The sequence below is a fragment of the Ochotona curzoniae genome, unplaced genomic scaffold (genome assembly GCF_017591425.1).
Source record: "Ochotona curzoniae isolate NIBS_2020 unplaced genomic scaffold, NIBS_Ocur_1.0 scaffold_4701, whole genome shotgun sequence".
Taxonomy (NCBI): Eukaryota; Metazoa; Chordata; class Mammalia; order Lagomorpha; family Ochotonidae; genus Ochotona; species Ochotona curzoniae.
Window position 1 is genome coordinate 54865332 of NW_024467122.1, and position 129950 is coordinate 54995281.

The 129950-nt window shown below is 39.7% G+C and overlaps 2 protein-coding genes and 2 non-coding genes across 8 annotated transcripts; 2 read left to right on the forward strand and 2 right to left on the reverse strand.

The window, feature by feature from the left end:
- Positions 1-19393: 19393 nt before the first annotated feature.
- On the reverse strand, positions 19394-19500 carry LOC121149530. The gene has a single exon (XR_005882689.1). It is a non-coding gene; the product is annotated as a U6 spliceosomal RNA (small nuclear RNA).
- A 30313-nt stretch (positions 19501-49813) lies between these two features.
- LOC121149557 lies at positions 49814-49923 on the forward strand. The gene has a single exon (XR_005882712.1). It is a non-coding gene; the product is annotated as a U6 spliceosomal RNA (small nuclear RNA).
- A 14394-nt stretch (positions 49924-64317) lies between these two features.
- Positions 64318-86043, forward strand: SLC24A5 (solute carrier family 24 member 5). Of its 2 annotated transcripts, XM_040970057.1 has the most exons (9): positions 64318-64508; positions 65199-65378; positions 78595-78678; positions 78766-78869; positions 79197-79297; positions 80925-81208; positions 83101-83307; positions 85117-85218; positions 85695-86043. In XM_040970057.1, the coding sequence occupies exons 1-9, from the start codon at positions 64391-64393 to the stop codon at positions 86015-86017; spliced, it is 1503 nt and encodes a 500-aa protein (XP_040825991.1). In that variant the 5' UTR covers positions 64318-64390; the 3' UTR covers positions 86018-86043. The 2 variants fall into 2 exon arrangements, with proteins under 2 accessions (XP_040825991.1, XP_040825992.1); XM_040970058.1 differs by lacking the exon at positions 65199-65378 and having other exon boundaries at positions 64376-64508; positions 85695-86022.
- On the reverse strand, positions 85878-121682 carry MYEF2 (myelin expression factor 2). Of its 4 annotated transcripts, XM_040970053.1 has the most exons (17): positions 121521-121682; positions 113008-113216; positions 111735-111787; positions 110551-110558; positions 110359-110452; positions 105704-105895; positions 104900-105053; positions 104358-104407; positions 104176-104239; positions 96079-96180; positions 94181-94231; positions 93838-93906; positions 93446-93544; positions 93102-93173; positions 91321-91529; positions 91190-91241; positions 85878-86751 (listed from the first exon to the last, which is right to left on the reverse strand). In XM_040970053.1, the coding sequence occupies exons 1-17, from the start codon at positions 121679-121681 to the stop codon at positions 86588-86590; spliced, it is 1803 nt and encodes a 600-aa protein (XP_040825987.1). In that variant the 5' UTR covers position 121682; the 3' UTR covers positions 85878-86587. The 4 variants fall into 4 exon arrangements, with proteins under 4 accessions (XP_040825987.1, XP_040825988.1, XP_040825989.1 ...); XM_040970054.1 differs by lacking the exon at positions 94181-94231; XM_040970055.1 differs by lacking the exon at positions 93102-93173.
- Positions 121683-129950: the final 8268 nt, after the last annotated feature.

A 129950-nucleotide genomic window follows, 5' to 3' on the forward strand; every position in this document is an offset into this window, starting at 1 on the left:
GGAAGTGGGGCCACCAGGATTAGAACTGGCACCCATATGTGATGAGGACTTTAACTGCTAGGGCACTGCACCGGGCCCTGTTGTGATTTTAAATTCAATGATGTCTAGCTTTTAGTTGGTGTTCTGAGGCCATGTAAACATTAATCAAAGAAACCTGAGGGATGCAGGACAGGCTCGGAACACCTGCATCCCTACATCACAGGACCAATACATGTTTTGGGCACCTCTGCTTCCAATCCAGCATCCTGCTTATGCACCCTGGGAAGTAACAAATGATGGCTTGATGGCTTAAGGCCCTGCTGTCCACTTCAAAATCCAGTGGGATTCCAGCCTCCTTGTTCTGGTCCTGGCCCAGCCCTGATCATTGTGGACATTTTGGGAATGAACTAGCAGATGCAAGATATCTTTCCCTGGGTCCCTTTTAAGTAGACTAAAAATATGTGTATTTTTTAAAAATACGTGCTTATATGTAATAAATATATAATATAAATTTTATATATACTATAATGTAAATATATATTTATAACTTACAAATTATATAGTAATTTTAAATATAATGTGAAAATACATGTATACTATATATTAAAATAATATATATAACATACAAATTATATATTTTTAATAATAAAGCTGTGGTGTGAGAATCTTAAACTGTATTGGCTATTAATATTTTTAAAGTATATTTAATAAAAACACCTGCTATAGAAACATCAGATATTGATAATGGCCAATTCCTCAAGAAAACATACTCTAAACTAGGATTTCCGGATAAAATACAAGATCCCATGAGACATAATTATGCAAAAATGTTCTTAATTAAAGTCCAAATTTAACCGGTACTTGTTTTTTTGTTGTTTGTTTTTGTTTCTTGCTAAATCTAACAATTCTATCTTAAATGGATATTCACCTAACAATAGAATTTCAAAATATATAGAACAAATAGTTGTGAGAGAAAATGTGGGAAATTCACAATTATACTTGGAAATCTCATACTTTCCTACCACTAATCTAAAGTGACAAAAGCTGAATGTGACTGTAGAACTGAAAACACCCTATAACCAAAGTGTCAAAAGTGACATTTAAAGAACACTTTACACAGAAATAGCAGGATGTATTGTTTTTAAATATCCATGAAACATTTACCTAGTTAGATATTACCCTACATCATATTTTAAAATCAGCAGATTTATATTAATCAAGAATATACAGAACATGGACTCTGATGCTAAAGAAATCACAGTAGAAGTTAGTACCAGAAAATTAGAAAAATGCCAAATATGTTGATAGTAAACAACATAATTCTAAATAATGCATGGTCAAAGAGGTAATTTCAGGGAAAATTAGAAGATACTTTGTACTGAATAAATATGAAAATGAAACTTGTCAACACGTGTGGCAAATAACTAATGCAATGCTTGGAGAGACATTCATAGCCTGAAATGCTTGTATTCAAAAAGAAAAAGGATTTCAAAACAAAGCCAGTCTTGTAACTGAGCAGTTAAATTGATGGTTAAAACATCATGTCCTATGCTGAGGAGTATTTGAGTTTGAGTTCCTTAATGCAGAATCTGCAGAGGGACATGACAGTGGTGATGGGTAAAATAATTGTGCGGCTATCATGCATACGGGGTAAGCTTTGAGTTCATGGCTCCTGGCACTGGCCTAGCTCAGCCCTGGTTGTATGGGGGCATTTAGGGAGTGAACCAGCACATGAGCTATCTTCCCCTTTTCTCCTATTCAAATAAATAAAACAAATCCTTTTAAAAAATAGCAAATTGCATCTAACAATATATGAAAATAATAGTAATAATAATATGAGATATCCAAGTCAGGTTTGTTCTGAGAATGTGAGTCTGGGTCATGGTTTCAAATTCCCAGAACTAACAAACGAGCACATAAAGGTCTCAACATACAAAGCCATTATATATATAAATACAGAACAATGGAAACTGAGATCTTAACAAATATATTAGCAATCATTTGTTCCCAAAATACATAATACTTATTACTAGTATAATCAAACATGTACAGACTATGTAAATGGGAAAACCACAAAATCCTAATAAAAATAAGTAAAAGGAAAAATGGAGACATCTGTTGTGTGTAAACTGTAAGATTTGATTTGTTCTATAGATTTCATGCAATTATAATAATCTCACAGATAGATTTTCTTTATAGACAAGCTGATTCTAAACTTAATATGGGAAAAGAAAGGAACTAGAACAATTAAAACAATTTTCAGAAAGAGTAAATTTAGCTAGCTCATACTACCAGATTATTATAACTTGTAATAAATCCATAGTAATGAGGACCACGTGGAGATAAAGGACAGGCAGACATACAAATATAGTGAATGACATAGAGAATCCAGAAGTGTGGAAAACTGATTCTTGGGAAAAATGGAAGGGCAACTCAAGGATGAGATGTTGGTCTTTCAACAGCGTATATTGGAATAGCGGGACATTCGCATGCAAAACGTTGGCCTAAGCCTCATTCCTTACACAAAAACAATTCAGAATGGTCATAAGTATAAGTGCAAAATAATGAAACATTAAAAACAAAAAGAAAAGAAAATGTTTAGGAAAAATCCCTGACTTTGTATCCAAAAGCGTGATCCATTTCATAAATAAATAGATCCGGCTTCACCAAAAATTAAACATTTGTGCTCTGTGAAAGACACTGTTAAAAAAAATGAGAAGACAAGCTCCATACTGGGAAAAATATTTAGAACTATATAAGTAGCAAAGGACTTGTATTCAGAATATACAAAAACTTTTAAACTCAGAACTTTAATGGGCCAAAGAACTGAACAAACTGAACAAGCAGAATGCTTGGATGAACAAATAAGGACATGAAAACAAGTCCAATATTGTTAAGGAAATGTAAATTAAAACCATATGACATGTTATTTATTACACACCTATTAGAAAGATTCTAAAAATACTGACAATTTCAAGTGCTGGAAAAAATTCAAAGTAACTGGAATTCTGTGATGTTACTAGTGGGAATATAAAAATAATCTCTATTCTTTTTAAAGTTCAACACATTTACTGTAGAACTAGTAAATACTATTCCAATATATTTAGCCCAGAGAAGTGAAAACTTATCTGAATACAAAAACCTGTTTATATACATCTTTGTATCAGTTCCTTTTATGGAACTCTCAGTGAGTGAATGGATAAACAAACGATGATGCATCCATACCATTGGCTACTACTCAGTAGTCAACACAACACGAGCTGTTGACCCACACCACAATGTAGACAGATCTCAAAGCCATAACCCTGAGCAGAAGGAACCATTCCTGATTGCATAGCACACTGTTCCACTTCTACAATGCCCAGAAAAAGGCAAAATCGACAGCAGATTGGTGGTGTCCAGGGGAGACGGAAGGAGGGCTAACAAGGGAGATTTGGGGTGCAGAGTGGCTAATGACATTGTTCTGTATCTTGATTGTGGTGGAAGTCACATGAATCTATACACCTACTGTATTCACTTAGAAACAAAATTAATTTCTTTATGCAGTTTATTCAGAAGATACAAGTACTCTTCTTCTCTAGCACCCACCAATTTGGAACCTGGGCTTCAAAGTGCTGCAAGACAACAGACAGGAAAATAAATAATTTCACTCCAAGGCATTTGTTTGTATGACTAGATGCTGTGGAACTATGTCATGGTAAAACCTAACTCCACATTGCATGTGCATTGTGCTGAAAACACACCCTGAAAAAGGTGGTGAAAAAAACTGAGACTCTAGTTTGGAAAAGCAAGTGAGCAAAGCACAGTGAAGGGAATCCCAAACAAAGAAAAACAGTGAGGAAAACGAGGCCTGAAGGAACTGAACCCAGGTTTCTGTAAATCTGAAACTTCTCTGGACAGCTATGGGCTCATGAATTATACGATGGCATCATTTTCACCAAGAGACTTCTGAGTTTCCTTTTTGTCACTCATGTGTTGGTTACTCAGTGACACATTTTTTCTTTCTTTGTACTGTAATTTGCTGTTGGTTGTGTTGTTGTTGTGGTGGCTGTTCTAACTCATACCAGTTGTTGACCTTGTTTCATGGATTCTCACTTATGGTAATGTATAGTGATGGAGTACTGGGGTCTATCATATACAGACGTGGGAGTATAATGGAACATGCATCCCTGCATCCAGACGAAAGATGGATTCCCAATGAAATTGTTGGACATGTGTAGACAATGGGATGCTGGACTGTCTGACATTGTCTGTACCAACAATGTCGGGGTACACTTAAATAAGAGACTGATAGAATTATGATTCCTTATGAAGGACTACACTATTGTAACAAAATGGGAAAAATCTGACAGGGGATGGGAGTTTGGGGAGGAATACCAGCCTATTCAAAATTTTACCACATAATTCAAAATTCAAAATAAAAATATATTTTAAAAAAGAGAATTTCAAAGACATTCATTAAATACTTTTAAAAGCAAGAAAACATTTTTTAAAAGACAGAAGAAGAAATGACTGACTCAGCGGAAGCACAGGAGAATTGTTCTACAGCCTCAATATGCACTCGAGTAACAGCCGACATGTACCCAGCAGGATTTCAGAAGCATTTCTGAAATATATCTCTGCTGTACTTTTTGAACAGAAACTTCTTATGTCTGTTCCATCACCTCATGTTGAGTTTAAGGAGCAGGTGGAAAAGATGCGTAAGAATTACAATTAAGGAACTAGATTTAAGGAACCTCATTTTCTCCTGACTTAAATAACAAGATTCTGGATTTCAAATTGATGTTCTCATGATGTGACACTCTGGGAGGCTTTAGGCTGGAATGAACATGTGCTGCATTTGGGAGTGGTGCCAATCACTGGAGACCAGAGTGTAGACCACAATGGGTCTCCAAAATACCCCCAAGGAATGGCCATTCTCTTATTCATTGTATCAGTGCTGATATACATGTGACTTCTATCCCGGGCATTCTCTTGTGAGCAGCTTGCCAGCACAGTTAGAACTGGAGCCCCAAGCACATGCGATCCTGGAAGTGGTCTTGGCAATCCAGTCACATCTCAGACGACCTCATGCAGCACTGTAAGAGACCCTTAGTCATCATAACCCAGGTCACTCGCTTTTGGTATCCTGGTTCATTGAAACTGTGAGAGAATGAGTGTTGATATTTCAAGCTGTTAAGTTTTGGGTCATTGTTACACAGAAATGGGTAGCTAAAACACTCACCCTCTATTACAATCCAAGGGCAGACCTGAACAAGCAACTCTGGAAATTAAGATGAGAAACCAAGTGCAAGAAAAGAGGATAAAGCTGGGTCAATACCAAATTACTTGAGGACAGATAAGGAAACTAGAAAGGATAAACTTAAAGCAAGACTCCCAGGAGATTGTGGCTAAGAATCCATCTATTTGAAGAATCACAATTCACACCTTGTGTAAATCAGGAGCTGGAGATTTGAAACCATTTTCCCCAGCAAAGCAGTCAGATGAAAGGCAGACAATAGTTAACCATAAATAAATGGACACTGGTCCAGTTTGCAGGCACTGAGTTAATTTAAGGTTGCAATAAATTTCTTGAGAATAGCCTCTTCATCCCCTCCATAGTGAGAACTAAATTCACTTCAATCCAATAGACATTTGGTGGTCACCGTCGCTGCTGCCTACGACTGACTGATGTTCTCACATGGAGCTGGGTCACTGGTGGTATCACTGTAGAGCACTTAGTCACCTGTACCGGACTGTTTCTCCCTCTGATAACAAAAATTAGTTGCTGGCTATGGATGCTAGATCCTGCCAGTCAGGATTAAAAAGACAGAAGCAGGGCACAAAAGGGAGGGAGGGACAATGAGGGGAGCTAGAACTCAGAAGACCTTCATGTGAAAAGAGTCAGAAAGTGACAAAAGGATCCCCCCCCAAAAAGATACAGCGCCTGGAAAAAAAATGTCAGTATCCTTAAAACTGTGTTGAAGGTTGACGCTGGCATCTTGAAGAGATAAAATAGCTGACATTATCATCATCATCATCACTGCAAATATTTGCATAGATGCAAAGTAGCATCTATGTGCCATGCATTTTAAATGTCTTTCACGGATTGATTTGTTTAATCCTCACAATAGCCCTATGAGATAGCTGCTATTATTTTCCTCATTTAAAAATTACTGAAGCATAGAAGCTAAGTAAATTTCCCCCAAGTCACACAGCTGATAACAAACAGAGCTGGGATTCAGATGTGAGCATTCCAACCTACCACTTACACCACACGTGTGCAGCGTGGGGCTGACCTGTGTGCTTGACCATCTCCCATCAGAGCTTAAGTTTATGCTTTGACTGGAGAATGCCAAGAGGGAGAAAGTAAAATGGGAACCCCAAGTCCCAGCTCTGGTTTTTTGTACTCAGCGATCCTGGATCCAATGGAGATGAATCTCCGTTAAAGGAGACCTCTGCGGTCAGCCATCCTGGCTGCCTGCCATCATACACTCCCGTCCCACTGGCACTGGGTTCTCCCTCCCCATGCTGGAAGGCCACTAAAAAAGCAATGTCTTCCAGCACACCCTTTTCACAGGCCTGCCTGGGAGACCTGCCATTTGAAGCCAGCCCAGGGACTCAGCTAGCCAAGCTACCCCAGACCACAGCTCTCAGACTACTTAAAAATTAAAGAACCTTCACTTTTTAAACTCCAGCTCAAGCAGGATATCCTGAGCAAATAATATTTTAATAATACATGTAAGAATACTAGTAATAAAGCAAAATTTATACCTGTATGTAAAAATTGGTATTAAGAGAAAGCTGAAATATTGTACCTATGAGTAATAAAATAAGTGCAATAGGGAATGGTTAAGCTATATAATATAATGATAACATATTTCTTTTTCTTATTCCATTGGCTTCTGTTTCTGTGATGGCAAAAAAATAACAAAATCATGTAACACTGGTTATGCAATTGTTTTAGTGACCTTCAGAAAATTAAGAATGGTGCCTCTTGCATAATACCTTTGTCAGGACTACTCCTGAATACATTTTAACCACCAAATGTTCACATAAATCATGTCTTACCTTTTTAAAACATTATTTATTTTTATTGGAAAGCAGATTAACAGAAAGGAGAGACAGAAAGTTCTTCAATCCACTGATTCTCTCCTCAAATAGCCTCAGCAGCTAGAGCTGTGCCTATCCAAAGCCAGGATCCAGGAACCAGGAGCTTCTTCTGGTCCCAAGGCCTTTAGCAATCCTCTCTGCTTTCCAAGGCCATCAGCAGATAGCTGGATGGGAAGTGGAGCAGCCAGCACAAAAACTGGTTCCCATATGGCATCCTGGCACTTGTAGGTTGAGGATAGCCAATTGAGCCAATGCACCAAGCCCAATCGTATGCTTTACTCCTGTGTCTTTCCATATTGGTCCATTGGCTATAGTCCTAAGACAACCCCCCATCCCAGATTTCCTTAGGTAATTTCATTGTCAAGGATGCATGCATGAATAACAGGATATTTTAATTTCAGTGAGTCAAGACCTTGGGAGCACACACTGAAGGGAGAAAGAAGCTTCACCCCCCCTTATGTGAACTTCCCTGTGTGGGTTGATCAGATGCAGGGGTCTCAGGTGAAAGGCCTGATTGCAGGGAGTGGCCAGGGAGTCTCAGCTTGAGGAAAGAAATTGAAAGAACTGGTCAGCTAGCACTGTGCTTGCTACCTAGTGCTCCAATGACCCGCACTGAGTGTGCTAGAGACACATTCACAGTAAAGATGCCAGGCACCAGCTGCTAGGCACACGGTCCCCTCTTGGGGTACAACCAGCATTACACTGAGTAGATTCCAGCTCTGCTAGAAGTGGAAGCTACATTGCAGCTCAGAAAAGCTATTCTGAACATGGAGGCTCAAATTTAAAGCTCTAGCCTGGTGGGCAGAGCAACAGGCATCGGCCACAATCATCCATAGACTCAGAATAGATGCCTGGGAGCCCCCCAAGAGCACTCATGGTTAGAGTTGCAGTAACACTTATTTCCTAGCTATACACAGTCACAAATGTGCATGGTTGTGGGCTGAGAGAATGTCAACCATAACACATGCCTGGTATGGGGTAGCCTCTTCATACACCTGTGCTAACAAATGATGGAATTCTATCTGTGGGCAGGTATGTTTTTCAGCTTCATCTATAGTGTACTTGCCAGTATAATCATGTCTGGCATAACCAAAGCTCTTTATAAGTATTTGCCAAGCATATGAAGGTTGAGTTTTTGTTTCTTTCAGTTCATTTTATTGTCTTTTATAAATTGATTTATTAAACGGGAATATTTTTAAAGATGGAAATAAATTAATCGGGGAAAAGCATTTGTCCTGGTTCCTGATTTATGCTTCCAAACCTATAATCGCTCTTCTTAATGCCATTTTTATTCCTGGGATCCACTTTCCTTTGAACCTGCAGCTACCATTATCCTCTTCCACAGAAGCTTATAAATTAGACCATCCCTCTGTGGCTAACAGTGCTGACGATGTTTGAATATCCATTTAATAGCAACTAGTGCTGGCGTTTCCTTAATGTGGTTTCTCTTGTAATTGTGACAGCTTTATGAATGCTCCAGCAACTTTCAGCTAAATCATCACAGAGTTCCAATTTCCATGTTTAAGCCCTGCAGATAGATCCGTAACCATATTATGCTAATAAATAACTATATCTCAGGTGGATGGTGGGAAACGATCTAAATGAACATACAAGGTAATAATGCAGGTCCTTAAGCTTGAGCCAGCCCTCTTTCACTTATTTCCCCTCCAGTGATCAAAGGCACATTAGCCAATTAAAAATAAAATTGGTAAATGGTGCTGACATGATTTCATTCTTGCTGTTAGCTCTAGAAAGGAGAACATTTCCGGTGAGTCAATGCTCTCCCGGAAATTTTTCTGCCTTAGCAAACACTGGGCAGGGGAGCAGCAGGGACACATGGGCAGCCGTTTCTCAGGCGGCAGAAGAGGAAAGGGATGCGGCAGTTAATGCCGTGGCAGCTGACTTATGGTGCTGGCTGTACCACGCCTTAATATCCCCGCAAGAAAAAGAAAATGAAAAAGAATGTAGGCCCCATGGAGTGTCTTTAAATACTCTCTTACTGAAAAATCCTTGTAAGTGTATTATTTACCAGACTGCTTTCCATTCATTAGAGGGAGACTTACTTGAAAATGTCTTTTTGTCTTCCATAATGTTTCAGTATCTCAGACCTCTCGGTTTCAAATATCCAATGGGATTAGCCCAACTTTTCTAGTTTCAAGTGAATCAAAAAACAAACAAGAAATAACAAATTGAAAAAAAAAATGTATCTATGAGGTGAATGACTTTCTTGGAGGATTTTAAATTTCAAACCTTAAAACCCAATCAGGAAAGCTATTGAGAAGGTTTTCAGAATATGTTATGCTTGGTAACACAAATCCATAGTGCCTGTTTAGTAATTTATAGACTTGCTTTTGTCCCTAGCGCAGCTTATTTGGAGGAACTCACTACAGCCTCTGGTTTCCTTCCACTGAATCCAGGCACGCTGTGCTGGGTCTGCAGGTTGGCCACTCTACCGAGATCTGTTGAACATCCACATGCCTACTCTTGTGCCAGAGGAGACTGCAGATTCAATGCTATGAGTTACAAGTTCAATGCTGTGAGTTAAAATCCCTTCCTGCCCTACCACCTGGATCCTACGAATGTGCTCTTATTCACAAAAAGCATTTCTTCCAGATAGAGTTAAGCTAATAATTTTTGAGAACTTTCTGGCTTTAGAATGGGTTCTAATTCCTATGGCAGGTATCAATGTAAGGAAAGAGGCATACGGATATGTTAGACATAGAGAAACAGTTGTACAAATATGGGAAATTTTAATATAGAATATAAAAATAGGGCCCAGCACAATAGCCTATCACTGAATTCCTTGCCTTGCACATATCAGGATCCTATATGGTGCCTGTTCTAATCCCGGCCAGCTCCACTTCCCATTCAGCTCCCTGTTTGTGGCCTGGGAAAGCAGTCGAGGATGGCCCAAAGCCTTGGGACCCTGCACCCTTGTGGGAGCCCCAGAAGAAGCTCCTGATTCCTGGTTTCGGATAGACTCAGCTCCAGGTGTTGCAGCCACTTGAGAAATGAAACAGCAGATGGAAGATCTTCCTGTCTGTTTCTCCTCCTTTCTGTATATCTTAATTTCCAATAAATATATATATAAATCTTTTTTTAAAAAAATATAAAATAAACATGTAGGAACCAATAGCTTGTGCTTTGATTGCTGATTATAGTTGTTTATACTCCCATGGATTTGTAGTTTTTCTGCTTTTTACTTGTTGAATATTGTTTTTAGTGGTGCATTAAGCCTGTGATTAGAGAGTGGAATGACATTACATTTTTTTGCAAAAAAAAAATTAAATGGAAGGAGAAAGAGGAAAGTGAAATGGAAGGAGGATATCTGGTTACGCTGGAACTGTGCCTATGAAATGTATGAAATCTGCTCTCATTGTCTTAACTAAAAATTTTTAAATAAACAAAAATATCCTTAAAAATTATGAGATTCAGATAATGGAAATCATTTTTAAAAATGCAAGCAGAGCTTCCTTAAGCTGAGGGCATTCTGGGCACGCTAGAAGAAGCGAAGTCCCTCTAGAGACGTCACAGACAGCACGCTGCTACAAACTCCTACGTGTTTGACATTTGGATCCAAAACTGTGAGAACATGAATTCCTCTTGCTTTCCAACTGCCCTGTTTATAGTAATTTGTTGCATCAACTCTAGGAATCCAATGCAATCAGGCACCAATTTCACCACTCATGTTTGGAGACTGGATTTATTAGAATCCTTTCTGTTTGGACAAGCAACTTCCCAGCGCCAGTCACCATCATCCCACCATGCTCTTCCCAAAGAAAACATTCTCTTCCTGCATTGACTTCAGTCTTGCTGGCACATAACACTACCAAGAGAACGTAAGAAGAATTATGACCACTTACTGCTGATAATTAATTGGTTCATTGTTCCTTTTACTCTTCGGTGGCCCTTCTTTTCCTCTCATTGTGAATGAAAAAGTCACAGTTACCATCAGATCTCTAGTAACTTTTTGATGAATCAACACCTCTGAAAGAAAAGAGAAATCCTGAATGACGAGGTAACAGTGCACAGAACGCTAGTCTTGTTCTTGGGCATTTAAATTGCCATGAATGTACTTAATAACGTATGTCGATTTCCATATATATCCTGGCATCAGCATATCTGAATATCCCTAAACAGACACCGTATGGAATGCTGTGTGATTTTCATCTCTTGGACAGTGAGTTCTGTAGTTAAAGGATGTATTATGACCCAGAGTCAAACCCCAACAGATATATTTCTGTACCGGAACAAAGAAACTAGCTAATCAAAGGCCTCATGAGAATTAGCTTACAAGCCAGGATGATTTGTAGGCCTATGAAAAAAACATTGTAAAACCAAAAGTAACCACATCGCAACATCTAAGCCTCTTAATTAGATTTCCCTGTTATTCCTGACCTCATTAAGAAAACAAAATGTGAACCATAAGCAAGGCTTTGCCCAGCCTACCCTCCTTTTGAACAAGACAGCCCCCGGCATGCCTCACCTTCTCTGTCTCTACCACCTTTGCTCGCCCTGTTTGTTGTTCTCACTAGGAATTCTTTTCCTTCACTTCCCTCATGCCTGCTTTTTGAAAACCTACCCTGCCAAAATCTGGCTGAATTTTCTAGCCTTCCCACAAAGGAACCCATCAATTTCTTTAACTCCACCAATGGACATGACTTTCCTTGCCCTCGCCCTCACAGCCCACTTGCTTTCCTAACTCGATCCCATGTATGTGCATGAGTGTGTGCTTCTAATTTGCCTCAAAAGCTGGGACATCTTGAGGGGCTGGGCACAATGGGACAGACCAATGAGAAATTCTTACTTACATTGTGCCAGCTTGATACATACCGCATGTTGGGGTCAAAAGAAATTTCTTCCAAAATAAACAAAACCAGCATGATTGTTGCACTATCCGGGATGTGCAGGGCAACAGCAGATCTGAGTCTCCCTTCACCTCCCATTCAAGGAGGATGTTACAGAAACATCCGTAATTTTCTTTCCACAGAGTTTCCACGAGGCCAGCTGGGGCTCTTCTGGAAACCCTGTTTTTATTTCAAAGAGTATGTTTTGTTCACCTTTGCTGTTGCTGTACCACCTATTCCTTTATTTTTTTTTCAAATTTATTTATTTTTATTGGAAAGTCAGATATACAGAGAGGAGGAGAGACAGAAAGGAAGATCTTCCTCCAATGATTCACTCCCCAAGTGACTGCAACGGCCAGTGCTGCGTCAATCTGAAGCCAGGAGCCAGGAAACTCCTGCAGGTCTCCCATGCGGGTGCAGGGTCCCAGGGCTTTGGGCCGTCCTTGACTGCTCTCCCAGGCCACAGGCACGGAGCTAGATGGGAAGTGGAGCCACCAGGATTAGAAACGGCATCCACATAGGATCCTGGCACGTTCAAGGCAAGGACTTTAGCCACTAGGCCATCGTGCCAGATCCCTGTACCAATTTTTACACAAGATAGATAGTGAACGCTAACAAACATTTGTGAATAGAGAACCAAGAGGCTGCTACTCAACAGGAATCAGGACATAAAAGCATGAAATGACTTCCAAAGCCTCAGAGATCTTGCTCCACTGTTTCTCCCCGTGAAAGGGTCTCTACCAACTGCCAACTTCAGCAATCTCCTTGAGGACTACTCCAAATATCTCACCCTCTCCTTTTTGTTCATACACCCACCACATTTTACCTCCCCAGCTGTGTTGTTGATGTTCCTCCTAATCCAGAAGGCAAGATTCAGCTTCATAATGTACCAAGTGCTGTCACATTCATCTCTCCACTAAAGACTAGCTCCCCATGGTCCCACAGCTGAACAAATCAAATCAAAACTCCTAATCTTGTATTTGGCTTGTTCCACAGACTTGCTTTGGCCAAGCTTTCCAGGCTTTTCATTTTGTGTTCCCCTCCAGGAAGCTGGTGCTTGAACCGAATGAGACCTCACTCTGCAAACTTGCCAGAGCCTGCCCATCACACAGCTCCTGCCCAGGTTGACATTTCTCCCTCATCTATCCAATGTACCTGATTGGTTATTGGTGCACACCTGTCCTTCAAGGTCAACCCCAAACACTACCATCAAGAATGAGTTTTATAAGCTTTTCATATTTGTTTACAGCATACACAAACCCTTCACTTCCTTTGGTAAGAGTTACCCAGTTCTATTTAGGAGTCATTCTCAGGAACGTATACATCCCTAGGCACTGCCTAAGCCACGAGCTTGCCTCATCTACTCCACCCAACCTTGTTCCTGGCACTTCCACCCTGGAACTCAGACAGAATGTGTTTTCAGTGAATACCAACTGAGTGAAAGAAAAAAAAAGTAAAGCTCAACATCATGCCAACAAAACATTATATTTAATGTTGAAGAGGAAATAAGATTTGTGCAATACAGAGTTAATAAGCAGTCCTGTGGGACAGTGCCATCACTAGTGCCTTCTCACTGGACTCTCCTCTTGGAGAGAAACAGCATAGGGTAGCAGACAGCCATTCCAGCTAGGTCTCCAAACCTGTGCCAAACACCACACCGCAAAAGACACAATGCATCTCCCCTCTGACCACTTCCCTACCCTCACCCCTATTGTGGTAGAGCAAGGGAAGGACCGGGGTGATGGAAATCAAGATCTGTTAATGAAACAGGTCAAACATCAGACCTAAGGAGTCTGCAGTGAGCCTCAGGGGATGCCAAAGTGGCAAAAGGAAGTGGCAAAAGAAATACCAAGAAATACCACTTGGCCAGTTCCATGGTCTCCAGGGAGGGCTGCCATTTAGGGCTGAGCTGTGGCCCCATGTTTCTTCTCTGACTTTGTCACCACAGAGCATCACAATCCAAACCAAAATTGTTTCCCACAGCAGCAAGGGTTCTACACTGCCTCCAGTGGTGGCTTAGCAGTCCTGGGTGGGACAGTGAGACCAATGGCAGTGATTACATTGAGCAAAAGCAGTGGGACAGGGACCCACCTCCTGTGAGTGGGCAGCAATGTGAACAAAGGGGCAGCAGAGAAGTTCTGGGGGTAAGGGTATAAACAAGGTGTCTGGAGAGAAAGGTTTGCCATGTGCTATGGATCCACATGTCCCAGAGGTTTGAGACTGAGTGAAGTATGTGACTAGTGAAGGTACAAGGTCGCCTCCTCAACCGTATCCCAGCCAGCTCTGGATAAGGAGACACCAGCCACCCACAGAGAATGACTGGAATCGTATTTGCAGCTTAGAGAGGATTTAAAGTGTTCCAGGAGAGGACAATCATTGATAAATCCTTGAATGAGAAATTCTGCTGGATGGGGAGGGTTTAGGTATGGAAAAGAACAGAGGTTATCAAGGAAGAAAAACTGTGTCACATTGATATTTGTTGAAGTTGGTGAGGGTTTAGCAATGGGAAGAGAAGAAAGACCTTCTAGGACTGTGGGGATAGCAGGGCATGGTCAGGTCAGGCAAGTCCACATGTGGACAGCAGTTTCTTATACATAGCTGGAAGAGCAGAGGCCTTGGTAATTGACATGTGGCTCCAGGACAGGGCAGGTGAGGAGGGGAAGTGCTGGCTTAAGACAAGGAAGCCCCATGTTGCACTGATTCCAATGCCCAGCTGAACAATTGCTCAGTAGATAGGTTTCTAGATTTACCAAGGACATTCATTAACATTCAGATATCTGGGCTCCTACTGCATAGATTCTGATTCAGTAGATTCGGAGTTTAGCCTAGGAGCTCTCCACATCTGGGCACTATTTAAACAAAAAATGCTGGCTAAATAAAATTACATTACAAGGCCATCACAGTAAATAGTAATAATAGTGGGAATCCCAGTATCTACTTATTTTATTAAACACAGACTGCGTGCCAAGCATTCTTGCAAACACATTATTGTTATTCATTTCATCTATATATCAACACCACTATCCCCAGCTTATGGAAGAGGAAATTTAGGCAAAGAGACATTAGGGTTCTTGCCCTAGATAAACTGGCCACATCAGGTGGGACCCAAATAAATAGTAACTGAAAAACCTGGGCTTTGAGCCATGAGCTCTGTGCTATTTGATGCTGCTTTGCTCCACAAGGCTGGTGTCCTAAAGTAAGGCGTACGCCCTATGTTTGCTGAACCACCAGAATTCCCAGTGTCCCACCCATCACAGTGGAGAGAGATGAGGAAAGCCAGGCTTAAGGGAGTCCAGCAGTGTGTCCAGGCACACAGGTAGAAGGCGGTGGAGACACCCTGTACCCTTTCCTTTGCCCTTATTTGTCTTTACCTTATTTGTCTATTTACCAAGAGGTCACATATTATTACTCCCTTTCTGATGCGAATCTGAACCCTCATCTCATTAGGACATTAGATTTTGCAGGCCTGACTGACAGCAAACAATCTGAAGATTAAACCATGAGATTCTAGAGAGTAAACCAAACCCTACGTATCTGAATCATACAAATCTCCGCATTGCTCAGCTGCAGTTTTGTAGTGGTTGCCTCGCCTTCTGTCCCAGGGTTAGATTTCTCCCCTGCAAATGCATTCAGATGCATTCAGCAAGTATCCCGGGTTTACCCTTGGGTTTCCTTCCCCTTCTCTTTAACCTGAATGCTCTCTTCTGCTGGCCACACCCTCTGCATGACAATAAATTTTAAGTATGGGGTAATTTTCTTGAGGATTCATAATGATTATTCGTTTATCTTTAGAGCTGTTGTGGGGTAAGAGGAGAAACACTGAGCTTGGAAACTGAAGTCCAGTGTCAGGAGTCTGTGAGGTGGAAAAGCTACTTTTCAATATGTCAGGGGCAAAATAGGTGTGTCACCAGGAAGGCTGAATAAAAGGTTGAGTTGTTTACATTCTTTGCAAGAAGCATAGCACCATCCAGCCATCAGCTATATTTCCTGCAGTCAAATGATAGTCTACAAGGCCAAGCCAGTTTATCAAAATATAAAGCACCCTGGTTCTGTATAGGGTATTTGCCTGCTTAACGAATCATCTTGTACCTGCCCAGAAATGGTCTCTAAGTCTAACTATAAGGACCTCACCAAGACACATGCTGTGTGAGTCAAAGACCAAACCAAACAGTGGGGTTGACCAGGAGACTCCCAAGTACTGTTCTTCAGAGTTCACCTGTCCTTGAGTGTTTAGGGGAGCCTGAGGAGCGCCCCAGAATGGTGTACTGTGAGGTAATCATGTTACTAGGAAAAGCTCATCCCTGGCCCTTGATCATAAAGACACAGGACAGATTTCATTCCAGTGGCATGTGGGATGCAAGGCCAGAGCACAAACTGTGATGATGACTGGAGCTCTAGCTCACTAAACATCAGCACAGCAGCAATTGGAAAACACCTGTGCCCAGTGTGGATGACGCTTTGAATGTTTATTAGGCTAGTTTGGAGCTGTTGTTCACTTCCTAAGAGTTAAGTTTTCTCATGAAATTGTCTGCAATTGCATGTAAGATTTCAGAATATGAATATTAATGAAATGAAATGATACACCTTCCACTAAAACTTTATTTGTAAATTTTATTTTCTGCTTACAGGAACATTCATGTTTGTGCTTAGGTCTTTGCTGCATTTAAAGTGCCTTTTTAAAAATCTCATTTGGAGTCACTATTCCATTAATGTTTTGTAGTATTTGGCTTTGTTCCTTTGTGTCATGGTTGTTTGCCTCCCACCTCAAGGGAGGGGTGGGAAGAGGGAAAGAGGAAAGTGGAATTGGGGGTGTTGAGAAGGCAATCAATGTATCCTTAGCCAGGCAATAGAATAGGATGAAATACACAAAGTCTTACAAGATAAATTCTTAGTACATCAAAAGCAAATCTTGTGGAAAAAAATCCTTCCTCTCCGTATAGTTGCCCAACACCAATAATCCATTCTTTATTTTGATCATTTTCTATATGTATGTCTGCTTGAGTCTGAACATGATTGGATTCTACAATTCATGCTGACATTTAAACCCCAACATCTTATGTTAACAGTTTTATCAGAATGGGAACTTGATGACATTGTTTGGAGACTGGGCCTTTGAAAAGTGATTGAATTAGTGATGGTGCAGGCCCAAGATCAAATTACAGTGGTTTATATCAAAAGAAGCTACGTGACCAATTTGTGTCCAGGTTTTCCATTTCATCCTTCTGCGGTGTGTATTCCTCTGTGTTCCACCCCAATCAGACACTATTCCAAATGTAGCCAAGCAATCATGGGCTGTGGGCCTCCAAACCTGTGACCCAAAATAGACTTTCTTCCTTCCCGAAGAGCTTCTCCTAAGTATTGCTTATAGTGACTAAACACTGATACAAGAACCCAGCATTGTTCCAGAGCAGATTGTAGGTGGCTTGAAAGAGTTCTTTTACTTAGTTTGTTTTGGTAATGGATGAAACATCCGGAATTTCCAAATCTTTGGTCAAATGATGAACGTTCCTTAGGCGTTGGGTGGCTTACAGACTCATACACTCAACCAGTTCTAATGACCTATTCATGGGCTCCTTAGCAAAATACAACTGGCAACTGGGCTGGAGGTATTTGAGAGTTCAGGTGTGACATTCCATCAGCCAGAGGAAAACTCTATCACTTGTCGGGTCTTTTCACCAGTACTCTTCACAAGGTCATGCTGTGTCACATATTCCTGCAAGGTCAAGATGGAGCCAAATTTTAACAGAATCCTGTGTTCCCTTAGAGCTCTCTGCAGGAAGTCATGGCTGCACATTCTCAGCATGCTTCTGAAGCAGGGGAGAAAGGCTTGCTCCATCTATGACCCTCAGGAGAGCCCACTGGAACCCCAAGTACAGAGCTGAGAGCGAGTTCTTTAAAGGTAATCATACTACATGGGCCTACAGAGCAAAGAAAATCTCCCAGGCACACTTGGAAATCAAAACCAAAAACCACAGTTGCCAAGTCTTTAACTAAATAGTTTTGGAGACAGAGCTAATTTGTTTAGGTTGAATAACTTCTGCTTCTAAGCAAGGTGAAGGTACAAGACTACTGTAGTAAAAAAAAAAAAAGACTAATGCAGCAACGGGAGGAGGCAGACATAGAAAGGAGTAGCAGTTTCTCCTCTGCTATAGATGCATGGGTGGTGCAGTGGTAGAATTTTCTCCTCTTCCATGCGACATCTGCACTAGGCACAGTCCACTGGCTCATCAGAATGTGAAGGGTCCTAAAGTGATAGAAACAAAATTAATAAGTGTAAATTGGTGAGGGTAAGGTTCTCCATGTCACTTCTGTTACCCTTCTGAACTCTGCAGATACACTGCAGTGCTTTGTTTTATTTTCTTTTATTGCAAAACCTGCCCAGATGTGGGGTGGGGAGGGGAGGCCATTCACAGTGGAGGGCACTCTACTGGGGCCCTTCACCTGAGCCCCTCCCTGCTCTGAGTTTTGTGAGAACAGGGACTTGTCTGTGTCTTTCAGGGCTGGTTCTTCAATAACAGCACAACATCCTGCACCTGCTAAGTGGCCACTGGATCTGTTGTATAGCTGAGTGAATGAGCTTCACTCTCCAAAAGAAGCTTGGGAAAACTTTACTGTGTCTCCTCTGGAATCAGGCATGATTTCAATAGGAAAACTCTAAGGAACCAGTGATGAAAATCATGTGTGGCCTGAGTTTCTAGGAGCTCAGCTAAATAGCCTGATACAGCCCAGGCAGGCTAGCTGGTAAGATTGGCAGTGAGTCAGGAAAAGGACAAACCACAAGGTGTCACCAGGGGAACCTTCATGAGTTCACAAAACACTCCAAGCTGGACAGTAGATAGGACTGTCAATGTTATCTCCTGTACGTTCCCTCTCAATAAAAGGACCCCTTGTCTATAGGATTACTCACTAGAAAGAAAGAAAGAAAGAAAGAAAGAAAGAAAGAAAGAAAGAAAGAAAGAAAGAAAGAAAGAAAGAAAGAAAGAAAGAAAGAAAGAAAGAAAGAGAAAAAAAGAGGATGCAGCAGGTCCTCAGAATAGTTCTAAGTTGCAAATAAGTGAAAGATAAATGAAACTTGTCTATCACTCCATTTTATTCCCAAGTCTTTTCTTTAGTAATAAAATCAGAAGGTAGTCATTCAACATACTTTGAATTCAGGTACTTTGAAGATATTAAGGGTCTTCAAATCATTCATGGAAATACATGACATGAAAAACATTGTGTACTGATTTCAAAATGCATTGCACACCCCAAAAACATTTACCTTTTCATTCCATTTTCTACAAACCCTTTGAAGTATCCTAGTTTAAATATGACCAAAGCCTAAATACTGGCCTTCAGAACCAGCACATCATCTACCTTTACAAAATTCTTTATATTTTACTGAGCACATTTATTTTATGTTATTAAAGGGACATGCTACAAGTTACCAACAAAACCTGCTACGGGGTATGGCATAGTAAGCAAACTTCTTTAAAAAAAATATGGAACACTTCGTGAATTTGCATGTTATCCTTGTGCAGGGGCCATGCTATTCTTCTCTGTGTCGTTCCAATTTTAGTACAGGTGCTACCGAAGCGAGCACGTAAGCAAACTTCTTTAGGGTATAGATAAAGGATGGTCTGCTCTTGTCCTGGAAATCAGCCACCCATCCCGCCTTAAAGAGCAGTAAATATTAATCATGGTCTATCCCCAAGTTCCTGCTCTTTTTCTTAATCCTTCAGATCAATAATATAATCACTGCTCTAGTCTGAAGGTTTTGAATTTTCTATTATGCTTGGTGATTGCCAGTCCATTTTTACAGTTTATTTTTAACTTAATGATTTTTGTAGAGATTTTCTGCTTCATTAGAGGTTTTTGGTTTTATGATAGATTGAAAGAAGCAAATACAGATTTACTTGAGTTTCTTTGCTGGCTTATAAATCTTCACTGGATGATGTTTGCCCAAGGTAAGCTCTCAAGCGTGTGTGTGTGTCTGCCAGCGATCAGTGTTCCCACAAGGGACAGAATTTTATTTTGCAGAATAACAACTTGGGAGTTTGAGGAAATTAATGCAGTTCCAGGAATGAGTATAGAGATAGACTTAATCAGGGGGATTTAAGGTTTAGCAGCCAAACACGGTCTGGTTTGCCAGCTCTGTGACCTTGGCCAGGCCATTTGCCTCTGCTAAACTCTGAATTTCTCGGATGTTAAATCAGAGAATTATGCCTGCCTACTAGGGGTGTATTAGGAAACACAGGAGGAGACTATGCAAGCTCTGGGTGTTTCACCAGCCGGTCTCTCACCACAGGAAACAGTGTGGCGTGTGGGACAGAGGGGCAGAGGCACAGAGATGTGCATCAGGACCTAATGTCTGCACATGGCTTGTTCACCTGTGATGAACAAGGCTCTGAAATTCTGTGAAGACTGAGATAAGGGGATTAGAGGGTTATGTCTGTCCCAGAGAACTAGAAGGAAACTTAAAGACCAAGGAGCCCATTTGTTCAGCGCCTGAAGAAACACTAGAAGCCAAGATCTCATCGAATTCAGTGCTACTTATACTCCATGACAGCCCCCCTTATGCCTGTACCCTGTTCTTCCCCAGCCAGCAAGTAGATGAGGAAGTAGAATTGCCATCTCCCTCTGCATTTCTCACTGGTATTTTAAGCTTGCCGTGTGGCCTGTCAGCTCATAACTCTTTAACACACTTGAGAAAGACCAGGATGTAAGGTCCATCCCAACAGCCATAAGGTGTTTTACACAGCATGCTTGGCCCAGGTAGGTATGAAAGTCAGTTTGGGGTGGACCTTACCTTTGCCTACTGCTAGGTGGCTCACTTCTAATTCAACAAGACCTTTTAACAGGATGTGGGAAAATGGGGGGAGTGGGGGACAGATTTCACTGGGAAAATCTCTGGGAGTGCATTGATAGAGTGATTCACTGTGGAGAGGTTATTTTGACCTAGAAATGGACTGGGAAAAACTATGACCACCCTTGAGATATTCGGAAATGGTAGAAGGTTCTTGGGTGTTCAAAAGACTGGGGCAAAATGAAAAGCAGAAAAAAAAAACAAGATCTGGGTGGGTCCCAGTTCCCTCTCATGCTCCATACTAGGATGCCTTTACACCCAGCAGGAAGGCAGCCCACCACATACGGCAACACACAGTGTGTCTCCTTCACTACTGAGAGGAGGGTCAGCAAGGGACAGACCCAATTCAAGCAAAAGTGAGCAAACCCCAACCGCTCCTACCCTCAACATGCAGCACTGAGACTCTCTCCAGTCCCCTGTCCTGTTTGTTTTTACTTTCTCCCTGACTGTCCCCCATGCTTCCCCTGTCGCTCATCACCTCCTAAATCCATCCTTACCGAAACAAAGCATCTGTCCTGACTCTCTAGCTCAGTGGGGAAGTGCAGCTCTCCCTGTCTGCCCTCTCTGTATTTTACTGGTAGTTGGTACTGGGCTATATTCCGGGTCACCTTGATATTCGGAGAAGGGACACTGTACTTGTCTTCAGCAGTCTTCTCTCTGACTTCCTCACCTCCTGTCAAGACTTGTTCACTCTCCTAAATCATCCCTTGTAGCCCCTGCAGACTTCTCCTGTCTTTTGGTCACCCTTGATCATCTTGTTTGCACAGTCACATCACCTCCCTTTCATCTCCTACCCTCTCAAAAATGCTCCCTCTTTTTGTCCTCTGTGTCTCACCTTGGGAGGACCTTCTTTTAGCCCCATAATCAGAACCATAGCTGGCTCTTTAGGTACTGTGTGCCTACCTAAAAAGTCACCCTCTCTGTGCAGTGAAACAAAGAGAAACAAAGAGAAACAAAGACTGAATTTCAACTGAATTTCAACTCCTCCTTGTCCCCAGAAAGAGCAGCTAATCTACAGAATTGCACACAGCAGCACTGCCCCAGACATAAACTTGTTTCAAACAAGACAGGGACAGTAGAGAGTGTACCCCTTCAGAAGCTGAGATATTTTACCCGTGGTACTGCAGTGAGGAGTGAACACAAAACCGAAACCAGTGTCTGTTGACTTTCATTCAAGTCTGTGGCTCCTGGCGGTGTTCTGCGGTGATAATTATCCCCTGCATACACCATTAGCACACTAAAGTCATATTTAAATTTAACGCACTTAGCAGCATCAGTTCAGCGGTGGCATTTCCAATATTCCTACTTGCAGGCGACATTTTCCGTGTCCCTGAGATGTCTGTCTCTGCCCCATGGCATAGTCATGATGAGGTGGAGGCTTTGTGTTTGATGAAAAGAGAGGAAATGTTGAAAGAAAAGGGGAAGTGCAGAGCAATAGATGTTCATTTCTTTTTGGGACTAATTTGGATATAAAATAGCCTTCCATTTACTTTTACTTCATGAAGTATCTATTTGCTGTCAGCAAAACACAATTCTAAACCGATAGTTCCTTGTTTTCTTTCTAAGCCAAAACATCTGTCTTTTGTTTTGAAGTTTGGGAATATTTTTTTTTAATTTTTCTTTCTTACTATTTTTTATAGTCCTCAGGACAGCCACCCCAACACCACAGCATCATTAACCTGCTGCAGCTTCGATTCTGTTGGCTCTCCAATGGCTCCCACAGCTGCTGACAGTCCACTGTCTGACCTGCAGAGAGATCAGTAGGGTCAGAAATCACAGACTGTGGCATATGAGGAGATTCCAGGGAGCCATTGGGTGGGCCATCGAGACGAGAAGGAATCTGAAGACCAAGAGCTTTGTTTTGGCAAGGACTCAGGAGGGAGCAACGCTTCTTGTCATCCCTGTTGCTCAAGCAACCTCCCTGCCAATGACCCCAAAGCATAAAAGGAAACCACAGGTAGCTACACAATTTGAAAATTCTCTTAATAAAAAATTCTCTTAATAAAAATTACAAGAGCACCTGCTGGGTACCCAGTGTTATGCAGGCTGCTTATTACTATCTTCTGTCATTCTTTTCCTAATTGTTTTTGGATGAACCTGAAGATAAGGGAAGTAAAGCGATTCATCTCCCTTATGTTGCTTTGCCAGCAAGATTTGTTAACCAAAGGTTAACTGGAGAAAGTAAGACGGGACATTAAAAAATAAAAAAGAAAGGAGAGAAAAAAATTCCAGGATTAAATGCTGGGACATTGGTCCTGCAATCATTTACAATTGATATCCACCTTGGCCCCAGGTGCTTATTGGCAATGCAAACATCCTGTGACTTAGGTGAGGTATTACGGTCAGCTCTAGCTAAACTTCAGCTAATCTGGGCCTAAAATTGTATCTACCTTCTCCAATGTTGCACTAGTTTATATCAATTGCTTTCTTTTTTCACCTTCTTGGGGAAGAAAAAAATTTCATATTTGAGAGCTGTTGGCTTTTATCCAGAGGTTATGTCCCAAATGGATTAGAATCTGTTGGCCACCCAGGAAAGCAAGGTGAAATCCATATTTTTAGCTCACCCAGACCATCTGCTCACTTTGTAATAACATTGTCCTCTGAGTCTGCCATCAGGGAACACTTAAGAAAATGCTGCTTCAGTATCTAAGGCCTTTGGTAAGATTTTTAAGATGGATTCTTAAAATAATTAACCTGATGGCTCATAAAATTATGGTGGGTTTCCAATGGAGTTCCACTTCTCTCCACAAAATGTAAGTAAGGAGGAAGTACAAAAAGAAACAGTCTTTTATACCTCCTAGATTCCAACAAAGGCAATGAGTAAGCCAAATACCAGAACAGCATTCATGCCTAATTCATTGATTCCTCCATGGGCAGTATGGACTCTGTGCCAAGCATCAGGTTTTCTGGGGGGAAAAATGTTTCAGGAGATACAACCAAGATAAGCTTAAACCTTCAGGAAAAGTTTAAAAAACATATAAGCAGTCCTGATTAGCTGTCTCAGGGGATTCGATTTCCTGACTAGATTCTTCACTCTTGTTGGAGAAGGATTGTAGAGAACAGAAAGTGGGCAAAAACACTATTGGATTAATCAGTGATAAACCCTCCTATACACTGACAACCTCACAAAACTTTGAATAACCTTACTTTTATCAGGATGTTAAGGGTGTATGTCTTGTCCACAGACATTGAAGAAATGCTGCGTTGGGAGAGGCTGTAAAGGAAGGAGTAGTCATATATATGTATTTTCATAAAAATAAATAAATACAATTCCTGCCTTCGAAGAACATGTGATCTGGTCAGACTGGTAAGATGATGGAAAAATAACACTGATGTAGGAATACCTGGGTGAGGACCCAAGTTGGACAAAGTCAAAGAAATTGAGAATAGTGTGATAAATTCTGGCATGGCCACTTGACACTGCTAGCTTTATAACATAAGCACCATCTCAGCACTTTTTTATTGCTCCATCTGGCAAAGTAGAGGGGGGAGAGAGTGAATAATAAGATGTCTGTTTTGCGTCTAACGTGATAGAACTTGAAGGTGTATGGCTGTAAAAATAATAGGGCATAGCACTATGACCTTGGGATACTGGTTGAATTGACTATCATATCTCATGTAAACATTTACAAATATAAAAACTTAACCCAAGTTAAACAGGAAAAACCGAAAAGGAATATTTGCAGCATATGCTGTAGGTCTTCATTTGCTTGGTTTTTAATTTGTTTGTTTGCCTTGATTTTACACTTGGATACTTATCAATATATCTTCTCTGCATTTATACAATAGCAGTTTATTCAAATTGTAACAAAAAGATACACATCAAGAAACTGTTCTTAATCAGTGGCTATCATAAAGACGACTGGAGGCAAGGTGGGATCCTGGAAAAGGCAAAGGACATGCACCACAATAAGAAAATAACCAGGGATTGATACACAGCCACCTGCAAAGCCAGCATCCCCATATAAACCCCAGTCATGACCCTGGATGCTCCACTTCCCATCCAGCTCCCTGGAAGATGACTCAAGTGCTTTAGTTCCTCCCATATATGTGGAATGACAAGAAAAAGCCTATGTCTTTTGGCTTCAGCACAGCCCAGCCTTGGCTTTATGGCCATCTGCGTGCACTAGCACATGGAAGCTTCTCTCTCTGCCTGTCTCTTCCTTTCTTTATAAAACTGAATGTCAAATAAGTAAATATTTTTTTTAAAAAAGGAAAGAAAACAGCCCAAGGATATGTGCAGATAATTCAAAAGAAGTAAAAATGGAAATGGCCCATGAAATACAAGATATTCAAACTCACAATTTATCAAAGAATGGAAAAACTATAAAAAGAGATGACAGAACTTCAAGACATTTATAGAAAATGGATTCAAAATACATGCTTATTTCGGTGTGAAAAATTGAAACCCAAGTGTAGTTTCCTCTTAATATGCAGCTTTCATAACTTTTTCGAGATTATTTGTAGTACAAACTATAGAAATACTACATAGTATAGATAACATATTAGCTCTTGTACATATACACACCACAATTCTTGGATTGGTTCCTTCCCCCACCAGAAAAACACACATCAATGTTATCTACTTCTAATAGTGGCATAAATTGGTAAAAGTATAAAATCATCTTCTTCCCTGTATTTATCCCTTACCATTCTAGTGCAAACTATTATGACTCATAATTCAGGCTATTTTAAATTACTACCATGTATTAATAGGACTGCTACAATTGGTTTCCCATTTGTCTACCACTCTTCATTCTTGCTTCTGCCTACTTTATCCATTCAAAACCCAAATGATTCCAAAATCCTGCTAAACCTCTGCAAAGAGGGTTGAGATTATTAACTACTACGGTTGTTACGAAAGCAGTGAGGTCTGTATCAAGTCCTTCTACTCCATCCATGTTGTGCTTCAGTCTTCTCCTCCTGCACTATGCTCCCCCCATTTCCACTCCATCCCGGCAGTTTCTCCTTCAGCTTCCCTTCCAGCTGCCTTTCTGCCAGCTGTGTTTGGAGAGCTCTCACCTCCCCTTTCAGAGCAGTTCATGTCTCCTTAAGCTTTGGGACATACTTGAAATGTCACATTCTCCAAGAAGTTGTGGTTGAACTCCAGAGTAGGTCAAGTTCTCTCCATGTGTTCTCTCACAATAGTAGATATCTTTTGTTAGTAGCACTTACACCAGATGCCAGTAAGACAGAGATTATAGTCAGTGCAGCTCTCCGTTGTACCTAAGTACCTCATTCATGGTCATCACCAATACCATGCTTTCAATAATGATTGTTGGATGAATTGTGAATCTTTCAAGAAGATCAGTTTGACAGTATATGGTAAAATTTTAAATAGATCTATTTTTTGACCCAGATCTCTACTTCAGAAAATTTATTTTTCTGTTATATATGCACATGGATACATTATACTTACATGCACATATTGGGAAGTGCCTGGAAATTTCCCATTTAAAAAAAATACATGACTATTTTTTACATAATCAGAAGAAAGCAATAGAGATTCTCCTTCTTAGAAGAAAATGCTAGTTAATTGTCTCTTATGTAGGTTGTATGGGAACAGTTTGTATCGAAGAGGGAATATAAAATTATTAGTGTAAAAAAGAGATTGAACCTAATTTCTGTAACAAAAGGTCATATGGAAAGCCAAAGAATTGTTCCTTCCTGCTTTTAGAAATATACACTATACTGCTACTGATAATCACCTCACCTTGTAAGAACAGCAGAGCATTTTTCTCCCATTTAACTTAATACTATTGATCAATCTTTCCTCATGTTTCTTTCAGCTTTAGACTTCTGATCTTGACATTATGTTGTCTGTACCTTTCCATGTGTTTCTTTTTGCTTTTCTAGTAACTTTCTTTTTTCTTAAATTATCTTTTTGCATTTTGATTTCTATTCATATAAAGAGAACAGATTCAATGCATGTTCTAGTTACAGTTCCAAGAAGACAGTTCTGTTTCCTTCCCTCTTCTGCTTCCCGAGCAGTGTCTGTCCTCCCGTCTCTCCCTTCAGCAATATTTGTGCAGTCATAATTTTAACCCTGTCTATATTCACAGGCTTAATTTGCCACTAATCATAATATTCAGCAAGTAGAAACACCACAAGTCCATGTGTCCCCTGGAACATAGTATTTGACTTTCAGGTGTCAAACTTAACCACTTTTTTTCTTTTGTAGTTCTTGATTTTTATCGTGCTTAGGAAAACCTCATCTACTCCAATAGTATTTAATTGTTTTTTCAATTTTATCCTAGAACATTGATCATTTAATTTTCGTGTTGATGGTCCATCTGGTACATATTTTGGCGTAAAGAGTTAGGAGCAATACAACTTTATTATTTTCCAGATGGCTATCCAATTGTGCCCACACCGTGTACTGGATTAAAAAAAAAAGTTCCCCCTAATTAAGATATACAATCTTCAACAAATACTAAAGCCTTAAAAATATCAGGATCAGTTTCAGCTGTTATTCTGTCTGGCCTCCCTACTTATTCATACACAAGTATTCAACCAAATCAATGACCTCGCCATCCTTTCACAGTTGTTTTGGTATCTATCAGGGTTAGTTCTCTTTTTACATGCCGCCTTGTCAAGATTTACCATATAATTTACTATGTTCATTTTCTTGTGAGAATTCACAGCTCAGTTTGTCCAGTTCAGAGAAAAAAATAAAAGAAGCTCTGTGGGTGTTTTTATTGTGAACTTCATTATACTTTAGCATTAATTTATAGAAAATTGGTACCTTTATAATAAGTTGTGTTTTGGGTCTTTTTATGTGTGTTCCTCACCAGTATTTCTGTTTTCCTCATATAGATCTTAGCAGTGCAACACTACATGAGGATTACTTGTTACGTAAGACAGGGACAAGACCGGAGAGGCATTGCTCCATTAAGTGACTAGTTCCAGGCAGAATGCAATAACAAGTAAGCTATGCAAACACAGTAGAAACAAAAACAGAAAATTTTGTTTTTAGTTACTGGAAGTAAAGAAGAATGAAGAACTCAAACTTCTCCTAGATTTTGAGCTCAAAGAAAGAGAAAGTTGGAGACAGTATAGTCAGAAAAGGAAAATAACAAGAAGAAAAAGATTGTGAGCAAAAAGATGGTGCATTGGGTTTGGAAAACAATGGTTATTATGTCTCACTAACATGTTGAGGTAGAAATGTCCATCAAGGGCCCGGAGCAATGACTCAAATTGGCTAATTCTCCATCTTGCAAGCACCAGGATCCCACACGGGTACCAGTGTTAGTCCTGGCTGCTCTACTTCCCATCCAGCTCCATTAAGCTTCAGCTTATCCATCTAGAAAATGCAGATAATGATAGTACTTGCATTACAAATCTATTGTAACAAATTAAAAGAGAAACCCCTGCAGTGTCAGAAGGCACCAAGAAATACTTGCTTCCTCCACAGCACACTTAGTTTCTGGCTGGACTGTACCTGAGTTGCCTCATTCTGAAGGATAAAATGGAGCAACTTAAAGGAAATTCAGGGTTTGATGTTTAGGATGCTCTAGATGAGCCAGTATGGAAATTCTTCTTCACAATCCTTGGTATAGATAAAGAGTCAGATTCTAAGAGGCTGAGACGCGAGCAGTTCATCCTTCCCATGGACACTGTTCATGCTGTCCCCTTACCCTCCTCTGTAACGTATCCTTGCAAAGTTTACTTTGTAAATGCAAGCAAATATTACAAGGACTAAAAAGTAATGTACCTTATACCCTGCTCTGTACCTGACTTTGAGTAACACATGCCTTAGAGTGCTTGTCATTTCTGTAAATAGAAATCATCTTTGTCTCTTTCTACAGCTGCCTCCTAGTGTATGAAGATATTATGATTTTGTTCTCTATTGATGAACATTTGGATTGTTTCCAATTTTTTAAATAAATAATTTCTGGCTGTCTAACCATGTGCACCTGTTATTTCAATAGCAGTTTTATCTCTTGAATAAATTCTCCAAAGAAAATTTGCTATAGGATATCATCCTAATCAGACCCAAAAAGAGAACTAATTCTTACAAAAAAAAAAAAAACCTTGTAATTCTTCAGTGAGGTGTTCAGTGTAGCACAGTAACAGATAACAAAAAATATCTACGGAATAGCTATCTCTACTTCCTCTCTTTGTAAAACTAGAAAAGAAATCGAAATATCCAGGGTGAATGTGCATTTTACTCCCCATTTAGTGTGATTTGCTCCAGATGTTACTGAAATTGATAAGTCTTTTCAAGAACATTAGAGAGGTGACTGAGTTTGGCAAGAATTCATGTCCAAAAACTTGAGTTGAAGTTGGTTAGCATGACAACGATGGAGCTGTTTTACAATCATAAAATCTCAGCAATCATAGATTTTGAAATCAAGATGCCTAACAAGGATGCAAGTTTAAATTCATGTAATTCTCCATCCCTTTCCTGGCTGTTTCCCTAAAACCAACTGCATAATCATCACTCTATTAACAAGGAGCCTCTTCATCCTGGAGGTCTGAAACACACAGCCAGCTAGCATGTCCATGGCAGCTGGGACTGGGGACTTGGCACTTGGGCTGAGTGGGACAGAAAGGCCAGAAAAGAATCCAGTGCCAGGAGGCATGTTCTCCTTATTCTTCACATCAATCAATTCCTTTCAGATGATTTGGACAGTAGGAGAGCGGAGTTTTTCCAGAAGAGCTCTATCCCACGTCACATCCCCATAAATCAGAGTGAGCTGCCCTGTCACAATCCACTCTAAGGGCAAGCCATGCAGGCTGAGCCAAGGGCCAGGCCAGGCACCCCCAAAAGACAAAGCAAGAGCCCCAGACCCAGGAAGGACTGGAATAAAAGAAGAGAAACAGCCAACTCGACAGAAGTCTAAAGCTACTGGGGCCTTGGGATTGGTAGCATTTGTTATCAACTTGAAAACAACAGCAATAACCCCAAACTACAAAACTCAACCTGTAAACAAGGAAGAAGCAGCAGGAAGATAAATCCCGTAAGCTGCAAGCACTCAGAAACACTGCACCTCTGAAGATGGTGCCACCTGGTGAGGATTCAAGGAGACCACAGAAGGTTAAAGAAGAGTTCCAGAAACTCCAGCAAGCAAGGGGAGCCTGGAAGAAAGGCAGCAGAAAACAAAGTGCAATCGCTCTCTCTCTCTCTCTCCTTTCTGCTTAAATCATTATATATTAGCTGCAAATGTAGTTTGTTGGCCAACACTCAAGAGTGACATATGGCCAATAAAAGGTTCGGAGGAGTCTTCCATCTGCTGCTCAACTTTACTATGGCTTCCACACAGACGGCTCTGAGTCAAAGCAGGCTGCACTTCAGAGGCCTTCCGTGAGCTGTGTGCCCACTGTTAAATGGGCACTATTTGGAGCCAGCGTATGCCACCAGCCCAGCGGAATATTGATGTGCATGTTCTCTGAAATCTGTTCCGTTCACAGGTCCAAATGCCTTCCAGGATCCACAGAACTAAGAGTCCCTGAATCAACAAACCCTCTGGAATGCCACAGGCAGCCGTGCCATCGGTGCCACAGGTGAAGTTCTCCAGAGATATCACTGCAACGCACCAAAAAAAAAAGAACTTGTGAGGGACAACTACGCTCCAGATGCTCATTAAAGTCCGAGCCAAATGCAATGGAATTGGCAAGGGCCCATGATTCGGTTGGTGAAATTGTCATTAAAACGCAAAGAGATTTATTTTCTTGGCCCTGGATTGTTCATTTCACCGACCTTGGAAGTAGATTTGCCTGCAATGGAGCAGATCAGACCTAGACGGTCCAGGTTGTGCTAAGCTTTCACACATCAGTCAGCCATTCTCCTCGTGTAAGTGCTGGCGTGTTGTTCTCTACAAGCCACTATTCTGAGACATTTGCACCTTGATAGCCCCATTGCACCATGGCACAGATTTCAACCAGGAAAACTTGGCATGAGACATATCTGCTCAAAATCATTCTAAACCTATTTTAAAGGTTGTGTTCTTAAAAATGGAACTGGAACATGACTTACATTCACAGTGAATTCTTTGCTCCAGTAAAAGAACGAAAACTATCCCCCAACGTGATTTCATTGTAACCCAAAAAGATACTAGCAGGAGACACGATGATTCACAATCCTATATTTGCTTGCATTCTGTTAGTGCTGTCATTTCTCCTGCCTTCTCTGCGCCTGTCAGAAGTGGATTGCCAGAGGCAGAGTGAGACTCAGGGCTAGACTGGGAGAGAGCCTGTCGCCGACTTCTGTTTGAATCTTGGCAACGAGATGATAGAAAGGCAGGAGGGAGACGGGAGAGGAAAAAAGACTTGCTGAAATACTACATAGGATTTGCTATAAAAAATGAAAAGTCCCTGAGACGGTGAGAAGGTGGCACAGATTCGAACAATGAATCATTTAGGACGTGGGCCCTCAGCTCTGACAGACAGTGAGGATTTAGGGAGATGGATTCCTCCTGGATAAAAAGCAAGAAGTTGCAGCGGGAAGGCCAGTGGCTCTCGGGGCTTGGCAGTGCACCCACAAACTCCCTGAGGTGCTGACTCTGCAGAAACTCGGTCCTCAAGGAACCGTCCTCTCTGGAAACTATCATTTGGTGTATTTGAGGGAAAATTTAATCTTTCTGCCTCTGACTCATTCACACTTAACTCAGCAAGAAGTTGTTTACTGTTCATTCAATGGCCAGTAAGTTAGAGCTGAATTTAGCAACAGTCCTTGGTTCTGGGGCAAAGATCCAAACCAAGTCAGAAGATTCAACCCAGCTTCTGCTCTGATGGCAAAGGGTGAGAGGTTGTTTCTTCAGACAACACTTCAACAGAACTGATCTCTATGCCTTAACCTTTCCCCTGCCACCCCGTGCCTTTGCACCCAGACACACTCAGCCTTCACACACTCATCCATGAGCACTCACACTCACTGGACCAAGGCGTGAATCTGGGCAGATGGTGGCACAGAATGTGTGAGTGGCTCTGCTTGCCAGAGCAAATGGTAGCCCTAACTGTACATCATCCTAAGACATGCATTGGGCAGCATGGGTCCTAGAGCCAGACTGTCTTGGATTCAAGTCATACCTCTGCCCCTTTCCTGCTGTATTGTCTATGTTACTAAGTCTCCCCCAGCCAGCTTCAGTTTTCTTACTGTGAGACATGAATAAGGATAACTGTACCCATTTCATAAATGCTGAAACATCAATACATTAATCTGTATATGGTAATTAGCAGTCACTGTGTAGGAATCATCAGTGCCTATTTGAAATTGATGAGTGTGACTGTAGCAGGAGGACCAGATATTCACTCAACATGTGTACATGCATACTCGGATGCTCTGGGCCTCACCTGGCCTCTGCTCCACAGTCACTGTGATGCCCAGCTCTTCCTGATTTCTGGGTAACTTTACCTTGGTACCCTGTGAGAACATTCAGCAGTTGTCTCGGTTACACATAGCCCAGCTCCCTAAACACCTGTCTGTCACCTTAGGTTGTTTCTCCCAGAAGTAGACACTTGGATAAAAATCTGGAGACGAGTTGGAAAATGAGACAAAAAGCCACTAACAGGTGATGCTAATGAGCATATTGTTGCAGAGAACTGGGTCTTGATGCTGTCCATAACCTCTAGGAGAATCTACAGCACCTGCTTCCTAGTTGGTTTCCCCAAGGAACAAGGAATCCTGGGTTTTTGCCCACTAATTCTAAGGGATAATAAGATTCTAAGGTTGTTTCCTGGGCCCATCGTGCTTCAACAACGAAGGAAAGTCTTAAACAGAGAGCTGTAGGTGTTGCCCTGGATAACCTAAGCATGCACACGGAGTCCCGAGGGACATGGGTACAGCGCAAAGCATTCCACCTCTGCCTTTGAGCCCCAGGCTTTTGATGATCCTCGCTCTGGGCATGCACATGCGTTCAGGAAAACACAGGTGAGTTAAGAACCTATTAGCATAAACCTTTTGATTCTTGGTAGGAAAGACAGGAGAACCAGCAAATAAATGCTTCCTTTTGCCTCTGAGGCTAGGCTGTCCTGAGACCCAGTTTACCCATCTCCTTGGAAACCCAAGTTAAGGCAAGAGGGTTAATTTCTTACTAATTCAAATTTCCATTGCTATGCCACCTTCACAGAGACTATATCATATTTAGGGTGATTAGAAGCTATTGAGGCACATGGACACCTGCTGGGAAGATAAGGTTGCCAAGTCATCCAATAGAAAATATAGAGCCCAGTGAATGAGTACCACCCTCAGAAGGGGAAGGTAGCTGCCACAGAGAATGGTCTGCAAATGCAAGGATTCCTGCTTCTCCCAATGAAAGGAAGTAGAAATCACACACCAGGGCTGAAGATGTACATTTAACAGCTTCCTGGAGTGCAGTGTTACCATCGGATTTTGTTCACAGCAACCTCACACCACCCCCATTCCAACCAATGGAAATCAAGGATTGGCGATGGACCAGCTCCTTCATGCAAAGATAAGAAAGTAGCAGACACTTAACCATATGTATTTCAAGACTAATTGCAGATTTTGATATTTTTAACATGTTTTACAAAAAACCTTAAATGATTTCTTTGACACAAAACCTGTACCTAGGAATAGGAACCTGTTCTAGAGACACACAACTGTCCTGGGTGTGTGGCGAGGAGACACAATTCCTGCCTTCTGCATTCTCCTAGCAAAGAGATGACACCCCAACCCCAGACAGGGCTGCCCTGCTATTTTCATGCTGGGATAGACTACCTGCCATATGAATAATCCATTGCATTATTTCCTTGAGGATGCCCACTCATTACTCTCACTTGCTAAAGTTTAAAAGTAGCAAGTCAGGCCCAGTGCGGTGGCGCAGTGGTTAAGGTCCTCTCCTTGCACACCCTGGATCCCATATGGCCGCCGGTTCTATCCCGGCAGCCCCGCTTCCCTTCCAGCTCCCTGCCTGTGGCCCGGGAAAGCAGTCAAGGATGGCCCAAGGTTTGGGGACCCTGCACCCACATGGGAGACCCGGAAGAGGCTCCTGGCTTCTGATCGGCATAGCATCGGCCATTGCACTCACTTGAGGAGTGAATCATCGGATGGAAGATCTTCCTCTCTGTATTTCCGCCTTTCCAATAAAAAAATAAAAGTAGCAAGTCAGTTCAGTAATGACCCGTGTGATGTGATTTCAGAATGCTCTTCCTGCCCAGAATTTACCCATAGGAAGGGACTTGAAGCTTGTCAAAAGAGAAAGTGGCACTGGTGGGGCATCTGTGCACCACATTCTGTACATTAGACTCCCTATAGGTTAACTTGGGGGCTGGAGCAATTTGCCTGCAATATTCAGGTAGCCAATGTTTCAGTCCTGGTGATTGGAATAGCCTCTGTCATTATTCTGTCTTGTGAGCCACGCAGCTGCCATAGGTAATGAGTACACGAATGGGCATGGCTGTGTTCCCATGAAAGTTTATTTTCCAAAGTAAGACTTGACCAACAGACCATTGTCTGTGGACAGCTGGAGGCTGACCCCTATAAGTACTGATAAACACAGCAAATCCCTCACACTTTTTAGTATGATTTGCATCTGCTCATTTAGAAGTGAGAAATAAGGAAGAAGAAAAGACAACAATTCTGAGCAAATGCAAGGATCAGGAGACAGAGAAAGGAAATCAGGGGGAGGGTAGGAGAGCCAAGATGACAAACTGTGATTCGAAGGGTCTACTGGAAGTGACTGGGAATAAACAGGGAAAAAAAGGACTTTAACATGGAACTGCTCCAAGATCACCCCCTCCCATTGAACCAGTATCCCACCAAGTAAAAGCATACACAGGATTGAATGGCTTTGCCATGCCTGGCTCTGCTACTGACAGGTGTGGTGGGGGAAACTTTGGATACCTTTTCATTCTGGATGTCAGTTTTCTCATCTGTCAAGTGGGGATTCATAAGCTTGAGGGGAGAATTTAATGAGACAGTGCATGGGAAAGGTGTGGCCAAGTGCCTGGCAGGCTATGACCCCCCGGTGGAGGCTGACAGTCATCATTGCTAGTTGGAATTAGTGCAAGCCATGGGAAAATATGCCCTTGCAAGTAAGAAACTTATCAGTGAGTCAACTGGACTATCTAGACTAATAATAAATTGTGAACAACACACATAGACTATCTGTCCCTTTCACACACCTGCCATCCATCCATCCTTGTCCCTGAGAAGTCTCCCTGCCTCAGCTTCACACACTTCAATATATTAGAGAGCAGAACACTATTGCTGCAAGCACACTGCTATGATCAAAGCTCAACACTGCAGGCTGTGTCTCCAGTCATTTATATCACCCATATTTTCTCAAAGACTTCCTGAAGGCTTGCGTAGAGACACAATAAAGAGTACAATTTAGATAAAACACATTGCTCATGGGACACAGGATAACTTCTTTCTGATTTACTCTGTTTGCATGAAGCCCTAAGGGACCAACAAACAACAAGAGTATTTAAGATAGGGAGTTATGTTTCCTAAAGTGTAACAAACCATCAGGAAAACAGAAACATGAGAAATGCAAATGGAATGTTTTCTGGGTTGAAAATGCTCACTTTTTGTGGAGTCCTTCTGGCCTCATCCATCTATCCATCCCTGCCTTGCTGTAGGAAGGAATCCTGGACTCTCAGCTTCTCCACCTGCTCTGGTTCTAGATCCTTCCACTATTTCCGTGGCAAACATCAGGAACTTGCATTCCCAGGTGAACATTTAGATAGTCAAGGGTTTGGGGTAAGCATTCAGCGCAGTGATTAAGATGCTTCATTTGACACCAACCTTCCATAGAAGAGTTCCAAGATTTGAATTCTAGCTCCACCTCTGACTTAAGCTTCGTGCTATGTACACTCGGCAGGCTGCAAGTGATCGCGTAAGCAGTTGAGTCTGTGCCATCCAGAGGGAGACCTGGTCCTTGGGCTAAGCCCAGCCACTTGGGGAGAAAACCAGCAGATGGAAGATCTTTCTCTGTTTTTCCTTCTCTTTATAATTTGCCTTGCCAATAAAAATAAATAAATCCTTAAAAATAACCTGGCATATTTTTTTAAATGCCCAGGGCCTTCCAGCATTGTTATAAGTTATTTAGTCTGAGGAGCACCAGCCATCGGGATAACTATTGATTTTCACTTAATTAAAATACACAAATAGAAAAACAAATACACATCACTGCTCAGCTCAATGAGTTTTCACAATAGGACACACCCTTGCAACTAGCACCCAGCTTAGGACACAAAATATTCACAGCACCCCGAGACACCCTCATGTTCCCTTTCAGACACTAATCCTAACTTCTTCTCATAGCATAAAATCATTTTGCTTGCCCTTGTCTTTGATATTAATGGAATCAGATGGTCTGACTTTTTAATACCTAACTAAAACTTTAAATTTTGGAATAGTTCTGTATTTCCAGAAAGAGATGTAATTAATACAGATACCAAAATACACTGTACCCAGTGTCCCTTATTGTTAACTTATTATTGTGCTACATTCACATGTGGGTCTTTTCTATCTGGTTTCTGTCAATCAACACATTGCTTAAGAGACTTATCTACAAAATCATGTGCAGCCACTGGTCTTTCATTCTAACTGCTGAATGGTGTTCCATTGTGTGAATATCCCATGATTATTTACCCATACTATGGTTGATGTGCATTTGGAAATTTTCCAATTTGGAACACTTACAAATAGTGCTGCTGTAAATATTCTAGAAGATACCCATGTTTTGAAAAAGCTCTCTATTGATTCTAATGTGCAACCAGACCCGTGAAAACCATTCATATCACTCAAACCCTTCTTTCCTTCCCCCTTGGAATGTTGTCCTGTGTTTTCTCATCCTTTCATTTTTCTTCTTGTGCAGTACTTGTGCTCCCCACAGTGCACGATACAGTGCGGAAGACAAAACTGGTCTTCCACAAACACCTGCTTCTCGATTACTGACTTGATTATGGTGTCATGTTTCACATCACTCTGTGTTCCACGATCGGAAAAGCCATTTCTTTGCAGCAGCTTCTCTCTCACTGATGGAGCAGGTCTCACAGCACTAACCTCTAACACTGCTGGCCTAACAAAGTCTTAACTCCAGTCCTTATAGGCTGACTGCTAGATAGGCATCTTTGGAATGTACATGAAAGAGCAAGTCCTGCATACAGCATGCACAATGACCCTGCATCGGCCAGTGGCTGTTTAGCAGTCATTTGTGATTCTTCCTTTGGGTATTGATTACTTCTCAATTCTGCCCACTTTTTCGATAGACACGTTTGTCCTTATTGACTATTTTCAGCAGCTCTTCATATATAAGGAAATTAACCCCTGCTTATCATATATGCTGCAATTACTTTCAGTATATGACTTGCCATTGATTTTGTACATGTTGGCTTCTGAAAACCCCATAGTCAAGGCACGTTTCCTGCCTGGTCCTCTGCAGTACACAATGTTCTGTTTTATGCCTGGTGTCATGAACATCCCATCCTAACCTCAGCAGCACTTCAGACCTTGATTCCCACTGGGAAGTGTGGCTGTGTTACTGCTGGGTTTATGCATGCGTTAACTCCCTAGCGATACTCTGACAAATTGCCATCAACTGGCTTAATATGATAGATGTGTATCTACATACAGTCCAGGAGGCCAAAAGCAAGGTGCTAGGATGGATCCCTTTTGAGATTCTGAAAGACATTTCATCCCATAGAAATACCAGCCAGCATCATGCTGGCAAATCAGGGTAGGGGTGGGCCAGGTGGGGTTATTGGGGATCGCTCCTACTAGGCTACAGCTCCCAGTGGTTGGTGTGATGGCCAAGTACATGACAAGCAGAACCAGGATGGACTACAACACCCATTGATTCCAGTGGAAGTCGAGGCTCAAGATAGAACCAACCCAGCAACTGCAACCACCAGCTGAACGGGGACCAGAGAAGGTCTCCCCAAGAAGCCGTTAAACTTATCTGGATAATAAGATGCTGGACTCTATGCTTTTGGTATATGCTTGCATTGAAGGAATCTCAACTGAACTTGAACTGTGGTTACTCAACAAGGTGGAGGAATCCACCATGGGGGGAGGGTTAGGACAGGGGTGGGGGGAATCCCAGTACCTATAAAACTGTGCCACATAATGCAATGTAATTAATAACAATTAAAAAAAAAAGAAATACCAGCCATCAGATTTAGTATCACCTAACCTAAGATGTGATCAAAGGTTCAATATGGCCTAATTTTTTTTAAGACTTGTTTTCATTGGAAAGGCTCCCAGGGCCTGAAGTGCTGCAGTCCTTCGGGCTCCTAGTTTGCACATCCCTTGCTTTTTCTCATATCACCCTCCTCTTCAAAAGCTTGTGGTAATGAAATCTCGAAATCCAGAATACATTCTGGCCATTTAGCTTGTCAGTGAAGTTGGGTAGGTCCTAAAGTCGATGTCCTACCTCTCCTAACACAGCCCCTCTAAACATCCTGCAAGCTGGAGCACTCATCATTCCAAATCACAGCATGCACGTGAAGACACTTGAGGCTTTTGTTCATTTTCATCACCTTGCTTAGAAGTTTCATCTTTCCCTTTTAGTTATGTATTATTTCTTCAAGGCCTAGCTCTACTGCTGTCATACTTGTAATCTCTATTCCTCCCAATCTTAATTTGGAAATTTTAATCTCTGTTTTTCCATCAATTCCATATCACCGTATACTTATTTAGGATCTATTCTATTCTATTTCATTTTGTAACTATTTGGTTTGGGGTCTGTTCCCACTAAGAAAATTACTCAGGTCTTACTTCCCCACCCCATCTCTCTGCTGTGTTTTAGGTAGGCAATAGGTGATCAGTAAATGTTTGCTTCCAATAAGTGAACCACGCACACCCAAATTCCCACTTCTCTCAAAGGGTAGACTTAATGTCTATCCTTTCAGTTCTCATCTATGGCTTATTATTTGTGATATACTGTCTGAAAAGTTTCTGGCGTGTTCTCTTACTGTTTCTTCTCACCACATTGTATCACCCACTTACACCCACCAAAGGAACAAACACCTTGTCATTGTTATCATTCCAGATACCCTGCGAGGCAGGTCAGTGTCACACCAGCACAGATCTGAAGGAATGAATTAGCAACACGGTGGAAATCCCATCTGGGCTCTTGTCATTGCATTTGTGCCTCCACTACTACAAAAACATGTACCCAGCCTATTTAAGAAAAGGCAAAATCTGCCTGTACATGACTGTCTTGACCTATCTACTCAATAGGTGAGCAGAACTCTCTCTTAACTGAGTAATGGAAAAAATAGTAACAGCTGAGATATGACGGAAAATCCCAAAGGGCCTGAGTTCCAACCCCAAAACAGATGGTAATGCACCCAGTAGCCCCAGAAAAGCAGTTAGATGCACATCCTAAGTCTAAAGTGTAAGAAAACAACTTGCATCTAAATTCATTTTGTATCTATGAGAGGAAATGAAGGATTTACTTTGATATGTTCCTGGATTCTTGGTGAAGACACATTTAGGACTTCCAGCTGGTACGCATAGTGGAAACAGACAGTCCTGTCTTCTCTCTTCAAATAAATCTCTTCTCTGTGACAAAAGATGTCATTCTGAGGATCTAGTGAACGTAACAGATTAAGCTGTTGCCTGCAAATCCCATGTCCCACATAAGCACCAGTTTGCATCCTGGCTTTTCACTTCCAGTTCAACGCCTTGCTAATGTTACTAGAAAAGCAATGAAAGATGGCCCAATAAATGTTAACCACCCTGCCACCCACATAGGAGTGAAGCTCCAGGCTCCTGGGTTCAGTCTGGCCCATCAATGACTGTTGTGGCCATTTGGAGAGTGCACCACCAGAAGGAATAGCAGATGACCGATCTCTCTCTCTCTCTCTCCCTTTGCCTGTCAAATAAATAATTAAAGATAAATCATTATTAAAATGTCATTTTGAACTATTGGTTCAAGCGAGCCCTGGTTTCTCCTTTCCTTCAGGTCCCACATTTCCTGAGGGGAAAAGAATCCCCACTGTCCTTATTCAGATCACCACTAGGTTTCTCTGCTGTCCATTGTACAAGCAAGGGGTCCTGCCCCTCCCCATGCCTTAATCCATGCTATTTGTCTGCTCAGAATGCCACCTCTTCTCCTGCTAGAAAAGGTAGATATAAATATATATTCACTACACCACACAGCAGTGAATCAGAATTAAAAACAATTGCAGAATTTCGGCAGAAGGAGATTGCGTAGGAGCTGGGAGCAAATCATGAGAAATCTGTTTCAAAAATATGCATGGCCTGTGGGCATAGAGAAGCTTCAATGAAAGCTGGGAACTCATCCTACAACAGCCTCCTACCTTTGCTTGCTCATACTGCCTTGAATGGCGGGGCTGCCGTGCCCTGCTAGTGACGGTGCTGCACCACACACACTGCCTTCGGGGATTACTCATCATCAGAGCTTAGTCATGAACGCCTGTTACATTACTCTAGGCAACAAGATATCCTAATTAGATTCCAAGCTCATCTGATGGCTGTCACTAACACTTTGCTTACATAAAACAGGGCTTTATGAAGCAGCCAGTTTGAATTTTTAAAACGGATTTTAAATGTAATCACACAACATACACTCCTGATTCTTATGCCATCTTTCATCCTCAAACGTTTGACTTTCCCCTGTCCCTGAACTTTACGATGTTTCTTACTCTCACTTTTGCCCTCATCTCATGATAGCTGATTATCTCCTCTCTAGCAGATCATAAAATGATGAGAAGCAGTGAGCAATTAGGAAGGTGGTGCAATGGTGATGTGGAGGGAATGCAATGATGATGTTAGATCAAAGTATTGCCTGATGCATTTAAAATTTTATTTTCTAAAGATTTGTTCACTTGTTAAAAATGTAGAGTTACAAAGACACGGGGCAGGGGTGGAGTTGGAGAGAGAGATCTTCTACCCATTGGTTCACACCCCAAATGGTCATACGGGCCATGACTGGCCAAGACTGAAACTAGGACCCCGGAAATCCAGAGGTCTTGTATCTTGTGGCAGGGGTCATAGGATTTTAGACATCATGCACTGCTTTCCAAGGTGCAATAACAGGAAACTGGATTGGAAGTAGAAGGGTCAGAACTTAACACAGGTGCTCATATGAGACGCTGATGTTGCAAACAGCAGTTAAACCCATGGTGCCACAACACTCGCCCTTTTATTTTTTAGATATGCCTTTCCATTCCTTATCTCTTAGCATTAAAATGCATATTTATCTTTGTGTTTATTTATTTTGCACATAGAGCAGCAGCAAAGAGAAAGATTTAGCCACTGAATTCACGCCCAAGTGCCTACAGGAGCTGGAGATGTACCAGGTTGAAGCCAGCCCAAAACAGCATTCATTTCTCCCACACAGGTGGCAGGCATCCAAGTACTTGAGTCACCAGAGGCTGCCTGACACGACGCACATTAGCAGAAAGCTGGATCAGAGGAAGAGGTAAAACTTGAGCCCGGGCACTCTGATAGAAAGCAGGAATTGCAAGCAGTGGCTTAATCCACCTTGCAAAAACACTCTCTCACTACAACTTTTTTTTAATGATTTATTTATTTTTATTGAAAAGGCAGGTTTACAGAGAGGAGGAGAGACAGAGAGAAGATCTGTCCAATGGTCCACTCCCCAAACAAGCACAAGGGTTAGAGCTGAGTCAATCTCAAGCCAGAAGCCAGGTACTTCTTCCAGGTCTCCCACACGGGTGCAGGGTCCCAAGGCTTTGGGCCATCCTCTACCGCTTTCCCAGGCCACAAGCAGGGAGCAGGATAGAAAGCAGGGCTGCTGAGATTAGAACCGGCACCCATATGGGATCCCGGTGCATTCAAGGTCAGGATTTTATCTGTTAGGTTATTGTGCTGGGCTCTCTCCTTATAACTTTCTAAAATATGAACATTTGCTGAGTTATTTTTCAATCAAATCAAAATATTCTAATATCAAATTGCCTGAATCAATATGTTGCGGTAACAAAAGAAAAAGAAAAACAGCAATGGCTAAGACCAGCATTTGAGGTAGGAGGCCCCTTATTTTCAGCAAGGATGAATACATTTTGCATTGCATCATGTGCACCTAGACTCTTTCAGCATGGCATGAATGGTTTTTCTTGAGTGTTGTGTATATCTTCAGCAGAATCTTTGTCCTGGAACTATGATGCTTGGTGGACACCAGCACTGGGATGGTATAACGCTTAAGTCTGTATGAACTCCAAAGGATTTGGATATAGCTTCTTTAGAGTTAGAAATATAAATCTAAAGGCTTTTTTAGAAGTGTTCTCTTTTTTAGCAATGGGAGTGGGATCTGGGATTGGATATAAAGTCGAAAATAACCATTGAGAACACGGGTTCAACTTTACCTCTCTAGGAAGTTGAAGAAGTGTCGAAACATCTGACAATCTGGGACATATTCAGAATGCGAGCTCATGCTTCCTGACGGGCAAGTAATTATTACAGTGCTGTAATTCAGGACATGCAACCAGCAGTCGACACCGTAGTTTATTGGCTTATTTATTTTTCAAAAATGATTTCATCAAAATAAAACATGCTGCAGAATGTTTCATTTGCTTTCTTCAGTCAACTCCAGGTAAGTTATTTATGCGAATGTAACTATTACAGGCTGTCAATTGTTTTTCCATCACAAAACTATTTTAATTCATTACTGATGCTTTTTTAGGTGCCATTGCCTAGCCACGGATGAAAGAAAAGGATAACAGAAAAAATATCGAGAGAAATTTGAGAAATGAATGCTGTGAGTTTAGTCCTTGCTTTGGCTTAATGTAGTTCATTAGTTGTTGTTCTGATGCAAACAAAGCGACGTTTCTATTGCCCACGAGACTGCTGAGGGCACTGGCAGAAATTCTGCACACACATTCTGCTTAGTTCTGCAGTCAGTCAGTTGGGTACAAGTATTCAGCACTGCACATCTAAAATCATACCCTAACTACTAGCAATCTTGGCCAATTTGCTTAACTTTACTAAGTTTCCTTACTCATGAAATAGGAATAGCAATAGTATCCCTTCCATGTGTTGTTACATGAGTAAGACAAAGCATTGTAAATACTTGAAAGCTAAAAGCACTCAGTAAGTATTAACCTTTGCAGTCAGATTGTGGTACAGCAGTACAACTTGGCAGTATGAGACCTTCTCCATTGGGGTAGCTTCCTGATTTTGCTATAGTCTCATTGAGAGCTCCTGTATGGAAGGCACATTTCTTTGGATAACTGCGTTTCCCACGTTCTCTGCCTCATAGCTTTCCCATGTTTGTTGCTATCTTCGACTCTCCTGTGTATTAGCCAGCTTTTTGTTATCACAACAAAGGCAGCTAACTTTCAAAAAAGAAGAGAGTCATTTAGCTCACAGTTTTGTAAGTGCAAATCCAAGATCAGGTGGCCCATTGGTCTAGCCTGTGTGATAGCGGTCGGTGGCTGACAACAATGGAGCATGTGCGATGGAGAGAGCACAAAGCAACCAGGAAGCAAAGACAGGGACTGAGCCTTTTGGTAAGAACTACCTTCTGAGGGCAAGTCCTCAAGGATCTCCTATTAGACTCACCTCCTAAATACCATAGTTGGATTAAGTGTTCACCCACTGGGCCTGGCGCAATACTTAAGTCCTCACTTTGCATTCACCAGGATCCCATACAGGCACCGGTTCATATGCTGGCTGCTCCACTTCCCATATAGCTCCTGCAGCCGAGGATAGTCCAAGCCCTTGGGACCCTGCACTGTGTGGGAGACCCAGAAAGAGTTCTCAGTTTCTGGCTTCCAATCAGATTCGCTCCAGCCATTTTGGCCACTTGGGGAGTGAACCAGCAGATGAAAGACGTTTCTCGCTGTATTGTCTTCTCCCTGTAAATCTCTTTTTGAAAACAAACAAACAAATAAATAAAAGTGTAGACCCATTCAGCAGCATTAATATATGACTGCAATTTAAGTAAGACCCTACAGGAATTTGAGGGTTAAATTATATTCAAGCCATAACATACTGCTAGAGCAAAATACGAATGTGGGGTGATTTTTAAAGCAGAGGTGTATTCCTTAAATTTCTGAAAGCTAGTAAATCTAAGATCAAGCTGCTGGCAGATGCAGTGTCTGATAAGTGTTAAAAGTGCTTCAAGACTGAGTCTTACTGCTGCATCCTCACAGGGCAGAAGCGATAAAGAACATATTCTCACGTTGCATAAGGAAGAAGAGCAAAAAGACCTAGTTAGTAACATGAAGTCTTTTCAGACAGTGATAATTCCATTAAGCAGAGTAGAGTCCCCAAATTCAATCAAATCCTAAAGATTCCACATCTTCTTTCCCCCATTTATTATTATTATTATTTTATGACACAGTTCCATGAGCTCTGGGATTTCTCTTACTCCTTCCTCAAATCTCTCCCCCTGCTGATTTCCCCTATGTTATTATAATACTACAGGTTTTCATAAACAGTCATAAACCCAACATTATGGACATGGACAATGGTAGAGTCCAGCATCCTGTTGTCAAGATACATTTAACAGTCATTGAGAGTCCATCTTTGATCTGGAAGTAGAGATGCATATTACATTGTATCCTCACATCTGGATATGACCATCTCCATTACACAGTTACTATACATCCCCTTAAATGAAACACCACAAAACAAAATCAACAACTGGAAGAAAAATAGAAAGTTACAAAGCCATGAAGATAAATACCATGCTACCAAATGAATAATGTGTCGCTGAAGAAATGAAAAAGAAAATCAAGATCCTTCTTGAAGAAAATGATGCCATTATAAATGACCTATGAGTCACTGAAGAATTTAATATGAGAAGAATAAAACTGTTTTTGAAGAAATGAAAATAAAACCAAAAACATCAAAATCCATCAGATATAATTTCCATTGATCTTAAAGATATTCTCTTGGCAGAGAAAAGAAACAGCAACCACCAAAAAACAAAGGCAAATGTGAACATCTCAGCCGAACAAAAACAGACTAAATCAAAAAATGAACAACCCATTGTTAAAATGATAGAACCAAATTACCAGCTATTCAGATTAAACCTGAATGTAAAAGACTTAAACCCATCAATCAAACATCATAAATTAGTAGACTGGATTTAAAAATCTGTCTATTTGTTGCCTACAGAACTCCACATCTTAATACTATGATATTGTATTTCAGGTTCACATACATGTTTTTGAAAGTGACACGCATTAAAATTACAGCAGATATCCAGGAATGGATGACTCACAGACCTGGGGACACTGGCTCTCGTCCCACTCTCTCTTCCTCTAAGCGTGACACCAACTTTGCTTCTATGTACAGTTAGAATACTGAAGACCAGGATGAAAAAGAAGAATGAATGGATCATGATGTGACCTTACTCCACATTACCTCAAGCTGAATCTTAAGATAGGATGAAAGAATATGCCATGACAGATTGCTTGTTGGATAACTTAAGAACCAACTCCCCCGGGAATTTATTGTACTCCTCCAAATTCTTCAAAATTTGCCTATCCTACCCATTACTCCATACAAGTCCTTATCCACAGGGGAATATGAGCCTTTGGAAATAAATGTTCATATGCCTTATAATCTGTTTCTAACTCTTATTAATTCATATCTTATTTTAAGATTACAGTTGCTTTTGACTGTTTAGCTTTCCCAGCACCACAGATCTGATGGCAGAAATCACACCTTTTCTGCTTTTCCATAGTTCATTGACTGTGTACCTTTTCATGCTGTGACATATTCATGACGAACTTCATTGATAGCCCAATTTGATGCATAAGCAATAATTACAGACCCTGACTCACAGTTACTTAGGCACAGTGACATTATAGCATCACAACCTCAGAAAACACGACACAAGCCAAGAAATAAGGTTTGGTGTTTTGGTAGTGCAAATAAAAGTAGATTACCGGCTTCTAACCATAGGGAAACAATTACAGCTGGAACTGCCATAGCAGCAATATATGATGCTTAATAAAGTGATATAAGAAATCTCATGATGCTATAAAAATGGATTGTCTATTCTTAGCTCCAAACTGGATATGACTTTTCCCACACAAAGAGGCTGCAAACCCCATCAATAACCACGGCCCTTGAAATTTCAGCTTCTGGCCCAAAACTTACTAATCCTCACAGAGGGAATGCAGCTGTCCAATCAATCTCCTCTTAGAGCCAGAAAGTCAGAAATCTATATGACCATAGGCCTCGTGTTGAGAGAATATTGATGGGGAACACTCTTCTAAAAAACTATCTGATGGACTCAGAGCCAATGACATCAGAATCAGAAACTTTGTTTTCTTTTCATCAACTTGAATCTGTCTCAAATCTCCTAGCAGTCAAGGGTGGGCTACCTGGCTTCCCAGACTTTATTGCAGCCTCTGCCCTTTATAGGAACCCGAACAACAAAGCACAAGTCCCTATTTCTGCACTGTGCTGTATGAATAAGCTCAATATTTTATAACATGCTGGAGGATTCTCTTCTCTGCCCTGAAAGGGTTCCAGCCAAAGAAGACGCAATCAACCTTTTTACTCACCTGCATCAAAGAAGGAGGAAAATAGGAAAGCAGAACAAGTAATATCTCAATTCTTATTCTGCTATAAACTAAGACTCTCTGAGAAAGACCTAATAAGGAAGCAGGTATCTCACTGTAGACAGAGCATTTCAGATAAGAATGACATGGGACATGCACAAAAGAAAGCAATCTGGGCCAGAACTGGACTAATGAAAGTAGATCTCAAATACCCTAGTAAGGGAGAAAAAATGCAAGAAACACTAAACACATTTTCTTTGCTGCTTGAAATATGGGCAAAGGACCTAGGAATCATCCTCACAGGACCCCATCTTCATGAATTCCAAGATCCACAACCTTTCTGTAGTGTTAGAAATAAAGTTACAACCCATTTGTGCATCAAAGTCAAAATATTGGACAAAGCTAGACAATCTGTTTTTTAAGGACTGATTTAACTGCAAATCACTCTATGCATTCAAGGAGTGGGAACGGGAATTCGAGCGTCTGCATGTAACTTTTCCACGGCATCCATGATTTGAGAAGTAGCAGGTGCCATGACCCAATTTATTGCACCATCCAATTACTAAAACAAATTAGAGTTCTGGAAATTGGCCAATCATTTGAAGCTAAAGACTTGTGCTTTTCAAAAGGAGTGGAGAAAGCCTAGCTTATCTTTCCCATCACAGACACAGCCTACATAAGGCAATTTCCCAACCATAATACATAGTCGCAAAGGTTGCTATTTCCCTGCTGGTTGTTGTCCAAGTGGGCCTGGATAAGTCTGGTGAACAGTCAGCCAGTCTGTATACCAGTGACGATATAATACAGCATGTCTTTATATTACAGAAGTAATCTAGTAATTCACACTTATTGATAAACAAAAATTATCCAGACATTATGTAAATAAATAAATAAATAAATCGTAGAAATAAAACTAGCCTATTTATCTGTAGCCACTCTTAATAACTTGCTATTTATTTCTCCAGACCTTTCAACCACACAAATATAAATAGAATACATCTAATTATTACAAGAATTGGGTCATTTCACATGTGATATGATTTTCTAACTTATTTTCTCATGCATACATTTCCACATAAACAAGTGAACTTCCATTTAGTCATTTGAACATCTACAGAGCACACCACTGTGCTACACTCATTTTATTATAAACTTGTAGTTTATCTTCATTTTTTTTAGATCATTAACAGTACTACAATGAATGTACTACCACTATATTTCTCACTGTTCCCTTGGGAGAATTTCTTTCAAAAGGATTTTCAGGTCAAAGCTGTTCAGATTTCATAGGCTGTTTTGATGTACATTGTTGGATTGCCCTTCAGAAGAGCTGTTCCAATTTATACTCCCACCTGTGTGGTGTGGGTGAGTGTCCAAAGCATTAATCTTAATGCTCTGCAGTAAACTCAGTGACAGACCCAACTTCTTGTGATGGGAAGAGTATGATGCCCTTACAGCCTGTGTTTATCATTCTGCGCATCAGCACACCTCTGAAGCAAATCGGGTGTGGATCAACACACCTGCTCCACTTCAACAAAAAGTCTTCAAGAGATGCTCAATCGACAACAAATCTTAAACCATATTTCATTTTCTGAAACCTAGTTTAATCAGGTCTGCATCTGAATCTCAGGTTCTTTGTCAACCAGCTATTCTTGAAAGTCCTTTCTTTTCCTAAAATCGATGTCCCACACTACAGAGGGAAAGGAAAAGCCCAGGCCCTTCGTCAGGCCCTGTCTCCTCTCTGACCATCCTTGCTCCATTTCCCTGCAGGATGCCCTGACTCCCTATGCTGTTTCTAATAGGACATTTCTAAGGTCTCAGTCTTCGGATGTGCTCTTCTCTATTTTAGAATATTGTTCATCTTTTCTTCTCACTCCCACTCTTGCAAAATTCTATTCATCTTGAAAGCTCATATTCCAGAGTACCTCCCTGTGAAGCTTTTTCTGGACTCCCCCATAGCCACTCTATCTTATCTGCCTAGGTTGTTTGTGGCTCTTGACCATTCTGGGACACTGAATACCATGGCATCATGTCTGTCTCTTCTGGGAGATTCTGTGCCCTGTCTCCTGAGCCGAGTGCATGCAGTTCCATGAGTGCTTGAGCAAAGCATCAATGAGCATGTCCCAACTTCATGAATCCATTGTGACTTCAGAGATTTACTCAAATCTGTATCAACGTAAAGGTGGGTGTTTTGCACACATAAGAGCCAGGTATTTCTTCGGGGCATATCTTAGAACCAGGCTCTTCTCAATAACATAGACCTCCTCTTGGTTATGAACACAAGCAGTCCCCAGTTCTCAACCCTGGATGAAGGGGGGAAGAGATTAAACTGAATCTCTCCACAGGTGCTGTGGCATCAGCCAGGCACGATCCATCACAGGGCGCCTGGTTACACACAGAGGTGAGCTGGTAGATGGGAACTGGACCAGATCTTTGCATTCCTTTCCAGCAGTAACCAAGGCAGAACAGCAAAAATAAACAAGAGGAAATTAAAGGGGAAGGTGTGTTTCCACTGTTCTTAACTTCATTGTAGGGGACTTGGGCTAAGGACCCAAAGTGAACTGATCTCAAATAATCTGGACCTTTTACAAGCTTGTCGTCAAGCAGTGCTTCATGAGTGCTAATCAGTGAACTGCTCTCTCATTATTTTCACACAGCAAAACATTTCCAGTTGTTTTTCAAATCTCTTCTGATCAAAGATATGTTCTTTTATTTGTCAAGGAATTACATCCTAACCACACCACAGTAGCAATATCAAAACTGCAACAAGGCATTACTGGGCCCAAGCTCTGACTTTGGTAAATGGAATTCCAGGAACTGGGGAACTGCATTAAAATTGCCCTCTAGGTAGCCACGTAAGTACCTCTGAACTCAGAAGCTGCGAAGTCCATTGCTTTAAAATGAACCCTTAGCAAGGCACCTACCCTTTTTTGAATTTTTGTTATCTCACACAGAATCTCTGTTTGTGTGCGCGTGTGTGTACAATGTTATCTCCACAAAGAGGTACTTCCAGACTGCTTTGTCTACAATGGTCCTGTCACTTTCTGTCGCCTCCTTGTATAGCTTGACATTCTGCCTGGCATTCATTACCCCCATTATTCTACTGGACTATTTGTTCATTCGCCTGTATTTGTTGATAAAGCATCAAGAATGGATTCAAGAATAGCGGCTAGCAATACTATGAATCATAACAACAAATAAATATTTATTTACTGAATGAATGAATATGGATACAAATTGCACCTCCCACCATAATATGGTTAAATGAGCAATATGCCAAAGTGTCTATAGAATCATATAATTTAGAACAGCTAATAGTTCTAATAACATTAACAGTAAGCATTCCACCAACATGTTAAAATGCTTTTTGATGCAAACCCAGCTTCTCCCAAGAAAGAACTTGTAGTAACTTGGAAAAATGGAAAGTTACTTCTCCTGGGATAACTTACAGTTCTCTAGAATATTTTTACTGTTGTTGGCAAGATTTTAATGTGTTTTATTTGCTTATTCGTATATTTGGTGGAAAACATGATTGACGATATCCTTTTTCTCATGCCCAACACTTAATAAGTTTCATGATTAAATTTTGGAGAGAAATATGAAGTTTTCCACTATCAAATTACAGGTAGTAGTGCTCGCTTCAGCAGCACGTGTACTAAAATTTTGGACCAATACAGAGAAGATTAGCATGGCCCCTGTGCAAGGAAGACACACAAATTACAGGCAGTGGTTTGAACTCAGTCCACTGGTGCAGACATTGCTAGCTGTACTCATGGATCCTCTTCTATTCTCCCAGATTTCTCAATTGTATCTAATAAAAACAACTCTCAAAAAGTACGGCGGTGTCCACTAGTGTGCTGACCTAAGCTTTCCCACCATGACAGTAATGAATGCACTTACTGTTTTAATGATTGCAAGTATCATGTATTATAGAACTGACAGTTTTGAGTCCTCTGTTTTTCGCCTTCATTTCCATTCATTTTCATTCTGCATAGGCCCCTGTCCAATATTTGTCTTCTTGGTCCATGTTTTGTCATAGTGGATTTGCATTTCTTGTGAGAATCCCATCATCTTTATTCATGATTTGGTTCTTTTTTACATTTCATATACTGCTTGGTTATGCAAATACATGCTCAGAAATTATTTTTAATATTTTTTTTGGAAAGGCAGAAATACAGAGAGAAGACAAAACAGAGAGAAACATCTTCCATCCGCTGGTTCACTCTGCAAGTGGCTACAACAGCTGGAATATAACTGATCTGAAGCCAGGAGCCAAGAACTTCTTCAGGGTATCCCACATGGGTTCCAGGTCCCAAGGTTTTGTGCTGTCTTCTGCTTTCCCAGACTACAAGCAGGGAGCTGGAAGGGAAGGGAAGCAGCCGGGGAACAAATTAGCACCCATATGGGATCTCAGATGTGCAAGGCGAGGATTTAGCCACAAGGTTATCATGCCAGATCTGCTTAGAAATTCTTAAAATCCTGTATTAACTAGATGAAAGCCTTGTTTTCATTAATGAGCAATCTCACACACTTGCATTTCTTGTAAACAAATGAGTCCAAAATAGGTGCTAAATTTAACATTATACATTCTCTCAATTCTAAATTTTAAGAGATTAACCAAGTAAATATTCAGAAACATGTACTGCTTGTACATGTCCCAACTGGAATCTTCACTATCATATTTTATGAAATAACAGATTTGCTTCTCACATGACTACCAGATCCTTGCACCAGCTAAAGTAGCCAAAATAACACATCACCTAGTTAGGCCTTAACAGTATACACTTTAGTATTCAATTTTTGAGCAGAGTTCTAGCATAGGAAAGAAACCAACAAGCAGGAATCTAGCAAGAAGAACTCACCAAGGTAAGGAAATCAAGAACAGCTAATCTGAGGAGAGAAGTATCAACCAGCGCTCTGCACGAATCTTGCCCTTGACTAGCAGTGAATGCATCGTAAAATTATTCCTAGAAAAACAGATAATATACTTTTCCAATGCATTGCCAAAACTGAGCCTGGGACAAAAATTTGGTTCCAATAACAAAGCACAGAAGAAAACGTTTTTACTTATGAGATAAACTGTCAGTTCACTTAGGAAAGTCCCAGGTCTTCCTCTCAAGGAAACCCTAGAAAAATGTCCCCCGGGAACCCTAATGAGAGGGAATGTGTGCAACGGAGCGAACACCTCCTCAGAGACCTCCTCTATTGAGTATCAAGGAGGGCTAAGCAAGAGTGTTTCCCGTAACACCCCCAGCAGCAGTAAATGCCAGTCCCCAGAGGGCAATTCACAAAAAGCGATTCCTGAGGACTTGGAACAGTGGCGTCCCTGGGTACAGCCCTCAATTCTGGAATAACTTGCAGTGAGAGCGGGCTTGCTTGCTCATTCAGTAAATATTTATTGAGTATCTGTATGGATCAGCTACTGTGCTGGTCACTGGGGAGGAAGCAGTGACAAGCGAGCTGTAGCCCCTTCTTGCAGAGAAAGATACACCAACACCTCCAAAACATGACAGTGCGGGCACAGACACAGGACTTTAATTCCTTAGCATTTTATACCCTGTTGCCTTTCCTTCTCTTCATTACAATTATTCAGGTTTCACTATCTCACAGTCTGTTACTGAAATCAGCATAACCTCCAACATCTAGTTCAGAAAGCTTAGATCTCCGACCCACACCTCCTCTTTCAGTTTCAATTTATAGACGCATTTTGGTCTCCCCAAACCACCCAAGACGTCTTTATTACTATCCATAAGGCAGCCCTTCTCTTGCTTTTCTTTGTTATTCATTTAGCTCACATATTTTAGCATCACTATCACCTGCTGGAAAATGTCCTCTCCTTTCTGCTCCTCTCACCTGGAACACAACCAACCCTTTCTGAAAGCAGTTTTCCCGCACCTCACTTGAAAAGCTAAATGTTATTGGAGAAAATACACAAGTAACTTTAATGGCCCATTTCACTTTAAATTCACAAGAAGCTTCTGAACGAGACACTCCACTTAGGTCACATTTCCCTAGTCGAGTTCACCTTTCAGTCTCAAAGTGACTCGTTTGCACCTTCCGTAGTCTCTCTTAAGGCTCCTTCAGGTGTGAATTAGTTGCGATTCATCCAATGTTCTTTATCATTAAAAATGCAAACCATCAGACAAAAATCCTATGTTTTTTCCCCACCAAATCTAGAGGTCTGCTTGCTCTCTCTCTTCTGCACCCCTCCTATTTCAGTTAGTGCAACACTGCTCCTCCAACTGTCCCATGCTCCCTCTGAAGGTCTGTAACATGACCCCTGACCCCTCAAGGAGTCCTCTCTTCTTTGCCAGAGTTTTCACCTCTGTCTCACTATGGCTATCATTCCCAGGAATGCATGAGCACGCTTCAGAATTGCTCACGGTAAAAGCAAACACAATCAAGCAGAAAAGTCAATTCCCTCATTGAACACCCCCCACCAACAGCAGTCTGTCTTTCATATAAAATGTAGGGGGGAAAAATTCATCTTTCCAACAGTTTACTCCACTCTTACTGTTACTCAAAAGACTCTACTGAACTGCTGTGTTCAGGACACCGTGAACTTTGCGCTGCAACTATAACTCACTGTTTTGTTTCCCTCTTTAACCTCTAGCCATTCCCGCCTGTCAATCCACCCACCTTCCCTTGATCTCCTTCCTACCTCCGCGACTCTCCTTAATGTATTCGCTGGCACATCCCTCACGTGCAAGGCCGCACCTCGGAGCTGTTTACCCTTGAATTCACCATCCACTCGACACACGGGTGTGAGAGAATAGTGGGTTGTCCAGTAAATTCTACACAGTTCACCCAGTTGACCCTCAGACAAGCACACTCTAGCACTGAAGTCTGGAGAACAATTCTAGGAAAGAAAAGGGATTTCAAGGAAAAAATCACAAAGATCAGGAAATTACAGTTAGCTAAATCAAAAAACAGAATTATTCCTAGGAAATAAATACTGTACCTTTCTATATATTTACTAATGTTGAGCCTGGAGCACAAACTTGGGTCTGTAATGGGCAAAGCAAAGAAGAAAATATATTTACATAGGAGACTCCCCAGAAAAGTCTCCGGGCAAGGAAAGTGACAGGACACGTCATGTGGGCCGTTAATGAACTCTGGGCATTAGGTGGTGGTGGTACTGACTATGGAAAGGCATGGACTAACCCAGGACATGCATCTGGTTGGTGCTGCTATCTGGACCTGGTTATTGAGAAGGTAATAGATGAGAGAAGTCAGGGTTAAGGGTAACAATCAGGATGGTAGGGGGAGACGGGCTGTACATAATACATCCTTCAGAATTTTCCAGAAATCTGGATTCTCCCAAATGAGCTCTTGAATTAAAGCAAAAGATTTTATGTTTATTATTCTGGGGGGAAACATGTGCCGATATTGTCCATGAAGAACCACATGCTCTGATCATCCTTCGAGGATCACACATGTGTGCTCAGCGCTCTGTCCCCTGGTGTTACACCTGCTCCATAGTAGTTCATCAGTAATCCAAGAACACACGTATGTACACCTGGGCACTGAAACGCGAGTGGTGACGCTACCCAACTTCCTCTGCCTCTCTTTCCCCTACATTAAATGATACTATTGGAAGTAAATTTCTCTTAGTTTTCTTTGTAAAGGCTTAAGAATGACTGGCACAAAGAATACGCTCATAAAGGAGCAATTTTCATTCACGAAATGTTTCAGGAAACTTCTACCTCATCATGTCAAAGAGTCAAATGACTTCCATGATGGTTTACAAAGCAACCCACAGGTCTTACAAAGAATATGAGTCCGGAGACTTTCCTGGAACTTCTGAGCTCTGCTTCAGTTCTCCAGATGCTCATGGACCTGGACTCCATCAAACACACCTCAGCATCTCTACCCCCGTGGCATCCCCTATTCACTTGTGGGGTTTTGTGGGTTTTTCTTTCCCGGGGTGACCCTCCCCAACACAGACACACCAAGCAAGCCAAGCCCACTAAGCTGTTGCTTACTATATACATACTAAATGCCACAAACTCCATTCTTTCTTCTGATCACTCATTCTTGTGGTCCCATCATTTAGGGACAAAAGGACACATTTATGACACTGTATTAATTACATCCAAAAAGTAAGCCCCAGGGGCCAATGCTTACCTTGGGGACCAGCATCCCATGGGGTACCAGCTTGAGTCCTGGCTGCTCCACTTCTGATCAAGCTGCCTGCTTATGGCCTGGGAAGGCAGCAGAAGATAACTCAAGTCCTTGTGCCCTGCACCCACATGGGATGTCCAGAAAAAGCTTTCGGCTCCTGCCTACAGATCAGCTCATCTACAGCACTGCAGCCACTTGAGAAATGAAACAGTGAATGGAAGATCTCTCTCCCTCTCTATCTCTCCTTCTCTCTGTAACACTACCTTTCAAAAATAAATAAATAAATAATTTAAAAGTAACCCCAGGGCCCAGTGCAGCAGCCTAGTGGTTAAAGTCCTCACCTGCATGAGCCAGGATCCCATATGGGCACCAGTGCATGCTCCAGCTGCCCCACTTCCCATCCAGCTCCCTGCATGTGGCCTAGGAAAGCAGTTGAGGATGGCCCAAAGCATTGGGATCCCACACCCACATGTAGGAGACCTGGAGGAAGCTCTTGGCTGCTGGCTTTGGATTGGCTCAGATTCGGACTTTGTGGCCACTTGGAGAGTGAACCAACAGATGGAAAATCTTCTTCTCTGTATCTCCTTCTCTCTGCAAATCTTTCAATTTAAATAAGTAAATAACAAGTAATCCTAACCGCATAGAAAGAAAGGCTCTCCTCTTTTTGTCACCAAGAATAAAATCTGAGCATCTCAGGACTGGGCCCTGGGGAGGTGCGGAGAAGGGTGTGGTGAGTTCAGAGCTGTTAGTACAAGGGCAGAAAGCAGGGCACCGCAGAGACCAGAGTGTAAGTGGGCCAGAGGCACCCCACTGAGTGCCCACTGCTTGCTTCTCCCTCACACCCCAGCCTCTCCAGGCACCTGCAACAGCAGAGAAGGCCACAAACACCAGCCCAGCCACTCAGAACACACGGACACACAGCCCCTGGCCACCGGGCACCGCTCCTGCCGGTAACAACCAGCCTCTGCCTGGCGCTCTAATGTTTACAAAACCCCTTCAAGTGGCTACAATGAAGATAATGTTTTCAAAATACTTCCCTACTTTCTTCTTTCATTTCCTTTTGCCCTGAGGCTACCCACCCAATGAATGGTGGCTTTCACTCCATCAAGCCAAGCACAAACATCTTAGAACAAAGAAACCATTCCTCAAGGTCAAGTTTCAGATCCAACCTTTTTCAAGCCAAATGTTTTTAAGGGAAAGGGCATTTTAACATGTAAGGCTCCCTGCGTACTTATCCGAAGTAAAGTCTGCAACTCCACTCAGCTCCCAAACACGTGACAACCAAAGGCTGTGATGCAGTGTCCCAAGACAGGGTTCCTCAGAAGCCATCACTCGGGTGGAGGGGAGGCAGGCAAGATACTTTCTGGGGCTCAGTGTTCGTGAAAGGAAAGGCGAGCAAGCAGATGGGGAGCGGGAGAAATTAAGCTTCTGGGTGGATCCAACAAAGCTTCAGTGCAACTAGCAGCGAGCTTCTCAGCGCAGTGCCGAGTGAGATGGCTGTGCTGTGAAGTGCCTGTTTTATTAGCTGTGGGCTGCGTGTGAACGGTGTGGCCTCCGGCCTTCTGCCACTGAAGCATCCATGAGGCAGTGTGAGAGCTGCAGGGCGTCTGTGACCAGCGTCCCCAGCTGTCCAGGCAACTGTCTTTCTTAGATGTCATGTCTATATATACCACAATGTCCTTTCAGTTTGAGGATGAATCAAAAAATGATGACGAGAAGGGAAGCAAAGGAGGTTTCTATAGAAAACATCTAGTTCTCCTTCGTGGGAAGGAGATTTCTAACTAGAATCAGAAGTCCTGAATGTACACTTCTCACGGGTCAGCTGCAACTGATGCATTCAAGATTCTGACCTACTAAGAGGAACTGAAGTCCTTGTCCCAGGAACAGCCTCATACTGGGAATATGGCTCAAAGCTACTCAGTTAATAATGGTTCATTTTCCTGGTCAGTTCCCTATACCGTGTCGTAACCCCTAAAACCCTCATCAGCGACATCCAGGATATGACAGCCTTGCTGTCTGATCGCTAGGGAAGACACTCAGAGCCCATGATGGAGTGTGAATAGCCTACTGCAGCAGGGAAAGAATTACAAAGCCTTTACCAGCCTCTTCCAGGACCAGATTCTCTTATGCTCAGTCTTTACAAGCTCTACAGTTCTTGAGCCCCACGCCTAGGGGGAGAACCTCCAAAGCCAGACAACGTTGAAAAATCTGTGATGGATTCCTTTGTCCCGATTACTTAGACCAAAGGAGGCATCAATCTTCCCACCCGGGGATGGCAGCTTTCACACAGCTGACTAAGAAAAAATTATGATGCTAACTCAGACCCCCAAGGAGTTTATTATATTGAAGAAAATAAATCTCCACACTCTATCACGTTCGAGTCCCAGCCCCTCCACCCTCTTGTTCTTACTTGCCACCACCCAAGAACACCCCCATGAAATACAGCCAGAGGGGAAAGCAATAAAGCCGAGCTGGAGGCAGCTTTTTCCAGCTCATTCAACCACCAAGTACGGAGGTACACAGGGAAGGCTTTAACTTGAACTCGAGAATGAAGATGGAGCGAGGAGGCCCAAGCGGGAGTAACAAGTCTCAACAACATCAAATTCCATTTTGTGTAAATACAGCTAATGAAAATCTCCTATATGTTCACTCCGTCCCCAGCTGATGCTCTTCCCAATGCATTTGCTTTCATTGAGAGCTAAGCTGCCTGCCAAGTTCTAATAACACAAAATGTGATCACAGTACAGGGGGAAAGGGACCAATATTTACATTCTAGGTCTTCAATCACACAGCCTTAGAGGTACGTGAACTCCTCCCCGTTTGCTAAGGAAGGAAGAACAGAGAGCTTCACTCAGATACGGCTCATTCTAAAATCATTTCCTCTCCAAAATGTTTATTTTAAATGCTGCTGTATCTTTAAAACTTAAATACTCCACATTAATTTGAACTCCACTTCAGGATTCAAAAGATTAGAATAGATCCTCCAGTTCTAATGGGAAGGAAAAATCTACAAACTTTGTGAGGACGCTATGGGCCTCCTAGGAGTTTTCACTAAGTTGGACCCACAGAACAGTGAAGTAAATTGGATTCGAAATTGGAGACTTCGCTCCTGCTCTAAGTTAGTGCTCACACCTGATTTGAGTCTCAGCCGTACTGGGTTTGCTGGCAAATTAAGGACAAGGGTCTCCAAAGGCTGGAGGATTCATATGAAACACTGAGATGATACTGCTGAATTTACAACCATGCAACGGGTCAAGTAAGTACCGCATGTGTTAATTACAGACAGAAAAATGCAGGCTCAGTATTCTGAGCTAAAGCTGCTACATATGCCGATGCGCAGGCTGCTCACCTGAGCAACCCAAGGGAAAGCCACTGGAGGTTCTGTAAGACCGTGTGCTGTTCTTAGTCCTCTCCACCCTATCGGGTGGCTCTCGCCGTGGTAACTACACACACCTCCTTGGAAGCTCCCCATGCGGCTTGAATCTGTCTGCTCTGACTGCAAAATGAAACAGAAAACAAAGTGTATTTTCTGTAAATGAGAAATTGCAAAAAGGTTTCTAAAAATTGAAGAAGCAATATTGACAAGCTGGTGTCTGTGTATGGGAATGGCTTCCTTTATCTGCAACATAACCAGGCATCCAGTAAAAGCCATCATTTCAGAAGGAGAGTGCAGGTACTACAGGGCAGAGAATGGCCATCAGGTCTAACTTGCATTACATGGAAGAGAGTCTAAATAATCTTTTGAAATGACAGTTTTAACAGCACATTTTCTGTGTTCCCTCTGGCTGGAGAGGGAAAAGCACAACTTGTGTTTGAAGCATCAGCAGGTGGCGCTAGAGAGCTGATTGAGCTGCAGGGTTAAGGCCCTCTCAGCTAGGGAATTAGAGACCTGGACAGAGGGCGATGGGGAGGAGACAGAAAGACAGGCTTACAGAAGACCCAGTTCTTTTGTCTGTTTTGTTTTTGTTTGTTTTTGCTTTGTTTTGTTTATTTTTATGGAAAAGGCAGATTTACAGGGAGAAAGAGAAACCAAGAGAAAAATCTTCCATCTGCTGGTTTACTCCCCAAGTGACTGCAACAGCTGGAGCTGAGCTGATCCAAAGTCAGGAGCCAAGAGCCTCTTCCAGGTCTCCCACAAGGGTGCAGAATCCCAAGGCTTTGGGCCAGGCTCGACTGCTTTCCCAGTCCACAAGTAGGGAGCTGGATGGGAAGTGAAGCAGCTGGGATATTAACCAGCGTCCACATGGATCTCAAGGAGAAGACTTTAAAAGCCACTAGGCCTCTGTGCTGGGCCCAGACCCAGTGTTTTCTTAGAAAGTATTGTGAATGTTTTCAGTGAAAATTTAAGGTGTACTATCTCATTTCATTCATTCATGTCATAGTGTTTGTTGGATAGCAACCATGTACCTGGTATGGCGAATTTATTATGGAAACTGCAGTAAGAAAGTCAGTGAACATGATCTTGCTCTCCTAAAACTTGCATTCTGGAGACCAACATGGTGGCTCCACAGGCTAATCCTCCACCTGCAAGCTTTGGCATCCCATGTGGGCACCAGTTCGTGTCCCTCTGCTCCACTTCTGATCCAGCTGCATTCTTCTGCCTAAGAAAGCAGTGGAGGATGGCCCAAGTTCTTGGGCCCCTGAACCCATGTGGCAGACCCAGAAGAGGCTCCTAGCTCCTCACTCCTGGCTCTTGGCTCCAAACTTGCTTAATTCCAGCAGTTGCAGCCATTTGGAGAATGAATGATGGCTAGAAGGTCTTTCTCTCTGTTTTTCTCCTTCTTTCTATAATAATAACTTACATTCTGAGGAACTGTCTCTGCTGTGGTTAGGGATGTTCATACTCTTCAGCATGAGACAGGACTTTGTCTGCCTTTCATTCTGCCACCAAGGAGCTACCCGACCTCAAAGCTTGAGTAACTGACTCCGGGTATCCTATGTTTAGCAGGGATAGCAATAACCAATTCAGCAAATCTCTGCACGCCGCCATCATCTGAGAGTCTTTATAAAACACCTTGTACTGAGACACCGCATAGATTTTTTGTTCACTTGGTTTGGGTAACAATCCATCAGTAATTTTCAAAACCACCAGCTACTTCTATTGAACTGTCAGTGAGAACTACTTGTTTATTCTTTAGAATTTGTGGGAGAATCCCTCCAGCAATGCACACAACCACCCACTGCTTAGTAAACAGGTGGTTCACTTTGAGTTGCCAGGGTACTAGGTGCCAGCTAACACAGCAGAGGTGTAGGTATATGGGAGAAGCTCTTCCTTGAGCAAGGAGGAGTTGGACATCATCCTGATGACTTTATTCCTTAAGAGATGAAGTGACTGCATAGCTGATCACAGCTGAATAACTACTTTGCACTAATTGTAATGGGTAAGCTTACTTGTCTGTTTACAGAATTGTGTTGTAAGGCATCGTTTATTCATTTTCTTTCCTTTTTTGAGATGAAACCAAGCAGGGATAAAAGATGTTTAACACCAGCATGTGCTAATAAGGAGAAGGGTTAAGAGTGCACCTAGTACAGACTTCATGTTACAAATGAGAACAAGACAGTCCTCTGAACTGAAATGATTTTCCCAAGGTCAAGCAACCAGTTGGTTCACAGTTTTGTTTTGTTTGGCATCAGCTTGAACCTATATAGCAATTTAAATATATAAAACTTTAATAAATAGGTGGGTTTCCTATGTATTATGTTAAACAGAATGTTTACAGGGTTGGTGCTATGGCACAGCAAGTTAAACTCCTTCATGTAGTGTCCACAACCAATATAAACACTGGTTCGACTTCCAGCTGTGCCACATCTGATCCAGCTCCCTGCAAATGTGCTTGAGAAAGACACAGAAGATAACCTATGTCCTTGGGTCCCTGTGCCCCTGCAGGAGAGCCAGCTAAAGCTCCTGGCTCTTGGCTTTGGTCTGGCCCAACTTTGGTTGTAGCTTGGGAAAGCAGTGGAGGATAAGCCAAAACCTTGGGATTCTGCACACACGTGGGGGACCCAGAGGAACTCCTGGCTCCTGGTTTCAGATCAGCCAAGTCCTAGCCGTTGTGGCCATTTGGGGAGTAAACCAACAAACTGAAGATCTTTCCCTCTCTCTCTCCTTCTCTCTGTAATCTGCCTTTCAAAAAAACTTAATGAATAAAGAAATAAAAAGAATAGGAGAATGAAAGAGCACATGAAGAAATTTGTAAGTCTTACTGGTAATTAATTATTGGTGATGTAGTATGAATATTGCTGTTTTGTGATTATTACATAGATAATACGACAAGAGCAACTGGATAATTATAAAATATTTGATCTTTTAATTCTATGAACTCCATGTTCTTGAAAATAACAACACTTGGTGTGAAAGAAGGGGCGCACAAAATGTTGAAAAAGCTCAACTTCAAATGAAAAGTAGTAGTTCTGAATTTGAATGAGAAGTAGTAACATGAATTTCCTGGTATTTTATAAAGGGGTAGGGGTGTTTCTGTGTTGCAGGAGGTATGTGTGTGAAAAGGGACATTTGGAAACAGTGATCAATCCAGATCTTTACTAACAGCTCAAATTCTCAGCTCATGCTCCTGAAATGTTTTACAGTTAAAAAAAAAATAGAGAAAAAGCCTGATTTCATGCATTAAGTGAACATGAAACATCTAGTTATGTATGAAGTATTAAGGAAACTATAAAACTGTCAAAATCATTTCAAAGATGCTCAGAGATTCAGAAATTAACCTAAAGCCTTCCACTGGATGGAACGATTTAGGATAAAACGGGTGAGGGGAGATCCACAAGCGACAAGAAAATGCAAACTTTTTGAGGTAGAACTAAGCAACAGTATCTTCAAGATGCACTCAACAAGGAAGGGTGACATTCAGAAGAGAAACTACTTTCAGAAGAAGAAAGGGGATGCAATTAAACACATGATGGGGCTTCTAGCATCACTGGCAAACGTCAGTTGTTCAGCTGGGGTATTAACTAGTATTGTAGTAATAATAACAGTAGTAATTTGTACTTGTGTTTTATTTTGCCATGAAATTTCGAGGTCCTTTTGTAAATTTATAAAGCAAACTTTGTAGGCCTTTACATTCTCTCCTCTTGGTAATTCTATATTCAGTTGTCTAATCTGCTTAGTTTAAACACATGTAGAATCCTGAAATGGGTAAGAACCATTAGGAAAAGGCCAGCACTGTGGTGCAGTGGCTTTACCTATCCGTAAGCACTGACATCTGTAGCAGTTGGATGACTGTTTGAATCCTGGCTGCTCTTCTTCCTGCACAGCTCCCTGCCAATGCACCTGGGAAGGAAGCAAATGATAGCCTGGAGAGCTTGAGCCCTCGCCCCACACACAGAAAACCAGGACGGGATTCTTGGTGCCTGGCCAAGTCCTTGCCTGTTACAGCCACTTGGGGGATGAAACAGCAGATGAAAGACTCTCTCACCCTCCTCTCGCCCCACCATCCCTTCCTCTCTTCCTCTCCCCTTTCTGTCACTACCTTTCAAATAAATAAACAAAACTTTTTAAATGAATCATTGGGACACAACTGGAGGACATGCTGAGTGAAATGAGTCAGACACAGAAAGACAAATATCAAATGCTTTCCTTTACATGTAGGACCTAAAACATAAAGCAAAGGAAACCAAAGAAAGATGACTGTGTGGGTCTGTATGGGTGCAAATGCAGTATCAGGAAGCTTTGTTTCATACCTTTGCCAAGCCAATAGGCAAAAATATCAGACACTGTAATTTTAAATTATGATTACTTTAAAACTTACTGCCTATAAGTAAAATAATCATTTTTCCATTCAACTATTTTGTATGGCCATTGTCCTTATTCTCAAACTGGGGCTGTTTTGTTTGGTTGGTTGGTTGGTTTCCTTACTTGTTAAACTTATGTGCTGAAGTATCAGTTCTACTTACTATGAGGTAAATCTAAAACGTTAGCTCAAAACTAGGAAGAAAACAAAGAAAGGAAGAGGGAAAAAGGGCACAAAAGAGACAGCGGAGGGAGAGAGAAGACATTATGCTTTTGGAATTGTATCCACCAACTGTATTGAATTTGATAAAAAGAAAAAAAACTAGTTAAGATTAAAACAAAAAGAACCATTGTGATGTAATCAGTCAACAAATGTCGACTGCATACCTACCATATCCAAGAAACCCCTGCTCCATCGCAATCAGCTCGAACCTTTGAGACACATCCCTTTCCTGGAGTTAGATGACAACATGCACTGGCAGTTTAACCTCAGGTTTGAGTCTGCTATGTTTGGCATCTTCGTTGTTGTTGTTTGCAATGTTATTTTATGGCATAATTGAATGTTTTGAAGAAGGGAGGTTCCTAAGACACTTCCTGTCAGTACAAACCTAAGTGGTCTCTTCTATTTCTGGCCACAGTTGGCATCAAGGACACAACCCAGTGGTCTAGGGGGCTGCTTCCTGCAGGATTCAGCAATGGGGACTTGGCATGCTGACAAGCTGGTGTAACTGGCTTCGCCTGGGTGACTCATCCCAGCTAACAACCACATATGTCTGGGTATCTGGTTCTTAGAAATGACCATTTCATGAGAGTTCATAATTGGTTGAAACTCCCAGAAAAAAACTGAGTGAGAGGGGTGTTGGAAAAATTTCACCAGTCCAAGATTACAAACAATTTATTGTTTTCCACCAGATATACCAGTTCTTTTCTTTTTCTCTTCTTTTCTTTCCTTTCCTTTTTTTTTTAAGAAAAAGAGGCATAGGTTTATTTATTCGAAATGCACAGTTACAGAGAGAAAGAGAGCGAGATCCATTCTCTTGTCACTCCCCAAGTAGTCACAATGGCCAGGGCTGGGCAAAGCTTAAGCCAGGAACCAAGAGCTTCCCTGGGAACCCCTAGGCACCCAAGCCATCTTCTGCTGACTTCCCAGGCACATTAGCAGGCAGCCAGATGGGAATCAGTACAGCTGGATTTCAACCTGGCAACCATATGGAATGCCAGCATTGCAGGTCATGGCTTAACTCACTGTGCCATAATGCCAGCCCCTAAATCTAACTTCAAAATCTATAACTTAGCACACACATTTATTTCTGTTTTATAATGTAAAGGCATTGTTAGAGTTCCAAAACTACAAAATTCATTATAAGTAAAAAAAAAAAAAATCTTGTCTTGCCATTAAATAATAACAAGACAGACAATAGCAAGATAGCACTGAACACTATTCTAACCAGAACAACCATTCATTTAAGTAATCCTCACTGTAGCCTCGTTTTGTAGGACAGAGGAGTAGAAAGATTGAAAAAGCTTGTTCCAACTCACATAGCCAATAGGACTCCTGCTATGTGATCTGACATGTGGCTATAAGTGACTGATTCTGCCTCAAATTCTTAAAATTTTGGATAACCTCCTAAATGTTAAAGAAAATAATAGAATATATTTGGACACTACCTGTTTTGTCAAATTTACTTTTCAGATCACACTCTCTGGTAAGAAGCATAGCCAATCAACAATCAAAGAGCATCCTCCCTAGTTCTTAATATTTATTGGAACTATGGCGTTTTTTCCATCCCCATTGCCACTTTGCTAATTCTTTGGTCAAGTTATCCCAGTTGCTCCCTAACTGACCTTCTTACCTCAAGCCCTGCCTGAAGATAACAAAGCAGAAATTAAAAAAGGATGCCAAAGAATGTGCAGCAAATCCACTTCTAGGAACATTCAGCTTCTAGAAAGGAGATCTGCAGAGAAAGAAAAAGAGAGATGCAAACTGCAAACCCAGGTCTTCACAAATCTAGAGAAAAGTGAACATAGAGCCGATACGAAGACATTAAATGAAACCGTGTGTTTGCATACAGTGCAAGCTGCTTGATCTGTACCTAGAGATTATGGGAAGAACTGTAGTCGGGGCTTGTGTGCCCTGCTCCCTATCCTACCAGCTTCCTTGGACTCTCGTCTCTGGATCAGAGAAGCTCTGCTGACTCCAGTCACCCTTTCGTCTTGTGCTGGCTTTGTTAAGAACTGCCCTGGGCAGGGCACTGGGCAGGAAGGAGATTCCTCACATGATTCAGATTAATCCTTCTTTTCTCCCTCCCTGAAGTTGCACACTGCAGTAACAACACGGCTGAAATGCAGACAAGAGGCTCGACATGGGCAAGAAGGGCCCTGCTGCTTGGCATCCTGTGGACTGCTGAACACCTGCCTCTTCCGGGGGCCTCTTTGCCGCAACGTCTTCCAAGGGCTACAGGTAAGTGGACAGTGGGGTCAGCTAGTCTTGCTGCTGTTGCCACAAGCTGGCGAAGGGACACAGAGAAAACCTCACTTGGTACAGTTTGGCTTGTGTTTCCAGCTCTGTTGATTCTGGTTTTCAGCTTCTAGAAGGGTATCAAAGAGTTTTGATCTCTCAGATAATTTCTTAACGACAGCTCCAAAAGAATTCACAGAGCTTAAGAAGCAGGCAAGGCTCTGGTTTTTATCGCTGGAAACTCCATCATGAAAGGAAAAAAGAAAATTTTTTTTTTATCCTAGACATTCTTTCTGAAACAGTGGATGATTCTTTGTAGGCTTATGGACAACTTGGTCTCTGAAATGAGACAAGGAAATATCAGAAATCTTTATTCCCCAGAGATCTGGTTTCTACTTCAGAAAGCAGTTGAAAATCCCTCTTCAGAAATAAAGCCAACAAACAGAAGTGATTTCATGATTTCATTCTGCTACCACCGCAGCTTATTTCATTCAAGCCTCTCTTAGTGGTGGCAACCACTCATTTAAGACTTCGCAACTACATCATGTTCAGAAGTGCTTTATATGTTTTCACAGAGTTTTTAACAATGCTTCCCAGATATGCCACAGTACTGTCTCCTTAGGAAAACACTCTATGAACTTGAAAAGTGTGACTCCAGCCTTCCTCAAACCTTCACCTCCTTTTCCTTATCAGAAAATAGCACCCAGTGTGTGACTTCATCATCATCAGAATTCCCAGAAGGGTTTTTCACGAAGCAAGAACGCCTGGATGGCGGCATCGTGATCTACGTGCTGATCATCCTTTACATGTTCCTGGCTGTGTCTATTGTGTGTGACGAGTACTTCCTGCCCTCCCTGGAGATCATCAGTGAGTGTAAGTGGCTGGAAAGCTCCCCTCTGCCCTGCCAGTGCAGATATGTCTCCCTCCAAAACAGGCTAGCTACAATTGCATCCATCTCCACTGGACACAGGGTATGGATGTAGAGTATATAAGCGAGACGCCAATACTTATTATACTGCCTATCTCCTATTGGTACACCTCACTGCTTGGCTGTCAGAACTGTTTGACGATTTTCAAGTATATAACGAACATAATTGAATACTTGCCGTTTTATATTCAAAAATGTGTTTTACTGTAAGACCACTGTGTAACTTTTTAAAGAGAGTTAGTTGATAAATAGATGCAATGAAGGACCACCCTCCTTCCCCACCTTCCTAGCCTAGCATCCTACCAGGAAGTAAATTAGTACGCTTAAGAGTCGATGAATGAGTAAGCCTTGTATCCCACGAAAAGTGACTCTGAATATCAGACAAATGTTTAAACTCTTTTATTAAAACTCGAGCCATTGCACCCCTGAGCACTCTGCTTCCAGCAGTGTGCATTTCCCAGAATGCTGCACCTTGGTCTTCACTGGTGAGTAAGCCCCTGTCTGGTTGAGACTGTTCAAAGCCATGTCGAAGCCTAAGGCTAGAGTTTCCTACTGTACTTTCCCAAGACAACCCAGAATTCTTAGCATCAGCAACCCCACTGAATATGCAGATGCTCCAACACACACATGCACACACACACACACACACTCAGCTGTGTGTTACTACCGTAACTTCACAAAGACAAAGCACGAACGGAAACTATCTTTTTCTAGTGGCCCTTTCCCGCTTTTTGTTCACTGCAGTACTGCAATATTCTTAGGACTTAGAATAATGGCTTGCAATTGTGAAGTTACTCAACATCTAGTTGCTTAAAAAGGTTCTATGGAGCAGGTCAGTGTTTATTTATTGCAAGTATTTCTGGTTAAGTCGATACGATTATTTATTCTGTTATACAGCTGCTACTGTCTTCTTTAATGTAGATTGGATTGTTACTTTATTTTTCTTAAATTAGTGAACTACAAGAAAAAAATTAAGATCACTTATATGCTCACCATTCAGAGATCCCCAATTACTATTCTGTGTGGTTCCTTTCAGTTCTCTAAAGCTTGCAATATGTAGTTTAGGATGTTCTTTCTGCATATAACATTGTACACATTTTCTCATGTTATTAGTATTGAAAAATGCGATTTTTATGGTAGAATAAAATGTGTGGTTCTTTAAATAATTTGAACATCTAATATTATTTTTATACCTGGTAGATATTTGGCAAAAACATAATTTTCAAAACCGTGAATCACATCAAACTATCATTTCACCTGAAGCTGTGCACACTCATCATTGCTGATGAGCCTTACGGCATAAATTGACCAAAAGGCACCCCTAAGGATATATCAACTTGCATCTCCACAACGTATTGTGGCTTCCATTCCGAAAAACTCTGAACAATGTCACTTTCAACATTCATTGATCTAATATGCAGTTTCATTTTGTAAACTTTGTATTTATGTTATTATTCATAGGGTGAGCATTTTATGTTTATCAAAGTTTTAGTACTTTTCTTGTACATGGGCCTTGTCATTTTCTTAGATATTTTTGAGACTTTTCAAATATGTGTAACGGTATTAACCCCTTTTATTCTTTAATTTTGTGTCAGTTGCCGTTTCATGGCTTATTGTTCCCTTGGTGAGTGTATGTGTGTGTGTCTCACATTGAAGCTAGATATTTTAAAATGCCTTTATAAACCTCTCCCAACATGATTCATGTTGCTTGTTTTCTTCCAGCACTTTCTTTTACATTTGTTTATTCTAATAAGAATTTGGCTTGTTATAGCCTTGATGCTATTTTATCCCAAAGTTGATCAGTATTCTTATTTAAAGTTCAAATATATGTATATGTTTCTATAGAACAGAGGTCTTACTAATGAGTTCATTCTCATAGCAATACTACATGTTTAACTAGAAAATGTGAAAATGAAGAGCATCCAGCCAAGAAAACTAAGAAATTAAAGTTTTAAGATGACATGTCAGTCTCCAATGATTCCACTGCACAAAAGCACAACTGAAAGAATAAACCTATCAAATTTGTAGTGGGAATGGTGAAAAAAAGTTAAAAACATGCCCAGCCTTGCAGAAGAAAATATTACATAAAAATTTAGACTACAGTTTAGAAATAATCTTCACTGGTTTTCCTAGCGTTATGTGTACAATAATGACTTCCCCTGCCACTACTAGAATTGCTATGAAATACCATCAGCAAACAGCACTTTTTGCTTCACTCTCCCTTGAAATACAACACAGTAGCTGTTAGGGATGTGTGACTGATGGATGCCCCGCCACTGTCAAATCTTCTTTGGCTATTAAGAATTGATCCCTCTGTCCTGAGTCTACAAAACATTGGCAACATTTATGAGATAGAAATAGTGCTAGCTCATTTTTAAATGCCTATATATTAATTCTACCAGTTCTCCTTTCAAGGTCTAGCATGGTCTTCATTTAAGTTATGACATCAGCAATAAAAAAACAATTCCCCTGCAATTTGTTTACATCCTTCGAAACTGGCTTAGAGAGCGCCTGCAAATGCATTGTATCTTCCCATAGACCCTTGATGAACCTTGAATTGTAACGGTTCTACTCATTTTGTCAGTTAGCATCGACTACATTAATCTTTAAAACAGTTTACTTCAGTGTTATTTGTTCACTTATTAACTATTTATAATGAAATGAATATATAACACCAAGCATGATACTAATATGTATATGTGAAAAAAGAAAAAGAGATATTATGGTTTCAATTAATCTTCACAAAAACCCATTAACATAGGAAATAATACATTGGTTTTACTGATGATAACTGCCCAGGATAGGTAATTTCTCAAGACCACACAGTCAGTGCAAGGTAGATGTCTTGGCTCTCTGAAAGCAAACCTGAAGAATAATTTCACTTTCAATGCTTTTTTTTTAAACTTTTACACATGCTTATTGGAGAGTGTCTGCCATATGATGTTGTTTCAGAAGACCTGTTCTAATTGAGTGGACAAGGAGTTTTCCTACTAATTACACCATTTTTTTTGAATGGCAAAGAAGTAAGCAGGGAGACAAGAAAGGCACTGTGATACATACACAGAGCTTTGCCACCTCCTGGATCACTCTCCAAATGTGCCCACACACCAGGGATGGTGAGAAGCAGCCGGGATCCTGGGACTTCGTGCAGATCTCCCTCACTAGTGGTAGGGAATCAGGTACCAGAGCCACGCCCTGATGCCTCTCAGTGTGCATTCATGGGAGGTTGGAATGTCTGAGACCCAAGGACTCAGACAATAGGATGCTGGCACCCCAAGTTGTGCCTTAACCACTACGCCAAATGCCCACCTTCCATCAAAATTGTTGTCTCGAATATCCATCTTCGCAAAGAAGATTGCACTGAATTGTTTATCAAAAATCAGCTTAGAATTTTGGCAACCTTTGGGGGTTTGTGCTTGTTTCAGAAACAGAGGGTATTAGGCAGGTAAAATAAGAGAGGAATCCAAAGGACAGGAAAAGAAGAGTGACTCAGCGGCTTGCGGCCATTTGTGCATGCCTGAATCATGAGCTTTTTGTGAGATCCAGCTGTAGTTTGTGAAGTTAGCCACACTGCCTCCTAGCTCTCCCTGTGGCTTGAGATTCTTCCCCCTTCTCTGTATCTCTGTAATGTTAGGCTTGCTGAACAGTCCACACAGTGCTGAGAACCCCCAGGGTCCCCGGGGGTGGGGAGCATACACTGCCATTAGCTGCTTTGGGTCTCATTTTACTGCAATGAGTTTGTTTAGAGTCTGGTCGAGATGCTTAACTTCTCTGCACATCTCAGCTGGGAAGCAGGACAATTGTAATCCTTAGTTCATAGATTGGTGTGCCAAAAACATAAAGAAAAACATAAAGAAATACAATGAATTGATCGCACAAGTTCCTTACCCGTAGGAAACTTGCACTGAATGTTTATCATTACATATAACAAAGGTTAGAAATCCTTCACTCAGGAAAGATCAAAGTGGAGAAGGTAAAAGATCAAAGTCGATATTAACAAGTGAGAAGCAAATGCCAACTCTGCTGTGTATTTGCTAGAGCTTGAAAATCAAGTTTATGGTAAATAAAATGCGATTTCTATTACAGAAAGTAGGAAGTAAACTCGGGAAACCCATTCTTACTGTATCTAATAATCCATTTGGCAACTTAAACTGTACCTTTAAATATGTCTGTAATATTGTTTAAAATTGGTTTCATTTCTTTTTTGAAGATTTATTTGGAAGGCAGAGTTACAGACAGAGGAGGGGAAACCAAGAGAGAGGGCTTACGTACATTTTTGTTTCACTCTCCAACTGGGTTTACTGGCCAGGGCAGATCCAGGCACAAACCAGAAGCCTGGAGCTGCATCAAGGTCTTTCAAGGGCTGACAAAATGCTGCTTTTCTCAGGCACATTGGCCGGGCACAGGATCAGAAGTTAAAGTAGAGGGGACTCCAGCTGTTTCTCCGCTGGGGTCCAGCACTGCGCCCCAGCTGCTCCTTAATCGGCTGCTCCACAGGGCGAGCCCTTGGTTTATTTCCTCTATGTCTGCACCTATGCCTTTTTATTCCATCCTTACCAATTTTTATAGTTTAATATAGTCCTCCAAGTCACATTTAATGTAAAAAAATACATACAAGTAAATACGATGTATTTGCATAAAGCCCAAATACGACTATTACCTTTTGTCTATATAAGCAGTTATCCTTCTGGAATTTAACAGTGGTTTCAGAGATACCGAACTGTGAACTACAGAAGCATTTTTGACTTTTGTTTTTCAAGTTATTTACATGGAAAACTCTAGGAATCCCTTCCAGCTGGTCACTTGGTACAGCCCAAATTCCACAACAAGCTAGCTAGGAAACATTACTTTTTAAGTGTGAAGCAATATATTATTCAGTTCAATCAGAAATTCTAATTGAGTTTCAACATGTCTTAAGTAAAAACTATCTCAATATCATTTGAGAACATAATTTTTAAAATATATACTTATTTAATTGAGCCAACGTTTGCCCATGCTCTTCTGTATGTTTTGAAAATACACAGTAATCAAGCAAGTTTGAATTACAGGTAGAGTTCTAAACTGATAAAATTGGGAGCCAAGTCATCCTGTGAGCATGGCCCTTGCATAGCCTACAGTGGAGGGGATGGTTTGGGCCTTAATGCTCAGGAAACTTACAGAGGCAAAAGCATCCCCAAAGAACAAAGATACTGAGAACCGCACTCCCTCTCCGCCTCCTGAGCGTTCCCTCCTCCTTGTGGTTGTTGTTGTGTTTTCTCCCTCTCATCTAAATTGTGGTCTCCTTGGATTGCATTTAAATCTATCCCAGGCAGATGGATTTAAGTGAGTGCCAAGTAGTCTGTGTGTTAAGGTGATGCTATTGCAGAAACCAGCAGCGATAATAATGACATGAATAACAGAGCTCTGTATTCATTTCTTCACTTTACCCACACGGATGGATACGGCAGTTTTTTGGGTACCAGAATGATTAGGTACCCTCTCTTCTGCAATTGTTAATTCTGTAACCTGGGGAAGGTTACTGATCCAAAACTTGGGATTGTGAGGTTTGGAGGCAATGTGTCTTGTGTGTGGTTAAATGCTAAGGGAAGGAGGCATTCCACCATAAAATTATAGCTGTTGTCAGCACAGGAGGGGGGGACCTTCATTTTCATGGGGACTCAAACCTTTAAAAGCATTAAACATGAGTTCAGAAATCATTGCTTCATATTTCTGATAAAATATGGGTGATAAATGTAACAAAATCAATTTGTTTTGATTTACTGCTAAGAAAACCACACAGTTGGGCCCGGCACAATAGCGTAGTGGTTAAGATCCTGCTTTGCATGCCTCGGATCCCATATGGGCACCAGTTCTAATCCCAGCAGCCCCGCTTCCCATCCAGCTCCCTGCTTGTGGCCTGGGAAAGCAGCAGAGTATGGGCCAAAGTCTTGGGACCCTGCACCCGTGTGAGAGACCTGGAAGAAGCTTCAGGTTCCTGGCTTCGGATTGGCTCAGCTCAGCCATTGTAGCCGCCTGGGGAGTGAACCATTGGACAGAAGATCTTCCTCTCTATCTCTTCTCTTCTCCGTATATCTGACGTTGCAATAAAAATAAATAAACCTGAGAAAGAAAGAGAGAGAGAGAAAGAAAGAGAGAAAGAAGGAAAGAAAGAAAGAAAGAAAGAAAGAAAGAAAGAAAGAAAGAAAGAGAGAAAGAAGGAAAGAAAGAAAGAAAGAAAGAAAGAAAGAAAGAAAGAAAGAAAGAAAGAAAGAAAGAAAGAGAGAAAGAAGGAAAGAAAGAAAGAAAGAAAGAAAGAAAGAAAGAAAGAAAGAAAGAAAGAAAGAAAGAAAGAAAGAAAGAAAGAAAGAAAGAAAGAAAGAAAGAAAGAAAGAAAGAAAGAAAGAAAGAAAGAAAGAAAATCACAGTCCTGGGTATTTAACCTAGCAGTACTAAGCAGGTTAAGATGCCCACAGTCACAGGAGAATAACCTGCGTTTGCTAATAATGCCAGCTCCTGAATCTGCTTCCTGCTCATCACAGCACTTGGAGGCAGCAGTGATGGAAGAGGAATTGGGTTCTTACCACTCACACAGGAGAACTGAATTTCATTCCTGGCTGCTGGCTTTCGCTTTTTCCCACGCCTAGGATTGTCACCATTTAGGAAGATGACCCGCTGATATGAGCACTCTCTATTTCACTGTTTCTCTCTCAAATAAATTCTTTTTTATAAAAGAACAAATCACAGACTGTACATGCACCTAGATATGGCAGAGAGGCAATTTCATATTGTTGAGAAGCTAAACATTTATTCCCATCATGCTTAATTTACTCAAAATATTTATAGAATTGTATAAAGTTAGTTTCAAGTTTAGTTTGGCAAATCAATTTTATTTAGAAAGAATTGCTTCTCTGGGTGCTATACAGAGTTACTCAGCATGAATATTCACCACAGTTACTACATATAGCCAAAAGAGGTTTATTGTTTCCAAGATTCTGATCCAAATACAAACAAAAATTCAGCCTTTTAAAAATTGTGCCAGAGGAAACCGAACTGCAAGGTCCTATAGTTGAAACTATATCAAAAAGCAAATTGTGAAAAGGCTGAGACAAACTAGAACTCTATTAAAATGATTGCAGTGGCTAAAATACAGTGTAGAAGTACAAATGACTCTTCCTCCCTTCATACATACATTTTCAAGGCTATATGACTGCTTTATTATAACAGGAATTTAATTAGCAGTGAAGATAGTATAGAATCTGAAGCCATAGAAACCCTAGTCTGCCTGTCGAGCAAAGCTTAAAGCTATTGGATAATGGTTATGTAGTCCGAACATCAGTTTTACAGGTGACAACTCAGGAGGCTTGCTAAATGACATGTCCAAAAACCTCATCCCAAGTTACTGGAAGTGCCAGAATCTAGACCTCAGTGGCAGTTTGATAGCTCTCTTACTAAGTATTCTGTTTCCAGACGGAGCTCTGCTAAACCAGGACAACCTTACAATACAGCACGAGGGGAACACATCTGAGCAGAGTCTGATAGTAACCAGTTAGTGTCTAAACAATGTGTTCGTACTCAAACCTATAAAGAAAACACATTTCTGCTATTTTCCGAATGAAATGTGGTTATGACTTCAGCATAATAGAGAGGGAAAAGAATAACAGCTACGGAAGAAAAAATCTGAACAATTTATCTTTAATAATAAACTACCGCAGAGAGAAATGCTACTCAAAGGTCAGAGAAGACAAAGCCAATCTATTCTAAAGTTCAAAGGCATAAACCATTTTACAAAGCATTCTTGGAAGCTTATGGTATAACGTGTTAAGTATCTTTAAGATTTTACACATTGATCTCCATATAGAAACGTTCCTGCTTTCCAAATTCAGTTGGAGCCCAATGAATAACAGCAAATGGTAGCTTAATAACTTTAGAAAGCAGATTGTTCTCAAGGGCCCATTTCCCTGTCTTGCCCAGTAGATCACATCTCTCCTTGGAGTCATTTTTTTCTGGTGAAGAATTCTTCAAGTAGTGTTATGCAAAGGATAGTTAGTCAGCTACACCCAGTATGGATACTTATGTAAAACTAAAGAATTCTGGTTTTTTTTTCAATGTATTCCACGTATGATCTAGCCATGATTTCATTTGGGAAGATAATTAATAATAGTGTGGTAACACTAAGTTGATACATATGTTAGAAACTTACAAAGTATTCTGGAATCTCGGCATCTAGCTTTTACTCTAGGAAAGAATGCAATGAAGTAGTTAGGAAGGCAGCACCACAAGCAGGAAAAAAAGAATTCAATCACCAACTGGGTTAGAACTGGCCTGGGTGGCTCTGTAATGAGTCTCTGCGGAGAGGCAGACAGAGATCTGGGCTTGCCAGTGTCGCCAAAGGCGTGGTTTCCCACATTTAGGTTCTTTACTATCATGTAATCTCATAAATCTGCTTCCCCCCAAAAATGAAATACCAGAATTCCCACTGCAGACAGTTGATAGCATTATGTACATAAAAATAAATTGTACACCATGCAAGTAGGATACCCGCATAATTTTTTAAATAAGACAAAAGCTAATCTCAGAGTTGCCTGCTTTAACTTTTCTCCTGTTTTTAATTTTATGGCCAATTGGTCTTACTAATATAATTATATGCACATAGAATTATATTTATACACATATAATAAGAAATGTAAGTAAACCAATGAAAGAAATGGTTTGAAATGCAAATTACACAAATCATCTCTTCTTTTATTAGTCACTGTAGGTAAATGAACATCAAGTGACAAAATTAAGGAACTGAATTAGCGATTCTAGTTATGCTGATAACTGCAACTATCAGTGGATAATTTTTCACAATGGAAATTTATCTGTTGGCGAAACAACTCAGGTTAGAAATGGTTGGGTCTCTAAGAGCAAATAACCCAATAGCAGAAAAATTAATGTTTGGGGCTAGTAGCATTCATCAGAGAATGACTTTGCAAGGACTTCCCAGGGATTTCTGAATAAAAACCAGATCCTTACTGGAAGCCACAAAGCCTTGTGTAATCTTCCTATTATTTTTGAGATCACCTACTGCTTCTCATTCCAGACACCCAGTTTTCTATTTCTCAAACACATAGGCTAACTTCCACTTCGGAACCTATGCAGTCATTTATTTTGCCTAGACTCACTTAGCCAGGTATATGAGTAACTAGCGCCTTCACTTCAAGGCCTTGAGTTACTTGATCAATTAAGTCCTTCTTGGTTACCATTAAAGAATCTCAATGCTTCTTCCGTGACATGTTAGACTCACAGCTCCTGTTCTCGCCTTTACACGAGGATCTCTAGGATGCTATTTCTTTTGCTTGTTCCCCCAGCCCTACCCCACCACTCGAATGAAATTTCCTTAACAATACTTTGTTACAAACATTGCCATATTATCAGCACTAAATTTAAAAAATCTGGCAATGTTTATCCAGTAACTTGAACAAATCATTCCTCAAACTAATGGCTTAAGAAAATTATCACTTGTCTGGCACAATAGCTCAGTGGCTAAACATTCTGCTTGCATGCTCTGGGGTCCCACGTGGCCATTGGTTCATGTACCAGCTGCTCCACTTCCCATCCAGCTCCCTGCTTGTGGCCTGGGAAAGCAATGGAGTATGGCCCAAAGCCTTGGGACCATGAGCCTACATGAGACCCAGAGCAAGCTCGTGGCTCTGGATCAGCTAAACTTCACCTGGTGAGGCTATTTGGGGAGTAAACCAGCAAACCGAAGATGCTTCCCTCTGTCAGTCCTTCTCTCTGTAAGTCTGCCTTTCCAATAAAATATATATCTTTAAAACAAAATGATAATCATCATTCTCTTACCTTTTCCAATTTCTGCAAGTAGCGTCAAGGGAGGGGCTGGAATTGTCTGAACTCTGACTACCTCCTATGTGCCTAAACAGACATTTGAAACTTAGTAACTGAAACTGCACAACTTCCTCAGCCATCTGTATACTTTGATAGACCCATGAGATCTCTCTGTATATGGATTTCAAGGTAGCAAGACTTTTTATGTGGTGGCTTGGGCCTCTAACAGCGAGTGGCCATGAGCAGAATATTAACTCATCATCTGCTGTGTCCTAATCTTGGAACTCCTGTGGCTTGCCACTTGTATACTTCATTAGTGAATAAACTTAAAAACTACTGATTTGCACCTTCTATCTTTTTTACAAATTGAATTTGATTGCTTAAATTACCTTAGTTTATTTTGTAAAATAGTTCCATTGATGTTATTCCCTTATAAGCTCCACTGCTAGAAAAGGGATTATCTAGATTTAAAATGTTAAATCTTGGCATTCAGGATACATATGCATATAGCTAAAAAAATTTCATGGAAAATGGAATTAAAGTATATTTCTTGGATGCAAAAAAAAAAAATGTTCATGTATATGGGCCTTGAGCAGTATCCCAGTGGCTGAAGTTTATGCCTTACACACGTTGAGATCCCATATGGGCAGCCTTGCTTCCCATCCAGCTCCCTGCTTGTGGCCTGGGAAAGCAGTGGAGGGTGGCCAAAGCCTTGGGACCCTACACTGTGTGGGAGACCCAGAAGAAGCACCTGACTTCCAGCTTCTGATCAGTTCAGCTCCAGCCATTGCAGCCACATTGAGTCAGCAGATGGAAGACCTTCATCTCTATCTCTCCTTTTCTCTGTATATCTGACTTTCCAATAAAAATGATAAATCTTTAAAAAAGTCCATGTTAATGAAGGATCTTCAAAAAGGTCATGTAAAACTACACGAAAAAGCAGTATACATGTTTTAACATACAGAAATTGCATGATATATATATATATATGTATGGTGTTTCATTACATTTAGGTATTGTACAATGTCCAATAAGAATAAATATGTTATCCTTTCAATCATCTTACATTTATTTAGTTAGGACTTCCATAAACCCTATCTTCTAGGTTTTAAATAGAGAAATACACATTAATGTCAAGTTCACCTTACCAGGCAGTAGAACCCCACATCATTAACTCCTGCCTAGCCCACACCCATCAATCAACCTTTCCAAACTGTCCCTTTTCCTCCCCAGCCTCCCGCAATCACAGCTGTAGTTTTAATTTCGATGAGATCACCTATTTTCAAGTCCATGTGTGAGTAAAATCATGATATGCATTCTTATGTTAGGTTTATTTCACTAAACATAATGACATAATGACCTCTTTTCATTAATGTTATTGTAAATGATAAGATTTAAATATTTTTAAGAACGAGTGATTATTCCATTGGGCATCTGTGCCACATTTTTTCACCCATTCTTCAGTAGATGGGTTGCTTCCATTGAAATCACTGAGGCAGTGTCCGTTCCGTAGCCGTTGTCAATAGTACTGTCATAACATAGACCAGTGTTCTTTCAAGAGCTGGTTTCCCTTGGACTCCCCAGCACTAACAGGATCGCTGGATCATATGGTAGTAGATCTAGCTTTAGTTTCTGAGGTCCCGCCACTGTTCTTCTCACAATGGCTGCGCAAACATGCATTCACCAACGGTGTGCCACAGCTTGCTTTCTCCTCATCCTCACCTGCACTTACCTTCTGTCATTTTGAAAATACTCCTTTTTCCTGGCATTCGGCTCCTGGCATTTACATTTCCTTGATGATGAGTAATCCTGAGCGTTTCTTTACATGCCAATAAGATGTTTTGTTTTCCTTTAAGAAATAACTTTTTAAAATTTAGTCTTTTGCTGTTTAGTGCTTTATGTGTCCTAGATATGAATCCCTTGACAGATGTAATAGCTTGCAAATATCTTCTCCATATTCTGGAGATTGTCTCTGATTCTGTTGGTCCCTTTTCTGTGCAAAAATTCTTTAGTTTGCTGAAATCCCATTTATTTTACTTTTTATTTCCTGGGCTTTTATAGTTTGGAACAATCTGCCTGTTTCAATATCTGGAAGTGTTTTTCGTATGGTTTCTTCTAGTAGTGTCAAAGTTTTAAATCCTGTTTAAGTCTTTATTTGAGCAGATATATGTGCTTAGTGAAGAGATAGGAGACTAATTTTTCTTTTGTATGTGTATATCCAATTTTTCCAGAACCATTTATTATAAAGGCTTGTTTTTCCAATGCACATCCTTAGCACCTTTGTGAAAGATCAGCATTTACGTATAGATGTGTGTGTGTGTGTGTGTATCTATAGTCTGATTTATTCCACTAGCCTATGAATATTTTATGCCAATACAATGCTATTTTACTGTAGCTTTGTAATATACTTTAAAATCAGAAAATCGGGAAATGTTAAGTTTCCTGATTTGTTCTTTCCTCAGGATTGTTTTGGCTACTTGTCTTTTATAAAGCTTCATTTTACACTTGAAGGGCAGAGTTAGAATAAGTGGAAAGAGTTAAAACTCTCCCTATCTGCTCATGCAATTCCCCCCAAGTAGTCACAACAGCTGGAGCCAGGCCAGGCTGAAGCCAGGAGCCAGTGACCTCATTCAGGTGCCCGCATGGCTGCAGAGGCCCAAGCACTTGCACCATTTTCTGATGCCAATGTGCATTAGCAGGGAACTGTGTTGGAAGTGGAGCACTTGTGACTTGCTAACATTGCAGCTAATAGCTTAGCTCATTGCATCATAAAAATGCTGGTTCCTACTTTGGTGTTTCTAGTTCTGTGAGAAATGTCGAATTTTGATAGGGATTGTATTGAAGCTTTAGATATCACTGGGCATACAAATTCTGATACTGATTTTTCTAATCCATGAACACATGATCTTTTTATTTCTGTGTGTCTTCTTCAACTGGTTTCACCAGTGACTTATAGTTTCATTGCAGTTTTCTCCTGTCTGGTTACACTTACACTCAGGAGTGTGTGTGTGTGTATGTGTGTGTGTGTGTGTGTGTGTGTGTACATATGTGCTGGAAGATATTGGAAATGAAATTGCTTTGTCAAACATTTTTTATTTTCCATGACTTTTTCACATACCCCAATATGTGCTTCTGAAGTCTCTTGGTTTCCTCAGATTTTATGTAGGAACACTAATGGATTCATAAATAAACCAAGACACTAGACACCTCTGCTTTATAATCTACGTGTTTTATTTTTCCAGCTTAAGTCAGTGTCATGCTTACGAGTTGCTTTGAATATATACTGGATTGTGTCACATACATGCTTTCATTTGCTCCTTTATCAGATATAACAATCATTTCATTTCTCTTTAGCGCTTGGATTGTCTCAGGATGTTGCAGGTGCAACATTCATGGCAGCGGGGAGTTCAGCTCCTGAATTAGTTACAGCTTTCTTAGGTAAGTATTTCTCCTTGTACGTTTTATGTACATGGTGTGATTTTCTCCAAGTGAAAACTAACTTTTCCACTATTGTTGTGCTCACAGGTGTATTTATCACAAAAGGAGATATTGGCATCAGTACTATTCTTGGATCTGCAATTTATAATCTTCTTGGCATCTGTGCAGCCTGTGGCTTGTTATCTAATGTGGTGAGAAAACTTTACTCAGCACGATTTATTGCCTTGGTGAAATCTACAAACAATTCTTTGTAGTCTGGGAGTAACAATGAGTCTCTAGTAAATGTGTTCAAATTTATTCATTAGAAAAACAGCCTGTATTCAATTTAACCGACTAACAACTCTTTGTCAAACATAGGAAAGTCAGTGTAGGTTTGGAAACAATTTTCTTGTCCTCTAAGCAGTATGTGAAAGGTAACGTTTAAACACAAACATGCAAATGATTTTAGCATTGTTAAGCATTGAGCTTTGAATGACTTGCCCTGTGACGGAAACAGTAAATGAACTGTCATCTTACAGGTTTCAACACTCTCATGTTGGCCCCTATTCAGAGACTGTGCAGCATATGCCATCAGTGTGGCAGCAGTTTTTGGCATAATATTTGATAACCAAGTTTACTGGTAAGCTTGAAATAATTTTTATTCTTACGTAAGACAGAGAGGACTTCATTGATGATTCAGTAATTTTTCCTTCAGACATGTTACTTCATGTCTCACTTACCTGCCACTTCTACACCATATGCCAATGGGCCTCGGAAGCAACCTCCTCGGTACAATTGCTTGTTAGGTTCTTCTCATTGCTTGATAGAAACGTTCGCCAGTCACGGAGACTAACATTTTTCTTTCCATGTCAGCAGTCTATTCACAATTTGCCAACATTTGTTGTCCATTAAAGCCTTAAGAGTTGGTTTCTTCTTTTACTGGACTATTGATTTACCTTACTCTTCTGAGAAGTGGTCATGTTCACAAAAGACTAGAGAAAGATGATGGAGGAAATAAGAGAATTCTCTTTAATTCCCTTTAAATCACTCCAGCTACCTCTGTTATTAGATTAGCAGGAGGAACGATGGTCTTTTTTTTTTTTTTTTCCCCAGGCACCAACAGTGTTTAAGCTTCTCTATTAAAAAGTGTTTGCTTTCCCATGATCTCTCTGTGCCCAGCTTGTCCAAGAAAATCAGAGTGTGACTGAGTGGATAGATACAAACTTTGTCCACTAATTAGCCGCAGGCATCTAGAAGATATTTACGTCTACATTAAGCATCATAATCAATGTCAAGGACACAGACATGCAGGCTGTGCACTACACAACTTCCAAGAGGACAGTAGAAAACTGAAAATAACGTAAATAGTGCATGCTGGAGTACTACAACTTAGCACCATTGCACAATAACTGCTGTCAAGAAATAAAGTACAACACAGAATTTTTAAATTAATTTCTCTGACATGCCGCTTGTCTTCAAAAACAGACTATTGGTGTAGCAGGGATCCTTCTGGAATCCATAAGCTGCAAGGGACTGTCTAACAGAGTATCCAAATTCATGTTACCTCCATTAGGAAGATTAGAAACTTTGTTCAACTGTGGCAGACATATACTGGTAATAAGTAAAAAGTAAACGCAAGCTTCCGATCTCCTGCATTAGCGAATTATAGTTCTTTAGGTAAGAAACCAGAATACTAGGAAACAGTTGGTGCCAAAAGGATAATTTGAGAGAATATTCTTTTTCTCTTGGGAATAGTAGCAAATTTACCCACATTAAAATTTTCTGCATTAAATGCACCAAAATTTTTTTGCATACAAACCTGAAAGGCCCAAGACAAAACACTCTAGGAATATTTTATACAAAACTCTATGCTGGGAAAATGAGTGAACAGATACTATGTGCACTGGTAACTTTCAGTTTTGTGGACACGCTATGTCAGTGAACTGAGTTAGTAGATGTCCATCACTATTCATTATTTTTACCTTGAAAATTCCCAATTGTTATTTTCAAGGTATTTTTATGTCTACCATTTAAAAGTAATCCACAAATGAAGACAATTTTTATTTCATATGGAAAGTATCATACTTTTATTAAGAAATGTGTAATAGCACTATAACAAAGTTTGAACAAGTCTACAAAAGTACGTACAAGTGTTCATTCTAATGCTCTTTTTAGAAATTTATTAAACAGATACTTCCTAAAATCTATTCACACTAAAATAAATTTAGCTAACGTAAAAATACAAACTTCTCGCCTTCAATTTATAGGTACGAAGGGATTTTACTGCTTTTGATATATGGACTGTATGTTTTGGTGCTGTCTTATGACATTAAAATTAACCAGTACCTAATAAGGAAATGCAGTCCTTGCTGTACCTGTCTTGCCAAAGCTATGGAGGAGAGAAGCGAACAGCAGCCACTGATGGGATGGGAAGAGGAGGGTCAACCATTCATTCGTCGACAATCAAGAACTGATAGTGGAATTTTTCATGAAGATTCTGGCTACTCCCAGCTTTCCATAGGTTTACATGGTCTTAGTCAGGCTTGTGAAGGTAATAACTATATCAGACTCACAATTAAGTCTATACGTTTGAAATATAAAAGTCTCATTTTAATTCAAGTACTGCTACTTCCTACATAGAAGACACTGCAGATGCAGAGATATTCAAACCCGGCTCTAATGGAGCTTCCAAGCACGGGTAGAAAAGCAAAGCCAAATATTAAGGTCTAAGTATCACAAAGGGATGCCAAAACAATACATAGCTGTGGTTTATAAATGGGAGAGATGCTATGAAATTTGAAGACAGGTGTCACATACAAAAGATGTTAAGAAATGGGGTGATGTGTGACCAATGGAACACAGCTACTAATATCTTTATTACATAAATGATGCAAAAGATAGAGTATATTCTATGAATTGGAGCCCAGGAAACAACATAAACCAAAGGCCCGCACAAGGTCTAGCAGAACTGCAGCAGAGTAGCGTTTCTATTATCTGAAATGCTTGGGGCAAGAATTTTTTGGAATCTACCCACATAATGAGGTAGCTTAAGGATGGGATCTAGATCTAAACACAAAATCCATTTATGCTTTATTCCAGTGGGCCTGTATTTTGACTCTGACCCATCGCATGCCACTTGCTTCAATAGCTTCAGAATTTGGATTAGGGATGCTCAACCTGTATGATTATATGTGTAGTTGGGGAGCAGAGGAAAGCAGCAAGAGTTTGTAATGCTAATCTAAGAAACCTAGCGGTTTGGGATGGCAAAAAATATATATATATTTTAATAAATTTGTAATGTTTTTGATGAAGGAAATTATTTTTATTTTAGAAATATTTCCTCAAATGATGCTGACAATATAATGAAACTGAGTCAAGAGATAGGGAGTTGCAGGAGACTATTAGTATACCTGACAAGTTGACCAGATGTCTAGATGAAACAAAGAATGAAATGGAACAGATGTAAGAAAATGGAATGAATCAAACCTGACTACTGAGGAACACTGGGCAAGAAAAAGGAGCAAATACAATCTCAGCACAATCTGAGAAATTGGGAAAAGCTTATAAAAGCTAGACATTTAGGAAAATGGGCTGATTTGAAGGAATGAAATCGCAAAAATTTTTAAATGTTTGAAGCAACAGCAAAATATTTATGTATGTTCATTAGAAAATCAAATTCAGCTATGACCAGAAATGCAAATTATGACTTCCATTGTTACACAAATTAGTTTCTAGTCTTTCAGCTATGAGCCTTTTCAGCTTTATAACAAGAAACTCAAAAGAGCTAGTCCAGATATTTTATTACATTAAAAATATTGTTACTCATGGTGCAGTGGTTAAGACTTGGCAAGCTTTTTATAAAGAGTCTACTGCAATTATCTGTGACTGGATATGAATGATTTTTGTGAATGTTGTACAAACTTTAAACAATTTTAATGTGTTTTATTCCAATATATTGTTTTCCTGGTTTTCCTCTTATTTAACAATGAAATAGGTCTAAACAATAAATGGAATACATATCTTTGTAAAAAGATTAGTTTATGTTCTCTATGTATGCATTGTCTGATACACACAGCAGACCAGAGGCACCATCAGTATTGGAAAGTGGGGTGCAACTGCACCAAGTTGGGATAGAAGCCAGGTTAGCCAAGTTAATCCCACAAGTAGACGTTACTAAAACCAATCCATAGTGCAAGAAATTTAAAGTGTCACTTCATAAGCACTCTAATATTTAATGAGTGGCCCAAGATAGTGTAAGTTCCAAAACTAAGAAATGCTAAGTGTTATTGCTTATATTATCTTCCCTCGAATTTCAATTCATTTCTTTTTGCCAACAGTATCAGTACTGACTTACTGAAATGTATTAGACTTTTAAGAACTGATACAACTAATTTATTTCAATATAGCTTTCTAAGTGGGCAATTGTTTAATTTTTCCAAACAGATCCACCTAGTGTTTTCAACATGCCTGAAGCAGACTTGAAAAGGATTTTCTGGGTATTATCTCTTCCTATTATTACATTACTGTTTCTAACCACACCAGACTGTAGAAGAAAGTTTTGGAAAAACTACTTCATGATAACTTTTTTCATGTCTGCACTATGGATATCTGCATTTACCTATGTCCTGGTTTGGATGGTCACAATAACTGGTATGTACCTAAAACACAATAGCTTAATATAAAAATCAAGTAACTTTGTAAGAAAAAATTTCATATAGTCTTAAAGTAATATAGCTAGGGAGCAAAGTTCTTTCAGCATGACTAATGATTAGCACTATTTACAAAAAGGTTAAATATTAAAATGATGAGATTTTTTTGATTTGCATGCTATGTATCAACCATTGTCACTATTATACAAACTAGGGAATAAAGGGATTGCTTTATAAATGCACAGGATGTCTTCTTTTATGCTAATACTAATGACTAAACCCCACTGAAAATAGACAGGTAATCAGTGATTTGGGAAATAATGTGTCCTCACTCTTTAACTGATGTGTACACACTTTGGCTTTTCAACACAGCAATATGAGTATACTATGGTATGAGTGAAAATGGTTTAAAGTAAAGTTTCACTTTAGGTTTCTACTACATGCATGGCTAAAAATTAACTATTCCTGTTTGGCCGCTATCCAATCTATTCCCAAAATAAAAAATGAAATGTTGGCAAAAGATCAGAAATTTCTCCCCAAAAAGTTTAACCTAAATTGACTTATATTAGATAAACTACTGTTTATCTGACTGGATCATCTAATCTAGTTTTAATTGTGAAGTTTTACTGTACACAGGCCCATTCATTTACATATTATTTGTCGCTGCTCTCACACTGCAGTGGCAGAGCAGAATAATTGGAAAAGAGGCTATGAAGCCACCTAAGCTTAAAATAATTACTATATAATCATTCTGACACAAAACAAATTTGCTAACCCCTATCTTTTCCTAAATTACTACATAAGTTTTACAATAATTTGTTACACAAAGAGCAGAGTATCTTCTTTTAATGAGGAAGTTTTTTTTGAAAACTAATTAGCTAGTATGCTAAATCTACCCAAACTTTCAACTCAAAACACATTTAATATCAGAAAAATATAGACAGCAAATTCAAGCAATAGATCACAGAACAGCCCCCAAGATGATAAATTAGTGTTATTTATGTACATATGAACTCTAGCAAAGTAGGTAACAAAATTAACAACCAATTCCAGTATCAACAGAGAAGCATGCAAATAAGTAAGCTACATTCTAATCAAGTTCTTTCAACATTTTAAGAAAAATAGTCTAAACCAAGTATTATGTTACAACTTCAAAAAAGCAGTTACATGTCCTTTTTTGTTGTTTTTTTAAACTTCCCTTTAAACTTTTAAACTTCTATTTCCCAAAATGAACACATTTCTGAAAAATGTTGAACGGACATCAAATTTAACAGAAGTATTAATAAATTGGGATCATATGTTTAAAAAGCTCAAATAGAAAACAAAGTCTTGTTTTTCTCAAAGATTATGGGTTTTGCCGAGGAAACACTAAAGTACATTACGAAGGTAAGACTTAAAAAAGTATACATGTGAATACTATTATAGGTTTAAAAATACTGTAAGTATTTTGTTTAACTCTGACTACCTACAGTTTAAATGAGATCATCTGTCTCATTAACATGTACTAAGCAACAGCCCTGAAAACAGTAGGAGTCCACAACCCCCCTAAGAATAGCAAAGAGGGAGATTTCACAAGGGTCAAATTTTGGCTGTTAAATATTTGTTAATTAAGAAAAACCTATGTTATCTGACTTTCCAAAATTTCCAACCTGATTCAAGTATTTTGTTAGTTAAAAACTATGTTTGCTCATACTGGTTCTAAAATTTGTGCCTATTTTATTTTTGCTCAAGGACAAAGAATCTAACAGTTGAAGAGAATGTTAACAAGAACTGCAATATCCATAACTTGTAATATCTACATTTGTTGCAGGAGAAACACTAGAAATTCCAGACACAGTCATGGGCCTCACTTTATTAGCAGCAGGAACAAGCATACCAGACACAGTTGCAAGTGTGTTGGTTGCAAGAAAAGGTAAGAATCAGGTCCCCCAGTCTGCAATGTCCACTGTTCAAGCCTGAGTGAAACATATTATGTAAAGAGTTTTAAAAATATTTACTTCCTCAGTAACATGAACTGAATGAAAAAAACATATAGCTGAAGTGTACTATTTAATAGCACGTTAATTTCACTAAATCTAAACCCCCAAGTACTCAGCTGAAATGTGCATTAAGTAATAATTAACCATGGCAAACTAGAATGAAAAGCAATGAGTAAGCTACATACTTATTGAAAAAAATGGTTTAATAAATAATTATTAAATAAATGTTAAGATTTTAAATACTAACCCAATAAAAATTCTAAAATACAAATTCAGTAAGACTTTTGCTCTCATAACAACTTTCCAAAACTAATCAACAACAAAAAGCATCCAGTGTTCTTTTCTTATGAAGATTATTAATAAAATACAGTATTGGTATGCACATTTTGACAACATGCTTCTTTTGCAGGTAAAGGAGACATGGCTATGTCTAACATCGTGGGATCCAATGTGTTTGATATGCTATGTCTAGGTGTCCCGTGGTTTATTAAAACTGCAATGATAAATCCATCAACTCCTGTTGAGGTGAACAGCAGAGGACTAACTTACATAACCATCTCTCTCATCATTTCAATTATTTTTCTTTTTTTAGCAATACACTTCAATGGATGGAAGCTAGACAAAAAATTAGGAGCTGTCTGCCTAGTATTATACTTTGGGCTTATTACATTGTCAGTTCTATATGAACTTGGAATTATTGGAAACAATAAAACAAGGGGATGTGGGGGCTAATATTAATAGTTATGTGAAAAATCTGAGTAGTTCAAAGGAAAGAGAAGGAAAAATTCATTTTTTCATTCAAGACAAATAAACATGAATTTTAGAATCTAAACCTTACTTACAATAATTCTTTTATCACCAAAGAAAGTAATTTAAAACCAACCAAGATCACATCTTAATTTTGTCTGAGCCTTTTCACTTCACAGACAATTACATTTATAAAACAAAAATTTGAAAAAACCATCTACATGTTACCTTACAATAAGCTGATAGAATCTGGGGAAACTAGAACAAATAAACCCCGCTATGCAGTACTAAAGACAATAACAAGAAAATGGCTTATTTCATCAAAAACAGTATAACCATTCATTTAAACTGAATGACCAGACTTCTGTCCTTTAAAAACCCAAACTTGAGATTAACAAAAATCACAGTATTTTTAACATTATATTGTTAAAAGCTGGTGCGAATTTTAAAGTTCATTTTTACAGCTTTTGTAGGCATACAGAATTACTTTAAAAATGACTTTTAATAAGAGATTCAGCAAAACAGATGTAGGAATGTTCCAATGCTGGTTTGAAATTATGCATTACGATCCAAGCGAACATCAATTTCTCTGCCACTGATTTTGATGCCATTCATTATTCTACAAGCTTTCTCAGCTGACTCTGGGGAGTCAAATCTGACCGTTCCACAGCCTTTTGACTTTCCATTTTCCATTTTTATTTCTGCAAACATTACATGACCTGTAAAGTAAAGTAACAGAATTAGTTGTCAGGTTAAAGGAAGATCATTTTACTACACAGATTTAAAACTTCCTCATACCTAATGAAGTACCAAGATTTTTGGTAAAAGACATAAATATTTATGTTTTAAATATCAAAATTCAAATAAGCCTTTACTGCCATCACGTCACATCCTAATATGTAATCCAACTCATTTAAAGTAATGTGTAAAAACACATCAAAATATATAAATTAGAACTGGCCTGAATTTGCCTAGGCTTTAATATTTTATGTTACCCTCCTAATTTTGGAATAAATTTTATAGAAAAAAGGCAAGCTGGCACAAATGCCACTAACTCATCAGGCCCCATCACAAATTGAGGCAAATAATAAAAATTACTTTTAGAATAGTTGTTTATGGCTTAATCTAGTTAACTTGTTATCTTTCCCTTTCATCTTCATTTCACTCCTCTGTTCCCTGCAAATAAGAGCAAGTGCCCCGTTTTTATTTTCCAGGATGTCAAGGGACTTAATAGTTGAGCCACAGTGCAAAAGCCATTTAGTGTCTTTCACAATTTGAACTCAAACTCTAAAAATGGCACCAAACACTTTTTGGTTTATTATAGGTTTAAAACTAATAAAAACAGTAATAACAGAGGAGAACCTTAAAGAAGTTTCTGGAAGGATGAAATGCAAACAACTATTTCTTACACAGTTACTACTACAGCAAATACTACAGACTGATATTTGAAGTAAATCAATATCATGTATCAATATTCAATGTGGACATTAAAAAACACCATCTCAAAATACTTTAAAGAGTAAAAAGACAATTATTTATTATTCACATAAATAACAGGCAAGACTATATTCAGCCAAATAGGATCCATGATGCTCCAGAAAAAAATAGATTCTAATTTAGTATGTGGCTGTTTACCATATTATTTCATTCCCACCTACATGTCAAAAGAAAATAAATTAAAGGACACCTATCTAACATTACAGTTGCCAGTCAGTGTGGGCTAAAATTAGTATGACAACCAGTCAGATGGTCAGACATGTTTAGTTTTATAAACGGAAAAAAAGAGGGCCAGTGAGAACATTACCAAAGCCCTCTCTAGAAGATAATTTTACTCTCAATGCATATGTCAGTTATTTTTTTTTTCAGTTAAAATATGAGTTATCTTTCATCAACAACATCCTGGACTACTTTTCTACCTTCTGTTTTTTCATGTTTCACTCTAGTGCATTTATTTTTAAAACCAATTGGGAGTCAACTGCTCACCTATTCAACATTAATTAAATAGTCCACGATATTAAATGCCATAAGGAACCATATTCTTGGAAGTCAGGCCAGGAAGTCCTAAAATATGTTTTGAAAATTATAAAACAGGCGTATCCCCAAATAAATCATAATAAAATAAACCGAAACACTAACACACAACTGACAAAACAAAGGAAAGAAACAAAATATGGCAATCACAAAACAATATAAACATCACTAAATTGAAACTGGAAGAATATTTTTAAAAGATTTAAATATAGATGCAGAACAATATCCAGGGTTCTCTTAATTGCACGTATGCTATACCTGAAAAAGAAGCAAGTTCATTTGAATACGCATAGCTTGGTAAAAACAGCAGGACTTCAGGGTGCTGTTAAAGGCATGTATGGAGAATTTTCAATGGCTTTTGTGTCAAAGTTTCATCCTTATAATTTTAAACACAAACTAATGTTTTCCTTGTTGTAATCATCCCACAATCAGTTTATTAGAAAATACAACGTTCACACACAAAAAAATATCTTCAAAATGTCAAAGGAAAATATTTTGCTATACTTTCAATCTTGCTAGAGAAAAGTTGTTTTTTTTTTTCCTTTTGCTCCTTCTTAAACGATCTCCCTTAGCGTAGGATTCACCTTGCAGAGCTCCAGATCCCTGCTGTCATAATGATCGCAAGGTCTTTGCAGCAGAAAAGAACCCTCCGAGAGAGTCCAACTGCTGACAGTCTGGACAGCCGAAACAGAGAACAACCTGCAGACGCAGCTTTATGGTTAGATCATCCAAAGACTCCAAAGAGGATGGAACCGAGTTGTAGGTTTTAGAAGTTTCTTCTGAACTGTATGAGATGCCCAACTGAGATATTTTCTTCTTAAAAAATGATTGATAAGGAGGAAAAGTTGGGTTTAGATAACTGGTGAAAATCATACATGCCTTAAAAAATTGTAGGGGCAGGAAAAGTTACAGCATGAGGGACTGACTTGTGGCTATGAATCCCACAGACCAGAGGACAACCATGAGACCCTTAGTGAGAAGCACTGTCATAAGTATGCATAGCTGTGGAATTTATCTGGGTATATTAATTAAACCACTTTTCTACCATATTAATTTATCAATCTTGGGATTTTTTTTTTTCAACTTGCCACAAGCCAGTACTGAGCTCTTTGGCAGTAGATATATATATTTTCCCTGAGTATCCATGACAACTATAGTGTATCCTCTTAGGAAGAAAAATGGTGTTCCATGCATTTCCCCTAAATAGTACCTGCCTGTAAATGATCCCACTAGTAAGATCCCTGCTTATACAAAATGTCCTTGATAAATCAATTAGAAGGGCCGAGTCAATGTTACATTATAGGTTATATTGACCTCAGTACAGCATTTTTCCATGTTTATTAATTCAGAAAAAAGTGTTTTCAGCTATCCACAGATATTAATGTTCCCAAACAACCTGCACCGTTTTGCTTTCTGTTAGATTACCTAGTTAACTTGTTTACAAAAATATTTTTATGAAGAATACGGTTCCCTTTGTTGAATTTTAGATTGAAAAATAAAGAGCTATCACAACCCAACTACCGAGAGAAAATTCTGTAGTTACAATATATGTTGAGAGCAGAAGTATCTGACTTTATTCATCTTCAAAATTTTAGCAACTAGTGGAATGTCAAAACTACAGCTTTCCTTAGATTTAATGAATGAAAAAATAATGACGTAAATGGATGAATATCTGCTCAGAATGCTTAACTTATACATATTTCCTAATCTCTTATTCTCTGTACAGAGGCAAGGAAAGGTGCTAGAATAAAATCATAAGATTCTTGCCCTCATGAGCTTCTATCTAGGACAAAAGAAAATGTGAACTAATAATGAAAAACTACTACAGAGAACCTAAAGATTAAATTAGCTGTGATAATTAACACAGGCTATATCTATGGGAAGTCATTAAAATGATCCCTTTTCCTGAACTTACAAATTTAAAAACAATCCAAATATTCTTAGTTCTCTATTATTCCATGAGGTTGAATTAACCACTTGTCTCATCATATATTACTTACGTAGCCTACTCATGTGATTACGGTCTCTGGAATTCTGTGCAATGACAGAAAACTACCAGCAGGCAGAAAGCTACTCTATACTACCAACAACAAAAACCGCAAGTCCAGCACCGTGTTGTAGCAAGTAAAGCCGCCACTTTTAGTCCTGGCATCCCATAATGGGTGCTAGGTTCTGTCCCAGCTAGGTTCTGTTCCACTTCTGATCAAACTACTTGCTAATATGACTGGAAACACTACTGAAGAAGATGGTCCAGCTGCATGGGCTCCTGCACTCATGTGGGAGACCAGAAGAAGCTGCTGGCTCCTTGCTTCAGGCCAACTCAGCGCCAGACATTTTAGCCACTTGGGGAGTGAACCAGCAGATGAAAGCTCAATCAATCAATCTCTCTCTCTCTATCTCTTAAATTTGTGGGAAAAAAACCTACACCAGTTCTCCCATTTCAGGAGAAGAGCAAGAACTTATCAATTAAGATATTCTATAACAAAATATAGTACATAAAAGGCTCTTTTTCAAATGTAATAAACCTTCTAATCATGTCAGACCTGAACAAAGAAACACGTTAAAGTTTTACAGGGAGTTTGGTTGCTAAGAACAGTTTATAATTAGAAGGGGCCTCAAGATAACCATGCCCTGAGCATTTCACGCAGCAGATTCTATGCTACCTGATAAACTTCCTGTGTTGTGTGGACATTACAGAGTGTGCAGCATCAGTCTCCACTATTAACTCCACATCAACTGGATGTCAGCTTGTGGCTGGCAATCCACTGCACTAGGCTATAAACAAGGGAGTAAATACACCATTTATTAAGTGTTTCTCTGAAGAAAAAGCCCTTTCAATGCAAACAATGATGATATATTAATCCTCTAAATCAGGTAATAAAACAAGTGCTTTCTTGACTGATGGGAAACAACACAAGTGGCCCTGTGCTTCATAGTATTATGCACTGTTCAGGTCCGAATATGGCAAAATCACTCTTTCGTTTGAGGCGGGAATCAGTACTTGACACTCTCCATACTGTGTGGGAGCAGGTATCTGGACAGGTCCAAGTCTAAACACAGTGTAGTGGAAAGGCATTTTTCCTCCATAGTCAATATCAACAGATCTACAATCATTGGCATACTTACCACACTGACTGAATTTCTCTTTTAGTTTCTGCCAAGTCAAGTCAAAAGGTAGCTAGAATGAAAAGAGGTATTAGTAACATATATACAAGAAATAAAAGAATTTTAAGTAGCCTTTACAATTATTTGCTTACATTTCTGACAAATATCTGGTTGCCTTTGGAGCCTATTCTGTCTCTCATTCCGCTTCCCATTGGACCCGATAAAAATCCTCGATCCATATCGATGCTCCTTTCCAGTATAGCTCCTATACCTGGTCCCATTCTATCAAAGCTGGAACTCATCCGGTCCAGTCCCATCCCCATGCCTCCAGTCACACTGTTCATGCCACCCATTCCACCACCTGGATTTTTCAGAAGGTAAGGATTCAGGAGTTTTGTGTTTTTGTTTTGCAAAAGCAGAAAGAAGAAAAGAAAGAAGGGAAAGAGGAGGGAGAGAACCATGTTGAAAAAGAAGGGGAGAGAAAAATTAATTGATATAATTATATATTAAACAAAATTATTTTCATACAAGCAATATAACAATTCTCCAAGGAATAAAAATAGATTAGCTGAGAAATTTTAATTCTAGGCACTATATAAATATTTATATATTATAAAATACATCATATATAGCTATATATCTATGACAAACATGGTATAAAATACATCACATCAATTATATAAACTTGCCTATTAATTTTTGGTAGTTTTCAACCTTACTATTCTCCAAAAAACACCAACCACAAGAACTGCAAGAACAAAGATATGCAGAGCTAAATTCAAATGATAGCGACTCTAGTACACATTGCTCTCATTGTGCTGTCCTACATATTTCTTTCCCAGCTTCTCTTTCACCTCAGCTTCATTACTTCTGTTTCCCATAAACTTTCTCCTTACATATAAAATCAATTTTCAGCAATAGCAGAAAAACTGGTATCATTCCTCCTTAGTAAAAGTTGACAGTTTAGCTCTTGGATCACACTTGAATTCTTATGCAATGCCTCTACTTTAACTATTCAATCCTATCCATTCTTAAAATGTGTGCATTTTTTAATCTAACACTCTCAAACATGTGAATTATAAACATTAACATCACCCTCAAACTGACTTTTTGTGAAATGAAAATATGAAGTTGGGGAAACAGAAATCTAAACACTGAGACAGAAAAGGAAGTTAGGAAACTTATATTACCGGGCAAATTTCAATTCACAGATTAAGAAATAAGGAATAAAGTAGTGAGTAAGGAACAATGAAAGCAGATGTCATCCACTAATAAGATTTCGGAATTTACTCTTAGAATCATTCAAGTAGGCTGCATTTCCTACTTGGGACATTTCATCAATTAAAGGGAGTCCATGAAGGAAGCAGCAGAGGTCAGATACGGTCTGTGTGACGACTTGCTCTAAAGCCAAAACTGTGGTGGGGGACAGAAGGGAGATGCGGCATTCCCCAGTGTCACCTTTTGCAGGAAAGGCTTACAGGAGGAAACAAGCACTTGTCTCATTCTTAACCCTCCACATCAGGAGCTCTCTAAAGTGTTCTTCGTGTCTACCCAAAGGCACAAACTACTCCAGATAAAACAGTCAGTATCAGCTGCTGTAGAATAGCAAGGAAAACAAAGTAGGTGCTACAGCAAGTCGTTTCTGACACACTATCAGAGAAATCCTGAGGTTCCTGAGTTGGCAAAACAAAGGTTTTTAGAATAGCAGATAGTTAACACACACTTTGGTGCTAGTTTACAAACACCGATGAAGTAAAATTCGAACAGTTAATTCAGAAATTTTTAACACAAAAGCTTAATTCAAAAGTTTCTCAAACTAAAACAACACACATTTACAAGAACAAAGCATTACTATACTACAATAACTCCTCTTACACAGTCTTTGCAAGCACTCAAATATTACTGAATAAATTCTAGTAAAATTTAAACCTACTTATTCCAGATCCTACTGGACCCATGTTAGAAGCTCCTATTCTTCCTGCAAACCCTCCAATCATTGCACTGCCTAAACAAGGATGAAAAAATAATATACTAATTAATTTAAATTCCATACTTTAAAATTTCCAAGGCACTATACTCTTCAAAGATGCACATTAACTGAAAATTACACAAATTCTGGAAATAGAATTCAAATACATAAGATACTGGAGAGATAGTACATTAGTATCCCTAAAGCGTTTTCTTTACATAATAAATGCATAATGTGTCATTAAGAAAAAAAAATTTTGAAAAATATAACCTGCAAAAACACAAGGAGACGCATGCAGCCAGCCCTACCAAGTCTACCAAAGGAATCTCCAAAGCCTCGATTTATTCCAATATCACCACGTCCAAAATCTCGCTCCATGCTACTAGTCATGGCACCACGGTACAGTTCTGAAACAATTGTGCAACAAATTAACCTTTTCAAGTACATCAATGCATGGTAAGCAGTCCAGGAACATAGCTATACTAAACTGAAGAGACAGCAAAAGTCAGGCATTCCAAACAGTCTTTGGTTTACCCAACTCACCTCACATGTACCATCCCCGTTCCCACCCTGCCTGTCCTTATCCCCCCAGTACCCACATGACTTCTCTGGACACCCATTCCTACATGAAGGGGAAAAAAGTTTAATAATAGGGAAAACTAAATGTAACCTACACCTTCCTCTGTTTACATTGACTTACCGCCCATTCGACCAACTCCTCCAAATCCTCCCATGCTATTCATTGCTTCCAGACCACCAAACCCAATCCCTAAGGAATAAAGATGAATTTCTGAGATTTGCATTCATTTATTTAGGTGGACATTTCCAAAAAGAAGGTTTCAATGGTATGTCTCCATTCACCCAATCTCGTGCAGCTACTTAGCATGCCCTCTTCCCTCAGGTATACACCAGCTCAATTTCTGGCAGCAGCCATTAGGACATGAACTAGCAATAAACTGTGAGTTTTCCTCACTGTTCCCAACACAGTTTCTAGTTTATTAAAAGTGGTAATGAGCACATATAATACAAATGCTTATACATACCTCCTCCAATTCTATTCATTCCTCCAAAACCTGGACCATCCATTCCCATACCTCAAATAAAATACACAGTGTGTACTTTCAGTAAATCTCATTTTTATGACTAAAGAATAACATTACTCACTAACTAACCAGAATGGAACAGTAAAAAAAAAAAAAAAAACACACACAAATATAAAACAGGAATAGGAGGGATGGTTGAAAGCACTGTCATTGCAGTTGTCAAAGTATTAGTCTTCAAAGAGGCCTCTGTGAACATTTATTAGACAAGAAAGCAAGATTCACAAGTCACACCTACAATTATCAGTCGAGAGAATTTCTATCAGTTTAACTTTTTTTCAGGGCAAACAAAGAAAAAGCACTACAATGGGTTTAAAGTGCAAGATAAAAAGGATGGACTCCTTAAACTCTGACAGCTAAGGACATAGTAAAAAAATCAATATAAATAGCATGTGTTTCGTAGAGTAAGGGCCATGACAGGTAAGGGAGAAAATCTGTTGTGACTGTAATGATTACTATGTTTAGCCTAATAATCCAAAGGGTGACTATGACATCTCAACAAAAATAAGAATATAGAATAATTTATTAGGCCACTAATTAAAACTGTGATTCTCAAAGTATGGTCTGAGGATTCTTTAAGGCCCAACAGATCAAAACCATTTCAGTTTTCTAATAAATTTTAACTTGCCTGTTTTACTCTCATCTCTCTAAAGAGGGTAATGCCTAATTTTCTAGGGATCATGTTATGTATAATATTATAACAAAAATGCAGATATAACATGGCTATCTTATATTAAGTCAAATATTAAATTGATACATACAAAAGAAAAAAATTGCCTCACTAATTTTTTGTATTAGAAAATAGTTCATTTTCTAAAAATGTAACACATGTGTTCTTTATTAAATATTAAAATATTGCTTAACTGTTAAGTTTTTGATAATAATAAATACTGACAAGTTGAACCATACAAACAAAAGCACTTTGAATTCCTTAACAAATTTTAATAAAAGTATCCTGACAACCAAAAGGTGGAAAATCATTCTATAAACTGCTAGCTGGTTCTGTAAGCAGCACACTTCCCTGAAAACTATCTACCTTCCCAACTAGAAACACAAATTGAAGTTGCCTATGACATGGTAGCATTCCAGCCAATCGCAAATGCTATACATCCCTTACACACAGGCCACTCTGCTGAGCATCTGTTTTTTTCCTCAAAGATATTTCAAAATTCATAGAGGTAAAAGGCTACCTAAAGCATGGCTGGCCTCAGAAGAATATTCTTGATGCCTCCCTATCCCCCCTTTTTGTCAGCTGTTCTTACGGCTTTAAGTTTTTTTCAAGACAGAAGTGACATCCTAAATATCTAACTATAAAAATAGGGTTTATGAAATAAGCCAAACATAGGAAGACAGGCATCACCAACATGATCTGAGACATACATGAAGTACAAAAAATATATAATCCCAGAAATTAAAAAGGATAATAGTGTTTACCTGAGGTTGAGGTAGAGAGACAACGGCAAGGGAGAAAACTGATTACTGGGTATTAGCATATAGCTAGATAGAAGTAAGAAGTTGTGGAGTTTAATTGTACAGTAAGAGAACTATAGAAAATGCTCATTTCTCTCTCAGAAAAAGTAGAAAATGAGTGCCTGGATGTTTTCATCATGAAGAAATGTAAACTGTTTCGGGCAATAAATATTTTAGCCTAACTGGACATTATACAATATGTACATATACCAAATCATCACACAGTGCAACCAACTATGTGTAAGTTTATGTTTTAAAATCTTATAAAATTAAACATTTAAAAATAAAATCACTTAAGCATTATTATAGAGTAGTAACCCTCATTACCTATGAAACAAGTTAAAAAGAAATAATAAAGTTAAAATACTTACCACTTGGACCTAAATTTCCCATGACACCACCTATATTCAACTGGCTGGCACTAATAGGCTGTCCCCCTGGACCAAGTCCCATTCCAATGCCTCCAAGACCACCTAAAACATAAGTAGGAGTGTTATTCTCAATACCCATGCCTGACCAATCAGCACAAAAACTTAAAAACAATAAAAACTCTACAACAGTATTTTAAACTTCTCCAATTTGCAAATAGGAGCTGTAGTTCTTGTTTTCCTCTAGAAAGCAGGAAACAAAGCGTGAATATAACATCATTTAGTAATAGGAGTGCCCTCTGAAGCAGGTTTTCATTTTTAAATCCAACTTACAAGCATATTCAAAGAACTAGCAAAAATATCAGAAAGATTTTGAATTTTAGCATACAGCACTGTAAAATTGCATGCATATGTGAAAACTGGTATCTTGTGCAATTTGTAAAACCACTTAAAATTTTACTATTAATTATAAAATGGCTCAAATCAAACTCAAGACTCAGCAACCATGAAAACAAAAATTCAATGAAACAGATATTACTTTGCCTAGTGTTATTATCAACATAAGAACTTATATTTACATGGCACCCTGATATTAGGTTTTCACATACTCTTATCAACAGATAAGAAAATTTTTGAGATCTTAAGTTATGGGGTACAATACCATTTACCTAGTAACTAAGCTAGGACTGTAATTTGTCCTCAACATTCTTTTTATTATTTCTCTTAAATAAATTAAATTAGTTTGAAATAAACTTTAAGAAATTAAGTTGATATCTTTAAAACAGTAAAATTAACATCATGAATAGGAATTGTGTTAATTCAATAATCTAAATGTGGTTTTAAAGTTCTTGCTACTCAAAGCAGCAATCAGTAAGTCTTAGGGGCTAAGAAGTCATACACTCTGACTGCTAAACTAGAATTGGGAGTACGTTGTATTGAACTGTAATGATCAACAGAAAGAAATAACCTTCTTCCACCTGTCCATAAACATTCTACCTGGAAGCAATAGTACACATAAGCATCACCAATGCTTATATTTATATAAGCTATCATATTTTTCAAAAAGAGGAGGCCAGGGTAGGGGCACAGCTCATTAAGCCACCACCTGCAGTGCTGGCATCTCATCTGGGTGTCATCTATACTGGATAACTCAGCTCCTAGCTAATTTACTTGGTAAAGCAGCAGAAGATAGCTCAAGTGTTTGAGCCCCTGCCGCCCACGTGGTAGATGAGAGGAAGCTACTAGGTCCTGGCTTTAGGTGTATCCCAGTCCTGGCCATTGTGGCCATTTGGGGAGTGAACCAAAGGATGGAAGATTCTCTCTATGCCTCCATCTCTCAGCAATTCTGCCTTGCAAATCAGTAAATAAAAATCTTTTAAAAACAACACCACCAATACTAAAGATAAACTCCATTAAGGAAGGCCCAATCCAACATTTTGAACCAAGAAAAATCAGACTGAATCTTGGAGGTGCTGTTTTTATCAAAAGGAATATCAAAGGCATGGGTATGAGTAGGCTCCTACTTGCCAAGTTTCAATAATCTGAACAAAGGAAAGGGTTAAGTTAATAACAACTTAAATGATTCTGTCAAAGTCTGAGTGTATATTATACCTCAATAGACACAATACAATGTAAATCTCTGGAAACAGAGATGTAACACAGAAGTAGGAGTATTAACACAATATTTTATTTAAATAAACAAGAGTATGAACAGCAAAAAAGAAAACTGAAGTCTTTCCATAAAGCCAGGTTATTAAAAGATGACATCCTGAGTAGGTGAACCTAGGAGGGGAGGACAGCCCTACAATGTTCACAAAGATGTGGCTGAGAACTTCCTAAAATTCGTTTTTACAAATTGATTTTCAGATTGTGCTAATCCAGTAAGTGGTCATCCAAAACTGCAGTAAAATCACATCCCCCAAAGGCAAAAATATTGAAATAATCTACATGAAGAACACAGATTACCTATAAAGGATAGTTCAACAAACAGCTAAACCGAACAGTACCAACAGAATGCAAATGAGTGTGATATTTTCAAAGTGCAGAGAGACAATAACCACTAATTTCCCCCATTAAAATAAGTGAAACTATCTTTGAAGACATTTCCAAAAAATCAAATTGAGAGAAACTGAAAGCAGGTCCTCACTAACACAGCTCCTAAAATGTACACTTCAGAGGGACAAAATTACTGACAGAGAAAGCAGAGGAATTAACAGACAGGAAAACAGTCATAAAAGTGTCCAATCTGGAGGACTGGAAAAAGGCAACGTAGAATGAAAGCACTGAGCAATAGTAGCACATAATCTAGTATGAAAGTGGCTGGAACCATAAAATTCAAAGGGCACTCTATTATTTTTATATCTTATATGATATGATGTGTGTGTGCATACATATATAACTATTAATTTTAAGCTTCACATATACATATTAAAATATCCAAAATAAGCATTAAAAATGAAAGAGATCAGAAAAATATTTTTAAAACATTCAAAAAATGGGACCCAGAGCAACGGCTCAGTGGCTAAATCCTCATCTTGCAAGCACCGGGATCCCTAGAGGCACCAATTCTGTCCTAGATGCTCCACTTCCCATCCATCTCCCTGCGTGGGGCTTGGGAAAGCAGTCGAAGATGGCTCAAAACCTTGGGACGCTGCACCCACATGGGAGACCTGGCTGCTGGCTTCAGATCGGCTCAGCTCCAGCCGTTGCGGCCACTTGGGGAGTGAACCAGCAGACAGAAATGCTTTCTCTCTGTCTCATCTTGTCTTTGTAAATCTGTCTTTCCAATAGATATAAGATAATGGAAATTAATTCAAGTGTATCCATACATTAAACTCTTGATTTCCTGAAAAAAAATTATCAAACTGATTTTTCAAAAATCTAACATTATCTGTAACACTGTTTATGAAGGACTCAAGATAAAATAGGAAAAACAAAACATGAATAAAATAAAGCTGTTGTACTTACATTAGTACTAGACAAAAGAATAGCTCTACAATGTATCAGAGGATAGAGCCGTCCATAATGCAAGTCCAATTTCAAAGAACCACAATCATATAGATCATATGAAGTTAGCAATTAATAAGAAAAAAATCCCGTACTTGGAAATTCAAAAACTGTATTTTAAAATAATAAATACCTCAATAAAATCTTAATGACAGCTTTTAAATACTTTTAAAACTAAACCATAAAAATGCTCCATAGAAAAGTCTTGTGACAATGGCTCAGTGTAGAGTCACAACATTCTATATTAGAAAAGCAGCTATGGCTTAATGAAGTAAACACACTAAGACAGTAAGACACTAAATTCAAATAAACAGTAAAGAAAGCTAAGAGCAGAAATAAAACATAGGAAACAAATTTCAGGTTTTTTTAAACATTAACAATAATGGTAAATATCAAGAAATATGTTCCAAGAAAAAAAGGAAATAAAAGTATTTGAGATAAAAAAAGAAAAAAACCACAACCATACACAGAACTAGAGATGGCAGAAATTTGACAGTTCAACCATGTTAAGCCAATAAATATGAAAAAGTCAGCAAAGCAAAATTTTTAGAAAAACAAATATACCAATTGACTCAAGAAGTAACAGAAAACATGCTCAGTAAGTAGACATCCTCCCAAAACTGTGTAAGCTGGGTAGTTTCACATATAATTTCTCATATATATTAAAAGTATTATAATTCTATCATGTTAATAGCAACACTGGTCATAATAGCCAAAATTTGGAATAATCAAGGAATCCATCATCAGATGAATGGATAAGGAAAAGGTGGTATATATAAATATATATATACAATGGAAGATTATTCAGCTATAAAAAACGAAATTCTACCATTTGCAGCAAAATGGACACAACTGGAGGACATCATGTTGAATGAAATAAGCCGGGCCCAGAAAGACAAATACCGCATGGTCTCCCTTATATGTGGGAGCTAAAATTTAAAAAACAAACAAAAGAAAAAGAAAAAAGAAATGTCTGTATCAGTATTGCTGCAAATACAGTTTTGTAAATCTTTTATACCTTTGTCAAACCAATGGTTAAGAATATCATACTACTATAGTTTTAATGGTACATGATTACTTTAAAATCTACTTTATTTGGGTGAAATAGTCATTTTTCCATTAAATTATTGTTTATAGACATCACATGTATTCCTACTAATCTAAGGTCTTTCTGCTTTTTACTTGTTAAACTTATTTGGTAAAATACTGTCTTTTTACTGTGATATAAATTCAAAATGATATCTCAAAAACTAAACGAAACTAAACTAAAATGAAAGGGAGAAGAAGGTAAAAGTAAGCGAACATTGTATTTGCAAATCATTTTGAGTCTGTTAAAATTAGAAATTGAAATAAAAGAATAACTATGCATATACTTTACTGAATATAAAAATAATCATACCACTACAATAAGAAAAGCTTCTATAAATTATACTATATGTCTAGTTTGGTTAGAATGATTTATTTGTATTTGCGTACATATTCACCTAAGACCATACAGAGGAATGTTCATCATGTACTGCTCATACCATAATTAAATGTTTATGTAGCACATACACATAGGAATTGCACAACCAAAATCTTTCACTTATCTACTTTAAAAGCAGTAAAACTAGCTTATTGCAAATCAGGACAGTAATCATCGATACGTGGGAACAGTAATTATGAAGGAACACAAGGAAAATTTTTGGTACTGACCGTATTCTATTTCTTTTCAATAAATTGACTGCAGTAACTCTAATTTTGAAAGTTTACTTGGATGGTTAAATAACATATTCAATAAAATGTGCTTTGTACTATTTTTAGCTCAATCTGAGATTACTACTATAGGTCCCAATCAGGTTTTAACACATCCATACCTTCTCTGAATTCTCCAAATAAGACATTTTTATCTCCGTGGCAAGAGTAGAATTTTACACTCTTGATTTACAATACAAAAATCTTTTCAAATACTATCTACAATTATCAAATTTAATTAGAAAGAAAAAGATAGAAATTACTCTATAGGCTGGTATTTTCTCTGCAATACATTGGTATCCTAGGAACTAATTAAGCTTAAATAATGGAACAATTTTGCTTCAATTTTAATTTTTTATTTTATTGAAAATATGAAGAAGAAAAAAGTGAAGATATCTTCAATTTTACAGGTTCACTCTCCAAATCTCTACAGCAGCTATGGCTCTGTGAGAATCCCACAACTCTACCTGGGTCTCCCAGGTGGGTCATTATTTGCTGCCTATCAGGCTGCTCCCTACCAGAAAGCTGGAATCAGATACGGAGTAGCTAGGACTCATAACGCACTCCAATAACAGATAGTAACATCACAAACAACAAATAACTGTACCAAATGTAAACAGTGAGTTGACAAAATTAAAGTATATATATATATATACTTTAATATATACTTTTATATATATATAAAATCACCTTTATGCAGGCTGTAACTTAGACAAAAAAATAAGATTTATTGACTAACGCTCCTGAAGTTGATAATAATTAGATTCCCATTCCCTAGTAATTACGAAGTGAAAGGAAATAAACCCACGAAAGACAACTCCTTCCCTGGACCCTAAGTCATATCACACACACAAGTACAGAAAGAGAAAGAAGCCAGAGAAAATTGCCTTGCTGATGGAGAAGAGCCCTGTTCATTGTGTGTAACATGATTAATGCTAAAATAATGTATAAGCACAAAACTCCAATATCTAGTCCTTCCTTTGTGGTCTTCTCAAATATCAGAGATGTAACTGTAGAAGATGCAGTCCTCGTGTAGTTATTCACTACAATGTCAGGTTTTCACTGAGTCTATTCCAAGGATGACTCTCAAACTCAAAAGCTGGCCCAGAGATGACTTAATGCCCACCCACACTGGTGAGATCAACCTTCTTTTTCAGTCTACCAATTCAATAGCTACTCTCTTTTGCAAACACCCTCAAAGAAGCAGTTTCCTACTAGCTATCCTTAGCCCAGCCAATTTGACAAAAAAAGTTTAACCTTCAGGTAGCCATGTGCTCAGATCAGGTGGGTCAGTTCACCCTAGAGGCAGGGCTTGGGTCTGAAGGCTTGAGCCCATTGGCCTGCCAGATGCTCGGAGCCAGAGGGGTGAGCCTCCTCCAGGGACTGGCTCCTAGGCTGTGGGACTCAGGTGCCCATCTACTCAGAACCAGGTGGGTTGGTTCATCCCGGGGCAGGGTTCCTGGCAGTGGAGCTTGGTCAGGTGGACCGGATGCCAATGGCATTGGGCAAAGCTCTCGGGCCATCCAGCAGTGTGATTTTAAGGGGGAAAATATGAGGATCTTTTAGGAACTCCTGTAGGAACTCCTTTAGGAACTGCTTTTGGAACTCCTTTGTCATAGTGCAGTCCCTGCAGTGGAGTGCAAGAACCAAAGCAAGGAGCACCCCAGGGCAGACCAGGTTATAGTACCTGCCAGGACATGTACGGCTCAGGTCTGGGGGTGGGCCAGGCCGGGCCAGTTCATAACAACCAATGACAGATCTGAGAACCAGGATGGGATGCAGGACAGGCTGGGTCTGGCTGCATCACCAGCCAGTTCACATTAGGGCCAGGACTGGGAGCTGACTGCACTGGGTTGGGCGACAACACTTGCCAGCATAAGCTGGAATGGGGGCGACTGGGCCATGCCAGGCTGCAGCACCCGCCAAGAAAATGCTGAGTTAATAAGACAGGCCACATCAGACTGGGCTCAGCACCAATCAACACATGCAAGATGAGAGGAGGTATGCAAACCAATAAGGGAGTTGTGGGGATTCCCTGCTGGGCCACAGCTCCTGCTGATGAGTGTGAGAACTGGGACTGGGGCAGACCAGGCTGAGCAGGGCTACAACACCTGTTGAATGTGAACTGGGCTGGGGGGAGAGCCAGGTTGGGCTAGCTCAGTGCATCCACTAGTATAGGCATAGCTGGAGTAAAGGCAGGCGTGTTGAGCTTTGCCACAGTAGCAGCTGGCAAGTGCTGGAAATGGAGACAAATCCTGTTGAACTAGACTGCAGAAGCTGGAGTGTGAAAGATCCAGGGCAGGGAATGGGTCCATTGTGGAGACTGTGGGCACCTCTCTGGGCTGCAACCCCATGAGAACATGAGAACATGAGTAAATACACGAACCAGGACTTGGGGCGGGCCTGGCTGGACAGGTGGTAGCACCCATTGGCACGAGTGGGGGCTAGAGGGTGGAGTATTTCAGTAGAGTTAGGCTTCAATGCCCAATGATGTGTACAAGAACTAAATGGAATGTGGGACAGACTGGAGCAGTTCACTGCACATGCGGGCAGGCACAGGAATCAGAGCTGGTGACTAGTCCAAGGGGAGTTACTGGGGGTCGCTCTGACTGGGCTTCACCTCCCCCTGGTGTACATGAGGGCCGAGCGGTTAGTGGGCAGGGCTGAGCTGAGCTGGGCCAAAGCACCCACTGATTTGCAGAGGAGGGAAGGCAGAACAAATTGATTAACCACCCCAGTGAAACTTGACAGCAAACTTCTGGGTAAATGGGGAATCTGAGGTGAACTATGTCAGCCAATTGACCTTGGAAGAATTTCTTCATGCCTGGACCATCAACAGCATCTCAGAACTATCTAGACCACTTGAGTGGAACCCTCAGAACATACTCCACAATGAGACCCTGGGATGACAGGAGGTACTGGGAAGACTGGGTCTGGTCTCTCCCATTGTACCCTCCCCTTCCCCAGATACAGGAAAAAGAAAAAGAAGATGTGTAAACAATGGTCTTGCCCACTTTCCTCAAATCCTCAATCCTTCCCATCGTGATCACCTATATAAACATCATCAAAAGTAAAATTTTTTTAAAAGTTTAACCTTCATAGTTATGAATTATGTCCTGCAGGAAAGTTTTACTTAAAAAGATTTACCTATTATTTATTTCAAAGGCAGAGTTAAAGAGAAAGTAAACGAGAGATTCAGAGAGACCTATCTCTCATTAACAGATATCCCTGTAAATTCCACACTAACTTCAAACTATATGCAACATAGAATGCAGGCCCAAAAACAAAGAGCTTTGCTTAGCATGGAATAAACCTACAAAAGAATAGTCTGTGTTGTTTCCAATAGTAACATTTACTTACGTGGTAATTGTGGAGTTTTACTATCGTGTGAGCGGTAGTCTTCATGAGGGACAGACTTGTCATCCTAATTGCAAAAGAGTTTATTATATGGTTAATACATTATAAAACAAGAACGAGGATGTTGAAAAGAGCTGAAGAAAGGCTTGAAGAAGTTGGAGGGCTGAGTGATTTATGGAACTCACCATTTTCACATGCATGGGTCTATCAAATAAAAATTGCCCATTGAACATAGCTGTTGGTTCAGTCAAGGAAAACCAGTTTAGATAACCATAAAATTATACTTGAACACAAGCTAGAACACAAGCTTTTTATCTTAGAGCCTTACTATCACTAATATTTTAATTAACATTATTAATATTAATTCGTACTAGTTTCTTTCATAAACCCAGACAAAATTATAATATTCTTTTAATTTAACCACTGAATCAGCATTGACAAGCCTTTATTTAAAGCCACTGCATTAGCTGATATACAGTGGATTATACAACTGTTCAAAGCATGTATACAAACAACTAGATGTGGCAGAGAAATAATGTAGAAGAGTTCTTACCAGCCCTATAGAATACAGCTAATTCAAGTTTTAAGAGTGACTTTAGTATTTGGATACAGTAAAGGTTTTACATACTGGAGACCAAAGTCTAACATACGTAAGCCAGGCAACTTAAATTCCATGAACTTCTTTCTCCAACCTCATTGAATAATGCTAAAATGTAAATCAGGATACAAATTGCTTGAACTGCTTCAATTGCTTGCTCAAAAGTGACAGTGCCCATTCCTCTGCTCTTGCCATCTTTGTCTTCTTTAATATCTGCCCGCTTTACAGTTCCAGCTATGCTGAACACTTCCTTTAGCTTCTTCCAACCAACTTTGAAGTCAAGCTTAACATAAAATTATACAAAGTTACACACCTAATAGAGCCCTCTGCACGTGGAAATACAAACTTTTCTAAACACTCAAAAACTATAGAAAACTATAATTTTGCCTAATAACATGTCAACAATAATCAAATCGAAACAGACTGTTTGAAATGAGTTAAGCTACATCTATGTTCATTCACCCTTATCCTTATTAAGATTCTCCAACTCATCTCTCAAATGACCAGTCCTGTATAAACATTTCAAACTTGTACATCTATTTTTACTAAGAGAAACTCAGATTTTACAAAAGTATTGTTGAATTCACTGACTTTCAAAAGCTAAGAAAAAAATGACAAACCAACTACAGCATGCATGTTCACAAACATCAAAACTACAAGAACAAATCCATTTACAAATATTTTACAAAAACCCACACAATTAAATAATTTCAAGAACTGTTTAAACATTTATAAATCCATAGCTCTCTGCTAAAAAGTCGTTAAGTAGCTATATTTAGACTGTCTTCACATAAAGACTTCAGTTGAATTTGAGCTTACAATAATTTCACAAAACGTTCTATAAACCTATAACCCAATCATCCAATTAAATAATCTAATCATATATTAAGTAAGTATCTAAACGACAAATTTTAGACTAAAGCTTAAACTTACATTAGCAACAAAAATTGTGGAACCAAGTCTACCAGCCTGCAAATTACTGATAACCTCAGGAGGAATATTTGGATTATTGAGAATGGAAGGTGGCAAATTCATCAACCCCGATCCTATATCAGAGACATGTCCTCCTGGAAATGATCCTGCTGTTCGTTGCAGTGCCCTACGAGCATTCTCTCCGTCAGGGTCCTATAACACACATCGAATGTTAAATGCCACTAAATACAGCAGTAAGTCTACAAAATTAAAAAGAACAACTTCAAAGTCTCCAATAGCTATCCCATCTGGCTCATATTATTGACCCTCCTGAAGAGTGAGCATTTTTTCTCATCCAAAGAATTGAGTCCCATAAAAACCTGTGGATAGGATAAACAAAAGATTTCAGTCTCCAGGGCTGTCAGTTAAATACCTACTTCCAATCACTAAAGTCACTTAAGAACTTGAAATTAGTTTAACTTCATGAACAAGTATGGCACATACACATAAATACACCTGGATTCAAAGAGAAGTAAGGTCCTTTCTGCGACACTTCTCTGCCTAAAATGCAGTAAAGGCAAATTCTCACCACTGGATGCCCACAAGAATGGCAAATTCAGACTAATTCAATGTTTCTCAACAATGAAATAGAATGTTATAAACCCAGAAATATTGGGATAGATTAGGGGTTTATTGTAATCTATAAATTTTACTCCTGGATGAAGTACAATTATCTGCCTTCTTATCTTCCTCAACAGTGATTATGATCTGAAAAAGGGGCAGGAGACAGGGAACGAAGGCTAAGTGTCCATGCGAAGAACGATACTAAACATTGTGGCATTTTGTTAAAATCATTGGTTTTAAAAGAAAAATACACTAGTTTTAAATAAAAGAAGAGAAAAAAGAAAGTTCCAACACACTGCTCACACTTCTTCCTACGTGGAAAACAAAAACCAAAAGCAAAGAAGCAAGCACGTTGGTGGCCTATCATCTGCTGTGCCATACAGCCACACTAAAGGTAACACCAACGCTACTGGCCTCAGTCTGGGAAAACCAGCAAAAACAAAGATGGGTGACTTCATACTGTCTCCAGCACAACTGCGAGAATTAAAGGGGAAAAGGGCGAATGCCAAGACTGAAAATATTCTGGCTTCCATACAGAAACAAAAAGGATGACAAAGTAAATAAACAAGTTTTATCAAACAATGCTATAAAACATTCAAGTCAATGAACAATAAATGGCTCAGATCTGAGGATTTAAAAACTAGAGCCAAAAATCCAAACTTTAGCACCATTCCTTACATACCAAAGAAAGAAGATAACACAGGAGGGAAGATGCCTCTTGTATTAAGATAAGTTGTTTGTGCCCAATATTAATAAATCACACTGCTATATCTTAATATCTTTTCTATATATGATGAATAAGCACACATATACAATCGCTATGATATACAAAACAGGTAACTTATTAAATAACATGGTTTTCATTTTTCTTTTCTTTTTGCTGCTAGCTTGCAGTTACTTCTGCTGCTACTAGAGGCCCATAATCCATTTCTAACTGGTACTAATCCCCATTTAATTGAATGAAAAATGTAATTTTAAAGTCTATTAGGGAACATAGGAATATACTTTCTTTAGAATTCAATTCTAGTTCTGAAGATTAACTTCAGCTAGAATCAGATAAATATTCCCAGAGGAGAGATTGTCGTTAGTAGTATTAATCCAAAAAAATGTAATTGGTTAAATCCTTCATCATTTAACAAGGCCAAACATGACCATTTCTTTCTCTTTAAAGTTAAAAATGGGGCCTGGCACAGCAGCCTAGTAGATAAAATCCTTGCCTTGTATATGCCAGAATCCCATATGGGCGCCAGTTATAATCCCGGCAGCCCCGCTTCCCATCCAGCTCCCTGCCTGTGGCCTGGGAAAGTCAAGGACAACCCAAAGTCTTGGAACACTGCACCCATATGGAGACCTGGGGGAGGCTCCTGGTTCCAGATTGGTGCAGCTCAAGTCTTTGTGGCCATTTAGTGAGTGAACCAGCAGATGGAGAATCTTTCTCTCTCTCTCTCTCTCTCTCTCTCTCTCTCTCTCCTTCTCTCTTTAAATCTGACTTCCCAATTTAAAATTTTTGAAAAAAATTTTTTTAAAGATTTATTTATTTTTATTGGAAATTAATATATAGAGAGGTGGAGAGACAGAGAGGAAGACCTTCCATCCGATGATTCACTCCCCAAGTGGCCACAATGGCTGGAGCTGAGCCAATCTGAAGCCAGGAGCCCGAAGCCTCTTCCGTTTCTCCCATACGGGTGCAGGGTCCCAAAGCTTTGGCCTGTCCTTAACTGCCTTCCCAGACCACAGGCAGAGAGTTGGATGGGAAGCAGGGCTGCTGGGATTAGAACTGGCACCCATATGGGATCCTGGCATGTTAAAGGCAAGGGCTTTAAACACTATGCTATTTATTGCACCAGGCCCGAAAAAAATCTTAAAAGAAAAAAAAAAGGTTAAAAATTGAGACATCCTCTATCAACCTGGACTACATAACTCTATTTTACGGTCTCAGAAATACTGTCATGATTTAAGATGTGCTAACATTTAACAGAACACAGTGTGATAGCCTTGCCCTTCAGCACCTAATAAACTTTTCTCTTGAAGTTAAAAATAAGACAATGAGAAGCTATAAAACTTTTCTCTTGAAGAGAAACAGAAAAAATAAATGGCAAAATTATCATCCTAAAATTAAGTATTTTAGAGAATTATGATTTTAAGAAAATTATTTAGGATACCAACATATATATGAAGCACTTGTCCTGGCTTATGCATAAAAGCCCACCAAATAAATGGCTAGTACAAACCATGAAAGTCTAATCTTTCTCCACCAATTCTTCACATCCCTCTAAATTAAAAAAAAAAAATCAAATAACACCCAGGATCAAGTAGAATTAGAGGAATTTGGAAGGCAACTCCAATAAAAAGAGAGGATACAAGTATGTGTCAGTAGTATGACTCCTAATCTCAAGCTATTATCTAATGACTATTGCATAAGTAGAAGAATCATAATTATTATTACAACTAGCATTCACTACATAATTATAATATTTTGAGCACTGTGCTAAGTAGGCTTCAAATAATAATTTAAAAAATACAAGTAAAATAAAAAGCTATTAAATGGTTTAAATAGATATATTCCTTGAGTTCTTATGACACTATCTGGTGGGTTATAGTAGTATCTTTCTTTGAGTAATAAAATAAAAAACCCAAGCAAGTTAAGTCATTTTTATTGGGTCACACAGTTTCTCTGATGCCAGAGCCTCAGTTCCAAATATCTATCTTGTTTAATCTTCATTTTAAAACCCTACCAAGTAAACCTTATCAGCAGAATATAATAATATTCACTGAGGTTTAGAGAAATTAACTAACACTCCAAGTCACACAGCTAGAAAGTAATGGAGTCAGACTCATTCTCATTCTTTTAGTATTAAATGTCAAGGCTGACTGACATTACTACTCTACAAGCAACAATTACCATCAGTGTTAGCAAAGAATCATCAAGTTCCCAAAGTTATACTAACTTAACACAAATGTTCATAAGGATATGTGCAATCAAACTAAGGTTAGCAATATAAAATAAAGGAATCCTTAAGAATAATCGCTAATCATCAAAAAAAGCAGTTATAATTGATCAGCTGTAACCTTGAAGACCAATGGGTTTTCAAAAACTTCACCAAAGGGAGCAAACGAGCGTTCAGCAGATAAAATGCATGCATACCACAGGGGGAAATCGGGGTTCAACTCCTGGCTCCAGCGCCTGCTATCAGCCTCCTGCTAGTGCAGATCCTGAGAGGCAGTGGTGAGGACTCAACTGGGTTACTGCCTCCCAGGATGGAGGCCAGGATTATGGTCTGGCCTTGACCCTTACTCAGCTGCAGGCAAGGGACTCATTTAGGGAGTGACAAATGGACAGGAAGTTTCTTTCTCCCTCTCTCTCTCTTTCTGTCTTCATTTCAGATAAACACAATTAATTATTTCAGAGTATATGGAAAATTAGTATTATTAAAAAAAATCCCACAGAATTCAAAAGCATTATACACCAAAATAAACTTATTTTTAATTTTATGTTCCCACAAACTGAAGTTCCTGCCTATCTTGTGATCAGTCTTTCGTCAATCAATTTTCACTGCTACAATTCCATATGAAGAAAATATTTCCAATTTGTTTCCAAGTATCAGTTGCAGATTTCATTAATACTAATCATTTTGTCTCAATTTTAATCTGGGACTGTTTACAGGCTAATTTCATTTAAATGAATGTTTTATTCAAACCAATATGGTATTTGCATAAAGAAACCTTTCACCATCAACTACAGAGAGTCTCTACTATATTTCTCAAATTAACACAATCTAAAATGTAAACATGTCTGTAACAAATACAGCCAGCAACTGATGCTTACCATCTTTAAATTCCTGCATACCATTAAAAAAAACATGCAACTGTTTTTTCAAATTTAAAATAAATCAATGATATGCAAGTAAAACCTGGCATCAATATGCAATGCTTTAACAAACATCTATTTTCAAAGTTGGAGTCAAACAGTCAAACAAATAAATGCTGAAAATGAAAATCCAAATTATGTCCTAATAGTCAAATGCTTAAGTTCCAAATATAAGGAATCTTACCTCTTTAATATTCAGAGGCCTTCCACTAAGATCATATTTGTTCATTGTTTCTAGTGCTTTCTTTACAAACTCTTCATCTTTGAATTCAACCACACTTAATGAAAGAAAAATGTATAGAGAACATTTATGCACTAATTATTTTATAATCAGAGGTTTAATTTTACTTAAGAAATTTTAAAAAAATTTTCTTACCCACAACCCTATATCCAAGTAGATTTGTCAATATATGCAAAAGAAAAGAAGCTTTAATCAGAAGATGAAGTTAATGTATACTCTAACATTTGTCATTAAAAGTAATCATGTATTTGACCAAAATTTTTCTGTAAATTTTTAAGTCCATTGTTTTAAGATAGTAGAATCTAGAATATAACAGCTTGGAACACATTTAGATGACGTTTCATTAAGTTAAAACTAATGTACAAATTCACTCAACAGTAATTCAAGGAAATAACTGAAAAGATCCTTACATAGACACAAATAAATTCAGAAGATGCATTGTATACCATATATTTTGACTCTATTAAAAATCAAAATAACATTAATTTTATTTTAAATAAAGTTCCCCATCAGATTAAAATTGGCTGCAAACAACTGAAAAGTATCTAGTTCCAAACATGTTTAAAAAAAACCCAAAAGTAAGCCAAAAAATTGTAAAATCATTTCATCATTATTATTATTAAATAATAATCATTTAATTCCTTGTGATTACTGTTCAAAGTGCCATTTTAATGATAGCAAATTTTGTAATTTCTCATGTACCCAACTGGTTTTTGCTCATTTAATAAAACACTGTTCAGAGTTCTCCACTGTGTTCTTCAGCATACTGCACTCACATTGCTAAAAATTAAAGAAAAATCTACTATCAATAAATTCTTTTTATGCCAATTTAATAATCAATGTCATTCATACCACTGAGTCAGAGCACTGCCTCTTATACAGCCCTGCAGTAACCAATTAAACTTTTCAGTAAAAGTTTCAAAAATGCACTGCAAATCAACACCTTTAAGATACAGGCCTTCATAAAACTCTTAGGGAATGTTATCTATTCAATAACTATTTAATAAATATCCTTGAAAACATCAAAAAACAACCAAAAATCATACATGGATATCTTATTGGCTAAGAAGAAGCATTACCTTAAAGCGTTAGAAACATGAATGCCCTCTATGGATATTTACAAACCCATCCCTTCCAGGCAGCTAGTTTGGTTTGTACAAAGTGTCAGACTTGCTGGTATGAAACCTCAAATCTTGCAAAATAAATTAAAATAAAAAAATGAAACTTAAATTTCCAAAAACTGGGTACAAGTATTATACAAAGAGTAAACTGCTGAGGAACTTTTACACCTCAAGCAGATGATTGCCCACAGCACTTACCCTTGATTTTCCTTCCGCATCCTTAAAGAGCTCCACGTATGTAACCTCACCAACTACATAAGACATACAAAAGGAAGATACCAAGAAACAATACATTTAAACACCAGTATCTTGCTTTACTGCACACCTGTGCACAACTCTACAGAAAAGCACCTATTATTCACCAACGATCAAAACCAAACCAACATACCTCCTGTCAAAGGCTCTGTAAATTTAACTCATTTTCAGAAGTGTACATCATCCACATTCTCTAAAAAAGCTAACAACCATATTAACCCAATTCATACTACAGATCATATTTTAGCCAGCATGATATTGTTGGTAAACAAATACACATATACATACAAATGGTCCCTTAGCCTATCATATTAAAAAAACATCAACATTAGCACTTTTCAAGTGACTTTGGTCAGCCTACACGCAACAGCTGTTTTAAGGTGACTTTCTACCTGAATGTCTTCAATCATGTTTGCCATCAATAAACTAAATTTACAAGTCATGCTTCACAGCAAGCCACACACTTTCTAATAAAGTCAATGAGTAAAACCAATCAAATAGTTGTCACCTTACAACAGATACACCAAATGCAATTTGGTTTTAGTTCTTCAAAGAGATCAGCCTCAAAGCCAAGGACATAGTGTGCAGGACTGTTGAAACTCAATTTTTCAAGAGATAACAAACTAACTTTTACAAGATCAAGTGTTAAAATTATTTTTCCCCAAAGCCAACCATATATATAAGATGAAGGCTTTCAGATTATTCTGAAAGCAAAACTGCAACAGCAGTAACACAATTTTCATATAGAACTGCAAAGACAGCTTCATGGCAGTAATGACAATGCAAGCAAAATGAATTCCACAGCCAGAGACCAGACTCTACCAGGTAAGAACAAAACAGCTTTTGGATAAAAAAAATAATCAACCTTTTTATTCATACTTTTAACACACTACATGTATTGCTTAACTAATGCAATAGTCCTTTTAGAATCAATAAAAACTTCAACTAGACAAGCAATCACTTTAGCAAAATTCTTGGTGGCATGCATATGGCTAGCTCACTACTATCCTACAAAAAAGGCAAAAAGAAAAGTGCTTCATTTATCCATACTACCTTGTAATGAAATTGTGTCAAACAAAAAAAGAACAAAACATTAGTTCATACACATGTCAGGGTTTTTTAGTCTGTGTGGCTAAAAGGAACAAAACTTATGCTTAGTCCTCTACCCTTTCTATATGAAGATTATCCAATAGTAGGTTATGTCAAAGATACTTACCTTTTTCTCTCATTAAATCTTTAATCGCTTGCCATTTCATGTCATATGGTATGTTGCTAATGAAAACTCTGTTACGATTTGGACCCTTCTTTTCTCCAGTGCTGGAATTCTTGTCTTTTGAATAAGGATGAAATCTATTGGCCTTCTTATTGCCTGTGGATTTTTCTTTTAAGTCAGACTTTTCTTCTTTCACTGACTCATCATTCTCCCTACGAATTTAAAAAGAAACATGACAAAAAAGGTTTAGCTGTGCTTTCAAGAACATTAATTTCTATTCAATAATTCATACCTATCACTTTATTTCACATAATCCCCACTAAGCTATTCAGCAAAGCAGCTGGAGTGTCAGCTTGATAGCTCTAAAATGGCCCAAAGCTATTTAAAACCATTACTTTGGACATGTGACCAAACTGCTCAATAACTTCTCTTCATTTTTCCCCATGTTAAGTGTAAATAGTTGAAAGTGTAAATGATATCCCAGGATCACCATACTACTTAATAAATGTCATTAGATCCAAACTGAAGTCCCAAAAATGCAGTTACTTTATTTCTACAGTATTCAAAATTGCTTCCTTGACTACACAATATTCTGGGCTTCATTCAAAACCCCAAAACATAAATAATATCCCGAAAAAGGCCATCTCTTAAGGACTAATGTTTTTCTTAGGACTTACTCCCATATTTCTTAAAAGCATTATTAACACATAAAATACATAGCTACATCATCGATTTACATTTATATACCAGGGGTCTTCAAAAAGTTCACAGAACTATTCTATATTTATTTAAGTTTCACTGTCTATAAACATTTGGAAATGCATTGGTATGAATATACTCAAAATTCTGACTTCTTTTCCCAATTTTGATCAAAATAGAAATTTTTAAAAGGCATACTAATATTTCCATGCTGAATATTTTCTCTTGTTTAACCAGTAAACTAGGGCAAAGTAATTCACAGAAACATGCTATTTTTGTAGGGATGAATTTGGAAGACAGAAGAGTAATTAAATGCAACACAAGCCAGAATTTTACAAATGTGCTTTTGAATGAGACCTTAATGGGAAAAAAATTTATTTATAAGTCTATGATCCAACTACATGATACTACATATTAACTAAATGATGTAAATATAAAGAAGATGCATGTATGTGCTTAAGGTAAACGATATTGGTAAAAACTGAATTTCTATTTAAAGACCTGATTTACTCTTCAGGAGGAATCTTCTTACAGAAGTACCAATAAAATGAAGGAAAAGGCATTTTGATGAAACTTGCTCTGCTACCTTTGCAGCTCTTCAAAGTAATGTCCGTAGGGTCAAACTCCCTCACTAACTATCCAACTCTAGAAAGCATCTACCTGTCTGAACACAGTGGCATTTCTGAAAACAGCAGCAAGCTTTCAAGCGGAGGCCTTCCCTGTGGTTTCTAGGTGCAGCAGATGTAACAAACCCTACTTTTCACCTCCCAAAGGATCTGTTTACACAACAACCTGAAGCTGAATTGAATGAATGTCTGTAAAGCAAGGCTCTGTTCAGCTGAGCAGATATCTTAACACCCTCTAGACAAATGCTCCTTTCCCTGCTTTTTTCTGGATGAATCCAATTGTGAAACTAAAGTTCTGAAATGTTCTTGACATATACAGTTACATGGATCTTAAATATTTGCTTATAATAATCTGATAAATCAATTAAAAACCAGCAATACACCTTCTTTAAAACATTTATTCAAAAATTTGACCAGAAATAGTAATTTATTCGAGTCTTTTTCAATTAAGAGCACCTTTAAAATATTGTTAAAATTGCTCACTTACAATGCATAACATTATCTATGTTAAGCAAATCACTCTACTGGCTAGAAGAATGATCTGATTATTAAAAAAAAACTAAGCCATAATGACAATTTCTGAATTTTCAACCATAAATATACCCTGCAATAGAAAGTAAAAATACATGTGAAAATATTGGGATTATATCCAGAATTTCATGCACTAATCCCCAGACTAATTTTGGTAACCCCTCTCTTTCATGTTCTCAAAATAAAGATTCTATAATAGTCACATAATTTTTGTAACACAAATTTCCTTTTAAAAAAATCAATTTTCAACAGCAAATCTAGAATGCACACAGGATGAGGTCAAAAATTAATCCCAGCTCCAGAAGGAAGTTAATACTGACAAATGTCTGCATGAAGATTGCAAGCAACCTAATTCTAGGAAAAAATTTAAAAATTAGTAACAGAGACCTAGATAGAGTTTGAGGCTCCTGACTTCAGGATGGCCCTGTCCCACTGAGGCAGGCACCTGGCATGTAAATCAACAGATGAAGATCTCTGATTTTTGAAACTGGGCCTTTCAAGTAACAATTTTAAAAGAAAAGAACAAAAGAACAAAATATGTCCCAAATTAGTAAAAGGAAGTAAAGAACAAAGATCTTAGTGTAAATAAATGAAATACACTAAAAGAGCAACAAAATTAAATTGATTTTTGAAAGCATTAAAAAATTGACAAGTACCCATATTAAGGTAGACACTAAGCAAAGAGAACAGACTCAAAATCCGAATGAAAGAAATTAGAATTATACTACAGAAATACAAGGGATCAGTAAATGACTCCTATCAACAGCGATATGCTAACAGACTGAATAACTTGGAAGAAATGGGTAAACCCCTAGGAACACACTAACTCATAAAGAAATAGAACATCTTAACTAACATAAAGCAGATTATACTAAGTAGTTAAAAGTTTCCTAACAAAGAAAAGCCCAGAACATGAATACTACTGATGAATTCTACAAATATTTATGAATACCAATCCTTTTCCAATCCTTCCAAAAAACTGAACAGGAATGAATCCTTCGAGATCATTTTGTGAGACCATTATTAATCTGGTACAAAATTAAAATAACATTAGTAAAAGAAAACAGAATTACAGGCCAATAATGATGATGAACCCACATGCAAAAATACTCACTAAAATCCTACCGAACCAAATTCAACAGCACATCAAAAGGATCAAATACCATCAGCAAGTGCAATTTATTCCAAAAATGCAAGGATGGATTAACAGAAACAAATCTATAAATGTGATATACCACATCTAGAGAATGGAAACTAAAAAAATCAAACAAGTATCTCAGAATTCTTAAAAAAAAAAAATTCTGACAAAATTCAACATTTCATGATTTAAAACTCTCAGCAAATTAAACACAGAAGGAAAGCATCCTAATGTAATAAGGGTCACACAGCTAATATCACAGAAAACAATAAAAAGTTGAAATTGTTTCCTCTAAGAACAAAAGAAAGACAAAGATGCCTACTCACACCACTTCTATTTAAGTCCTAAAGAATTGTCAAGAAAAAGAAACAAAAGGCAGAAGTAAAATTCTTTACAGATGATGTAATCTTATATAGAAAAAATATTAATGACAAAATACTATTAGAACTAACAAAAACTCAGCAAAACCACAGGCTATAAAATCAACATATAGAGACATCTGCTGTAGTATAGTGGGTTAAGCAGCCCCCTCTGATGCAAGCATCTCACATGGTGCCACTTCTAGTCTCAACTGCTCTACTTCTGATCCAGCTCTCTGCTAACATGCCTAGGAAAGCAGTGGAAGATGGTCCAAGTTTTTGGGCTCTTGTACCCATGTGGGAGAACCAGACCAAACTTGCATCCTGGCCTAGCTAGCCAAGTACTAGGTATTGTGGTCATTTGCAGAGTGAATCAACAGATGAAAATCTCTCTCCCTCTTTATAATTGACTTTCAAGAAAATAATTTTTAAAATCAAAACACAAAAATGAGTTCTGTGTCTATACAGTAAACTACTAAAAAAAATGGACATAATCCCATAATCCCATTTACAGTAACACCAAAAAGAATAACTAGATCATTAAAATTAATTAAGGAGGAGTGCACTGAACACTATCGAGCATTAATGAGCTAATGAGCAGCTGTCACTGTAGTGTAGTGGGCCAAGTCACCTCTGGCATCCCATATGGGTGTCAGGCTGTCTTTGCTGCTCCAATTTTGATCCAGCCCCCTACTACTGTGGCTAGAAAAGCAGGAGGAAAGCCCAAGTGCTTGAGTCCCCACATCCATGCGCAAGAACCAGATGAAGTTCATGGCACCTCACCTAAGTCTAGCCCAGCCCCCCTTGTCATTGCAGCCATTTGGTGAGTGACATAAACAAATCATTTTTTTTAATTAAAGCAAAGTTTAAGATGACATTATATCCATAGTTCAGAAGCATCAATATTATCAAAATTACACCAAATAGCTAAAACAATCTTGAACAAAGATGGAAGCATCACATATTTTTCCAAAGGGGCAATCATAATAGAAATGAAATTCAAAACCACAATACCATTTTATGTATGTTAGCATCGCTATTATCAGAAAGTCAGAGAATAGCAAGTATTGCCAAGGACACAGAAAAAAATCTTATAAACTAGTGGTAGAAATACTTGCATACATTGCAACAGTCATTACAGAAAACAGAAAGGAGGTTCCTCAAAAAATTAAAAGCTGGGCAGGTATTTGGTGTAGTGATTATGATACTGCTTGGGACACCACCCTCATCCCACATCAGGTGTGCCCAGGTTCAAGTCCTGGCTCTGCTCCCATCTTCAGTTTCCTTGAATGAACCAGGGCCCAAGGAAGCAACAGTTAATGGCTCAATTAATTGGGGTACCTGTCACGCATGTGAGACCCGAGATGGGCTGCTTGTTCCTGGCTTCAGCATGACCTGGGACTGGCATATGCAGGCATTTGGGGTGTGAAGCAATGTATGGGAGTGCTTGCTTGCTCTCCCTCCCTCTCTCTACCTCTGTATTCCTCAAGATTTTTTTTTAAACATTTATTTATTGTTTTTTATTGGAAAGTTAGATATACAGAAAGGAAGAGACGGAGGAAGATCTTCCTTCCAATGATTCACTCCCCAAGTGGCCGCAACGGCTGGAGCTGAGCCAGTCCAAAGCCAGGAGCCAGGAACTTCCTCCAGGTCTCCCACACAGGTGCAGAGTCCCAAGGCTTTGGGCCGTCCTCAACTGCTTTCCCAGGCCACAAGCAGGGAGCTGGATGGGAAGCGGGGCTGCCAGGATTATAACTGGCGCCCATATGGGTTCCTGGCGTGTTCAAGGTGAGGACTTTAACTGTTATGCTATCACGCCGGGCCCTGTCTCTCAAGATTTTAAAACTAAATACAGAAATATCATAGGACCCAGCTATCCCATTTCTAGACACATATTCAAAGGAAGTAAGATCACTGCATCAAGGAGTTATCTTCACTCTCATTTCCTGCAGTATTCATAATAACCAAAATATGGAAACAAACCAAGTGTTACTTTGATGATGTACGGATGGATAAAAAAAAAAAATGTTGATCTTATAAACTTAACACAAACACAATGAACTATGTACTAAAAAAAAATCAAGAAAACCTTGCCACTTGCCACAATCTGGATGAACCTGAAAGACACTATGCTAAGTGCCATAAGCCACAGAAGGACAAACACCGTCAGATATCTACTTACACACTCCTATAAGCAGAAAGGGGAATGACTGCCAGAGGGGGACAAGTGGGGAAGGTGGTTCAGAAATATCAACCTAAGGGTACAAACCTTGAGTTTTTAAGTGAATTAAGATCCTGGAGACTCACAGTAGGGTACAGCAGCTATAGTTATAGTAAATGTCTATAGATGGCCCTTTGAAGAGCTGGCATACCACTTTGGCATAAAGGAAAAGGCTAGGATCTAGAGAAACACAGCCTTAATTTCTTGTCTAAAGATGTGAACACTGCAACCAAATTCTCTGTAGACAAGTTTCATGGTCAAAAACGTTCAGCTGTAAATTGCTTTGCAAATATTTACTTCCAGGCCTTGAAGATCTGCAGCCGAAGAGGACACAGTAAGCCTCTACTCTCAGGAAATGTGGTTAAACTCAGCTAGTCATCTCAGCCTAGATAACAAACTGCTCACTTGGTGATGGAAATCTTAACACAATGCATTTGGCAATAACGAATTCTGGCAATTAAAAACACAGTATCAACCCAAAGCTTATGTGTGGGAGTTGTCTCATAAAAACCACAAAGGTCTGGACCCCTGATTATCCACTGTTTGTAACCCATGGTGGACCAACGTAAGTTGTCATGGAATACACAGAACAGAAGCTCTCTGAGGGCAAACTGGTCTCTTCAACTTTATGAGAAAGACGTTGTGAGAGAAATGGATTATAAGCAATGTAGAATCTGCATGTTTTAGTAGTATTTCTTACTACTTTCCTCATGTTACATTTTTCACTTTCTAAATTAGATAAGGAATTTTTTCTCACATCTCCCTTTTTTCCAGTACCCTTCATGAGATTTCAAAAAGGATTAGAGACATTTAGATCCAATAAAGGTTTAAATAGCAGCTTCTAAAAATAAATAAATCTTTTTAAAGGAGTGGGTGGTATCACAGCACAGCACATTAAGCCTCCACCTGCAGCATCGGCATCCCATACGGCCAATGGTTCAAGTCTCAGCTGTTCCACTTCTGATCCAGCTCCCTGCTAACGTGCCTGGGAAAGCAGTCAACACTGGCTCAAGTCCTTGGCCCCCTGCACTATATGGAAGGTCCCGAAGCACTTCAGGAGCCTGGCTTCCAATCAGCTGAGCTCCTGCCACTGCAGCCATTTGGGTAGTGAGCCAGCAAATGGAAGACCTCTCTCTGTAACTCTGCATTTCAAAAAAAAAAAACAAATACATTTTCAACAATACTTCCTCTATACAAACTCTATTATGCTATTCTTACCCAAATGTAGTAACAAGTCTCTCTGGAATTTAAGGCTGCAATTTTTGTTGACAAATAGGTGGTGTGGGGGGTACACTTACACCTAGATATAAACAAATAGCACATTCCAGTCCTCATTCAGCATCCTCAGGGGATCCTGATTGATGCTAGGCCCCACACTCCACTCCCATGACAGAAAAGTCTGAGCATGATCAAGTCCCTGGAATTACACGGCACAGTAGTTGAACATAACTCATGCACATTCTCCTTTACTTTAAAGTATCTCCAGATTTCTTACACTTGATACAAGGTGAGTACTACACACATTCTTTCTACGCTATGCTGTAATTGCGTCACTAGAAAGTCAGTATTTGTGCAGTACAGATACAATCATTTTTTTCCATTTCAGGATGGTTCAAGCCACAGGTATGGAATCTGCCACTAGGAGACCAGAGGGTCAACTGTAATTCTACATTTGGGATTTCACTGTGTTTGCAATTCATATTTTTTAATGCCAAATGACTTAAAGCCAATATGTAACCAAAAACATTTCACTCACTTTCTGGTTTCTCCATTACTGATGTACCACTTCCCATCCAGGAACAAACTCCCCTGAATTCTAGTCTCAGACCTCCTGTCACTACTCTGCTGCTCAAAATCACCCCCATGTCATCTGCCATCACCCCTGTAAGGGACTCACTGCTTCAGGCCTTTCCATTCCGTCCCATACACTTTCACATCACAGGTATCTAAGAAGGACTTCTGTTTCCTGTTTTAGTGTGACACATACTCACTGCTCTATGCTCTGAGCATAACTGAGAGAAGCAAAGAGTGTTTTCAATAAATTATTAGCAAACTTTCATCTTCAGGTTCCAAGAGGGAGGCACGTGAAAGTAAATACCTGGCCTCATACACCCGCTCCCACAGGACAGGAACAAAGAAGAATATAACATCTCCTCACAACCACAAATGATGGTGGATTTCAGCCAAATCCTTTGCAGGCATTATTGATAGCCATAATCTTAAAATGTTTAAAAAGCTTATTTTACATTATACTTAAATGAAGACCATCACTCCCAGGGTTTAAAAAAAAAAAAAATAGCCCGTACAGTTCACAAACATCACCTGGTGGGTGGGAAAGCAATTGCACGTTAACCCCCTTTTAAAGTAGCCGGAGCCAATTCGGGGAACACAATGGATTCATGTTAACGGCGTATTATTATTATTAAACTTCTTCTCGGGTGTTAGCACTTCTGAGAAGAATATTGGTTTCAGAAAGCGATAACAGAACGCTGGAACTGTAAAGCTCTGAATCGGGCCCAGGAGATGTTCCTTTCAAATACCGGCTGGGGGTTAGGAGGAAGGTACGATGATGTCATCCCTGGATACTCCCTAGTGATGAACACTTAACTACTCGTCTTTAAAAGGGGGATCGTTTTCCTGCACACGGGTGGCAGTCCCTCAAGCTCTGCTCAAAGGTGTCCCCAGCTTAAGTCAGGGAACAAGGGGGTGTCCCGTGGTCGGCCCGGGGCGCCGGGCCCCGGCTCCCCTCCACCGGCTCCGGCGGGCCGGGAAGGCCTGGGAGCGTCCCGGCTGCACCTGCTCCTCGCACCGCCGACGGCCCGCACACCGACCGGGGGGCTGAGGGGCCGGGGTCCCCCGTCCGAGCCCCGGCGCGGCCCCTCGGCTGCCCGGCCGCCTCCCCGCCCCCCTCCGCGCCCGGTTCCCGGAGGAAAAGACAATACATTTTAACGCCATTGGAGCTGCTGCTGTGCTGCGGCGCCTGCTTCTCCGGCTCCGGGGGGTGCGGTTCTCGCCGCGGCTCGCCCGGCGGCTCCGCGGGCTGCTGGGGCAGGCTGTCGTCGCCCACGGCCCCGGCCACCTCGGCCTTGTCGGCATCCGCCATCCCGCCGCCGCTGCCTCCGCCTCGGCCGCCTGCGCTGAGGGGCTCCGAGCGCGACAATGGCGGCGGCCGGGGAAGCGGTAACGGATCCCGATTTGAAAAGGCCCCGAGCGCTCAGTTCCCCGGATCTCGCGAGAACCGGTCGAGGCCGGGCGACTGGGAGATGGTGCGCGGGTGCGGCGGGTGGGAGTGCGGAGGGGGAGGGGAGCGGAGGGGAAGGGGCCGGAGATGGGGACTGGGATGGGGATAAGGCCGGGGATAGGGATGGGGCCGGGGCCGGGGATAGGGATAGGGCCAGGGCGGGGCACAGGGATGGGGACGGGACGGGGACAGGAATGGGGACGGGGCCGGGGACAGGGAAGGGGCCAGGGACTCGGGATGGGGACGGGGCCGGGGACAGGGATGGGGACGGGGCCCTGGGTCCCACAGCTGGCCGCGACCGGACGCGAGCTGTCCTGAAGCACCCGGGGGTGCCAGCTTCGGACCACCAGACAGCGTGGGGGACTTCGCCTGCGAAGCGGGATTAGACAACTCTGGAGCCTAGAAACTCAGACATCTCAACTCCTCCCGGATAGGAAAAGTTTAAGTTAGAGAACCACGCACGCTTGACGTGTCTAAAGAGCCGTGCACATCTTCAGAGTCCTGCTTAGAAATCCTTTGAAGGATGCAGATAGAGCACTTGGGCCATTTCAACGCCTAAGCACCCCGCGGACATTCAATAAACTGTAATTAATGACTGCAAATCACCAAATTGAATGACTTTGAATTTCTTTGAGGAATGGTTGCTCTTGAAAGTGAAAACTTCTTTGGAAGTCAGCTATCAGTTTAGAAAAAAACAAGATTAAAGATTGAAAAACAAAATTCTCAGCGCAACAATCAGTAGGGGAAATCTCTAGTTTTCATGAGACAGTTCCCAGAATGCTTAATAGTAGGCATATTGGTTTGGAGCCTTTGCAAATTATATGGGAAGCAGGTATAGGCCCTCAAACAAGTTTCATTAGCATATGGAGTTTGTAAGTCGTCATAAAATTCTTCCCGTTTAAGTATGAAAAAGAAACACTTTCAACCATCTCCTTGAGCAATAAAATAACATTTCACATTGAGATGACATTTTGGGCTGAAAAATTCAAAAACTTTCCAGAATGTCTCTTTCCATGAAGGTGGTGAGGATGCATAGTTTACCTGCTGTGCATAATAGAATGCACACAATACTGAGAAAGCTGTGCCTAGCAACTAACGGAAAATAGCGCATACCAGCCTCAGTTTCCTCCCTGTTCTCTGGAATTTCCATGCGGGGATTCCTGACCCCCACAAAAAAAAAAAAAAGATTAATTTTAAATAATCCTAAGACATTTCAGCTTGTGCCTGAGAAGTGAATCTACTTTCACAAGCCCACGGGCAGATTATACCCGTGATGAGAGATGCGTGGGAATCCCACCTGTGTTGTTTCGGGAACATGACGAACACCGTGATAGTCGCCGCCCAGATGGTTGCTCCTCAGAACTCCGGAGGCCTAGAGTCTGCAGAAGCAGAAATGGCATGTGACGTCGACAGAGAAAATCTGCAGGAGCATCCTAATCCCGCTGCTCCCCGTCTGTAAGTCACTTCATCTGTCAACTTCTCCACAAAGAGAATTGCAACAGCTACCTTACAGGACTGAGGTGAGGACTGAAAGAGAACAGCGTAGGGAGGGCAAAGTACTGTGCTAATACAAAACAGTCCAAAACACTGCATCAGGAGGCTCAAGCAGGTTGTTAGTGAAACAGAGGTCAGGTGGCTTTCTGAGGGTGCTACTGTATAAATACTTCCATATATTCCTCGTTCCGTGTTACCCTTTGACTGTTACAGAATTTAGCAATGAAAGCTTAACCCCACGGTCCTTAGTACAGTATCTTCTTGTAAAAAAATCCTTTTAAAAATACAATTTTTGAAAGACTATTATTTCAAAGGCAAAATTACAGTGAGAAGAGAAGGTGAGACAGAGAGACACCTCCCATCCCCAAAGGCTGCTGACAGCTGGAGCTTGGCTGGTCAGAAGGCAGGAGCAAGGAGCTTTTTCTGGGTCTCCTAAGTGGGCCCAGAGGCCAAAGGACTTAGACCCTGCTCCACTGCTTTCCTAGGCCATAATCAGGGACAGGAGCAGAAGTGGAGCTGCCTGGGCTTGAACTGGTGCCTCAAGCAGAAGCTTAGCCTACTATGCCATGGCACTGGCCCCTAAAAGTTCAATGTTTTCAAAGAGACTTTTATGCTCAAAAAGAGTAGAAGGCACATGCAGAATACAAAAATTTTGTACAGTCTTGTTGAGAGAACACATTCATTAAAAAGCACTGAGTACTATAGCTGAGATAAAAGCAAAGTCTAATTAGAAATTGTTGACAAACACAAGAGAACGGTCCACATGTTACAGTGTATCAAAGTATTCCACTAAGATATATACCTTCACCACTGAGCTTTTGGGTACTGCCTTCAAATTCTGTGCCTATGACAAATGCCTCACTCATTGTATTCTGCTTTTGATTTGATAAATACATGAAGACTTTTTAATTCCTACAGGAGATCAGCAAGAGCTTCATAGGAGAGCTGGGTCTTAGAATAGGGAGAGCATGATCACTCCTTAGCACTGACTGCTCTGCGGATTGATCCTTGGTCTCTGCTGTGTCACACTATTAATAGATAAATCTGCATAGATAAATCTGCAAGAGGTAACAGTGGCTATTAACAATATATTGATGAATTCCATCTCTATAGTTTCCTTTCTTCCTCATTCCTGGTTTTCTTTTAATTCATTCATGTGCACTTAAAAAACCCCGCTTAAGTAATGCTCAAGTTTACTCATTACAAAGGTGTGGTCCTTTCTGGCTGCACATAACACATTACTGCTACAACTTCATGTAACAACTTAATTTATCTTATAAATTGATGTGTGTGTATGTCAATGCAGATAAGCTAGAAACCATTGTACATATCTAAAAGTTTAAACCAAAAATTCCAAGATATTTACAATTTGGTGTGTATCATTTAGGAATTGTGGTCTCCTGCTAGTAACAGCAACTGAGGGTCATAGTATCTTAAATAAGAGCAACGTTATTATCCTCCCAAGTAAAAGAAATGTAGGGGGAGATAGCACAAATAGTATAGTAGCTACACAGTCAGCATGGACCCAGATGCCCACAGCATGAATATCAACATCCAAGTGTGAGCCTTCCATCACCAAGGTTTGCTCATGACCCAAGATGGTTATTGAGGAACTGGATATTCTGTCTACAATAGAGGCCACAACAGATCCAGAAAGAAAAGCTTCTATCCAGAACTCATATACAGTACTTCTACCAACTTGGTCACATGTCAAACTCAGCTGTAAATGAAGCTGACAAATAATTTGGGGACCAGGATCACTGTTCAGGATCCTGTCATCAAGGAGGAGGATTATGGAATGTCCCCGAGTGAATCATCAGCTTTTCTGTTTGTCTTTAAAAAGCAGGGGTTGACGTTGTGGCATAACAGGTTAAGCGGCTGCCTACAATGCCAGCATCCCCTGTGGATGTCAGTGCATGTCCTGGTTGCTCCATTTCCAATCCATTCCCTTGCTAATGCACCTGGGAAAGCAGCAGAATATGGCACAAATCTCTTGGCCTATGTTTGCATGTTGGAGACCTATCTAGTTAAAACTCCTAATTCCTGGCCTTCAGCCTTGCCTAGCTCTGGCTATTGCATTTCTGACCAGATGGTCAGACCTCCACTCCCACCCCTGTAACTCTGACTCTGTAACTGGAATATTTTCTTTAAAAGTGAGATCATGAGATCAATAATATAAAGTGAAACAAAAATCAGTCTAACTCTTTAATAAGTTTGCCTGACTATAAAATTATGGTTTGATATAGAGTAGTATATCTTTAAATGTTATAAGGTAAGAAATTTCTTTTTTAAAGCTTAGAAATGAATTTGGAAATTTGAAAATACTATGGGTTGTAATTCAAGTCCTAGCATGTCTCCCGTTTTCCTAAGTTCACTCCATGGTGATCATCTAGCTGTTCGTTATCAAAAGTAGAAAGATATGTTTAATCTTAGTCCGACAATTGATTCTGTTTCTCTGTCTCCTCTTGTACCACTCTGTTTAAGAAATCCGTTTTGCAAAAACTGAATATTCCAAAAATGCATCCTATAGAAAAGCTTCCACAGACCAAGGAAAGTTTAGAATTAAGACAATTATCTGAGCAATCAAGGTAGAAATTCTGCTTTCACTTGAATTATCAAATAATTTGGATAATAGTAAGGATCTTGCCTGAGTCTGCTATATAAGACTTGTCATCAACTTTACAATCCTACTCAATAGATACACTTTAAAAAAAAAAGTTTTATTTATTTTTTATTGGAAAGTCAGATATATACAGAGAAGAGGAGACAGAGAGAGGAAGATCTTCTGTCTGATGATTTACTCCCCAAGTGACCACAATGGCCAGAGCTGCGCCGATCTGAAGCCAGGAACCAGGAACCTCCTCTGGGTTTCCCACATGGATGCAGGATCTCAAGGTTTTGTGCTGTCCTTGACTGTTTTCCCAGGCCACAAGCAGGGAGCTGGATGGGAAGCGGGGCTGCAGGGATTAGAAGCAGCATCTATATGGGATTCTGGTGCTTTTAAGGTAAGGACTTTAGCTGCTAGGCCACAGCGTCAGGCCATAAATATACTTTTGCTTTTTATAAACAATATTGAGACATATTTTTTTCCTAAATGTCTAAAGATTCCTATAATTTCTATATATTTATTTGAATCTTAATTTTTTCAAACATTGTACTGATTTCTTAACCAATTTAACTGATTCTAACCTGCCTGTTCCATAATCTCACCCTTAAAAAGACAGATCAGAACAGCAAATTTCCAAGAAATCTATCCTACAGACATAACTATAGACATAACTTCCTCTAGATATAACTACTCCTTTCTCCATGAATCGGGGTCTGCACTGTGGTACGGTGAGTTAAGCCTTGGCGTGCACCAGCATCTCATATAGACATTAGTTCAAGTCCCTGCTTCTCCACTACCAATTCAGCTCCCGGCTAATGCACCCAGAAAAGCAATGGAAGATGGCTCAAGTACCTAAGCTCCTGTACCAACTTGGGAATCTGAAAAACAGTTCCTGGGTCCTGGCTTCAGCTTGGCCAGGCCCTGGATATTATGAACATCTAGGGAATTAACTAGTGGGTAGAAAATTTCTCCCGCTTGCTTGCTCTTGTTCTCTATGTCTCTCATTTTCTCTAACTCTGCCTTTCAAAGACAAGTTAATCTTTTAAAAAAATTCCATGAACTGAGTTTCCTCTGTCCAAAATCATGGATATCACAAGGCAAGATTTTAACTATCCTCAGTCCAGTATCCTAAATCAGAGTATCAGTGAAAAGAGTTGCTTTGTTTGGAATATCATTTTAACTAATTATCCTTTTTAGCATTATTCTCAATTTTTAATTACAACATTTAAAGAGAAAGTATCTTTGTTTTAGTGATAAGTTATGAAATTCAGTCCACATGCTATTCTTACTATAGGAAGATAACCCTATAAATGGTGATGACAGAAAAAATATACTTGACATAATCCATCTTCTCTTATTTGCTCATAGAAAATCAAATGGTAGCTATGACTATTACTAAAACCCCATTTTTTTCTAGCCTCCCTTGCAGTTACATGTGCCCCTGAGACTATGTCTGGACAATAAGATATGTGCATACGTTTCATGGGTACTGTGTGGCCACTTTCTTAGAAAAAGCTGACTTAGCTGTGTAAACGGTCCTCTGGTCTTCTGTTTTGGGGTAAAGAAATGATGTCTGTAAGCAAAAGCAACAGAGTTGGACCAAGAATGATCTTATTATTGAAAGCTCAGAGCTGAGTATAGTGAAATACACTCTGGATCTATAATGGTACCACGAAACTATGATAACAATACAGACATATTTACCATCAGACTTGTTTTCAAGAGGAGAAAATAAATAATCTTGATTAAATTCCTGCTTTGAGGGAGTAGGGACTTTCCATTTCATATAGCTGAACTAAATCCTGATAACCATTATTTTTAGCTGAGATGACTGATTTGCTTCATAGTTTTCACTATGCTGTGGTCATACAGTTACAAGCAGTGGTTTTTTGAAGCCATTATTTCCATTGATTCTTATTTGCTCCTTTGCTTTATGCTACATAACACTGAGGTTTTCTATGCAATATCCATTTTCCCTTTCTGCACGAAAGATCACAATTTTGTTTAGGATAGCAATGTGAGCAGCTAACCCATTAGGAATGGCCATAGCACACCACTCTATTTAACGTGTTGCCAATAGTAATACTCACATACTAGATTCTGGAGAGTGTTTACTTTTCCAATAATCTCTTTGCCTGCCGGCCTTCCTGCCTTCCTGTGAGGCCAGAGGGAAGGGAGTATGAAACTTAAAGCGGTGAGTCAATAGGTATGAAGATAAGCACCACAAACTAAAGAAGACAAATCAGAAAGTTAGGAAATTCATAAACAAGTGACCTCATAGAGTCCTTGAGCAAGCCCTGGGATGCCCATTTCCAAACTTCTTAGGGATATAAATAACTTCTGTTGCCTTTAAGTATTACCATTGAATTCCTGCTACCTCAATTTTGACCCACTGGATACCTGTAGCCAGGCAGCCCAGGAACCAAGGATGCTGGGCAAAGCCTCTCGGGCCACCCACGGGTGCACACTCATGATCAGAGAGAGAGGGTTTTGGTTTATAGGGGTATAATGGTATCACAGAAGTGGCAGTGGGAGATGACCTGTAGTTTTTTATGCCAGGTTAGGAATTACAGCTGAGCGACTTCCATTTATAAGTCCACGACATGTGTATGTATGTAGGGGGACCAACACCAAAGTGGTTTGGAGGGGAGAATAAGGGTGAGAGAAGTGGGTCTGATAGCAAAATCTGTGGCAACAAAATGGGCCCTCCCCCGTGGAGCTGCAATCTCTGCTTGCTCGCCCAAGAACCACAGATGGGGTCAGGCCTTGCTTGGGAGCTAAGGAGGGGCCCCAGCTGGGATGGAGATCCCACTGTTGAGAACAAGAGTAGAATTGAGGGCAGCAGGCATGGCTGTACTTGGCTACAGACTGCACTGGCGCAGGTGTGCACTGACACAATGGAGTGACAAATCCCCACTGGTATTTGTGAGAGCCGTTGGATGTACAACAGGCCAGACTAGGTCTTGGCTTCCACTGAATCACATGAAAGCTGTGTCTGGGCGCGGAACAGGTAGCAGGTAGCGATAGGCTGCAACAACCAACAAAAACCAGAATGGGTGTGGTGTGGTTGGTTGAGCAAGGCCACTGTTCTTTCCAGGAGAGAAGGTAGATAAAGTCAATCTGGGTCAACAACCCACTGGTATGTGCAAGAACTGGCCACAGGGAGGGGACTCGATGGAGGAGCTTAGGAAATACCTTCATTGGAATGCAAACCCTGCAGGTGAGCACAAGAAGCAAGGCAAGGCAAGGAGCAGCCCAGACCATGCCAGGTTACAGTACTTGCCAGCATATATGTGGGTCAGGTCTGGGGACAGACTAGTCTGGGCCAGCACATAACACCCAGTGGCAGATCTGAGAACCAGGGCAGGGGGCTGGAGGTGCCAGATTGGGCTGCAACCCCAGCCAGTTCACATTAGAACCAGGACAGCAAGTGGGCTGGGCTGGGATAGGCTGCAGCAGCCAACAACAGGAGCTGGAACCGGGGGCACACTAGACTAGGTCAGGCTGCGTAATAAGACTGCAGATGCTGAGGTGAGGCGAGTTGTCAGCCTGGACCCAATAGGGGCCGAGTACAAGAGTCCCAGGAACAGAGGATCTGACAGTGATCTGGTAGCTTGGCTCAGGTCATAGGTTCCACCGTGGTGGCAGACAGGTTCCTGAGTCCCTGGAACAGGGAACCAGTGGGGTATGGGTCACTTGGCCCAGATTCTGGGTCCCGCCTTCTAGGTGGGTGTTCATTTCGTGAACCCTGGGGGTAGGGAATCTGGCATGGCTTGGGTCTCTTGGCCCAGGTCCCAGGGCCTACTTACTAAGTGGGTGTGGGATTCGTGAACCCCAAGGGTGGAAGATCCAGTAGGGTTCAGGTCGCCTGGCCCGGGTCCTGGGCTTTCTTGCTAGGTGGGTGCTGGGTTTATGGGTGGGGGATTAGGCAGGGCTTAAGTCGCCTGTCACCGGCTCTGGGGCCTGCTTAGTAGGTGGATGTCAAGTTCCTGAACCCCAGCGATAGGGGATCTAGCAGTGCTTAGGACA

Bases quoted from the DNA above. Each gene is read 5' to 3' on its own strand.
- SLC24A5 (XM_040970057.1), top strand. From the start codon at position 64,391: ATGCAGACAAGAGGCTCGACATGGGCAAGAAGGGCCCTGCTGCTTGGC. The intron at 78,870-79,196 runs GTGAGAAAACTT...GTCATCTTACAG, and splicing joins GTGGCTTGTTATCTAATGTG to GTTTCAACACTCTCATGTTG. The intron at 85,219-85,694 runs GTAAGAATCAGG...CTTCTTTTGCAG, and splicing joins TGTGTTGGTTGCAAGAAAAG to GTAAAGGAGACATGGCTATG.
- MYEF2 (XM_040970053.1), bottom strand. From the start codon at position 121,681: ATGGCGGATGCCGACAAGGCCGAGGTGGCCGGGGCCGTGGGCGACGAC. The intron at 111,788-113,007 runs GTAAGTATCTTT...TGTCTTATGTAG, and splicing joins AGATTTAATGAGAGAAAAAG to TTGGTGAGGTTACATACGTG. The intron at 91,530-93,101 runs GTAGGTTTAAAT...TGAAAAATCCAG, and splicing joins TCCAGTAGGATCTGGAATAA to GTGGTGGAATGGGTGGCATG.